At 37.1% G+C, this 144,179-nt stretch overlaps 4 protein-coding genes across 8 annotated transcripts in view; 1 reads left to right on the top strand and 3 right to left on the bottom strand.

The window, feature by feature from the left end:
* Nucleotides 1-960, top strand: part of LOC114458531 (zinc finger BED domain-containing protein 1-like) — a 2,223-nt gene extending 1,263 nt beyond the window's left edge. The window contains exons 1-2 of the mRNA XM_028440952.1: nucleotides 1-80; nucleotides 192-960. The exon at nucleotides 1-80 is cut by the window's left edge and continues 1,263 nt beyond it. Coding sequence (XP_028296753.1) covers nucleotides 1-80; nucleotides 192-795 — 684 coding nt within the window. The 3' untranslated portion in view covers nucleotides 796-960. The remainder of the gene's footprint in view (nucleotides 81-191) is intronic.
* A 19,779-nt stretch (nucleotides 961-20,739) lies between these two features.
* On the bottom strand, nucleotides 20,740-38,714 carry LOC114457408 (kinesin-like protein KIF23). 4 transcript variants are annotated; one of them, XM_028439168.1, is made up of 23 exons: nucleotides 38,630-38,714; nucleotides 37,274-37,334; nucleotides 36,919-37,047; nucleotides 36,543-36,648; nucleotides 36,229-36,365; nucleotides 35,601-35,713; nucleotides 35,351-35,521; nucleotides 34,178-34,290; nucleotides 31,675-31,796; nucleotides 31,494-31,596; nucleotides 31,339-31,418; nucleotides 31,122-31,241; nucleotides 30,853-31,012; nucleotides 29,735-29,896; nucleotides 29,485-29,651; nucleotides 29,225-29,398; nucleotides 27,909-28,106; nucleotides 27,417-27,740; nucleotides 23,768-24,001; nucleotides 23,515-23,603; nucleotides 22,110-22,170; nucleotides 21,097-21,134; nucleotides 20,740-21,016 (listed from the first exon to the last, which is right to left on the bottom strand). In XM_028439168.1, exons 1-23 carry the CDS (start codon nucleotides 38,641-38,643, stop codon nucleotides 21,001-21,003), a joined length of 2,892 nt encoding a protein of 963 aa, XP_028294969.1. In that variant the 5' UTR covers nucleotides 38,644-38,714; the 3' UTR covers nucleotides 20,740-21,000. The 4 variants fall into 4 exon arrangements, with proteins under 4 accessions (XP_028294969.1, XP_028294979.1, XP_028294988.1 ...); XM_028439178.1 differs by lacking the exon at nucleotides 23,768-24,001; XM_028439187.1 differs by lacking the exon at nucleotides 27,417-27,740.
* Nucleotides 38,715-39,797: 1,083 nt separating this feature from the next.
* Nucleotides 39,798-52,952, bottom strand: paqr5b (progestin and adipoQ receptor family member Vb). Its single transcript, XM_028439205.1, has 8 exons — nucleotides 52,818-52,952; nucleotides 52,245-52,372; nucleotides 48,766-48,971; nucleotides 47,365-47,491; nucleotides 45,854-45,898; nucleotides 43,885-43,981; nucleotides 42,689-42,833; nucleotides 39,798-41,482 (listed from the first exon to the last, which is right to left on the bottom strand). Exons 1-8 carry the CDS (start codon nucleotides 52,869-52,871, stop codon nucleotides 41,214-41,216), a joined length of 1,071 nt encoding a protein of 356 aa, XP_028295006.1. The 5' UTR covers nucleotides 52,872-52,952; the 3' UTR covers nucleotides 39,798-41,213.
* An 18,091-nt stretch (nucleotides 52,953-71,043) lies between these two features.
* On the bottom strand, nucleotides 71,044-132,871 carry glceb (glucuronic acid epimerase b). 2 transcript variants are annotated; one of them, XM_028442051.1, is made up of 6 exons: nucleotides 132,687-132,871; nucleotides 105,748-105,847; nucleotides 95,858-96,387; nucleotides 86,600-86,845; nucleotides 75,502-75,794; nucleotides 71,044-75,255 (listed from the first exon to the last, which is right to left on the bottom strand). In XM_028442051.1, the coding sequence occupies exons 3-6, from the start codon at nucleotides 96,372-96,374 to the stop codon at nucleotides 74,524-74,526; spliced, it is 1,788 nt and encodes a 595-aa protein (XP_028297852.1). In that variant the 5' UTR covers nucleotides 96,375-96,387; nucleotides 105,748-105,847; nucleotides 132,687-132,871; the 3' UTR covers nucleotides 71,044-74,523. The 2 variants fall into 2 exon arrangements, with proteins under 2 accessions (XP_028297852.1, XP_028297853.1); XM_028442052.1 differs by lacking the exon at nucleotides 105,748-105,847.
* Nucleotides 132,872-144,179: the final 11,308 nt, after the last annotated feature.

Below are 144,179 nucleotides of genomic sequence, written 5' to 3'. Positions count from 1 at the left end.
TCAGCCACAACCGCACTGTGCAGTGAAAAAGAAGTGTCGGTGTCAGTCGTTTACCCGATTACAGCTGCTCTGCTTTCCAGGTGAGCGCGCGTGTGTGTGTTTTTTTTTTTTTTAATTGATTATATGATTTTGTGTCTATATGCGGGAAAATGGAGAATTATTCTATTAAAATATAATGGCTTCCTTGTCAGGCACCTGCAGCGGGACGAGGGGGAGTCTCCAAGAGTCTCAGAATTCAAGAGAAGAGTGTCAGACTCTCTCACCTCTCGAATGGAACCTGAAAACACCGGCACCGCGAAGAAGGCAGCTTTCATCGCATCCTTTTTGGATCCACGTCACAAACACCTAAAGTTCACGACCAAGGAGGTTAAGGAAGCTGTGCAAGAAAAGGTTAGAGATCTGTTGTCCGGCCTCCGTGCGGTCTCAGGTGATAGTGCGCGCGTTGATGATGACGAGTCCGGGCCCGCTAAAAGGGCTAAACAGGTGGATGCAATGGTTTCATTCTTCGGAGAGGACTATTTCAAGGGGGACACGGTCACATCTGACCATTCTGAAATAGAACGTTACACAAACGAAGAAGGAATATCACCCAGTCAGGATCCTGCGCTCTGGTGGTCTCTCAATGAGTCCAGATTTAAAAACCTGAGCCGTCTGGCAAAAGCCTACCTCTGCATCCCCGCCACATCTGTGCCGGCGGAAAGAGTGTTTTCAGCCGCAGGACTGGTCGTGAATAGACTCCGCAGTCGCCTTCTACCCAAACATGTAGACATGCTTCTGTTCTTAAACAAAAATTAGGCCGAAATGGTAAGATACCTATATATATTTTATTTTCACTGAGATCTGAGTTGTTGGTGTTAGGCTCCGTCCTTTTCTGTGGTTTAAAAAAAAATGGGCACGCTGTTTTTCGATTTTAATTGTTGCTTATTTTCACGAGTGATAAACATGTTCATTTAGTTTGTTTTTTTTTTATTTGTAAAAATAACTTGTTTAGGCTACATGTTGCCTACAAAACTAAATAATAAATGAACTGGCTGTTTTATTTCTGTAAATTCCAAACGGCAAAAAGTACGTCTTATGTGTTTGTAAGGCTGTTGAATAAACATCTTAAATTTCTCTCTCTCGTTTTTATTATTACTGCTTTAATGGTCAATATTGGACACTAGAGCCATGTTTTTTAGACTAAAATTAACTAGTACAACAGTATAGATTATTTTCCACCCTCCGCATTGCTGCTGCTCTTTAAAAAAAAGAAAAAAAAAAAAAGGCCGACAATTCGACAAAAAGTCGACACATGGGCCTCGACAATCGATTTCCCAAATCCCGTGTCGTTCCCATCCCTAATAACCACCCCCTGTGAAACACCAGTAGCACATACTTGAGTTGTGGTTATATTTCATCACATATATTGTGTTATTTTGGTGTAATTTTGTAGACGTCTTGTGTGTTTGAGAAATTTTCTGTTTTTTTGTGCATTGTCTATTTTCTGTCATTTTGTGCATTTTTATTGTCGTTTTGGGGGGACCCCAGGCTGCCAGTTGCGTATCTGCTCTAAAGTTTAATGCATGATCCTGAAAATGAATGCACATTTAAAATAATTAAAAGGGCAAACATTTGCTTTTGAAATTGCAGCACTACACATGCTGAAAAATGTAAGGGTTGCACATGTTCTCTCAATCAGTTTGGTAAGTTTACCCCATGCGTTGCTGGTGATTGGTAGGCACAGAGGAAGGCTTTATGAGACGCACTCACCCAAAGCAGCAGATAAAGCACAGCAATAACTTATTTCAAATAATCCCCACTGTCTAATTAACAATGTGAATTCAAGCAGAAAGCCAGTATTCCTCTGATGGGTTTAATTGCACTGATGTGTGAGCTACAATTAAACAGCTCCAACACAGAGCTGCTTTAGCTCTCATAAAATACAGTATTTCTTCATCAAAAAGACTCCAACAGGTTTCAGTAAACTTTACCTGAGCTCATTTGATGCTTTAAAAGACTTAAATGAGTTTTTCTTCTGAGGTTAATTATGCAACTCTGAATGAAATTTCTCTGTGTACTTATTGCTCTTTTATAAAGGCCTTCAGCGCCGCTCTGAGGTAATGTGATTATTGGGGCTGGACTGAAAATCAGCCAAATTAAACTGTTTGCGTTTGCTCAGTGATGAGCTCCAAGGGTCAATGAGAATGTGTTCATCTTGTTCTCATTACTTCACTAAAGACACAACAATGTTTTACAAAGATGACATTGAGTTGTTTCTAGTTTTCTTGCAAGAGGCTGTTTGGGTGCCACTAGTTTGTGTAACTACATGGAGATAATTCCTAACTAATTAAATGGTTAATGAACTGCTGAATTATGGGTAACTGTCAATCATTGATTGATGAAATTGACTAATGCCTTAAAACACAAGCCACAGCATATACTGTAGTTGCAGTTTACTTCATTATTGGATCCTACATTGATTTTTAAGCCTTTAAGAATGTTTTCTTTTCTAAAAAAAAAAAAAGAAAAATACAAAAATGTTTCCAAAAAACACAATGAGCACTCAGAGTTAAGTGGATCTTGTTGGGTTCTTTCTTTCTTATTATTTATATTTTGTTAAGCACATTGAGATGACTTTGTTGTAACTTGTTCTATATTAATAAAGTTCATTTGATTTGATCTGCCTTTCCATGACAGCTTACAAAAACACTTACATTTTGGTTTATTGTCAATCTTTCGCGCGTGCACACACCTAACAACCTAATGCATCCCCTTAAGGATCCCTAGTTTTGCATTAGTTCTTAAAAAAATTAAATAAAATGTGTTCACTTAGTGAGAAAAAAAAAATCAAACAAATCTCTCTGAGCCAGGCTGCTGACTAAAACTAACATTACAAAACATGGAGGTGGAATGTAAACAGATAAACACTTCTAAGATGATAGCAGACATGGGAAGTGAGCTATCAAAATGGGACACACTGTGTCAAGTACAAACTACAATCTTTCAAGTATTATAACATGAAAAAAGTAAAGTATGAAAGTACAAAGAAATTAAAAAAAGTTAAAAAAAAACAGGATATTTCTGGAAAGTTTACTAGTAGCCTATCTGTGTGTGAATCTGCAACGTGAAAGATCAGGCGACACCTTTTCGTAGTTTTTTTTTTGTATTTGACAGATATTTATTTTTTGCTGTTTTTGAAGAAATGTTTCCTTGCTTGTGTAAAATGTGCTGTAGTTGTTTCTGAAACATGACGTATTTTCTGATTGGTATGTTTCTTATTTGCAAAATGAAATGCATTCATTTGTGAATAATGTTTTGTGATTACAAGCCACAGTTTTCTTGTGTGAATTGTTGGGCTTGAATAAAGTAGGTTGTCTGTGTTTGTGAGGATTTGAACCTCCTAGTATTTCATCTGGTTTGGCACCAGTTAAGTAATTTGTGACAATTAATAATTATATTAAAATAACTCACTTGAAAAGCATTAGCACTCTGATAGTTGCGGAAAAATATGCTCCACGTTAAAATCCTTTTTAATTTTTGTCTTGTCCAAACAGGTAATAATGTGAATCAGCAGCAAACTACTTCATTTCACTGCAGATATACAACAAATTGACCACCAGTCACTCTCCGACACCTCCGAATGACCTGCCATTACCCTCATCCTCCTTTATGGACATTCATAAATCAATCTATTTATGATTACAATAATGGAGAGTGATGGAGCTCATCCCTCAAGGTCCAGGTCCCTGAAATGTGCACAAGCCTTTCTGAATAGGACAATTTAGATAATTCACCGTACAAGCCCCATTAACACAGGCTGCCCACAGCCCAGAGCTGCCATTAGATTAATTCCCATAAAAGAAAAGCCCTTGTACCTCCATTGTTCTTCATTTGCCCTCTTCGTTCCAGGTGACAGACACATCCTGTGAGTCAGGTTTCATGTTAGATCCAGATCACACTATGTGATTGGTCACAGGGTGTAGGACTGTATCAAATCACAGTAATGGGAAACTACAAAAATGTATCTTTATTCTAATAATCAGTCTATATGATTATCCTACCCCCAAAAAAACATGCAGCACCAGTGTCAGCCCTGCACAATTTCACATCCTTAGCAAAGTTTTAGATTGCATCACAGTAAATTTTACTGCCAATTTAATTTAAAAAAGGACTGACTATATTTGTCTTGGTCCATTCATTTTATTTATTTTTCGAAAACAAAACCCCAATCAAAATAGTTGCCAAAAACCACAATAATACACAGGAAGTAATAAAAAAAACTTTTTAAAACAAAACATAAATTGTATTAAATATATAAATAAAACAAGTGACAAAATAAATAACTGACTTTGTAATTGTAATTGCCATGAAAATTCTATAATAAAATGTCAGTTATAATGTGATACTAAACTGTTGAACCATAGTTAACAATTATTAAAATATGTTTCATACCAAGTGTTCCCACATTTTATCATTTAAAAAAATTAAATAAATCAAGGGACATACTGACACAAAAAAAGCTCAGATTATCTTCATGTTGCCAACTAGTTTTTCATTGAGCACAAAGAGATTAAACGTTAGAAAAGGGACTATTGTATTGGACAGTATAATCTGCACTAGAATAGTCGTAACATATAATAACATTTAGGTACATGTAGCCTAACTAAAAAGCCTGGCGGTGAAACCAAAGCACATTTTTCCTCAGTTGCTATTTAACAAACCACAGGAGCTTCTTTAATAGTCATCTTATGTCCAATTCATTCAGGAATGCCATGCGGGGCAGGTTGCACCGCCGAGGGCATGAACATCAGACAAGGGGGGGTGCATTTTTTGGATGCTGGGTTTGTGGAAACATTGATTTGAAAAAAAAGGCCAAATAAGGTCCAATACCACAGCAGCAGACTTTAAAACATATTGCTCTGCTGAATTTATTCCCTTTCTAATAAAACAAGTGTGCTCAGCTGCTTCAGGTTTTATCCTATTTCTGACCACTCGTGGTAAGAGCTCTTTCATGACATCTGAAACAGAAGATAAACCAAATACCCTCTGAGTCAACACAATTTCTATCCTTCCTGCAGCTGGAAAATAAAATAAACAAGGGTTCATGCTACGTAGCCCGGTTGAATCCACTCAGGAATTTCAAATAGTTCAGAATTTATTTTCCAGGAGGTCAGTGAATCCATCAAAGGGTTTTATCCTGCTGGTACAGAGGGAAATATTTGCTCAATATTTTCAGGGGAAGCTGCTACTATTTGAAACTAAATGCATTCCTTCTTAACCCCTCGCTGTGTTTTCCAAACATACACACAGCACAAACATTCACTCCCAGTATACACATACCAACAAAGCTGCAACGAAAACGCCAAAAAGTTGCACAACAAGGGACACCTTTTTTGTGCAGAAAGACCAGCTCACAAACTTGTTTATTTATCCCATGCACAGTTTAAACTCCAGCATTTCCTCCACACTGAAAACGGTGCTGTGTGCCTGACCGGCATCACATAAAAGGTATGAAGATATCAACAAGTCACCATTTACATCAGAACAAAAATAAACCCACCCTGCAGAAAGGAGCTTCTGAGGAGGTCTGAGGGGTTTTCACACCCAAAAAAAAAGCCTTCTCATGTGGCTTCAGGCAGCCTGCCAGCCAAATCTAATATGGATTTATATACAAAGAAAGTGCTTAGTTTAACATAATGAATATTTAATCATGCATGGATCCCGTAAAGCAATTTTGCAGAAATAATTGAAAGCAGACTGTGTCTCAGGGCTTGGAGGGGGAAAGGCAACAGCTAAACTGTTGACCCAAAGGAGCCTAAAAATCTCATGCTGGATTAAATGTCTCCACACTCTGATAAATGAGGTTAGGAATCTGTGGTGGAATCAGTGGGTGTTAAATCCAAATGAGCGAGCATGCAGAAGCCGGGCTGTGTACAGTACAGAACACAGTCTTCTTCCTAAGCCGCCTTTTGAATATGTTGCACTATTTAACCATATTCAGAAAACTCAGGGCTGATCAAGTCCTTCAGTGCATCAATTCAGCCACAGAATGAAAGGCCTCCCATTTTCCATTTCACAATATTCCAAATTGTGTTTCAAGGTTTACCCATTGCCACTCAGGTTACACTTTTCTGTTTCATTTCTGTTTCATCGTCATTCCTTATTCAGAGGACTTTAGATTTACTAAAAACAGACCAAACATGCTATAAAAAGTTAATAGTCAACTATTGTAATTCATCTTTCATTGTATATGCTTCAGATGATTTACAGAAACAGGACAGTTACGCTGTAATCACTCGATTTTACAAGACAAGAGTGACATTGGCCACACTGCTCGACCCTCAGCCACCAGTTAAATAGGTAAAATCCCATGGAAATGTGTCACATGCTCCCAAAACATTATTTGCCAAACCCTTAAATACCGCAAACCAGCGACTAACCCTCAAGTTTAGCACAAAACCCCGCACAGCCATGATTAGAGGTGTAACGATTCTGCCGTGACGTGTCACCAGGCAAAATGATCCCCAGTTAAACTAATACACCACCAACAATAGCACCACTGGTGGTCATCTTCCTTATTTGTGAAACTGGTTACTTTTAAATGTGACGTCAAAGTGTTAAAGTGTAACTAAATGCCAAAACCACTATTTTCTGCTTAAAACAAATGTATTTGGGTACAAAGTCGTGTTGTTGATTGACTTTTGACGAATTTGCAACATTTTAGTCAAAGTATTTCAATTTGACATTTTTTTGTTTGTCACTCACAAACCACCAATGTTGGCCCCGCCACTCTTTTCAAAAACAACAACTGTTGACAGACTGTTAGTTTCTTAGTGTTACTTTAATGTCACAGATGTTAGTTCTACCTCAGGTGTGAGTTTTCAGTGAAATGGTCCCAAAGTTTTTTTTTTTCCTGCCTAAACGCACGTCAGCCAACACCTCAGGGTTTAGTTACTCCGTAAGAGGTCGATTAAGTCTAGTAACTTTAAACTTGACTAAACACATTCAACTGAATGATACATTTGACTTGTTTTGATGTCTAGAATCCAGCAGGCCTGACAGTAACATTTCCACACCTTTCTATCAAAGCCAAACTGTGTCCACTATGAAAACCAATATAAGCTATTTGAAAAACTGACAAAAAAGCAGAAAAAGATGGCAGCTGAACTTGTTCTAACCACCTTCCAGGTGATTATTAGCTCTGAACTGTGACAAAAACACTGTAGCTCAGAGGGGGGTCACAGAAAAACTTAAAAGTTGTTTGAAAAGGTAGAGGGCAATGAACGGGGCATATAAGTGGATTTGAGAAAAAGTCTTCACTTATGCAAAATAAAACGGGTTATCAGGTCTATTTGGTGATTCCCCGGCTCCCTTAATAAATCAGCTTAGGGTGCGGCCCGACGGCTTCATTCACCCTCAAATCTCTGCACTGCAATAACATGCGCCAGCGAGCACAGATTAATTTATTAACTCTTTAATATTCTCAATGAAAAAGAACAGGAGAGCAAGCAGTGAGGAGCACATGGGGAGGGGGCCGTGGGTGCCTATCAATGAAAGAGGGTATTGCTGCAGCGACAGATTGAATATTACATAATGGTGTCATTTATATTCTAGTTGAAGTGTTAACTTCCCAGACTGGAGACGTGGGAGAAGCTGGGATTAGTCTGGGATCGGGTGCAATATTGAGAGGGAAGGTTTGTGGGTATGATGAACATGAATGAAAGACAACGACAAACATGTCTGTCATGTAGAAAGAAAAGGACGATAGAAACTGAAAGATTTGTGCATGTGTACGTAAATGTACGCATATATGTGCATGCATAAGTTTGTGTTGCCAATAAGCAATGATTGTGTGTGTATAAGTACATTAATAGATTGATGAATATGTCTATGTGTAGGGTTGGGTTTTGGAGTATTTTTTTTTCTTGTCAATTTTTGGGTTTTTCTGAATAATTTTATTCTTTTTGTTTGTTGTGGTTTTGTGCAGTTTATTTGTTAGTTCAGTGGTTCCTTAACTTTCTCTGCTGGATGGATTCCAGACTAAGCGAACACTACAGAAGGAGGATGAAGCGATAAACTGAGAAAAACTGTTTCTCTTCTTTCCCCGAGTGAGACAAGCCACTGCTGCTGTGGACTGACGTGACATGTGGCCAATGGGCCTGTTAGTGAACTTGGCTGCTAGTGCTGATGCTATCGCTGAGGGAACACAGGCTGTTTGTGTGGGATGTTAGCGTCACCTTTTTAAAGTGCTCATCTCACACTTCACTCACTGCAAACATCACAGTTTAACCAGCTTTACACATTCAGACGTTTTCCAACGCGTGACTGTTCTTTGACACCATGTCATTGTAATGAGCTTACTCGCTCTCTTTTTCACATCAAACGGCACAATCGAGGATTTGTGATAATAATAATTAGGATCTTTTTAACACTCAGCCCTCCCAGCAAGGTAAAACACCACTCAACAGAATAATAATGAGGTCTGTTAGCAATTGGCAGTAAAGATGATAAATACCCTGCAATCAGTAAAAGGAGGCATATTAAAGTGACACGTCTGCATCGGAAACAAGTGTTGAACTCATCAAGTGGTGCGAGGGGGCGGAGGTGAGGCCTGGAGAGAAGAAACAGAGCTCGCAGACGTTGTAATGAGAATTTGCTCCATTTGGCATTAGCCTGCAGCAAAGGTCTCCCATCTGTTTCCTATTGAGAGGGAGTCAACAGTTCAGAGTGAGAGGAGCAGAGCAGACCACAGTGACACCTGGTGGCAGCTGCGTGTAGCGCAGGAGAGAAATTCATCTTTATGCTTCCATGAGTTTTCCCAAATCCAATTCTTAATATAATGTAGACAAAATACAAATATTTTAAGTGCCATAAAACACAGTGACTGTACATAATGTGTGAATGTATTTGTTGTTTTAAAAATACTAGTATACATTTTCAGTGACACAATCCCAAACTTTTGAGACTTTAGGTTCTTATGTTGCGTAATTCTTCTTCACAATGTAAATGGTGTAGCGACACCGCGCCCAGCAGTTCATGTATGGTACTGTAGCCAGCATGATTTTATCATGAATTTACAACATTAAACGTCGACAAAAAATTTTGTAGTCAAAATGATCAATTATTTTGCATTATTGTATGTGCTACATACTTTCTGGTTGGCACAAATCTCTAGACGGTCTATATGTTTAATTCTATTTCTTATTTTTTCAAGGATCTCAAACTCCATCTATGCACTCATCTTGAAGTGTATGAGGCAAGGTTACAGTCAACACAATTGTGCATGCACATGAAAATATTTGTGCACAAATAGCGTGTTTAAACATAAATATTCATGCACAAATGATGAACAACAACAATGAGACGGATTACCGGACTGAAGTGCAACATCTAGCTTCATGGTGTGTCACTAAAAACATGTCTCTGAACATCAAAAAGACCAAAAGCAGAGTCAATCACTGTTCTCTCTATTGGCAACGCGGTGGAAGAGAGAGTGCCACATTTCAAATTCTTGGGAGTATCTGTGAACGAAGACCATTCCTGGTGAACCAACACCTCCTCAGTTGTAGGAAAAGCTCAGCAACTACCTGAGGCAACTGAGTAGTGCCAGGAACCCAAAACAGCTGATGGTAAACTTTTACAACTGTGCCATCAGCAGTGTTTTGACACACGTCTTTTTTTAGTGTGGTACTCCAGCTGCACTAAGGCCCACCAGTAGGCACTCCAGTGGGTGGTAAAAACAGTGGGTAAAATCATTGGGACCACTATTCCAGAGATCGGTACTATCTACAACACCTGCTGTCTGAAGAGAGTGCACAATATCCTGCGTGACCGGCATCATCATCCAGCCCATCATCTGTTCCACCTGCTGCCCTCAGGGAGAAGGTAGAGGTCCATTGGCACCAGTAAAGCCAGACTGGCTAACAGCCTGTACACTTACACAGTGAGGCTGCTTAATGATGCCCCTTTCCCCTCGCTCCCCCCTCCCATGGACAGTAATCCATACCCCAATGGACTTTGCAATGCTGCATACATTACGTCTATACCCAATTCTGACCATATTTTCTGTTTTTGGATGCCTTTTAAGATGTTTTGTGGTGCCGCATACTTTGGATGTGTCATGCTTACACAGGGGGTATTTATTAAGGGGATCTGCCCCAGTGTTAGTAATAATAATAATACATTTTATTTAAAAGCACTTTTCGAGACACTCAAAGACACTTTACAGCCTAAAAACAACAACAAGTACATTGATTGAAGAAAATATGACTAAGAGGAAAGAAAAGAGTGAGTGGGTGGTTAAACGTTAAAAGCTGAGTGAAACAGGTGAGTTTTGAGAAGTGATTTGAAAGATGGGAGGTCAGTGCAGTTGTGGATGTGGCTTGGGAGGGAGTTCCAGAGGGTGGGGGCTGCAACACAGAAAGCTCTGTCTCCCCAGGTTCTGTGCTTGGTCCTGGGTACAGTGAGGAGGTTTTAATCTGAGGAACGGGGGCTGAGGGAGGTACATTTGTATACTCCAGACAAAATTTTGTTGCTGTTCTTTTTTTTTTTAATATCAATTACAATGAAATGTTGAGTTGAATTTCCATTTGATAATTACATTATGTGTTAAGGAAAGATCCCAATGTAAATTCTGCCTATATAGATTAGAATAGATGCTTATTTGTAACGTAAAAAATACATACACCTTGTGAAACCGGTAATCACAAGAGAAAGAAAATAAACACTGTATATTAAAACAATATTACAGATTTAAAATCATATGAGGGACAAAATCAGGTATGTCATCCTCTGAGAACAGAATCTAGAAAATTAATATTTGAAATTGAAAAAAATTTATAAAACTTTCATTAAACTTTTTTGGAGATTAAATCTACTGTCCCTATTAGGACGCACGCGCTGAATTTGGATCAGTGATATTTACTCGACACATGATGTCTGTGAGCTTTTAATGTAGTTTTGACGGTAATACAGGGCACACGGTGGCTTAGTGGTTAGCACGTCCGCCTCACAGCAAGAGGGTCCTGGGTTCAAGCCCTGGGGTGGACACTTGGGTCCTTTCTGTGTGGAGTTTGCATGTTCTCCCCATGCTGCGTGGGTTTCCTCCGGGTACTCCGGCTTCCTCCCACAATCCAAAAAACATGACTGTAAGGTTGATTGGAGTCTCTAAATTGCCCATAGGAGTGAATGAGTGAGTGGTTGTCTGTCTGTGTTGCCCTGTGATGGACTGGCGTCCTGTCCAGGGTGTACCCCCGCCCAGCGCCCTATGAGAGCCGGAGATTGGCACCGGCAGACCCCCGCGACCCTGATAAACGGGAATAAGCGGGTATGAAAATGGATGGATGGATGGACGTGACAGTCCTGGCCCTATATACTTTTCGGATTAAATGATGATGTAAGGATTATATTTCCTTGTTGTACTTTAACACACATCCCAAACAAGCCCACACAGATATAGTTAAAGTAAACTTGGAGTTTTCCTGCATTTACTTGATAGATGTAAAATCTTTATGAACAGACTTTACAAGCATAGCAGATGAACGTGAACACTATAATATATAATTTAAAAAAAAAATTGAAACCTAAATATAAAACTTTGAGTATTAAAACCTCACAATATGTGTTTGTATAATTGTGGCCCTACTAGAAAATTGTATTAAAGATATCTAGTGGAGGGGTTCTCATCTGGTCTCACCCTGGGACCCACATTTTTCCACGGTCAATAAATTAACCAACAAAATTTATTTTTTAAAAATAGCTGTTGAAAACATACACACGTATATATAATATTTTTTTTCCTTGCAACATGCATTTTACAGCATGTTTGTCAAAAGAAAAAGTTCTTTCAAAATAAAAGACAAGTCCAACATGAGAGACATTAAGTATTTTTGACCAGCTGTCCACGACCCACTTTTGGGTCCCGACCCACCAGTTGAGAATCGCTGATCTAGTGCACATGCTTAATAATCATTCAACTGCAATATCTGGAAGGTTTTATCAAAAACTCATCAAGGGACTCCCTCATCTTTGATGTTTGCATCAGATTCTAGCATCTCCTATTTAAGAATGTTAGGATGCAGAACCCATGCAGTGTTCACTTTCTCAAAGGCTCATGGGAGCTCAGCAGACTGACAGTAACAAAACCTTGTTTGCATATCAAGTGACGCTCATTTGTGCTGGAAGATTAAACATGGAGGTCAATGTTGAACCTGCACAAGCACTCAACGAAAAATGGCCTTACAGTTGTTCTTAATGTGTGTGTTTAACCTGGGTACACACTCATGTTTAGTGTGTGTGTGCGGGTGTGTATTCACGGGGCGTGAGAGGCTTTTAGTAAGATCAACAGGCAAAGCAGGTAAACACACTGAACAGTGGGAATCACCTGCAGAGGATGTTATTGCTTCAGCCAGCACACACCTCTGACTTCCACCTAATAACAGGGTTACAAGTTCACCTCCCAGCTACTGCCTTCACCTTTTAGTGAGGAGCAAACAAAGTCATCAATCAAACTTTATTTACAAACCACTTTTCCTGCTCTGAGAAGCAGCCCAAAGAGATAAATAGGTTTACAACCAATAAACGCTATACAGAGGTGCGATTGTTGAAAAGTGTCCTGATTCTTCCAAATTCATTTCAACAATTTTAAAAGGAGTTTTTTTTTTTTCCTTGTTTCTGTTTTTGCATAATTTAAGGAAAACTAAAGAACAATGGAACAAACCATCATCATGTTCCAGGCAAATAAAACCATTGAGAAGTTCGGACATTCCTGCTGTAGATCAAAATTTTCTAAAGGTAAAATGTGGGGAAAAAAAACAAAATTGGAAAATGTAAAGTAAAAAAATAAGGCTATTTCTAGTAAGGGTGGAAAAAAAAAACATTTTACGATTTATCGCAATTTTTTGGGTGCAGATTTTAATAATCGATTCTGCTTCCCAGTATCGATTTTTTCTTATTGTAATTTTCACATTTTTGTGGGCAACCACTGGGTGGCGGTAATGCACCAACAAGTGAGTGCAAACATGAGCAAGACTTGCAACATGAAGAAGAGTTGCAACAGTTGGGACATGATTAAAATTATGGACATTGATTGATTGATTGATAACCTGGCAAGCAGATTTAGACATGACCAAAAGCTGTATTAAACTCTCCTCTGGACAAGTAGCGTATTGTGTAACAACAAATATTACTGCTCATCTTGTCCGTCACCATCCGGACATAAAGCTAGAGCAAGCAAGACACCCGTCAGCAGACCAACGGACCCTGAATGAGATACTGAATAAACTTATCCAGGTAATGTAGCCAGTCAAGGTGGCTACGTGCATTATGTCAGATGAGGCGGACCCAACCCTGTCCATCAGAGCACTGCTACACGCACACCTCCTCCAAGCTACACATGCACGCCAAAAGACTGACCATCAGCATTTTTAATAAGTTCAAATTTACCAGTTTTAGATGGGACAAAATGTGTTACATTTAATTAGATTTTATCCTTGCTGTTCCCTCCTTGGAAGGATGGTGGCTGCTGTGTCGCGGAGCAAATCAGCTGTGTGCGCAGTGCGCTTGTCAGCTGCAGCTTGTGAAATGAAACTCTGAAAGACGTCCACGTTGGTCAACTATTTTAACACTGTGTATAACGCAAAGCCACAGTTTGATCACACTACATAGTAAATAACAAGTGCATTGATGACGACTAATGTGCACTGATCATTTCTGAATGTAAGAAGTTAATAAAATCAGGCTTTCCACACAAACAAACGTTATTCTGTTGTTAATATGTGGGGAAAAAATAGATATTTTAACTGTGGCTCAGACAGAAAAATGAGGTCGATCTTCAAACTGCAACACATTGTGACTTCTCTTTTGGAACAGCCTAACTACCAGTATGTTGACCAGCTCCTGTTCCTACACAAAAACCTAGTCACTAGAAAGCACTTGCTTGATGAACATTAAAAGTTTCAGCGGACTAACTTCAAAAAGTTATGTACAAATTATTTTTGTACATGTTTACCTCCTTTGTGATGGAGGTTTTATTTTATTTATTTCAGTATAAACAATAAATCACTGAATAAGTAATGATAAATCAGTGAATGACTGAAGTGATGTGATGTGCATGGTTTTTTGGAACAGTGACATATTTCTAGAAGTTTAGGATTCAACTTCTGTGTTTGGATACGGCACCCAAGAATTGAACTAACATCAATCAATATGACTCAGTCTGCGAGAGTTATGAACGTGCACCCCAAATTCAAAAATATTTGAATGAAAGATTTTCAAGATAGACTAACTTTAAAACTGAAAGTTTGACCTGATGGTGGCGCTGCAGGAAAGGTCAAATTATCACCACAACCAATAGGGTTCACACTCTTCTGGTCATTAATATTCAGTACATTTGAGATTTGGATGAAAACTATATTCAAGATAAATTAATTCTAATTTAAAAGTTTGGCCTGGTGGTGGCGCTAGAGAACAGGTAATGGTTTCATTATCAAAAAGTTATTTAAGTATTCATCAAATAAACAAAGTGCCTGACACAGAAACTTGGTCAACAGTTTTCTGAAAATCATTTTCTGGAGGCAAATATCCCTGGTTCAGATTGACCCCAAGGGTACAATGTGTTAGGGTTAATAATAGGAGGGTTAATGGACACAACTAGCAGCAGTAACTGATCAGTGTTAGCTTCCATGCTAATGTCACACTAACATTTTAACAGCCAGCAGTTTATCATGCTTGTTAGGTTTATGCCATAAAAGAAACATTAAATAATATGAACTTACATGTTCCACGTTTGTGCTTGAGGCATGAAGTGTTGGTAGCAAGTTGTGCTTTATCCAGAGCCTTTGAGCTAAGCTAAGCTAGCTCTGTACAGGCCCATGTTTTCAAAGCAGTCCTCAGTGAAATGTCAGGCACACACAAACAAGTTTTGGGTGTTTCTTTTGTTACAAAACCAGCAAAGATAAAATCCATCCACTGGGTCCTGAAAGGCTCAGCTGAGGGGAGAAAAAATAAACTTGTAAGTGACCCATCCTGCCTTCACCATGTTTGTTTGTTAACCAGCACAGTAACTAGTGAGGGCCGAGTTAAGTAGGAGGAACTATTCTATTTATGACATCACAAATGGCGCAAACTCAAACTAGCATGTTTGAGCACACATTACACAAAATGTGGAGCAAATAGGCGATTGATGAATAATTCATTTTCACTTTTGGAGCTTAATAATGAGGCTATGGAAATTCATACTATTGTTAGAAATTTGTATATACAGTATGGGACCTTAAATGTTAATAAATACAACAGATATTTAGATTTCAAAAATGGTAATTTAAAATTTTGAGAACAAGTAACACAATTAAAAAGCATAAGTCACAGCTTCTGATTGCGAGTTACAATGTACTTATACCTGACATTTATTTTCAAGCACATTAGTACGAAAGCGTATGTATTCCCCCGAGAGAAAAAAAATCCTGGTTTTTCTGAATAATTTATTTTTTTGCTTTGTTTTTTGGGCTATTTTTTAAAATGTTTTTGGGAGTATTTTTTTTTTCTTCAGGGTTTTTGGAGAATTATTTTTTCAGTTTTTGGTTTAAAACACTGGGAGATAGTTTAATCTTTAAGCCATATTGATAGCATTACAGTTAGTTACGATCAGATATAATCAGGAGACTGCTGAAAATACTGTAGTATTTGGGTTGAGAGTTGAAGCGTGCGGCAAGGAGTCGCCATCGGATGAATGTTCTTATGGGATTAATAAGTATCTCTATAATTCAGGAAAAAAAAGTAGCACGGAAAACAGAAAAAATGTTCCAATAAATAGTAAAAAAAAAAAAAAATCATTCTGAAAAACATAAAAAATGCTCAGAAAAACAGGGGAAAAAAATTACTCTGAAAAACTGAAAAAATTACTCAGAAAAACAGAAAAAAAATAATCCAAAAAGCAAGTGAATGCAATATCCTTCTGTACATTAGGGATCTATCACACACTGTTTTACAGAAAGGAGCAGCTGGTTAGCATTACAAGCATACATTATTATTTGATGGATAAAATCTGCTTATAATTACCCCATTATGTGTAGTAAAACACCAACTTTTAGAGGAAATGTCCCATTGTTTTCCTCCAAAGTGACTAATTCCTATTATAATACTGTATATGTAGCATCTACTAGTTACTTTCACTTCTTAGAAATGTAGAAACATTTTGGAAATGGTAACAAGTGCAACACCACCGTGACACTGAGGTTCAACCTCTAAACTACTGGGACATATCCAGACTTCCCACAATGTCAAACCAGCGCATACAGTTTATTCTGCACACACACAAACAGCTGAACAAACACTCAATGTTTACTTGGGAAAGACAAAGGAAGTCAGTGAAGAGAAGAGAGCTGTGCTGTGTTCTTAGACAATGATGACAGAGGGTGTAATTAACAAAGACTCAGGGGTTAAATCAACACATTTAACTGTGACACCAGTGCACACACACACACACACACACACACACAAGCCAAATTATTACAATAAGTGGTGAAATCCTTCTTCAACCTAAATCTGGTTTTGAATCGTTTAATGAAAGTTTTTTGTGCGAGAAGGAGAAACAACAGGGATGTAATCACATTTTTTTTATTTTTTTTTTACATTAAAGTGAATAAAAGTGCTAAAGCAGTGTCATTCTGCTCAGTTACAACTGAACCATATGTTAATGTTAACATGATTGCAGTGCAAAGTCCAGCTGGGGGATTTTTTATTTTTTTTTATTTACTGTGTAATCTAATCAATCTTCACACCTATGGAAGCATATCTGTACCATAATTTAATTTAAAATGGATTAACAGAAATGCATTTTCATTTTCAGAATATAGCTGCATTTTTTAACTCATAAATAACATGAAGAAGAAATAATCCAAACTGCATTTCAATTTTCTTTTTCAAGACTGTTCATTTTGTATATTAATATACAAAGAGGAATGAGACAGGGAGACCCTCTTCCCCCTCTATTATTTGCTATCTATACTGAAGCGTTAGCAGAGGCAATAAAACAGAATTAAATTATCAAAGGATTACAGGTAGGAAAGGAAATGCATAATCTGGCACTTTATGCAGATGACATAATTGTCTATTTTACTTCACCAGAATAATCTGTAAATGAATTAATGGAAACAATTGATGAATATTGTGCAGTCTCAGGGTATAAATTGAATAAAAATAAGTGTGAATTATTAGTAATAGGAAAGCACATTAGTAAAAAATATTAAAGATAAATACAAGCTGAGGTGGAATGCACAGAATATAAAATATTTGGGTATTAACATTAGTAAGAACTTAGAAAAGCTGTATAATAGTAATTATGGTGTGTTAGAAAACAAAATACAACAGGACTTAAATAGATGGAAGCTAGATGAAATACTGAGCAGAGTGGAAACACTAAAAATGATGGTGCTACCAAGGTTTTTGTTCCTTTATCAGGCATTACCAACACCAATAGCAAAATCAAATTTTGATGAATAGAATAAAATTATGTCAAACTTTATATGGAATAATAGAAGGCAGATAATATAATTTAAAACTTTACTACAGCAGAAAGAAGGAGGAGAATTAGGTATTCCTAATTTGCAAAAGTAATTTTATGCTACACAGATTTTTAAAATCAAGCAATGAATGAAAGGGGAAACCGAGGTCAAATGGATTCAATTAGAACAAGAAGTGGCCAAGTTATCAATAGGGACATTACGTTCATAAGTAAAAAAGCTTTGGAAGGACTCGCTGCAGAATGTATGTATTTTAAACACTATTAAAAACTGGAGGCAGGCTTGTAAAATACCAAAGATAAATAGTGAATGTGTACTCCTGACTTCATACCAAATAAGTCTGACAAAATATTAGATTTAATTAATAACAATATAATAGTCATTTGAAACAATAGCTGTAACTTATGAACTCAACCAAAAGCAGTTTTTTAAAGTTTTTTATAGCTCAGAAGTTACCTTATGCAACATGCAATGTTTAATTGAAAATAAGGTAAGAGAAAAATGGGAAAAAGATTTAAACATTAGCATTAGCACTATAAAATTGTGTGTTAAAATAAAGAAAGCAGACTTCTGTATATTACTGTCATCAATACATATGCAGATTAATGATCCATCATGGAATAATTTACACCTTTATTTGTGTTCATCACTCTCTGTAAGATCACTTATAGAGTTTATTGAAGTAACTTTGTTTTAAGTTATTGTTTCTGTAAACATGAATTTTAGTGTAAATGACTAATTCATTGTGACATATGTTAGTCCATCCAAGTCAATCAAACTTCACATTATCTGCAGGGCTCAGTTATAACATGCTTATATTACATGAGTTAGTCGTGAAATTTCCTCAAATAATCCACAAATTTACAAAATTGAATGAGAATTGCTGACGAAAATCAACAAAATTTGAGTGAAGATCTTGCAGGGACTGAAATCCATAACCAATTGCTTGGATATTCTTGGTGAGTTCCATTCTTTACATATCATTTATACATACACGTACAAACTATAGGACACTGTAATGGTAAAATTGTCTGTTATCCCCACCTATAAATCTTTAATACCACTTGAAAAGGGACCAAACTGGTCCGTATTTGGTCTCTATTAAAGCCGCTAGGGACGATAATTCATTTTCTAACACAGATAAAGACATAGTGTAGGCCTCATAGATCAATACATCGAAGGAATTTCTTCTGAAAAAGTTGAGAAATTACTCACAAATAAATGTTGAAAGTTGAAATTCCCGCTCGCACGATTGTTTTTGAATCCATTGCACATATTTTATTTTATGGCAACTTGAACTTCAAATTGCATTGCACATTGCATATCCCGTAGAAGGTATTCTAAGTTAGATGTATTTTTATGATTATATAGTTCTAATGGAATAAAGGCTTTTTACCAACAGTCCCTCAGATCTTTTCAAAACTCTAAGTTGGATCCCCAAACTAAAGAGACATTTTTTCAAGCAACATTCAACTACAAGAAACCCATGCAGCACTGCATGCAATTGTTTTTTCACATTCTGTTCCATTTTTTGATATTTAGGAACAGTTTTAATTTCATTCTTACTGCAATTTCTTGTATTTCTTTGCCAGACAAGGATGCTGGTTTGTTTACAGTGTTTTCTCTGATATGACGTCCCTACCCAAGACATAACACTTCATCCGTATTAGGGTGTTTCCATGGAAAGTCACAAAATCATTGTCCGCCATTATTTTGGCACAACTTTCAACCTGTGAAAACACCAGAAACGTATTTAGGAAGTCCCTTTGGCATGAGAACAAGTTTCATATGAAATACAGGTTCAGATTTTAAAAATGTTAGTGGTCAATGCCAGCAGTTATGTCACATTTTAAAAAAATAAATAAATAAAAAATACTGCGTGCTGTTTAAATAGATAATAAACTGTAGGTGGAACAAACAGTTGTTGGATGGGTTTTCTATAAAACAGAAGGATACACACAGGTCAGGAGAGGCCATGTTTAAACAGCCATTAGCAGGTGTTAGAGTGAAGGAAGCCATCAGCAATGTGGGTGTTTGCATCAACACTTTTTAAACAGGCTATTTCTAATAAACAATAGCTTTACTGTTACACTCTTGTGGAAAATGCATTATATTCTATAATTATTGTGTTAAATATTTCATGATCTACTTTAAAATGAATACAAAATAAACAGCAACATAATTCAAAATTAAACATGAAAGCACATTAAAAAAATATTTCAAAATCAAATACTGTTTCAACAAATATTTTTCATAATTAAAAAAAAATAAATAAAGATGCATCACATTAATAAGTTAATTTTATCCATTATGTTAGTGCAGTTTGTATGCATCTACTGTATCCTATTGTTCAGTCCATTTAACATTTTAGCAGATTTAAGAAAAGAACAAAATAGAAAGGGAAAAAAACTGCTAAAAAATCCAAAACGTTAGGATTTCCTCAGAGATTATGACTATGTTCATAGAAGAGTTCTGCTGCCCTCTGCTGGTCAGTCTGTAAATGTACAGGCGGTGTATGTGTCGGAGTCACTTACTAGGTTAAAAATTGAATTGAAGTTTGTAAGTTAGGTGTTTCTGGCTATACGCGGATTGTGCATTTGAATAGAGCCCTAAGAGCAGTAGAGGCCCACAAAGCAGAATCATATAAACAATTAAAGCTTTAAGAAAAAATATTCTGATTTTAAATGACCATTAGGCCACTGTGCCCCATGATAAATACGCATCATGTGACCTAAAATCAGGTTTGAGGGGAGGGGGCTATGTACTGTGTATATCGGTATCGGTTAGTATCAGAAATTTAGTGTTGGACAATATCGGCACTTCAAATATCAGTAAAAAGCTAATATGGAACATCGCCTTTTATTTGAACCAATTTTAAATAAAATTTTATATAAAATGTAAAGAATATTTTAGTAACAAAATCTACGATTAGAAACACTAGCACTCTTCTTCTTCAAAAAAAAAGTGACAGTCCTATTGTAACACTTACCGTACGTACATCACAGAATAAAGCTTTCAACAAAAACAACCAAGAACCAAGTATCTGGCAGTAAAAAATTTAATGGCAACTAAAAAATGCCATGTGCTATACAAGTTCAGCAAAGCAAAACATTTTATTTTAAATTACTTCCAAACAGACTGAGTGATTTACACAGAAACCTAGAATACAGCTTCATATTTACAGCGGCACTACTACACATGTGACGTCAAAAAGCAACATTTAAAGCACATGGTGATAAAAAAAAGATCAGAAAGCATGGTATGATCTTTGGGTAGCAGCGAGAGAAGTCATCAAAAGAATAGAATTACAAATGAACAATGATCATGGAGGTGGGTCTTATAATTATGTCCAAAAGATATAAATGTGTCCAGCATTTACATAAAAAAATACACACAAATCCAGCATGTAATCATTAGACTATTCTACACCTAATAAAAGGAATACAATGTAAGTGTCTCCAAAAAATGCAGGTAATTCATCGTCCTCCTGCATTTCTATCCTTCAAGGCTTTCTGCGTCTGGAAAACAAAACAACAATTATTAAACCAAACACAAACTGTGCTGCTCTCAGATGTCGATGCACAAGTTCATTGCTTACTTTTGATACCCGTGGTTTGTAGCGGTGGGGACGGGAGCCTGGACACAAAATACAGATGCAGCAGAGATCAGACAATATGTTTATATATACACACGCGCACGCGCGCGCACACACACACACACACACACACACACACACACACACACACACACACACACACACACACACACACACACACACACACACACACACACACACACACACACACACACACACACACACACACACACACACACACACACACACACACACACACACACACACACACACACACACACACACACACACACACACACACACACACACACACACACTCATTAAAGTTGTATTTTACAGTTTCAGGGTGATGAATATATAGATGTATGTATTGGTATACAGTATGTTTAATCAACAAACGTTACGTAGATTTCTTTTTCCCAAAAGAGATTTTATCTCACTGAACAATATGTCTTATATTGTGCTTAGAGATTAGAATTTGTTAATCATATATTATTATTTAACAGGATAGGTAAGAGACAAATTTCACCATAGAGATACATTGTATTTAACATTAGATTATTATGTTTTCTCAGTATGTAGGAGTAGGGGGTACATGGCTTCAGGTTAAATGTCTGAAGAAGTACGAGACTGTAAAAAGCTATAACATATAACTGATGGATTCCTATTTTTGCTGTGTGTAAACTGTCACTGTGCTTTGAGCATCATGAGCTGCCACGTTTTAACCAGCACTACCGTAATTATGATAAAAATACAACACTGGAAGAAGTTACTAATTTGTTGCTTTTCAGTTACATTTTAACCATTTTCATTGATACACGCCTAAAGTTGCATGAATCGCAACATTGTGTTCCAGAAATCCAGTTTTCACAAGTTTGCCTTTACAGTCCTTATGTTGACACTGTTACTAATTAAAGTTCCTTATTTTAATTTAGTAGTGTTCTGCTTCTTTGTCTTGAATTACATTTTGGCGCGCACGCACACACACACGCACGCACACACACAAAAATGCTCACTCTGTTTTCTATGTTGTCGACTGGAGCGGCCCCTTCGTCAGACCCCGACCGCCTCTTACGACTGAAACAAAAACAGCTTGGTTACTTTTTACAACACACGTTTATTTCACACATTCTGAAATGAAAGAAAAGCAGGAAAAAAATTTATAACTACTGTTATTATAGAGGATCCTTTTGTTTTTTTTGTTGGGGGGAGGGGGGGCATTTTAAATGAACACAACTAATAAAAACCAAAAGTGTGAAGACAAAAATCTGTTGTATAACTTCTGTCAAACTCAGACTCAGCTCATGGAATGATGTTGCAGAACAAGTACAAGTGTAATTATTCATTAAAAGTAAGGTGATTTTCATAGGAAATATTAACCAGAAATGTGGAGTCAATTTTAAACAACTGTATCATATTCAAACAAATATTAGCATCCATCCAAAATAATTCAGATTTGACAGTAGAACTTTTCAATTATTCCATTTTTGTTAACATCTTGTAGTTTAAGACTTGCAGAAATATGATCTTAAAAAGTAACTAAACCCTGCTGAATACATATGCATTTTGGTATTAAGTAATGCTGTTTATTAATCATAGTCCCACTCTTCATATTTTAGTAAATTTATTTTATTTTGCATATTTAGTTGTAAAATGTCCAATATACTGGCCTCTAAGGGATGAATGCTGGCTATTACAAGTGAATTTTGCTATTGGCTGAAACAGATTCTTCAGCGTCTTCAACTTTCACTGTTGGCCCCGCCCCTCCTATAAGAAACTGAGAGGAGGGAGGAGGGTTTCCTCCTGTGAGCGTGAGGTGGTGGGAGAGCAGGGCTGTTTGCCCCTGAGTGGTGTCTGTAAGGCTGCGTGTGTGTACAGACACATTATTGTGTGCACTACCGTCTGTCTGTGCACAGCACAGCCTGAGTGGGCGTGTCTTAGTGCTACAGCAGTAACGCCCATAATCAAGGAATTTTTTGAATTTCCCTCCTAGTGGCAGGTCAGTAGAACGCAGGGGTTTAGTTACTCTTTAAACATAAAAAAATATACTTCAACGCAATACCTTTGTAACTTCAAATCTCAGCGAGAAAAACAGAAGCACTGATACAAATTACTGCTCTTCAAGCACAAACAGTGCAGTGTTTGTTTTAACTTAAATTCAGTGAACAATTGATTTTTTTCAACAACAAAAACATTAATACCGAGTAAAATATTACTCATCTGCCAGACATCTTGGGAAATTTTATAAAATGACCACCACCATCTGGAGATAACAAATGGTCCTGTTCCAATGGCTTCTACCTCTACTGTATTTAACACCTATTTGAGGAGCCAACCCTCATTTTTTTAATATAAATTCCCTTTAATTCTCATGGAATGTTTCTAACATTGCAACCCTAGTTAACAGTAGAATCCATTTACCTCACTGCTGTTGGACATTCTAGTCGTAGCGTTTCAATGTCATTAAACTGCACTGCTTGACCTCCAGCTCGGGTCCTAAAAACATTTCCCTGAAAATGAATGAAAGAAAATAAACAAAACACACATTACTCACGCATAAAAGAATCAAAATGCTAAAGTCTTGAAAAAAGAGAAACAAATGCACTGTAATTTGCATCCCAATAATATTGAAATCATCCACCCAGCATGCAACTAATGCATACACATGTGTTACCTTGATCAGTTTGGTCTCAATCTCCCCATCAGAGCCAAGCTCCTGGTGTCTAAGCACATACATTTGGCACTTAGAAAGAGCCCTCTCACTGGGGGCCGACACCTTGAGTGCATTGGGTATGATTGGCTGCATGACAGTGCCTAAGTCCAAATTAGAAGCTGGCTTATGGTCAACCCATTTCTCTCCACCCGCAGAGTGAGATCGCCTGTGCATCGGGTGAACCGGAAGCCCCTTCTGGTGATCCCAGAGTGACAAAGAAGAAGAACCAACAAGTCAATCCCATGTGAGAATGTGATGGAGTTAGTGGTGGGGGTGTTAGTTTGTTGGGAAAACGAGCAAACTGCTGGAAGCAAAAATCTCCAAACTCGGGTAGGCGATATGGAGAAAAAAATATCACATTTTTTTCTTTGTGAAATCACAAACAATTTTTTCATTCAGATCATTTAACTATTTTCAAGTTATTTACCAGTAAAACAAACCAATTTACCAACTTAACATCATTGCCACAAAAGGGATCAAATATAATTTAAGTTAAAAAAGCAATTTATGAAACTGGTTTCAAGTACAATTAACATCAAACAAAAAGGCTGACATGTAAAACTTCAAGTTCTTTTTGTCACACATTTTTTTTTGACAGCATATGAGTCTAGTGATTTTGATTTGTTTTTGAGGTAACACACATGTTAATAAAAGTCTCTTGAACCCCTCAGTTCCCACAGTTTGGGCATTCACATGCTTTACAAGATAAAATGTAACTGCTTTAATTAATTTAGGCCTGGGTGATGTGGACCAATAATATCCCAAAATGTTTCCACAAAATGGTGATAGGCATTATAAACTTGTGTTTTTTTCTTCTTCAATATACTGTAGTTTTACAAGAAAAACAATATTGGGTCAGTGGAGAAAAACGCCACAAAGACCCTTTTATTAATCATTTGCAGCACAATATTAACATTTTGTGCCACTTTTTCCTTCATTGGGGCTGTAATGTGTGATTAAATTCTTTAAGGTTGCTTCTTTCAGGGCAGCTCAGAGTTGCTGAAAATTGTTTTTAAACCACATTCAGGACATGGTCCCTAAGTCAGCCTGGAGGGATCACGTGAGAGGTGTATGAACGGAGCTTCGTGAGCTGCAGCAGAGTGAGTTTGTTACAGAAGAGAAATACATGCACTGTTTCCTCAAACGCCTCTCAGTGCTTACAACACTCAGAAGTGATAAATGGATAAAATGTGCATTACGGACGGTTTTAGGATCGTCTTCATGTCTTCATCCTTCATGATCTAATATCGTCAGATCGCACACCCCTACTCCAAACTAATGCCAATCAATCACTTCCAGCAATGTGCACGTTTGAAAGAACTACACACAGTGAAGAAGATGCATGCAGGAAAGCAAAGATCAGAGAATAAAGGATCTAACGTCAGCATTGTAAAGCAATAAAAAGTCATTAAAATCATGAGAGTGACTGAGAACATAACTGAGCTGAACCTTATTTACATGACAAATCTGATGTTTTTATTTCCCAAATGTAACTTCCACAAGTTGTGGAAGTTACACATTAGGATTGTTAAATATTTGTCACATATTATTAAACTAAATAGGAACAGGCATCAAAGATAATGCAATTCCATGTTTGTCTCCAAAAATGTTTATCAATGCAGTCTGTTTGGTTCAAAAACCACATTTCTGACAGTGACGATTATTCTTGGTCATCGTAGACATTTGAAGATTATGCAGTTCAGGTAACAAAAAGATCAGCTTTAAGGAGGTCAAGAAAACTACTCAGGCATAGAATACAACAACCAAAGCATCAATCTGTGGGAATCAAAGGAGGAGGAAGCCTCATACGATGCATTTCTACACAAGCATCTTTCTACGGAGAGCACAACGACTATACATTAGCAGGAGAGCAAAGCCTATTCCTAAAGTCTGTGTAAAGCAAATTCAGACACTTGTTTCTAATCACAACATAAATGACAAATCCAACCACCATGTGCGTCGTGCAGATTCACAGAAGTGCAAAGAGAATCTGTTAAAGCTACAGCTTTAAGTTTTGGCCTTAGGGTTCTTCTTTTGTTGTTGTAGTAGTTTTGCTACACCTGAGGCCTTGTTTTGTGTAAAGGGGTTTTTCATACCTCCAAAAAATGAAGAGCAAAGTTGTTTCATATACTTACTCGTTTTAAAGCTTTTGGAGATTATTTTTTTTGATTGATTTCTTTTGAAATCAGATAAAGGCCCTGTCTGTCTCATACATTAATAAAAAAGATGTTAAAGGTTGAAATTGCGGCTCAAAAGCTTCTTTTCATCTCCACTATGAATGCTCTTACTGGCATTTTTGGAAAGATTTTGTGCATTGCATTGTGGGATGTGAAGTCCTGAAAACGGATGCATTCTTTACTTCATTCTAACTGGGGGTTTCCACTGGATACGTCTCCGCTGCGCCATGGCATCGATCCGGTTTTTCCCCGCTGTTCGCCGTTCCGGGATTACACACCGGTTGCGTTTTGAGTGCGCCACGGTTCACCTCAGTTGAACGACCGTGACGTCACGAGACAGAGCAGTTCTCACGATATTTATATAATTGTGCTAGAATGCAGTTAAAGGTATGCGTTATAAACACAACAATAAACAGAAACAGTTCCTAACGAAGGAGAACAAGAAGGTTGGACTCTCTGGATTTGTCATAGCCACATTTTTTAGCAACAACCAACAGAGAAGAGATAAAACTACACCAGTAAAACATGAACTAAATCAAAGTTGCTGCAGTTTACAGTGCAGGTACAGTATGAGAGGAATCAATATAGTGGATGTGATTTTGTTTTTACACATTATGATGTTTTGGTGATGTAGTTACTTGAAATAAAATCTGAAGTGTTTTATTTTGAAAAGTAACCCGATATTTTAATGGCGGAATACGTGCTTAATTTCCTGTTTAGCTGCATTTGCTCTGTGCTAATTGATGCGTCGTGCTCCGGTGTCCACCAGAAATAGAAGCCCTGTGTATATCTGGTGGAGGGCACCTGACTCTCGGAGCTGGGAAGGAGCAGACACGCAACACAGCGAACCCGTTGGAAATAAACACATAGACTGAAGTGGAAACCTATCAGCTCCGGTGACGTAACGCAGCGGAGCCGCATCCAGTGGAAATTAGGGGTTACTGTGATTTTTTGTTTACCCACAAAAACTCAGCCAAAGTGACTTCCCAACACAAAGTGAGGTGATATCAAGGGGAATACCGGAAACCAACTAGAACAAAAATGGACTCCAGGGAATCACTGTCCTCCTTGTCTGACAAACAAACACAGGAAATCACAGTAAGAATGGAGTAAAAAGACTTCTATGCATTCGTCTATGGTACTCCACAATGCAATGCGAGAAACATTTCCGACAAAGTCAATAATCCCGGAATTTACAGTGGAGATCAATCAAACTTTTGAGTGGGAATTTCAAACTTTTACCTTTTTTTTTTTTTAGCAATGATCATTGATTTATTGATCTACGAAGCCAACACAATGGCTATCTGATTTTTATTTATATTTTAAAATAATAATAATAATAAAATAAAATAATCTCCAGCAGCTTCAATTTCCATAATGATCACAGTGACCTACATTCCACAGACTTTAGGAAAAGCTGGACTCTAACTCACCCTAACCCTTGAGCCTGCCTCTAGGTTGAGACCATAGGTTGTGGGCGTGGCCTCAGCGTCTGGAGCCCAGCGCAGGCCTCGCCTGCGACCCACACTGCTGCTGCTGCCTGGATACGGAGCAGGAGTTTGGCTACTGTACTGAGGAGTTCCTGGCTGTGTATGGGGAGTGCTGGTGTCTACAGGAAACCTCTGCTCCCACTCACTGATGCATGAGGCTACTGAGGGATATGTAGGGGAGGAGGAGGTGGAGGAGGTGAAGGGGTGGGAGTCCTGAGCTGCCCTAACACTGCTTGGCTTTTGGTGGGAGCGAGTTTGGACGAAGTCCTGGAAAGTGACGAGGGAGTGAAGTTGTGGATTGTTAGAATACACACAAGGAGTAAAGAAGAAGTCTAGAAACCACAAAAATAATTAACGACATGCAAATTTCCCACGTGAAATCAGAGTGAGGCACTGCACATGGGTGAGGTGAGGTGAGCCAACGCAGTGACTCACGGGAGCTGCCGAGGGCGAGGCCGACCGCTTCTGCGCCGCGTTACGATCCCGGTCCCTGGACGGGCGCTCGGGCTTCTCGGGAGGAGCGCAGCCGGCACCGCTGCTCTCGGTCACAATGGCTTTGAGCTGCTTTAACTTCTCATCCTTCACCCAAAGCTTGTTCTGCATCTCCAGCTGCTTGGCATTCACGCGTCTCTCCTGATGGAAATTCAACAAAAGCAACACCAATAAAGACCCTCAACTACAAATGAAAAATACAGAGAGGAATCACAGTTTGAGGAGGAAAACATTTTACACTAAGACACAACTTTAGCTGCAAAAGGTAAAAACATGATGTGGAGATTTAGGGAGGAAGTGAAATCTCCTTGATTGGTCAACTTGTATGTTTAACTTTGCTAAAATGAAAGTTTCAACAAAAGTTTTATATCTAATCTAATTATTTTTTTTAAATAAAGCCATTGCAACCTTTATAATGAGTCTATGTAGCAGGAATGGGTTAAATATAATTGCAATCATGTAATTGATAATTACAAATATGGCATAATTATAGTTGCAGTTTTAAAATCTGTTGCTGTAATTGAGTTTAGATAATTGACTTGGTAATTTTCATGAAAATTCTAAAAAAATTGTCAATCAAATTAATTGCAAAACTGGGGAACCATGTTAAAGTTATACACATATGTAGTTAACAATTAACTTAATTACTATTAATTATGTAACAATTAATAAAATGTGTTTCATATCAAGCATTCCCACGTTTTATTATTTTAGAAAAATTTAAATCTAGGGGTATATTGACACAAAAAGGGCAGCCTAACAAGGCAGTCAATAGATAAGAAAGAAACTAGATGATAGAAATTTGTCTTTAATGTATTTTACAGCCAATTTAGGACCCGTTATCATAAGAGATGCTAACAGAAAGCTAACACAAGAAGAAGGTTAACTTTCATTAGGTTATTTGTTTCAGGCTCAAGTTTCCGCCAGGTAACCTAGGCGGCTGCTGGAGGGGAACCAATTTGCACCACCCCATTTTTAAAAGGTATAATAAACTGGAAACACACCCTTTATAATCACTGTACATGTTTTCTCTTAAATGAATATTAATATTAAAACCTGTAACTATAACTGCTAATTTTCTGCCCATATTTATATTTATTTTATTTTAATTCTTGTTCTTGTAGTTGTATTTAGAAAAAATGCTGGTCACTGTAATCATAACTGATCTGTAACTGAACATGGATAATCAAAGTGGGAATTGTAACTGAAAAATATAATTGGCACCAACCCTGCTATAATGTGTAACGTTTTCTACTCACACACTCCTTCTCCCACTTCAGCCTGGCGTCTGTGACCGCGCCCTGCATGCGCTGCTCCATGCGCCGCTTCTCTGCCAGCTCTCTTTGGAGACGCTGCTCTCGGGTCTCCAGCTCCTGCTGAAGGGAGCGCTTGTCCTGCTCGTACATGTTGGTCGTCTTCTGCAGGATGTCAACCTAGCAACAAACATCGATTGTGTCATAACCTCAAAAAATGCAATGTTTTGAATGTAACAGATGTAAAACAGAAAGGAGAGCCACACCTTGTACTCCAGTGTTTTGGACTTCTTCTCTAGCCGCTCAATCTCCATCCTCTGGTTGGCGAGGAGTCTCTCTTTCTCACTCAGTTTGCTTCGTTGGTCGTTAAGCAAATTCTCCTTTGCACTGTGGTCACCGTCAAACTGCTGCAGTATGGACTTTATGCTGATGGCTAAAAAAAAAAGAAGTAGAAATAGTGATAAAGCCATTCCAAATAAAGCAATAATACAAAAGAGGCTGAAAACTGGCCATTACCTGTTTTATTAAACTCCTCAGTCATCTTTTGACGGATTTGATGCCTCCTCTCCAGGACCTCAATGAGGCGGGGCAGTGTTTGGTCATCAGAAGGGTCCACGAGCTCACAGCAAGGCAAAGGAGGGAGGCTTTCTATCAGCTGGTTAAGCACAGCCGGATCATCTAGAGCAAGAGTTTGAAAGGTTTTTGAGACGTTGAGGTGTCTCCTAAAACAAGCTTTAAGTTGCAGAATCATGAGACTTGTATAGAGAAAACCATACTCCTCCCTCCCCTCACTGATTTGAAACCTATCGTCCCTTACTGGTATCATTGTGAATGCGCACAACTGTAGAGCTCTTAGCGACTAATTCTCAATATAAACTAGTGACAAATGGGTTCCTACATCTTCAGTCAAATTAAATTATTTTTAAGACTTAAATTAAATTTAAGACCAACATCACAGTAAACATAATTAGGGGAAAAAAGGCCACATCAATTACATAAAGTTAGGGTAAATTTTTCCAGTGTCAAGTGCAGACGTGCAACTAGCGGCCCCCAAAGTAAATTCACAAAATGACAGTAAAATACACAAAAAAACCAGACAAAAATAAAATAAAAAAAACATTAAGAAAAGCCATTAAAAAAAAAAATCTTCGTTGTACAGGCTATTTTCTTTGAATTTACAATTCCCCATGTGTTAAAAGTTGCTACAAGCATGATGCGCATCTGCACACTGCAACCACGTCACTGTTTTGTAGTTTGTTCAGCTGTTGTGATTGTTGCAGTAAATTACACATTTCAAAAAAAAAAAAAAAATAGATTTTTACCATTTATTGTAAAACCTGAGACTAATCACAATCATAAACTCACACTTATGTGTTAAAATTTAAGACTTTTGAAACATTGATTTAAGACATTTTCATGACTTTTTAAGGATCCGCAGGAACTCCGGACAAATATAGGGACTCCTGAGCAGCTCTTATACAGGGCCAAGAGAAGCGTCAGAGGTCCCGTTTCCTATCAGAACACTTTGGATTACAATATGCTCATAGATGAATATGGATTTTTGACCAAATGAAGCCAAAAAAAAAAAAATTAAGTACTGCAACTTTAATGTGCTTAACTCTAGTTTGGTTTACCAGCAACACTGGGTGCTCCTCGCTCCTGCAGGCGATGGGACAGTTCTTCTCTGAATGCTTGGTTTCTGTGTCTGCGTCCTGCTGCAAGGCCACAGATGGGTCGGTCAACGGGCCGGGCCACTTCCACCTCCTGCGTCATCTCTGCAAAGCGCATCACCAGCTGCCGGGAAGCAATGGAGAGAGACACTTGTTACTAATGCACACAGCAGTGTAAACTAACATTTTAATGTATAACAAACAAAAGAAAAGCTACAAAAATGAAACCCTACCAATGTCTCCTCGTAGTCATCAGCCTTTGGGTTGACACACACAACCATCCTGACTTTTCCTTCCCCATCAAAGTAGTTTTTAAATAAATGTGTTACTTTCGAGTCTCTGTATGGCACCATCTGAAAAACAATGCAGACTGTGTGAATCATGAACTTAGAAAAAAGCTACGAGGTGATCAAATAGAAAAGTGACAACAATGAAATGATCCACGATCACCTTATTGGTTCCACACATCTGATTTTCACGCAGGACTTCCATGCATGTGCGCAGAGTCATCAGGGACTGGTTGATGTTACCTGCGAGTGTGAACATGACTGCATTACTTTAGAAACAAGGACTCCTCTGGGTTCAGGAGTTCAGGAACCACTGACCTGCTTCACGCAGTCGGCTTCCCTCTGCTCGGGTTCTACTGGTCCGCTCGCTGCCTGCAAGGTCCACCAGACACAACTGGCTCACATTCACCTGGCTCTTGTCCTGCATTTTGATGACATCCTATTAGCATCCCACACACCACTGCACAATAAGGAAAAAAATCTGTCCGCGTGGTGTCACCTGCAGTATGTGGTCACCATCAGCATCTAGTGGAGCTTGAGCCAATTTGACTGTGAAAACACTGTGGGAGCGACTGGACTCACGGTTGAGCTGCGTGTTTGCAATTCTCCTCTTCTTTTGTCCTGGAAACCAAATAATGAAGATGGGACGATATATCGTACGACAAGATATCGCAACATTCAAATGTACATCAGGGCCAATTTTGATGGAGAAAACAATTCTGGGAAAATCAAGAATAAAGTAGAAATGTTGAGAATAAAGTTGAAATGTAATGTTGAGATTAAAGTCAAAAAGACAAGATTCAAGTCGAAATTTTGAAAATAAACTCAAAATACAATGAGGTTTGCCATTTAAGTCAAATCTATGGAAGCTGACTAGGGCCAATTCACTAGATACGACAACAGTCTCAATCACAACTGGCCCTAATCTGTTTCCGTAGCTCCTCAATAGCCACAGATGGGACTGAATGCTCCACCTCTTCCAAACTCGACTGTATTTTCCTTCTAAACAGATTGAGATTTTGGCAATATCTCTTTAAGGTCCCTAAAGAGATAAAAAAAAAAAAGAGCCATGTTTAAGAGCTAAAAAAGAAATAATCTCTTTATTATTAAACCCAACTTTGAAGTATATATCACATTCATCGACACATGGAATTTTGTAGACGGCTGCTATCTGCTGTTCGTGGTCTTATGGTGAACTGGCTCTCGTCGGCTTCCGTTAATTTGACTTCATTAGCAAACCTTTGTCACAATATTGTATTTTGAGTTCATTTTCAACATTTCAACTTTAAACTCAATATTTCGACTTTATTTCTTCATTCTTTATTTACCCAAAATGATTTTCTCTATCAAAATTGGCCCTAATAAGCTTCCGTACATCAAGGGTGTGAGATCAGAGAGTCAGATAAAAAAGCATTGATATTTTTCTAACTACAATATTTTCTGTCTTTTTTCCCCATTCCAATAGTTTTTGTATTGTATCATTATCGTGAGCCCATTGTTGTCCATTGTATCGTATCATAAACTCAGTGTATCGTCCCACCCCTACAAATCACTGATTATTATTAAATGCCACTATGATCAGCAGCTCATCTCACTGTAGTTTGAGCATGTAGGCTTGGATTGGTGGTGAAGCAAAAAAATAACTATTAACAGTCAAGTGTTTATTGACAAAGTATCCCCCACTCCCACCGACCACCAGCTACAGTATATACATCAAGCCACTATAGCAGGGGTGGGGAACTCCAGTCCTTGAGGGCCTGATTCTTGAGACTTTTAGATGTGTCCCTACTCCAACACACCTGGATCAAATGAATGGTTCATTATCATGCTTCTGCAGAGCTTGATGACAACATAATGGTTTCAACCATGTGAGGTGGAGCAGGGACACAGCTAAAAGACTCAGGAATCAGGCCCTCGAGGACTAGGGTTCCCCACCCCTGCACTATAGTGACACCCTGAACGGTCCCCTAGTCAACAAGGGCGTGTGTCATTTGGCTACTACACAGAGCATAGAGTATATATTAGAGGTGGGACTCTGGGACATACTTGCATATTTACCCTGACCTTTTAACTCAATATGAATATAAAAAAAATCAAAACAAACCAAAACAATCTGGTGTGTAGTAGATTGTGTGGATTTTATTTCTAATCTGAACCAAATACCACTTGAACCCTTGACGATACATGTTGTGACGTTTTAATACTGCGATAACGTCCCACCTTTCATGAAGTTTTGAAACACTTTAGTCAACAGTTCACGTTTAGAACTTTAAAGAGCAAGTTTAAGAGATTATTAGGATGTGTAAAAGTTACCTGCCTCCATGAATGTCAGAACACGTTTCAATTCAAAGTGTTTGAGGCGAGGATGTGATAAATATTTTTGACACTCGTACAAGAAGGGATGTAACGATTACCGGTATCACAGTAAACCACGGTAAAATTTCCGATGGTGAAGGTTACTGTTTATGTTTTAATTATCATGGTAACTGACGTGGTCGATAACCACGGTGCGGAAAACTCGCAAAATACTTTATCAGTCTCCCTACGCATGCGCAGCGTGCACTTCTTGTGTTGTGAAGACATTGCGGAGGAAGGACGTGATACTAGCGGCCCTTAAGGCATTTCTTCACTTTAAAAGAGGATTGATGAAAATCCTCACAGTGCAGGCGCGCGCACACTTTTTTTTTTTTTTTTTACTGTGGTTATTGTTAATGTTGCATTTTTGATAAATTTTTACTGTGACTATTGTTAATGTTGCACAGTTTTTTATACTTAATTGTTCAGGTTGTTATTGTTAAGACTTTAATATATAACAAATTTATTTAAATATAAATCTTGGTGAAAATATTTCAATTTATCAGTGTTTTGTCAACATTTTGAAGACATTTTAAAAATACCGCGGTAAACTGATAACCGTGATAATTTTGGTCACTATAAGCGTGGTGTGAAATTTTCGTACCGTTACATCCCTACGTACAAGAATAGAAGTTTGTGTCACTGACCTTTCCAAAACACTTCAAAAGCTTCCTCTGTAGATTTCACCTCGACCTCTGTGCAGCCGGCGACGTACATGTTATGGTTCTGATCTTCACGGAGGATTTTTGACTGAGGTGGTCTGAGCGAGGAGGAGGAGAAAACCATCAGCACACACCAACACTGGGACACACTGGAGCCATGCTTTCAGCAGAGGGTTATTGCTGATGTCAAAGCACATTCATGCACACAAGCTGCAGCCATTCAGGACAATTCTAGTTTCTTCATGTCAACAGAAATGACCATGAGTTGAAAATGAGGAACTACAGGATGAGGCTTTAATTAACTGGGAAAGAAATACAGTGAGTAACTGCAACCTAAAGGGTACAGCCAAGTTAGGACTAGGAACGAACAGCAGCCTGAGGTGCTGCTTTAATGGTCACATACACAAAGTCATTGTTCCGTAAAGGCGTTTCTCCACTCAGCCACCTAACGAAAACAAGGTGAGTCAATGGCAACGAAATACACACGAAACACTGTCACGGTGCTGCAAATACAGTTTACCCACAGGGAAAACTGTCTCTGAGACCAACCTTTAAGAAACCATACTTTTTTTTTTTATGAAATTCCTCATGCATTATGTAATTTTAGTTTTAGCTAATCAACACTTGGGGTGGCAACAGCAAAATCTATTTTCAGCTGAAATGTGTTTGTAGTTGCAACCACTTTTCGCTCAAGCCTGTCCCATTTCATTTTGTTTTTATATTTTTTTGTTAAAAACCAAATATTTCAGCTGAAAATGATAGTGAAGGCTGAGCACGCCGCCATGAAACTGTGAAATTATACTCTACGAGCATTCTTATTGGTCGAAAATGTTTTATTTTCATCCAGTTGCCAATCTGTTAAACTACATAATGTTTGTGGAAAAGATGATGCGAGATTGATTTGACATGAGATAATTTCACTTCAAGTTACGAAAGTAACCCCCCCAAACAAAAAAATTATATCGACAGATTTAGTCAATTTACAGGAACTTTCAATTCTAAATCAAATCATTGGAAATCCGACATTCATGGTACTTGTTGGAACTAAACATTTTAAATGGCTGGGCGTGTCTTTATGAGTTGAACAGAGAGCTGCAGATGTTTCATGGAAAATAACAGCTGTTTCACCAGAAATACGGATTCTTGTTGTTCTCTTACTTTGGTCTAATGGGGTCAAACGGAGCATCTTCCAGTAGATCATAGATGTAGTTGTTGTAGATCTCGATGTAGGAAACAAACACGCTGTAGCAGCAGTCTTCGTCGATGCTGTCAGATTTACATGCCTCTGCTGGGTTGATCATATCAGCGAATTCTGGGTCCGCCTTCTGCCTACAGATTACCACAATGATAAACAACATTAGCTTTGAATGCACTGCTTTTATTAGTGAGAAGTGATGCTCTCTGCTACCTGGATGATGGGGTTTTGGGCACAGGCGGCTGAGAGTCTCTTTTCTGCCTTTCAAGGAGAGCCTCTACTTGATTCTGGATCTCCATCCCATTTTTCTCATCTGGTTTGAACACCTGGAAACGACATGAGGATAAGTTAGGCTACAGGTGTCCACCCCGGTCCTGAAGGCACCAACTAAGCAGGTTTTAGAGGCTCAAACACAGCTTGGAGGCTTCTAAGCGGATTTTCTGCTTCGTATAAATCCAAAGTGGGCAACTTTTACCAACAGAGGGGGCCACAAAAATGTGATTGTCTAATCCGAGGGCCACATTATGGATGTTCATGTCAGCATAATGACCAATTTGAGCATTTATACAGGAAATAAGGGGTTTCAATGCGTTTTTGTTGTTGTTTTGTCTGTATTTGGAGTCGTTTTTGGCTAATTTTTTTGTTGATACTTTGTGTATTTTTTGCCCTTTTGTGAATTTTTGTTGTCATTTCGTGTATTTTTCTTGTTATTTTATGTGTATTGTAGTTAAACATTTTGGATAACTTTTGTTGTTCTTTTCAGTCTGTTTTTTTTCCCACAAAATCAGACCAAGGGCCCACAGACATATCTGGTATCGACAAAAATGAAATAGAATCTCACAAATCGTTTGGCCTGGGAGGGTCCAATGCTGTTGAAGAGCATGTCTAGCGAGCGTGGGAGGAGTCCGCCCTCACCGGGAGAGCCAGTCATTGTGAACGTTTTTCCACTTCCAGTAACTCCATACGTAAATAGAAGACCTATGAACAAAGGACATCAGAGACAGTGAGGACATTCAGGACACCATTGATGGCTTGACAGCTACAAAATAGATAAAAAATGATAAATCAAAGCAAGAGAACCTTGGTGTGAAAAGCTACTATGGATCATAGACGGCAGTATATTACATTATCAATATGCCGGTTTTGTTCCCTTACCATTTTTACAGTGAATAAGATCCTTTACCAGCGGCCTGGCGATATCTTCAAACAGCTCCTTTTGAGTCGTGTTGATACCAAACACCTTTTTAAACGAGTACTGCATCTGAAAGACAAAGAAAACGTCACTCAGTAGTTGTTTGTGCCAAATTCAACACATGACATCAGACAATCGCGTTCCTTCTTCTTCCTGTTGCACTTTTATTTTGGCAGAGCATTTAGTGTTTATCTCTTTTTGGTCATGAAAATTATCTTTTAAAGTCATTGATTTGATTTATTTTGGGATGCAAATGAGTCTAATGCAAATATTAATAATCTTTTATCCACATTTTCAGATAACCCGTATTTTGCAAATAAATGATGAATTTGCAGTCACCTCCTTGTATTCCCCATTGCGATTGGCTTTCAGGCCGTCTGGTGCGTGCAGCTGAATAATGGAGCTGCTGATCATCTCAACACAACACTCCTCATCTTCTGCTCCCAGTGGACGGATGCGACAGTACACCTGGAAGTGATACATTTCAACTTCAGTCATGGCTTTCTTAAAAAATAGAGTGTAAAGAATTTCTGCTCATAACTGAGTTTGACTTTAACAGGATAAGTGAGTGTAGGTGAATGGACAGAACATGTGAGCCAAGACTATGTTCATCAAATGTCAACAAGGTTATATCTTCACAGGTTTAATATTTTTCTTAAAGAATGATTAATTGTAAACTATGACTAGTAAATACCCCAACAGGATCCTTCTCTATGTTGGATGCCTTCTTCGGTGGCCGGGGCGTCCTTCCTTTGCTTTAAGAGACAGAAAAAAGATTCATCAAAATAACATTTGAATAAAAAAAACAGTGAAAGTGAAACCCAATAGATGCAAAATGATAATCAAGATGCTGTATGATTAAAAACATAAGTGCAATAATGCAATTCTAGGAGTAATAACCAAAACCCAAATTTAATACAAATACGAATTAAAAAAATAAAAATAAAAAAAACTAGAAGAACCACAGGAAACCTCTTAAAAATGACAAACTAGAAAATAAATAAATAAAATTCAAAGAAAATAGAGCTGGTGTCAATTCAGATTTCCCAAATAGATTTGATTAACAAGGGCCTTTCTCATTTTGCTTTGTAATTCAATTCAATTCAATTAGATTTTAGATTTAGTTAAGGATTTTCCAGTCAAAGTACTAATTTTACTTGAATATGGAAAAGATTTTCAGGGAACTGATTCTGTAAATAATAAAAACACACTCCAACTCAGTGCATTATTAAAAACATTAATGTTTCCATGAAGATTTTAGGCCACAGCAGTGCATACACATGGTAGAAAATACATATTAAATGATCGACTTTAAGATTTCATAAATCGATTTAATGAAAAATCTACTGAAATCAATTTATCGTTTGTTTTTGTTTTTTTTTACTCAGCCCTAATATGAATTAAGTCACTCCAAACAGACAAAAAATAAAACAAAATGTTTTTAAATAAAAAGTTAATAGTAGGAAAAAATACAATAAGACTACTCATGACATTAGTGGAAAATTCAGCTATTATAGAAGCGTGTTTAAAAAACGTAAACAAACACAAACAAAACAGCAAAAAGAATAAAAGTTAAAAAAAAAAAAACACAATCACACAAATACTTGAGACTTAAGTCACCAAAAAAAAAAAAAAATTATAATAATTTAAAAAAAAAAATCAACACATTTTAAGACCTTAACCACATACTGTCATAAATACAATGTTGAACAACAGACACTACCTTAAAATACACAACAACAACACATAATAAAATGTAAATAATATATTCATAATTAATACATCAGGAAACATGAATGTTATGTGGTTAGCACGGGTGAATCTTTAAAACGCTGATAAATAAATATGACAACAGATGAGAATTAGCGCTAGATTACAAAGTACAAACAAACTCAGGAAGCAGCTGCTAAATGTTAGCTAAGCTACAAGTAGGTCAACATCCTACACGACAACGGGGACATTATTTCAACCAAATAATCCCGAGGTTCTTTAAAGAACTGTTTCCACGGAAAATAATGTATATATTAGAAATATTAAGGAAATAACTGACCCGTTTCTCAGCATTGTGTTGTTACTCTTTCGCCGCTCGCTGCCGTTGCTCCTTGATTCAAATATTCCCTCTGGCGACACGTTGCAATGACAGACAGCGGGCTCAGCCAATCACAACTCAGTGCTGTTTTTTTTTTTTTTTTTTTTTAAAGAGGAAGTACCGCCTTCTTAAGGAAGTTTGTGTTGAACACATTTTCAGTGTAAAATACGGTTTGCGGGCTTAATGCGGCCAAAGCACAGCCTGTCCTGGTCCTTGAGATGGTTTAAAGTATAACATATAATCTCAACTATGACATTTGTAGTGGTTGAAGTTGATGACTTAACAGGAACAGTTTTTTAAAGAAAAATTGTAGTGTAAAATTCCGGGAAAAAAAAAAAAAAAAAACTATAAAGATGATGAGGGGGGAAATAGTAATATTAATGATAAATCATGATGAAATACAACATTATATAATTTAAAACATTTATTTTAATATAGTGTAAGTGTAAAAATCCCAGAATTATTATTTTTTTTATTAAAGAAAAGAGATAGAATTTCATATCTATATGATGGCTTAGAAATAAATTGAAGACAGATCGATTTATACAGAAGCATAGAGCTGCCACATAGAAAAAATATTGTACAAACATGATATTGAACAAAAATACTTATATTGTTTGTACAATAAAGTTATATTGTACAAACAATATATTATCATGTTTGTACAATATATTGATATTGTTCCTATGATATAAGAATATTGTTTGTACAGTATAATGTCATGTTTTTACAACATAATTATATAGTTCATACAATAGTGATCCAAAATATATTTTCCCCTCTGGCAGCTCTATGTTCCCAAAGTTTTAACCATAAAAAGTGTCACAAAAAATATTAGATTAGTCATTGATGTTGTTGCCATTATTGATGTTATGGTACCGTAGATCGCCAATAATATATGATTCACTGGAAAAGTGTATCTATTCTCCATTGCATTGTAACAAAACAGTCAGTTATGTTTCACATTTTATTTTAGAAAAACAAAAAACAAAAAAAAATAAATATTGTACTTTCCATTAAGCATTAAAGATATAACTGGTGATGTTAACCAGAGTAGAAACAACACTCGTACATGGGAAACAAGCTACAAGTCAAATGATGAGGATCACATTCAGCTTCATTGGTTCTTTGGTCCTGGTTTGCTTGTCGTGTATTGTTTTTTTAAACAGTGCAAGTCAATGAAAGGCACTCACCCATGATATAATATTTTACAGTCTCTTCATTGGGACAAAACCTTTGAAAACTATAATAAATTACATTTTTTAAATTCAATTTACATGCTACAAGATTTATCTTCTATCCTGAACCCAGTGGAGCTTAAGGCAATAATTTATTTATAAATATTTACAATACATTTTTAAACTGTACATTATACAGTTTAAAATACCTGAATGCTTAAAATATATATATATATATATATATATATATATATATATATATATATATATATATATATATATATAAGTTTTTTTTGTTGCTTCATTTAGTGAAAAATCCATAATCACCTTCAAGCATATTGTATTTCAAAGTATTCTAAGAGAACAGTGCACTTTAACACCTTCTCTTAGCCCTGTTTATGAAGTTCAGAAAACGCCACCTTCCAGCCAATCAGAGACATTTTTACAAACAAAGTGTTTCATGAGCTGTTTTGGGGTGTTCCATCGATAAAAAATCGATCAATGATAAAAAGATATGATTGTCATGGTCAGATTTGAATGAATATAACAGCTTATTAATATAAAGTTACATTGGTTAACTGTTATTTATTGTAATGTATATCATAATCATGTTTTTTTGGAGAATAAACTATTCCTATTAGTATTTAGATTGCTGCATGAGACACTATTACTAAGTTGTTGACTGAGATTGTCACTCAGATTGCCATACTGCCATGGGAAACTAGTGAAAGGAAGAATACATTTCACAAAAAGTATATTCCCCAAAAAGGAGTCATTCAACATTAGCTTTGAAATTTCATTTTCAATCTCAGCATGGTGGAAGTAGCAAAACTCACAGCGGAACTAGCAAAAATTCATTTTCCGGTAGTGTGCATACTCAGTACGAGGTAAACTCAGACCGTGACAACGGTAAGGGACAATAGGATTCTAAACAGGGACACGAGGGTAAGAGCGTGGTTGTTTCTATACAAGTCTCACGATTATACATACTGCAGCTTTAAGATCTTGTTGTAGGTTATTCCATGGAAAAGAGGCAGAGAAAGAGAATGCCTTCTCGCTAAGCCTGATGACACTTTCATGAGGTTAGATAATGGTTATACCTGAACAGAAACAATAATTATTGACCCTGATGTGTATTTACAGCTGAGTGAGTCCAGGAAAAATGAGGAAACCTGAGATAATAAAATGAAAAAAGCTCCACAACCTGGATGAGCGGGAGCATTCACAGACATTTTGTCATTGTAGGTTCATGCAACGTGCACTAATATTTTCTGTGTTTCCACACAGCAGTCGTCCTCATTGTGATGCATATCCATCAAATACATGAGCCTCCTAATGATAAATATCCTTGTGGACCTTTCTGTTACTCAGAGTCTTTCTGAGGCTTTCTTTGGACTTGTTTTGTGTTTCTTGTCTGTGCAGGCTGGAGCAGAGAGCAGAGGTAAACTGAAGATGATGATGACGGTGAAACTAATCACCACGCAAAGCAGAGCTGGTCCCACCGAGTTAGTAAAGGTGATGGGAATAGAGTTGAGAGTGAGCCAGGAGCGACGCAGCACCATGTCCTGCTCCATGGCCTTCACCTGGAAGTGAGTGCCCAGGATGCTGCACACGTGGAAGAGCTGGTGGCTGTGACCTGCAGGAAGTCAAGATATTTATGTACAGGTAGGAATAGGAGAAGAAGAAAGAAGGAACCTATGTTGACTTTAGGCTACGTCTCTAAATTCAACTACTGCAAGAATATGAGAATAGTTCAACATCTAAACACACAAATAACCTCAAATTAAACAAACAAAAGGGACTGTTGTATTTGGCACTGAAAATATTACATTAAATGTAAAATAATGCATCTGAATTTATTGAATATTTAACTGGATGAAAGGTTCTCCAAACATGAGGATACTCATCTACTTCAAATAACACACTGTATTTGTAAATGCTAAATCAAACCTAGTTCATCAATTGAAATGTTTAAATACTTGGCTTTTAATTTTCCTTTTTTAAGGCAAATGCTGTCCACATTTTTTTTATCACAGCAGAGGCCAAATAATGTGATTGCTGATCTGATCCGAGCGTTAACACAGGAAGGAACAAAGGCTTTGCCTTTTTTTCTGATCTTTTTTTTTTTTTGTTGTTGTTGTTATTTTGTGTGTTATTGTATTGTGTGTTTTTGTTGTCATTTAGTGTAATTTTGTGGCCATTTAGTGTATTTTTCCACTTATTCTGTGCATTTTTGTTGCTGTTCTGTGTGTTTTTAAAGTCATTTTTGTTGGTTGGAATTTTATGATTGTGTTGAGTCACATTTGTGTGTTTTTGTTCTCATTTCGTTAAGTCCTCTGCTTTTTTGCAAATTTTCCTCTCATTTTGCGTGTTTTTTAATGTCTTTGGAGTCATTTTGAATATTTTTGCTGTCTAGTGTATTTTTCTGTAATTTTGTGTATATATATATATATATATTTTTTTAATGAATTAATTTATTTTTGTGTGCATTAACTTTAAGAGTTGCACAAAATTACAGCAGAGGGCACATGTGGCTCCCAGGCTTTTTTTTTCATTTTAGGTGGCGTCACTGTTGCACTAGGCACAGGAAAAGGGCTTTAGGGAAACCTGCTGACAAGATTAAACAACACAGAGCACATAAAGAGAGTCGTAAAACTCGTAATGTGACACATAAAGAACAAAAAAAAAAAAAAACAGGTTGGGAACCACTTTTCTACAAACCAAATGAACGCTTTACTGTAATGCGATATCTTAAGAGTTGCCACTTGAAGGCAGTAGAAAGCGTTGAAAATGTCATCCCAACACATCCTGTTTAATCCTATTAATTTCCAGTTAGTCTCACCAATGTAGTCGAAGCTTCCAGGTGCGAGACGTTCAGGTAAGTGTGTAGCAAAGAGGAATCCTGTGAGCAAAGCCAAGCAGATGTGGTAGTAGTGAAGAATGTTGGCGTCATTGTCTGTGCAACCATCACCTACACACAGAAACACCTGTGAAGGCAACACACACACACACACACACACACACACACACACACACACACACACACCATTAGCAAAGTAAAGTTATTATTATTTTACACTGTTATAGTTCATAATTGATTTCCATTCAATTTGCTTCAAACGTTTGTTGTCTGATTTTAAATTTGTAAAAAGCCATACATATATAATTAAAGTGTAACATCACATTAAAAAAGGAATAAAGTATTTTTCTTTTTTTAAATGAATCAAATCACATTAACAATAAATTCAACAATTTTATACTTCTGCACATTGCACCACAGGAACTACTGTAATACAAAAACAGGCCTTTTATTTTGAAATCCTTATCCTCTTATCCCAGCAATGGCGTATTTACTGTATTTCCCAGTTTACCTGAGAGTGTAAGGTCGGACACACATTCATTATTTATTCTTACAACACATTCAAGCATACTTTTGACAAAACAGTGATGTGTTTGACTAAACTAATGCTCCATTGAAGAGAACATGCAAGTTCCACTCTGAATCAATGACCTTTGGAATATCAAACACCAATGTTCCACAGGTAGTGTTTCTGATCTCTATTTGATCAATGATGTAACAATGATGTTCAATTAATCTAATTCTCAACACAAGAATAAAGGAGATGTAAGATAGACATAAATAAACAACCAAAAACTGATATAAAAAAACAACATATTATTATTATTATTATTATTGTCAATACAAAAACACACAAAAAGACAGGAAAAACACATAAAATGACAAATAATACAGTGTCTCCAAAACACACACCAACTTTGTTCCTTACAGTATTACACTTGTTTACATTCTGCTGCTGATGCTGTGATACTTTTAATGCTGGTATTTAAATGTGTTTTTCTCTTTTACTTATATATTTATAAAAGGGTTTAATGGGGGCTCAGGTACGTGATTTTGTTCAGTAAAGATTCATGAGTATGAATAACAATAAAAATCCATAAATCCTGTCACTAATGTTGAGATAACAGTATACGTGTGCGTGTGTGTGTGTGTGTGTGTTTCTATGAATGCAGTCTTACCCTGTAGAACAGAGGAATGCTATCGAACAGGTACGGATAAGCAAATGCTACAACACGAAGGCCTTTGCTGAACTTTGGACTTTGGCATTCGGGGAATCTGAAATGGTCCAAAGAGAAAAAAACACAGACGCATGAGGACTACGTGGACAAAGTCAATGGTAATGTTGTGCTGGTGTAGTGGTAGCAAAAATATATGGTTGGTAAACAGTTGAGTGTCACTATGTTTGTTAAAAGCAAACTCCCAAAAAAAACAAAACTAACACAGAAATACAGAAAATGACAACAACTGAATAAAAACCAAACCACACCTAATGACTCAAAAAACAAACAAAAATGACTGAAAAATATAGAAAAATACAACAAGAACGCCCAAATAACATAAACACACACAAAGCCTCAAAAACACACACAAAATTAATAACAAAAATTCCCTATAAGGACAGGAATATACACCAAATGACTCAAAAAACAAACGAAAACACAACAAAAATGTTGAAAGGGACAAAAAATACAAAAAATGACATTAGGGATGCACAAATTATGTCCAAAAACACAAACAATGACTGAAAAAACTTACAAAATGACTTCCAAAACACACAAAACAACTACGAAAAAAAAGAAAACCCAAATAATAACAAAAATTGTTTTGAGATAAGGTTACATATTTGTATTAAATATAATGCTACTGGCCAAATGTCATAATAATATAATGTCTGAAACAGTGCCATACACATACATTTTTTTAAGAAGTTCAAATATTTCCAGTCGAACATGTTTTCCTGTTTTTCCTCCTCCTTTGTCCAAACAAAGCTGACAGTGATTTTCAGGCTTTGTCAGTTACACGTTTGTCAGCTGTGCCTTTAAACTCCTCTGATCGGCCCCACTAACAACACAATGAGTCAATCACAGCCCAGGGCTTGTCCCTAAAGTCACCATTACTGTATTACTCAACAGTTGAGTTGATGGATTACTCAGCAAAGCCAGTGTGAGGAAATCTGTCTGTGGACTCATTAATGTAACATCCCTGTATGCAGAGGTATAAAGAGTACTGATATATAACTCAAGTACTGTTAATGGATTTACATTGTACTCAAGTACACGTACAAGTAACTCATACATAAAATACTCAAGTAAAAGTAAAAAGTAGCTCAATTAAATAGTACTCAAAGTAAAAGTTACTATAGTTACTTTCACCCCCCATGTTTATTTTTGGTAATAAAGTTCCCTTACATACAGTAAACATCTCATGTATAAACTTAAAAAGGAAGAGACCAAATCTTGCACAATTGGAAGTGAAAAGGCATCTGTATAAAATAAAAGGTTTGTCAAAATTTCATCATTATTATTATTTTTTAAATCAAATAACACCAATTAGGTCAATTCAACATAAAACCATTCTCAGGCTCTAAGTATAGCTACATTTATAAAAGAACAGCTATGAAAATTAATTTCAAAAACTAAGACAAGGTCAAACAGTTAAAGAACTTAACACTCTCTCTTTAATTTAATTTTTTTTCAAATCTTGACAAATTTGTTCGACTAAATTCTTGGAGAAAATAAAATGAGTATTTAAAAGACACTGATGAGTCCAGAATTGTTTAGAATATCTGCAAATAAGATGTTTATTTGTCAGGGGAATTAGGCTTAAAGTAAGTGTTAAGAAGTATTGGTGGCAGAACAATCAGTGAGCTAATACTAAATATGAATTCATAAGGAACAGTTCCAAGTGCTTCTCCTTATGATCACATTAATGAAGTTGAAGAAGAGCAGATGTGTGCTGGTCTCTACTGATCTTAATGTGAAATGCTGAGTCGGGCCAGTCCCAAAAAGACCAAGACCTTCAAAATGTGGTCTTGTGACCAAAACCAACACTATAAATATCATTTATTATTTATTTAAAACTAAAAATGTGCCTAATGTTGAAGGTGGAGCATTATAAAAGAATGAAAACACATGTGTTTGTTTTTACCTCTTCACTGTGTCGTGATTACATTGTAGAAATGGTAAACCGAGCCTGAGCAAATAGGGAGAGAGAAAAGAACAAAGACATCATTTCAACCATCATCACCATTCAACAGCTCAGGGTTACTGGGAATAAAGGGGTTAAAAAGCTTATCTCTCTGTTTTTGTATTTTATTAAAGAAAACTGGACCAAGAAGAAGATCAAACCTTAAAGGGTCATCACAGGTGTTCTAAATCTAACATGATTAGTACAGTATGTGTTAACGTTGACTTAAAGTCTGAATAGTCCCTCCTATCTCCTTTCCTATCCACTGTTCCTTAACCCTCGGAAGTGTTTAAGTGGTGGCCGTGATAAGGAACGTCCGAGTTCTCTTTAAGTTCAGGAAAAGAGGCTCAATGTTTCCTTTTTTACTATTTACTATTCAGATGCAGCCTGTGTCTGTTTGAATGATTACTATGAAGAAGCTCCTTTGTTTACATTGAAATAATAATAATAATAATAATAATAATAATAATAATAATAATAATAATAATAATAATAATAATAATAATAATAATAAGACGAAGGTATTTCTTTACTTGAATATTTTCAAATCTAGATTCATACAAAAATAATAACACACAAAATGACACAAAAATAAAGAGAAATGTATTTTGTGATGTTTATTACAATTTAATATTTAATATCATCTTAATTTTAACAGGAAGAAGCAGTGATTTGGTAGGCTAGGTTTACATTAGGGCATAGTGGTCTATAACCACCAGGCTGCTGACCGGTACTGGTCCGTGGACCATCTAATGCTGGTCTACAAAGACAGAGGGGGGAGTGTTAACAGCAAATTTTAATTTAGTTTTTGACTAAAGTACAAGTCAAATTGTATTTCAGTCACTATATGGTCTAGTTTTAGTCAACTAAATTACTATTGATCAACCTGATATTAGATTATATTAAGACCACATGATCACATGAGCTCTTGTCCCATGTGACTAAATCATTTTAATTGATGACAAGTAATACTGCATTGTGAAACAAAACTTGTCTTGATTTTTTTCTGCCTCGACTCAAAACAAAACCAGCAAAAACGTGAAATTTAATAAGAAATACTGTGAACTAGTGTTAATATTGTTGACTTGAAATTTTTGTCATAGTTTTCGTCCACTACATTTTTGAAGTGACAATAACTACAATAAAAACTATCTCAAAAATATATTGGTATTTTCATTGTTGAATAAAAACTAATAACTTTAGTCTCAGCAAAATCTTCAACATTCCACCACTTTTTCCCCTGAAAGATGGACACTGGCTCTGCCATCGACTAATCTGCTCTAACGTTTTGGTGCTGCCTTGAGTTTAAGACTCAAAAGAAAAAAAGGAAGTTAAAAGAGATAAAATCCAGCACTCTATTTAAAGTGACAGGTGAGTTCATATTGTAACACTTCTACAGAACATTTTGGAAAAGGTTAAATTAATCTTCAATTCAGATTAGACTCAGTTAAAAGTGAATGTTCTCATCTCACCTGGAGTAACAGGACAGGATGGTGGAGATGATGGTGTTGAGAACAGCGATGGGGATGTAGTACTGGTGGAACCAGCTGTTCACCCATCGGTCCGGGAAAACATAGGCGTGGTAGACGATGGCCGACCCTTCAGGAGGAAATACAGCAGTGATTGGAAATTACGTCAGTGCGAAAAATGTGTTTAATGATAGCGTAACCCAAACCTTAAGCTTAACCCTAAAGATACAAATCACACAACAATCTGGCACTTTGGGCATTTTTCTGGCCCGTACAAAATAAATGTAAATAATAGTGGTCCACGTGTGATGCTGCAAATGTAAGCTAGTTATCTTGAAACATATCAGTTTTGTCTGAATTATGACAAGTTGGGATCGCCAATTGTAAAGTTGTGCGTGCTAAAATAAAAAGCAACCTTTACCATTTAGATTTAACATTTAAGATACATTTAACATGTACATTTTTTTTTTGTCTGCACATGCTGTGAATGATCAACACTACAAGAATCTTTTTAAAACAGCAATGCATGTTTTGTTATTGTAAAGCTGTACGTGCTAAAATAAAAAGCAACATTTACCATTTAGATTTGACATTTAAGATTTAGATTTAGATTGAACATTTATATATATCATTTAGATTCAGGTTAAACATTTAGATTTAAATGTAGCATTTTGATTTAAATGTAGCATTTTGATTTAACATTTAGATTTAGATTTAACATTTAGATTTAGATATAACATTTAGATTTAGATTTAAATTTTAAGATTTAGATTTAGATTTGACATTTATCATTGACATTATATTTTCATGAGAAAAGAAACTGAACTGAAACTGTAGTTTGAAGGGTGACCAGTTAGAAAAGCACTTCTTAAATACTACATTTTTACAGTTTCACTTGAATTAGAGACTAAGATAATAAGGAACTTAAAAAGGTAGGACATGTGGAGGTTTCAACACAAAACACGTTATTTCTCCTAATTTATGCATTTGTTTCATTTTCATTACCATTTCTTTAAAAAATCCACCTTCCATTTTTAAAAATACATCTTTTACCATTTATCATATTACATATACAGTAACATTAAACATACCACTGACCATACACCAGATTTGCAACACTTAAAAATATTTGTCACAATGTTTCAGTGAAAATAAACATTTAAATATGGTTAATTTAAAACTAAAACTTTATCAGCAGTATTTAACTTTACTAGATATTAACTATATCTCTGATATGTATTTATTCATCATTGTGAGTTTGAATGTTGGAAAGTAAATCAGATTTTAGATGGAGCCCATTCGTGACTACAGCTCCTGAGGACCCCTCACAAGCTCCATATGGGCTACCTGGGGCCCGCGGACACCGTGTTGATGACCCCTGTGTATGGTGGTTGCTTCTCCTACCCAGGCTGTAGAAACTGAGCGCTCCGTAGTCAAAGAAGAAACAGATGTGGCGAGCCCTCGCTGACATGGTGCTGAAGGTGTGAGCACAGCTGGAGGCCAGTGGGTACACGCAGCAGGACACCAGTAAGACCAGTAGAGGCCAGGTGAAGGCGTCCTGCCATGCTGACTGGATCAGAACCACCGTCAACAGCTTCCACAGGAAGTACCTGCACAAAGGTTTTAGACTGGGTGAGATAAACACATCCACTTTGGAAAATTCTGGTACTTTTTTTGTTGGGGGGGAAAGTCAAATTTAAACACACTTCAACACATAAATTGACTGTATGCAAAATAACTGAAGTTTCCAAAGCATAGCTATATTAATGTGCATCATATCAGTTGTTAAATACTCTTAATGGTCTTTATTTTGTGTATTTACTCTTGTTCCAACGTCTCAATAAATACTAAATATTAAGTGTGTCCCGATACAACTTTTTCCCTTCCAATAATTCTGACTTGACATTGGTTGATACCAATATTGATCAGCATTAATCATACACACTTTTATTACTTATCTTGTAGTGTGGAATGTTAGAAAGGGCTTGATCAAGAGAACAACATTAGTCAGCAACAGTAGGTAAGAGGAACAATTGATTCATTTATTTATTACCCAAGTAAACATACATTTTAACCTTAAACAGTAAAATATTCTACAAATGAATATTCTTAGAGGACATAAAGGAATAACCTCAATAAATCCAATTAAAACATGAAATTATGTTTTTGAAGTGCAAAATAACCACGAGTTTAACTTAAACATAAGCATGGTCTATACTTTAATAAAATAAATCAATTAAAAAAAAAATAGAAAACCCTGAAAAATAACCTTTATATATCAAAGGAAAACAATTTGTTAAGTTGAGGTTTCGTTTATTCAGACAAAGATTTTCAGGAAATTTGAATCGCCTGACATGAATAAACAAAACCTCAACTTAACATATTCAAAAAGAAAACAAAATTAATCTCGCTGGAATTATTACACGTAAACTATTTATGTATTAGAGTGCTTATATCAGAGAGTTTAGATGTAGGCCGATACTTTTTATTTTTATTTTAATTTTTTGCTGATATCAGACAAATATTGTATGTCAACATTGGATCAGGACAACCCTAATAAATAAACCCAACGTGTGTTTTTCACTTCTTAAACTATTTTCATTTTGCTGTTCTTCCTCTGTTTGCTTCACACACTAATGTGCTCATTATGGTCCCACCTCCGGGTGTGCAGCGCTGAGCCCCCATGACACAAACCCCCAGGTGAACCTCACTTAGCGTAAACACACAAACACACACTTTATCCCAGGGAACGTGCAGCCAAAGCAACTGGCCACTGGGAGGAATGGGAGAGACGAGTGGGAGATGAAACCTCTACACACACACACACACAGACAGACACACACACACACACACATCCGAGGGCCACATTGTCAACATTCATGTTAGTATTTACAATAAAGATATGTTGTCTTTGTAGTCCTTTTGTGTTGGTTTTCTTGGTGTTTTTTGAGTTTTTATACAATTTGCATCTATTTTCTTGTCAATATGGAAATTTTGTGCAATTTTGTTTGCATTTTATGCGTCCTTAAAGCCCTTTTGTATATGTTGTTGTTTTTGTAGTCATCTCATTTTACATAGAAGTGGTTGTGCAGTGTGTTTATCATTTTGTGTACTCTTGTGTTGACATTTTGTGCATTTTGCTGTCATTTTCTGTGTTTCTGGAGTTCTGTGTGTTATGATAGACTTCATATAACTTCTAACTTCATGAATTACAATTGTGTTTTGGGGCTGCGCAAGATTGGACCCAGGGCCGTATGTGGCCCCCGGGCCGCCAGTTGCCTATGCCTGATATAGGAGATTAAACTAATCCCTCATAAGACTGCTTTTCTAACATCATCTCCATGTTTTCTCTAATTAATGATTTGACAACATGCTGTAAAACTTGAGCCACAGGATCAGTAACACATTATAACATTAACATTTAAACGATTGTGAAAGAGTACAACGCTTGTTGATTATGTTTAAAGATTAAAGAAAAGAACAACTTGATCTAAATCAAATCAAATGCTTATTAAACATTAAAAGAAAAGAAAAAACTATGGAAAAATACTGCTTTGTTCTTCTTTATTATGTTTTTTATTTTATGTTTTGTAAAAATGTAGCTATCAAGCTTTATCTTTATTTAAATGTCTTGGTATCTTTGAAGTAACTAATTCTAAGGTTGGGCTAATGTAGTAAAAGTTGAACGTATGGAGGTTAAAGATGAGGAAACTCTGCAGGAGGTCTGAGCGATCAGCTTGGTGGTTGCTGGGACGTTAACTCCAAAACAAACCTGTCTTTTTTAATCCTCACATCTCACATGACTCAGTCCAAACAAACAGAGTCAAACAGTTTACATGTACTTACAGAAAAAGAGTCAAATGTCAATTAATATTCTGTGTTTATTAGAGTAATCTGCACTCTGCATAATTATATTGATTTATTTGATGTCATTTTGTGTATTTTTCAGTAATTTTTTATTTGAAATTTTGTGCTTAATACATTTTCACTGTTAATTAGAAAATGTATTGTGATGATAATAGTTCTGTTCCAATCAGAGCAAGAAAGTCAAGGTTTCAGTGTGAAGTTTGCATGTTCTCCCCAGTGCAGGTTTGGTCTAATACTGTTGATTCTTGGATGGATGGATGGATGGATGGATGGATGGATGGATGGATGGATGGATGGATGGATGGATGGATGGATGGATAGATGGATAGATGGATGGATGGATGGATGGATGGATGGATGGATGGATGGATGATGGATGGATAGATAGATAGATAGATAGATAGATAGATAGATAGATAGATAGATAGATAGATGGATAGATAGATAGATGATAGATGATAGATAGTTTACTTTTAATATAATCTAAATAGTTTATATTTGTGTTAATGGCTCATTATCTCAACCTTGAAGGTAATATTTTTACTGGCATTTATTTATTTGTTTGTTTGTTTGCAGGATTATGTCAAAAGTACTTGGACTTTATTGACTCTATTAAAGATTCCATTACATTTTGGAGGATCTGGATCAATTTACTGATTCTGTAATAGTTTAAAAATAGAATAATCTCTATCTGTCATTATTGGTGAATTTTCAAAAATTCATACCTCGGTTCGTAATTCACCAATCTTTATAAAATTTGGCTCAGTTATGTCAAGTTGGTTTTTCATTTATCCCACCAAGTTTGATCTGGATCAGATCTGGATTGACTTCATTATGATTCTTTGTTAAACTGTGTAAAACCACGTGGGAGTTGCAGGTTCTCATTAGTTAACAGTGACACGTTTCTCTCTTCTGCTGTCAAAATACCTCATCTGCATTTTTCTGTAGGGGAACAAATGTTTGTCCTTTCTCAGATTGTGACACACGAGAGGTAGAGAAATCACCCTGAGGCGTACCAGGTGGGCAGGAAGTGGGTCCAGATGTTGAGCGTCTCATTGGTGAGCTGGAAGAGGCTGAGGATGCAGTCGGTGGCTGAGCTGTGGGGGTGTCGGTACCCAGAGATGATGCTGTCCTCATGGAAAACCTGTCTCACACACACACACGCACACACACACACACACACACGCATAGACAAATACATACAGAGAGAAAAACTTGCTGTGTTATTTTCTGAAACCTGTTTTTCCTCCTTCTTTTGCTCTGGAGGCCAACGAACACGCTCAGAAACAAATTATGAACAGTTTAACAAAAACACTCTGGATGAGTAAACTGGAATTAAACACAGATACAAAAAAGTTTGATCATTGAAAAATGGACAGAAGTATTGATCAGCCAGTTTTACTTATAACAAAACTGAATTTAAATCATATTTAGACAAAATGTGAGTTTTATGCAGGAGAATCAAATGATGGAATTAAAGCAGGACTATAAGCTAAGGTTTCTGGAGCTATACCTGTGCTGTGCTACTGAAGCTCCGCCTACTTGATGTGTGTGTGTGTGTGTGTGTGTGTGTGTGTAGCTGGACTTACTTTGGGCACTTGGTGGATGGTGAGGACCTGTGGCAGTTGCATGAGGCTGAGCATGACTCCTATTGCTGTGTGAGAGCTGAACTGAATGAGGCGGCCAGGGCGTGCCTGTCTTTAAAGGCCTGCAGTGGTTACCATGCCGTCCTGCAGGTTCCTCCCTTCATCTCCTCCCTCCTCAAACCCAGCGAGAATATCCAGTGTACCTGCTCCTCCCCTTCCTCAGGTAAACTCTCACAGAAACCAGGAGGATGTTTGGATGATTTGACCAAAAGTCACTCAGCTCTTTGTCTTTTTTACACACTTCTTCCTTTGTTGTTGTAATTACACAAACACAAAGGAAGATTTTGGTCAATATGTGCAGATCTTAGGGCTGTTGATCGGAATGGCAATAACATAATTCTTTTTTTATTTTAGTTTTTTTTAAAAAGAGCCTCCAACAGACTAAAAACTCCTATGTTAAAACCAACCCAATTGTGTGAATGATTAAGGTTCCAACAACTGCCAATATCTGACTGAAAAACAGGATATTTGGCACTCGGCAGAGGTTTGTGCTCTCGGAGTGCTCTGGTTTTTATCTGTTGTTTGTCTAGGACGTTACACCATTAATGTGCATTAGTGATAAAGTAAGGAGTTTATTTATTTCTCAATCTTCTTTAATCAATGCCTCAAAGCTGAGACTAACCTATGTTTTTATAAGGGCGTGAGGTTGGAATAATGTGCGTGTCAGTAGTTCGGTTGTACACTTTTACATTGTAGTAGCTACTATCTTACTATAGTTATTCTACAGTATATTACTTTAAACTATTTACATGTAGTGGAACCTTTGTATCTATGTTATTCTTATTGGAGCTATGTGTGTATTGTGTGTTATGCAGCACTGTCCTTTTTAATGTGATGACAAATAAAGACATTTGATTTAAGTTAAGGGACTGAGTTCTTTGCTCACACCACTAATGGAGAAAAGCTACAGCAGCAGCCACAGCTTCACTGTGACCAAAGTCCATCATTGAATTTTATTCATGTGTGTAAAGCATTTCATTCATAACCACAATGAGAATGGTTGACGTGTGGAGCAGGATTGGAACCAGCAGGGCTAGTTTTAGGACAACACCCTCCGTCCTGTAAGAAACTACTGATGACTGATAACAGGTCTACCATTATTATTAACCATTACCACAGGAAAAGTTCACCTGGGTTGGATTTGTAAGAGGACATCAGGTATGTGGGAACTGATCAGAAAATAAAGGTGAACAAACAAAGACCACATAATGACGGATCAAAAGCAGTAAAGAATGGCACGTTATATGTTATATGCACACACACACACACACACACACACACAGAGAATTTTTATTTTGAAGTGGAAACATTATTTGATGGTAGGGCCGTGCAATATTAACAAAATTCCTATCTAGATGTTTTTTCTCAAAATGGCGATACATACAGTACGTATATAAAACTTGATATTTGTAATTCAATAAAGTTCTACCAGAAATACAATTCAAGGTATTATTTGCTGTTGCAAACATTTATTAACAAACAGCTGCACAATATGTGCCACTTTTGGCTTTTTTTTTACTTCTAAAATGAGTATTTAGATTTTTAAAAAAACAAACAAACAAACAAAAAACTAATATATTTAATAAAATGTCATTTAATAAAAACATTGTTGTAGGCGTTATTGTAATTGTCTATTCTGCCAAAACAGAAATTTTTATTTAAGGGTGAGGTCTACATTTTTTCATACATTTATTTTCTGTTTATAATTTCTTTGACGTCACGTTAACTTCTGCAATGAAAAACTGTGATTTTGCATTGTATCATTAGGCCTGATGGTCACATTATGTACTGTATAGCTGCTAATGTAGAGGATTAAGATTTGTAGGTAAAGAGAAGCCCCCCACCCATCATGAATGAGGGGTGTGAAAGGGGCACTAAAGTCAACATGGTTCCTTTCATTCCACTTTCTTGACCTTCTTTCTCCTGTTTGGACCGACATGGCACCATCTGCCCTCTGAGCGTCATGTTATCTTGTTTAAATTCTGAGGGCAGGTAGAGCAAACACGTGTCAGACCCACATGAGTGTGGTTTGTATCTCAACAAAGGCAAGGGATTGTCTTTCTTTCAGGAGACGTTCCTCTAACCTGAAAAGTTTTTGGTCCCTGTGGTAAATCTGTAACAAATCGTCCTGTTGGCTTCTGTTTAAACACAAACAGTCAGTTAATGTCTGATCTCAAAGAATCCGTCCGTTTTTAAAGTCCAACCCTGAATATGGCTCTGTGTTGATGAGTTCACCCAGAGGAGGGGCTGTGGGGTCCTCTGAGGTTTTAGTGAGGGCCCTGGCCACCTTTGCTACGGCCCTGGAGTCAGCTGAAATGTGCACCTCAGCCATGGGGTGATGGTGGAACATGGTTGGGCTGTGAAGTAGGGTGGGGGGGGGTCTCTGGTGGTGATGAGACCATGTCTCCCCCTCTCTCACCTCCTCAGAGAAAGAGTGCATTGTTTTCATAATTTGCCATTGTAATTCCACAGTTCCTACTCGATAAAAATAAAACTGTGGTGTATTCATGGTGTTACCTTTACTCTTGGTCTCTTACACACTGATAAAGCTCAATTATGTTCTCAACTTAGTCAACAACAGCAGAAAGGCAATATTAATAGACGATTATTCAAATTATTCTCTGTAGCCGTCTGTAGCGCGGCGGCCCCCAGTCCGTGTGATGGACGCATAAGTGCGCCGCTGACGGCTGTCATAGAAGTGGAAAAGAAGGAGCACGTGGCAGCCCGATGGGGTAGGAGACCACCGTCCACCCACCCTCATATCCACGTCTTTCCATAACAGGAGTAAAGCAGCCAAAAGGAAGAAAAAGCAGTCCGGTGCAGTCCGTAACTCTTATAAAAGTGACTTTGTCATATTTGCTAAAGCTGTGACTATGTAAGGACAGCCTTACATGAAACTAGTAGTTTGTGTGAAAAAAACAGGCTCATTGAGTCCCCCTTGCTGCTGCCGCCTTCGGCAGATTGCCAGAATGCACCGCGACCGAGCAACAAGAACCAGTCAGAACCAGGATTTTTTGATGGACTGTCTGACAGCTGTTGGTCACAGCCCCGTCCCTGTCTGCCGTGGCCAAAACACAGCAATGCTCATAGCAAGATAGTGCCTGGAGCGCAACTTTTCTGCTTGAAAAGTAATTACTGCTACTTGATTTACATTGTATTTGATTTGTAATTGTTACACTAGAACTCTGTAGTGTATGTATTGTTTGTTCGTGTGCGTGGTGCCATCACTGCAGCCTCCGTGTGAGCTGCTGTGAGTGACACTGTGTTGTTGTTGCTGCTGCTGCTGCTGATAGATTGGTGTGTGCACATTGAGAGAGAAGCGCTGCAGTAATTTACTTTTAACAGTGCATGTTATAAACTGTGATGTTGCTGTCGGGCTACTTTGGAGGCAGGGCAAGAGAGCAGGGGAAAGTAGGGATCTGAAAGTTATGGACTGCACCTTTAAAAGGACCTTCTTCTGGGAGGCTTGCTCGCTAATACACGTGTAAAAACGTGCAGGAACAGAGTGTAATAGATGCGTCTCTTGTGAAATCTGAGCATGGAGTGAGGAATCATAATCTTTGATTTGAGGGGGCAAGACATTTATTTGAGGGGGCAGTACTCCGTCTTGCCCCTGCGTAAGGACAGCCCTCACCGGCTCCCTTTTTTTTTTTTTTTTTACACTTTGCCAGTTTTCTTTTAATCTCTCCAAAAACCTGTTAATCCAGCTTCCTCCATCAAAACCTGAAACTTCTATAATCTTATAGCCGTTAGCTGCACTGGTGCTAATCACTGGTGAATCATCTCAATTCTCCAGACGTTCCTGTCGGCTTTACTCGGTGCAGGTAATGGATGATGGATTAAATCCTTGTTTCTCCTCAGAAAACCTTCATAGTCGACAATGAAAGTTCATTTACTTTTATCATCCACATTTAACTGGATAACAGGAAAATCTGAAAATCTATTGACCCTGTTATAAAACAATTCTTTTAGTAACGTGTGCAAATTTCACTGCATCGTTAACGTTCTGTAGATTTTCATATTGACCATCAACCAGGGTTTTCGGCAATTACAATTGCGTAATTGATAATTAATTACAATTATGTTGTGACTATAATTGTAATTGTAATTTTAAAAATCTGTTGCTGCTGTAATCATAATTAAATTGTAGTTGAATTTCGATAATTGACTTTGTAATTGTAATTGCCAGAAAAATTCTATAAAAATTGTCAATTATTATTTAACGCTAAACTGGGGAACCATGTTACAGTTCTATGTACAGTTCCATACATATGTAGTTAGCAATTAATACCACATTTTACCATTTAAAAAGTATCAATCTAGGGGTATACTGACACAAAAAAGGCTCAGATGCCTATAACAAAATATTAAAACCTATATTTTAATTGATTAAGAAGCCTAAAAGGGAACCAATAGATAGGGAAGAAATGAGATGGTAGATATTTGTTTTTAGTGTATTTTGCAGCTGATTTAGGCCCTGTTATCATAAGAGATGCTAACAGAAAGCGAACACAAGAGGAAGGTTAATGTTTATAAGGTTATTTATTTTAGGCTCAGTAATTGTGATCAATTGTAACTGAACTTTAGTAATTGTGAAAGTAATTGTAAGTGACTTTCTGAGGATAAAAAATAATTGTAATTTAAAAGTAATCGGGAAAAATGGTTGATCACTGTAACCGTGTATCTGATAAGTAACACCTGACTTCCTCTTTCTTTAGAACCTACAGCACCTGTGACAAACTCATGGCTCGGGGGCCAATATCCGACCCTTTGGAGCATCCAATTTGGCCCCACAGGAGAAAGTAAAAATAACAGAGAAAACATATATCATTGTATAAATGAAACTCATCAATATTTTCAGGGGCTCATAGTTTTCCCAGTGCTTATATCACATGAATGCAGTCATTTTTAATGTCAACTTTCCTCATATTATCACATAATATTTCCCTTAATTAAATAGAAATTGGTCACACAATCTAGGAAATTTAAAGGTAAGATCTTGTTGGGATTGATATCCATCACGTATTGCTTGGATATTGTTGGTTTTCTACTTATTTCATGTATACGTAGAAGCGCAAACTAAAGCACAATAATCAAACTGCTCCGTAATTGGCCCCTGAACTAAACTTGGACACCCCTGAAAAGGACATTCTCAAACATGTGTTTCCTTAGGTGACCACAGGGTGTCAGTGTTTTCACAGCAGAGTTTCACAGCTTTTCAGGCCAGATTTGCAGTTTAAACTGTTTTTGTGTGTGACGTTACCTCCCTTCACTTCTACTGACCTTATTCAGCCTCTTCTGTGAAGCTCTGCAGAGACACACACGTCTGAAAAAGCCACTTGCTCTTTTTTTTTTTTTTTATCTTTTTATAATTCCAACTGCTAATGTAAAGACAAAACCCACAATTCAAAACCATCCCTGAATGTTTGTGTAACATTATATCACAACTAAGAGCTTCTTCCATTAGGCCTAATTTGTGCCACAATGTGGTTGCTTTAAGCGAGGCCTCTTTAATTAAAGCCACAAACAAATGGATTGAATAAAATTATTTTTCTCAAGTCGCTTGCATTTCACATAAATGCTTATAATTGGGACGATAGAGTCGGATAGAGAGTCAGTAGCAGACGCTAAGACAAAGGTTGAGTTTCATACATTAGTGTTGTTCCCACAGGCTTTTTTTACGACCTCTAAACACTGTTCTTCTATTGGTGAGAAGTTGTGTTTGTGACGTGGCAGCCTGCACAGGTACTACTGATATAACTTACCAAATATGCACAAAGAAGTGAGAACATTTACGACTGGTAGATTATCCAGAAATCCAGCCCTTTAGAGCATCAAATTCAGCCCACTCAGGAAAGTAAAAATTATTTAAATAATAAAACAATTTTGCAAAAGAGCAACTAACTCAGCCCCTCCAAGTACAAAAATGTAATGATTTCACTCACAGAGCTAAAAATGGAAGAAAAAATCAGGGCGGAGCTACTTTTTTCATTTTTTTTACAACAGTTTTTTGTGTTTTGGACTAAATACTGGGATTCATTTAATTTTTGAATGTCTTAGGAATATTTTGATGGAATATATTGATTCTGTTAACGTAAATTCTGTAAGACATGGCACTGATTTAAAGGCGAGTTGTGCTGCCTTCAAAGCATATTTTCATTTACCTCGTACTGAGATCGATAATGAGCATGCACACTACCGGAAAATTAATTTTTGTTAAAATTTTGTCAGTATTTGATTGTTTCCGTGGAAAGCCACAATAGCAACATCCGCAATTGTTTTGACACAACTTTTAATGAGTGAAAACACCAGAAATTTCACTTTGACAGTGTGTTTGGGGGCTTAAACAAGCATCAGTAGTAGATGAGATCAGTTAAAAAATCACCAGCAGCTTTAAATTGAATTCATTTATTTATATAATGGCACTTTTTGGACAGTCGTTTCAATACCCTGTTTAAGGTCAGGGGAAAAGTCAGGTGGAGAAATAGACCCATTATATTTTAGCTAAACTGGTAAATATGAATTGATGTTGATGTTACTGAATTAGGATTATTAATAACTAATGGTCCATGTTGTCATCTATAGCAGTGGTTCTCAAACCTTTTTAGCTGTACCCCCTTTGTCTTATTTCTGAATCCATTTTGCTTAGAAAACCATTTTAAAACAACCATAGATCATATTGATGGAATGAACAAGTCACATTTTGTAAATAAGTGGAAAGAAACTGTATTTAGTGCAGTGGTTCACAACCTTTTTTGGTTCGTGACCCCATTTTGATATCAAGAATTTCGGGTGAGCCAAAAAACGTTTTAGTTGAACGAGATTTATATTTCACAAAGTGAAAGTATAGAAATACAGTTGTTTAGGATTGTGTGTTGTTTTAGTTAAAAAAATAATAATAATTGAAAAATTTCAAAAATGTATTTTAATTTTTCAGAAATTTCAAGCGAACCCATTTAAACTCTCGGTGACCCCACATTTGGTCCTGACCCCAAGGTTGAAAAACACTGATTTAGTAGCTCCTGAATAGATTTATTTCTATAGTTTCTGGTCATCTCACGCCTGACTGACACTTTAATTGTTAATTTTTCACTCTCTCTCGCGCTCTCAAGTACCCCCCGTAGTGCCGTGGCGTATCCCTAGGGTTACGTGTACCCCCATTTGAGAAACACTGATCTATAGTGTCCTTTTTTGTCAAATACATAATCAAGGTGTTTTTCATCCTTCACATTACCATCATACTGTAGGTGCAATGACACTTTAGCAAAGAGGCCTTTCTATAAATAAGATGCAGTAGAGTTTGAATGAAGTATCCTAACTTTAATCAGTCAGACAAGATGAATGGAATGACTGGTGGATAAAAGGAAACTGCATCTCAACCATCTGTCCTGCTTCTCCCTGTCTCTCCCTCCTCCATTCCTCTCCTTTTCCTCCAGGGTTTTTCATCCTTTCTCAGTGATGCACTTCCAGTCAGATATGTTAGTACATCCTCACCAGCTCAAACCAGATCCCTCTAAAACACTGGAAGAGTTGAAAGTATCTGCAACGTTAAAATAATAGCTTTGTGGATATAAAATTGATCTAACTATTGATCGTTTTTATTGTATCTTGTTACTGTCCATTAGGGGTGTCGAATTTTATTTTTTTAAATCGATTTCAAATATATATGTATGCATATATATATATATATATTTATTTATTTATTTTTTTCTCTTTTTTGTTTTATATATATATATATATATACTGTATATACTGTATATATATATATACTGTATATATATATATATATTCTGATATTTAATCAATATTAAGACTCATCAGTAGGTTAGTTTTACCCTATTGAATTTTTCTTCTTATTGTAAGAATCACATTTTTCACTCCTCAGCGGAGCAGCCTAACTACTGGGAATGTTGATTAGCTCCTGTTCCATAAAAACCTTGAAAATTGTGCCACTTCCGCACCTCCACACCGTTAGATGGCGCCGTAGAGCCACTTTGCTGTGCGGCGCAGCATCATTTCTGTAGTAGAGGCAGTCACAGAGGCAGAAGCAGACTGACTCAAAACCCAAACAACATGGCTAACAAAACAACAACAGTACAAAGCTGACGTTTGGAAGTACTTTGGCTTCCAACTTAAAGGGAGAAAAAACGAGCTTGATAACGACAACGTCGTCTGCAAGATTTGCATCGCTCTCGTGAAATATTGTGGGAACACGACTAACTTACTGGGTAGAATATTGCAATATATTGTGATAATATCACATCGTGATCCAAGTATCGTGATACGTATCGTATTGCAACATCCTTGCCAATACTCACCCCTACTGTCCATACATTCTTATTGACTTTTTTTTTAAGGCTTTCTTATGTGTTTGAAAGGCAATTAAATTGAATTTATTAGGTCACAGATCAAACTAAATGAAGCTGCTGTCTATACATTTCATTAAGTTTAAATCTCTGAGTCTGTGCTGCAGATAAAACATATATTAGCATGAGTCAAGTTTAATAACACGGGACAAAGATTTGTCCACCAGACATGTTTGTCCTGGATATTCAACAATATTTTCTAATCCGAGACAAAAGTCCACAGTTGGTTGTCTCTTATGGTGATGAACGTGGGTTAGCATTAGCATTAGCGCTGTGGAACACCACGTTCAAACAAAAACTGGGAAGAATTTGAATGTTTTCGTGTCTGATCTGGCTTTAAAGTTACCCCTAAACTACCATAATATCATCACTTAGCATCAGTTTATGCAAAGTCAACCTTTTTTCCCTCCACATACCACTGCACACCAGGAGCAGCACTGAGAGACGCAGGATAGAAGTCACCCCTAAAATGGGATCAGCTCCAGCACTGTGACAGGACAAAATACCCCAACCCCATAGCAGAAAAATGGACTCAATCACAGTTTCAGGTATAAATATATATTTTGCAAAATACACGTATTTTAAAAAAAATTCTGTGATTTTGTCATGATTCCTCCATCATCTCAGACCAGGGTTTGGGTCAATTATAATTGATAATTAATTAACAATTATGTCATTATAATTGTAATTGTATTAGGAAAAAAATCTGTTGCTGTTGTAATCATAATTAAGTTGTAATTGAGTTCAGACAATTGACTTTGTAATTGTAAGTAACATGGAAATTCTAAAAAACTGTCAGTGTCAAGGCGTAAAAAGTGGATTTTTATTATTTATTTATTGTTTCTGAGATGATGCTATCATAACACCCTAAAAACTACTTCAAATATGAAGAACATACTTAAACTGGGGTGAAAATGCAGAAAGGCATGAAAAATAACAAAAATTTGAAAAACACCCAATTTTCAGAGGCAAACCACATTTTTTTAAATTTGATTTTGTAAGACCGTAAAAACATTTTATGGGGTTATTTCTTTGAGGCTCAGTATTTGTGATTAATTGTAATTGAAATGTAGTAATTGAGAACGTAATTGTAATTGACTTTCAGAGGAAAATAGTGATTGTAATTTTAGTTGTTTGAGGAAAAAATGATGGTCATCGTAATCATAATTGAGTTTTAATTAAACATGTATGAATAAGTAGCAGGTGTTTAAAAAAACCCCAATATTTTAAGGCTGAGGAAGTGAATAAAATAAATCTTTTATTTTTTAAAGTTTTATTTGTGATGCATTTCAATGTTGATCAAATTTGTCTTCTTAAATTAGCAAAACAATTTCATCAGATTTTTTATTTCTGTGTCACTGTCGCCAACATTTTCCATGAAATAAGCCCATTTATACAAGGCAAGGCAAGGCAAGGCAAATTTATTTATATAGCGCATTTCATACTCAAGGCAACTCAATGTGCTTTACATGATAAAACATTCAATTGTTTAAAATCAATAAGAACATTTAAATCAATAAGAACATTTAAAATCATCAGTAAAATCAATTAAAATCATCAGTAAAATCATCATTACATCAACAACATGACAAAAAATCTCTTTCTCAATCATATGCAGTAGAGAAAAAAAGTGCCTTTAACTTTGATTTAAAAATGTTCACATGTGATGCTGACTTCAGCTCTGCTGGCAGTTTGTTCCACTTCTTTGCAGCAATAACAACTAAAAGCAGCATCACCATGTGACAAATTAGTTTTTTGCCTCTAGCGGACGCAATTTTGACTCTACCAGGGAAGGATGCACATTTTCGGACTCAGGCGGAGCAGACCTTTCCGCTGATATCTTGTTTGGCCGTTGGAAGTACTAGCGACACTGGAGCTGCTTTCATACTGCTCTCTCCCATAGACACAGTCAGGAGGCGGTGCCCTTCCCGCGCGTGGGCGCGGTTCCAGCGCCTTTAACTGACACGCCCCCAGCATCTCAGAGCAGAGAGAATTACTTGTTTTTCCATGATTTTGAGAATAATTTTATATGCTTAGCGATTTTTTTCATCTTTCAAATTCAGCTCAGTGGTCAACGAGATGTTTCTGTGGTGTGAAAAACTTATAACATAAATTAATTTCTGCTTTAAACGGACTTTGAAGATGATTCTTTTCTGAGATGATAATAAAAATAGAATAGTAATAACTGTATAATAACATGACAATAGACTGATTAAATGAATATCTGAGACATTCCCGTGGTACATTACTGTGTTGTAACAATGCTCCTGATCAGCAGAGCTGAGGCTGTTGTGCTTCTGTTGTATTTACTAAAAGAAGATTTGGGAATGCAGGGCTGTACAGCTGCAGCTGCTCAAAGAGCCGAAGCCTCCCCTGTGTTTTATCTGACGAGATGCAGTTTGTGTCTTCAAATGAGGAGCATGTGTTGCAGACGCCCTCCTGATACACAGTGAATGACTGCCAGCATCCAGGCTCTTTGTCTTCCTCTGTTAATATGACAACTTTCACAGCTTTTCCTCCTCCACACACACCCATCAATTCCCTGTTTGTCCCTGCTGTGTTTCCATCATCTCATTGTTCTCCACCACTGACGCCTGATGGTTTACTTTTATTCCTCCATCTGAGTTCAGCTGCTCCTAAATGAGCAGAATACAGCTGTTACCTGAACAGGAACAGAATAAAATAAAAGCTGCTCCAGTGAAAGTCTCAGCTGTTTATGAGCCAGAGAATCAAACACGATGATGGATATACGAGTACATATTGGTTTTCTATCTTTTATTTTTACAAAATGAGCAAAACATTTCTGCTTTTTTTTATTTTATTTGCAGTGTCTAATTAATAATCTGTCATGTTACACAATGCACGTGTCTGACTGACTCACGTAGGCTCTGACCAAGGATTGTTTTATCGTGTCCGAATCAAAAGACTTCAGGTAAGTTTTAAAATACCCAACGTTTCCAGCTATAGATAAATTCTTAAAGCAAATTCTAACACATTCTTCTAAACACATTAAACAGGTCATAAATGTATTCCTGAGGCTTCAAAAACTGTGTTTCCAATGTCTGTGTTCAGGATTTAATGGGCGGGTCAGAAATCATGATTGCGTTACGCTATTGAGCTCTCATTAGCATAAACCCGCCCCTGTCTCTGAATTGAATTCCATGGGGTGAAGCAATGCAGATGCTAGAGTTGGTTATGCTACAGTTAAGTTAATTCAAGTGCAGCATTTCTGCAAAATAAAATAAAAAAACAGAATACATGTAACCTGTTGTTGTGCTTTGTTGTTATTTAAAACATTTTTTGTTACAGCTTTTAAAATTATATTTTTTTTAAAAAACTCAGTTATTTCAGCCACTGCTTTTTGCAGAAAAACTTAATATTGACACTAAAACATTAGGTATGGGGGAGCCAGATTGTGGATGGCCTTAAAAGTGAGTAGAAGTATTTTGTAATGTATGCAATGTGTGGTATGGGTAACCAGTGGAGTTGCTGGAGGACAGGTGTGATATGGTGAATAACGGGGGTCTTGGTGATGATCCTGGCTGTAGAGTTTTGGACGAGTTGAAGTTTATGAAGGGTTTTGTTGGGGAGACCGAACGGGAGGGAATTACAATAATCCAGAAGGGAAGTGACCAGACTGTGAACGAGTATGGCAGCAGTATGAGGTGTGAGAGATGAGCGTAGGCGGTTTATATTGCTGAGGTGAAAGTATGCAGACCGTGTGTTGTTATTGATATGAGAAGTGAATAATAGAGTACTGTTGAGGATGACACCCAGACTCTTAACCTGTTGAGAGGGAGAGATAAAGGAGTTGTCAATAGTTATAGAGAAAGTGTCAGATTTGGTTAAAGTGGATTTTGTACCAATAAAAAAAATTCTGTTTCATCACTGTTTATTTTCAAAAAGCTGGATGTGAACCATTGTTTTATTTCAATGAGGCAGTGAGTGAGGGGGGGAGGGGGACATTAGGCTTGGTGGAGATGTAGAGCTGGGTGTCATCCGCATAGCAATGAAAATCAATGTGGTAATGACGAAAAATATGGCCGAGAGGGAGTAAGTAGATGATAAAAAGCAGGGGTCCCAGGACAGAACCCTGGGGAACACCTGTAGTGACTGAGATGTAAATGATTTTAGTTGGATATACTGAGGGCGGCCTGAAAGGTAAGATTTAAACCAGTTGAGGGCGGTGTGTGTGATGCCAATAGAGAGAAGTCTGTAAAGGTGTGTGAAACGGTATCAAAGGCCACACTCAGATCAAGTAGGATGAGGATGGAGAGGAGACCAGAATCAGCAGCCAGGAGATCGTTGGTGATTTTGAGTAGAGCGGTTTCAGTGCAACGGAGTGAGCAGAAACCGGACTGGAACTGTTCATAAAGGTTATTGCAGGAGAGGTGAGTATGAAGCGGTGAGGCAACAGTTTTTTTCGAGTAATTTACAGAGGAATGGCAGGTTGGATATAGGTTGTAGGTTATTGAGATTATTAGGATCTGAACTGGGTTTTTTGTGTTTCGGTGTGACAGCAGCTGTTTTTAGTGAGGAAGGGACCGTTCCAGTGGTGAGTGAGGAATGTATAATGTGTGTAATGAGCAAGTTGGTTTTTTTTTGTTTTTTTTAAGGTGTATATAAATGAGTACAGACAACATAAGCTAGGGGTTTCTTACAAAATTATTTAAAATAAGTACATTAAAAACTGCAGAGGCGAGCTACTCGCACCAGCGTTCATTCAAATTGGAAGTCTACCTCAGGTATATAGTATAAGTTTTCAGTGAAATGGTCTCAAACTTTAGGTTGGTTCTTCTTCTGTTGCGCAATTCTTCTTCACAATGTAAATGGTGAAGCAACACTGCGCCCAGCAGTTCATGTATGGTACTGCAGCAAAAATGAAGGCGAAAGCGGCCATCAGCCTGATTTTATCACGAATTTACAACATTAAACGACTCGTCGACGCAAATTCTTGTAGTCAACATTATCAATTATGTTACTAATCATTTTTGCATTATTGTATATGTTACACACATTGTGGTTGGTGCAAATCTTGAGACGGTCTATATATTTAAGTCTATTTTTTCTTTTGTCTCCCCAAGCAAGAATCTCAAACTCTGCCTATGGATACAATATATTATCAGATATAATCTTCCAGTGGCCATGCAGGTCCAGTCTCTTCCAAAACAAAGCCCCAGAGGTAATTTGCTTTCTTTAAAAGGCTGTGGGTTTGAACGTATCCATGCTCTTCTACCTCTGACAGGTTGCTGAGGTTGCAATAAACAGATGAGCCTTGTAAATAAAACACCTTTATCATAGCACACTGTCAGAGATGGATAAACATTAACATTACAAGGAGGCCTGGACTGAGAGCTTTTCTCACATAGGGGTGGCACAAAAAAGTAATATGAATCTTTTTGTGAATCTTGTGTAACCTTAGATACGGAGCCCCAGACTTGACATAGACAAAAAAATAAACAGAGGCCATGACATGCAGACAAAACACTAATTTGTGGCCACGAAATACGCATTACATGGGAATGAAAGTTGAACCTCCGCTGGTAAAGCAACCAGCTATTAACATTCTGTTGACATGCCTTTCAGTAATAATGGTTGCTTGCCATACCAGGCTTTTCAGTATATCTTTTATTTTTATTTTTTTTAATTTTATTATCTACAATCATACTGTCCCTGTCCATCGTTTAACTTTAGCCCCTCTTGAGGAATATTACATTTATTAAATACTAAAGTTAAAGGCACTCTTTTTCGCTACTGCGTATGATTGAGTGGGAGATTTTTTGGTAATGCTGTTGTTGATGTAATGTGTTTGTTGATGATTTCAAATATTTTTTTTGCTGCCGATTTTAATGTTCTTATTGATTTTAGGCTGTTGAATGTTTTCTGTTGCACTTTTTCATTATGTAAAGCTGATTGAGTTGCCTTGTGTATGAAATGCGCTATACAAATAAATTTGCCTTGCCTCGCCTTACTATGTTGTTTGCACGTTATAGTTAATTCCGGACAATTTGTTACATTTCTACACTCAACCGTTAAAGGCAGGGTAGGTGATTTTCGAAAGCTTGCATGATTTTGAATGTAGCTTCCCCTCTGCGCTCCGTCTCACTCACATGCACGAGCACCACTGCTCCAGAAGCGGACGTCAGCTCATCGCTTGTATTGCGTAGAAACTTTGTCGTCTCATGGCTCATTCAGCAGCAAGTAAACACTAAACTTTATCATTACATATGTTAAAAAACGTGACTAAAAACTCTGTTTTAAGTCTGTCACCGGTGACGCGCTTTGAGTGTTTGTTCCTTTTACAGAGCACATAAGATCTTAATTTCTGTCAGGACATAAAGAAAATTTCAACCAAAAACTTAAAAAGTTTATCTGGAGAAAATCGCCTACCCTACCTTTAATGATTACATTTTTAAATGTGTGGTTTTTTTTTTTGAATGATCGGCGGACTTTGTGAAACTACAAAAAAAATAAATGACCTGACAACAAATAAACACATCGCATTATAGTTGACCAATCAGATTAAACGTAATGCACCACTCTAAAAACAGCAATGAACGCCGATTATTTTCTCAGAGCATCGCCAGAAGATTCTATAAGCACTATGTAACCCATGATGACAAAGCATCTGTTATTGGTGTTATTTTATTCAAAAAAGAATTGTTTATTCTGACAAACCTTTTATTTTATACAGATGCCTTTGTGGAAAATAAATTAAGTTCCAATTGTGCAAGATTTAGTCTTTTCCTTTTTAAGTTTATACATGAGATGTTTACTGTATGCAAGGGAACCGTGGCAAGATTTATTACCAAAAATAAATGTGGGAGGTGAAAGTAACTAGTAACTTTGAGTACTATTTATTTGAGCTACTTTTTATTTGTACTTGAATATTTTATGTATGACTTACTTGTACTTGAGTACAATTTCAATCAAGTAACAGTTCTTCTACTTGAGTAGGATATATCAGTACTCTTTACACCTCTGGCTAATTCTTAGCCAACATTTAATTTCTTCTTTTTTGACCATCCATGTCTGGGGCTCTGTACGTAGAATATGTACACAACAAATTAATAGAATTTAAACACGATTAAGGCAAATTTTTTTTTTTTTGGGCTTGAAAAACAAAAAACTTAATTTGATTAGTAGCGTTGACTCAATGAAACAGTTTATGGCTGGTGAATTTAACGGCATGCTAACAGGCTAAAATAGCAGATTTTGCCATATCTGGCACGTCTGCTTTAAAGAACAACAGCTTCTTCTTCTTCCTGACATTTACAGGTATAAGTGCACCTAAAACTTTTTCCTCGAGAACTTTTTAATTGAATTCTGCCGTTAGTTAAAGATTGTTCCACTCTCAGGCTCTGCCACTGGTCTTCTAAAATAAAGCTACTTTTTGTTTCTTGCCATATTTGGCATTCATTTCTTTCTTTCTTTTTTTTTTTTTTTTTTTTACTTATGTTGCTTGAATTTCCTCTCACAGCTTCTTCTCTTTTGAAGTGTCTCAGTTTGGGTCCAAACAGCAGGCTAACGGGCTTCATTAGCAAAGCTCCAACCTCAGAGGTTTCAGGGAAAAGATACATTTGATGTTGTAACCACAAAGAAATGCATACAAACACATAAAAATGCAATAACACCCAGAAGCTATGAAGGTATATTAACATGCACTGTGAAATGACTGTATGCAGATGGTTTCTGTTTCATCATGTCTCACACTGAGCGCCCAAAACAACACAGATAATGCAGAGTTCAACAGTGTGTTAATTTCATCAAGTGGGAAATTTATGGGCACCATTAAGCTTGTGGCCTCCAGATGTCGGAACATCAAAAAATGGCAGTCATTTTATCACACACAACCTTCCTAAAAAACATCCGCTTTGCAGGCCCACACAAAGGCCACCGAGGGAGCGGGCTTATCGGTTTACGTGGGGCTAATTACAGGATGGGGAGGCAGATTCGCTGTGAGAAGGAACAATAATATCATTACTGTCAAGGAGAAAGAAGGAATGTAATGTGTGGGGTGAAATGAGTGCCTGTGAGGTTCAAATTGTGGCTGGATTGTATTAATGCCAGGAGGTAATGAAAGCTGCACGCGTGTGGCTAGGGTTAGCGTCCTTCTCATGTATCCGCGCTCCCACCAGATCAAAAATAACCTAATTGGGATAAATTATTGATCTGGATTGTTTTTCTTCTCAGGCGTCACCGGGAGGATGTTCAGGATAAACAGTTCAGGGCACTTTCTGATCTATTGCAAAGTCTGTATTACGTTGGAAGCTGTTTTGGGAAGGCTGCTTGTCCTTTCTGAAAGATAGGGAAGAGAACTTAACACTCAGACTAATGCGATGAACAAACTCAAAAGTAAGCAGGAGGCTACTTTGGAGCATTTATTCGAGATTGATACCAGCTTGGAGAGGCTGAGTGCTCGGCTTGCAGTTTGAGGCCACAATATTGGATTTTATTGCGGGAGACCAAAGACTCAAGGCCACCAAAATTGTGGTAGCCTGAATCAAAAGCAAATAGCATCATCATTGGCCTCCCCAACATGCCAGTCGCTCAAGGCTGACTGCCTTCTATTTCACCAAAGATGTTGTGCAGACTGATCCGTCCCCCTCCTCTTCCCCCATCTCCACCTGGACTTTGATTTTCTGAACCAGATCTACCATGGTCATCACACATCATCTGACTGTATCAAAGGGAAAGCAAAGGGTTTATTTTTCAACGCCTCCATCGGCCCTCTGTCCCCCTCTCCCCGCAAGCTACAAGGGAGCATGTGAAGCGCCTTCAGAGGCTGCGCGCCGCCCAGCAACTGGCAATCCTCTCTTTTCTCCTACCTGCAATCCTTCCTTTCTCCACCCTAAACCCCTAACTACACCCACGTGCTATGTTCTCTAGTTTTTGTTGTGACTGTGTTCTGATTTTGGTGCACGTACGTCAAGGAGGTTTATTCCTAGTTTTATACTTTCCACTCCAAAAGGGAAGTCGGGTTAAAATGTGCCTTTTCCGTTCACCTCTCCTTCTGTTGTTCTCCCACTTTTAATCTAGATATGGGGCACCTCCCATGCCCATGGTGACCCACAGTTCTCCCATGTTAGATGTGATTGTGTTTTCATGTTTCTTTGGACGGGAAGTAACTGAAACGTTTGTACAGCACTTTGTGATTTTTATCTGTGAAAAGCACTTTATAAATACAATTTACTGACTTACATCTCCACCGTTTTTCAAACAATCAACCCCAAGGGGAAATTTCTTCAATACAGCAGCAACAAAGAAAATAACCACATTTTGTGTTTCCCGTTTGTTCTTCCAATCAAACGCAGAGAATTAAGTGTTTTAGGGAAAAAACAGTGGCATGGAACTCCCTGCCACTGTTTTTAATTTCAAGTATGTATACCATACAATTTTTAAGGAAATATTATTTAATTAAACTATGTATATCTTCATATACTGTATATGGCATATATTTTACATACAGTTATTTTCTTTTTTCTATGTTGTGTGTATTTCGATTAGCTTTGTAATGTAACATGTTTGCTTTGGTCTTTGTTTCATTTTGGTTATATTTTCTTTTCTGTGTGAATGTTGTTTGTACATCCTATCTAATCTGTTGTGTTTAGGACCTGTCACGCATACACTGTATAGTGTGTGATGTAGAATAACTACTGCTTTTGCAGTATAGCTAATGGGGATCTAAATAAAACAAATCACATAAGGTTGCCATTGAAAGAAAATTAACAAGTATGCAGTGCGAAGAGCAGTAATGAGGATGGTAAATAAAATAATCATAGTGCAAAGGAAATGCTCAGACCAACGTGTAAGAAAAAAGATTTTATTCCTACACCCTTAAAAAGCAACTTCTTTAAAGCACAAAGATTTACTCTGTATATAAACACCTCTTTTCCCTGGACTAAAAATGGTAATATCTGCACATTGTGCTTTGATTGCAAATTCTGTACAATCCCTCTCGTGGTGTCCCAACCTCAGTAAACATGTTATTGCATAAATCACATCTGGCCTTTGCGGTCATTTGTTGAAATGTCTTAACCATTTGATGAAATATTTGAAAAGAAGCCAACCCCCCCAAACACCCGATACATATCACACAGTGAACAACAGTAGCAGCTATCTTTATCTTATAGAAGGCGTCGCACATTGTTCTGACCAGAAAAGAAAAAAACAAAAGAATCTGACGACAAACCACAATTGTGCTTTTATCTAATAATACTTTCCTCAAACCTCTTCAGATAATACAAACATGATCAAAGAGAACATCCAGCTATCAACCATTCCTCTTTCAAACACTAGCTGGCTAAATGCTAATCTCTAGTTGCACCCAACGCTTTTACAATCTGCAACATTTACATTTGCTGTTTCTTATTTTTATTTTATTTTTACAATCTAATCCACACTTTGAAAACACGTTTCCTTGTAAAGGCAGTGTCTCTCTTTGACGTCTCCAAAAATACACGACCAATAAATGCTAAATGAAAGTAAGTTTGCACAAAAATAGATGAATTCAAAATATACTTGAATCAACACCTTTTGGTATATTTCTGAAACATCCTGACTGCTCCTTTCAAACTAACTATTCCTCAAAAGTACCCAATAACAATAAAAAAAACAAAACAAATTTAAAATTTAAATAAAGACGGTTTACTTTTAAAAGGAGACCATGAAAAAAATAATGAGAAAATTAGGTCACACTTAATTTGAAGTTTTATACATAAGGCTGACATTAGCAGGAATAAGGTGTCATGAAGGCTGTTATTAAGTGTCGTTCACTAAATTATGACACATTAGGAGCTATGTTGGCTTTTTTTTGGGTTAGATGGATAGATCTAGTTGGGTTAGAGTTAGTGTTATAAACAAGACTTCATTTTCCCTCCGCTCCACATGGTAGAGCAACCAGCAATCAGCGCTTTTCCTTCTTCCTTGGCTCGGCCAATCATTGCTTCCACTATAATTACAGCCCTGAGTGGGTGGGACTTCCTATTCATCTGCAGCTGGAATTATTTGGTGGTGTGTGCTTTGTGTCCTTTGAATGACTTCATTAACCATCGGCACTCATCATCAGTACCTAACCAGTTCTTACCAAACTCATGTCAAAGTAAATAAATACAAACCTTTTTCCTCTGTGGCCTGTGTGGCTCCAGTTGAACCTTAAATCTCCAACTGTTTGGGTAACGAAGGGTTACGGTAATGAACGACACTTAATGACAGCCTTCATTACACCTTATTCATGCTAATACAGGTGTGTCATAATAACGGTGATGAGTAATGTCAGCCTCAGTTTAAAGTTTGAAGTGTTACTGAAAATTGTAATGTGAGATGGAAAAACTACAATAAAGTCTGAATACTTCATTGCATTTTCAGCAAACAAACATAAAACAAATGACTAATTCCTTGAAAATTAAGGGTGGCTCCATTAGTTGAATTAGTATGAAGCTTTAAGGAGGAGTAAAAATGCACTCGGAAAGTCATTACAGGTTTGAACCACAGTTCTCAGACTTTTCTTGGAGCTGTGCCGATAGGAAATGAACAGCAAAACTCTTTAATTCAAAATTGGAAACAGAGTCAAAAAGTTTAGGCCGGCTTTATGAGATAATCTGAGAGAATTCCACATTGGCGCCTACGGAGGAAGAACGGACCTGAACCTCCATCCTCCCATTAACGATTTGTAAGAGAGATCGATGAAAGGCTGATAGCTGCTGAAGGCTCCGCTTAGTACCAGTGGACGCTGACTGATCTGCTGTGCAGCGTTTCCCGGCTCTCCGGCCTATTAGCTGGGTGAGTTGTTTGTGTCCTGGTGAGCCTCTATCTCCGAGGTCGGCGGTCAGTGCGCTGATTAAAAAAATGGACTTCATGTGGTGGGAACTGCTGAGAGGAGCCACGGGAGGCTGCTGGCACTGACGGCCACTTTACTCTGAAGCTTTAGACTTGTGTTTTTAAAGAACTGCTACAAACAAACAGTTCTGAGACGCGGCTGTATATGCTACTAAACACAAAGCAGACACAAGCTCCACACTCGTATCCTGCTTTTATCGGTTTGAAAGATGAAGGAATTATAGCAGCAAAGGACTGTGGGGCCTTTCAGCCTTTAGTAGCCATTAACTTTTACAGCAACACTTTATTCTATGTCATTCTTCCCCAACTCGACGATAATAATTATCAACTTAGTGCTCATATAACGCACATCTTTTAGGCCCTGATTATCTTTTAAGGACCAATGATCAGTTTGGTGCAGAACTGACGCGAAGAGGATGTTGTAAACAGCATAATGTAGTTGTAGCTTTTCATAGCTGTCCTTTGAATTATCTTCAGTGTTATGACAAACACGAGTCACACTGAATTAGAACGTTTCTGCAAAACAATCCCCAGAGGTCAAACTGGGCTGCAGTTTAGACACTAAAAGCTGCAGTATGTAGAATCGTGAGACTTGTATGAAATCGACCATGCCAATAGTAATGCCCCAAAACAGCTCATGGAGCACTCTGTAAAAAGATCTCTAATTGGCTGAAAAGAAGCATCATGCTCCTGGATTTCTAAAGTTCAAATACAGAGCCAAGAGAAAAAGCAGAGGTCCAGTGTACTCTTGCAATATGCCCAAAGGTTAGTATAGATTTTTGACCAAATGACGTCAATAAAAAAAAAAAACTTACATACTGCAGCTTTAAATCTTCCTTTAAGGGAAAGGTAGTTAAAACAGGAGAGTTTACTAAAGAAACACAGACTTCGCTCTGAGCATTGGTCTGTATTTAAAACCATTTTCCAGAATTGGAAATATTAACCTGAACGATTAAATGAGACTAAAAAGTGTCTAAAAATGTAACTTTTGAAAGTTTATAAATAAAAGAATGTAAAAAATGGATACGGTTCATTTTTTGGCAACATTCTCCTTCAAATACCTGCGCACTATATTCCAATATGTACACATCAATTCTCATAATGAATGCTCTACCTCTCAGCTTAAATGTTGATAAAAATACAAAGAACTGTGATTGAAGGAGTTTCATATTTTTCTCATATCATCAGCACACACACAGGCTTACACACGCAATCCTGCAATCATACAATCTGAAAAAAAGAATGTAATGACCAGCAAAGGGAATCCAACAGGAGAGGAGAGCTACAGTTGACGTCGCGCAGCAGAGAGTTTTCATCGTTGCAGCTGGTTAAACTCATTGCTCACGCTGGATCGAACACACTAAGTCAATATCTGCTGTCCATTCCGACACCTGATCAGTATATTGATCCTCCTGTCCAGTCAGTTGTTACGTCTGTAAGTCTGACTAGTTGTGCTTAGCACGAATCCCTTTTAAGTAGCCTTTCCAGCGCTTGACCACGTCCTTGAAGATGTGCGAGTTATCTATCGAGGCCAGCAGCTGCAGCTGGTTAATGTGCGTCGTGTGATAGTCCCAACGGGCTAGGTTTGGCGCCGTGCCCAACATGAAGTGACGCAGGTCGTAGATGCTCCCGGACCCCGTGTCGTAGAGCGGCAGCATGGCCTTCAGTGACTCCATGCCGCGGCTGAACAGCTGTCCTGCCTCCTTGCCCAGCTTTTCCCCGGCCGTCTCTGTGAGGTCGTAAAGTCCCAGCAGGGAGTAGATGAAGCCGTTGAGGACAAAGGAACCGGGCGTGGTGGGATACTCCTCGTACCAGTCATACTTGTTCATGAACACGGCTTTGACGCCGTGCTGGGCTGACGGTACCTTGTACGGTCCCACCGCCTTCAGCGCAGCGCTCAGATAGGCCTGGTCCTTGGTGAGCAGATAAGCTCTTACCAGAGTGGACATGGCTTGGCCCTGAGCCATAGCGGAATACCAGCCGGGCTCTAGGGGCCGGAACCCTTCGCCCAGCTTCCGGGTGACCATGATGGGCCACCCACCTCGTTCGTCCTGGTTACGCAGCAGCCAATCGCTGGCAGCAAAAAAAGCAGCAGTGTGAGCAGTAGTTGAGATGGTGACGTTGTCGACAAAGCCTCGCCCGTGAAGAACTAAACGCACCACCCGTCTGGGCATGATCTGCACAACACAACACACATCAGATTCAACGCCAAACAAAAACACAAAAGTTTTATTAAGATCAACCATGCAAAAGTATCTACAATTTATACAGTTTCCATCTTGGAGTTCTACAATTTTAGTAAAAAAAGTTTAAATTTTTAGATTCTAGAAACTTTTTTTTATGATAAAGTTTTGGGATTTCACTTTTCATCAAGTTCTAGATTTATTAATCATGCATTTGCTCAATGCATGACTTAAACTAACCTTTGTGGCCTTCACAGCTTTGGTGTTGGACAACCCGACACCCTTCCTGAGGTCGGTCATCAGGTCTCGAGTTAGACTGCTCCAGGCGGTCCGAGGCCCGATCCCATAGGTGATGTCACGATCTTTAAAGGCGATGAGCTGCGAGCTGGTGACGTAATGAATGGTAAACGGTGGGCCCTTCTCCGTGGTTTCGAGGATTACGGACACGCTGCCGTTTGAGACGAACTTGACGTCCAAGCTGAGGATGAAGTCCTTGGAATTACCGAGCTGAATGGAGACACCTTCAGAGGACTCTGTAAGAGAATGAGCATGACCAGATATGAAGAGTGTTTCAGCCTCTTATGTTTACAGGTACATTTGTGTTTCGATTAAAAAAAGAATGGTCACACTTTTGCAGGATGCTTTTATGATTTTAATTACATCTCAAACCTTTTAGTTGTTCCAGATCGATGCTGTTGGCTGAGCAAAACGCAATGGTCGTATTACTACGGAGGTGACGGGCTGTAAACCTCATAATAAGCTCATTCATTAATAAATAGATTTGCACCATTTATGACACCCAAAGGGCTATTTTAGAAATACTTCATTCACACCACAGTCGTACTGGAGAAGATGAGCAGATGGAAACTCCACCAGCACCAAAACGTACTGGATTATCCATAATTTCATAGAAATTTAAAATAGATAAGACTTCTGTCCCTCTACTGTATAGATCATGTGTCAAATTTAAGACCTAAGGGCAAAATCCAGGCCTTTAGAGTATCAAGTTTGGCCTGCAGGAGAAAATAAAAACAGAGAAAACAAATGATTGTGTAAATGATCAAAAACAGTATTTTAGTTGAAAATAGCTCCGTCCTTCCAAATTCCACAAATTCAATCAAACTCCACAATATTTGTAAGGGCTGACAATCTTCCTTAAAGCTTTTATCACATCTGTCACATATTGTCAAAGGAACTCAACTTTGCCCTAAAATCCTGCAATTTTAAATTACACAAAATTTAAACGTAGGGACTGATATCTGTCATTTATTGCTTGGATATTTCTAGTGCCTCACTGCATTTATCATTTACATGTGGAAGTGCTAACTAGGGAAAAATAATGTTGAAAGAGCTTTTTTTTACCCCTCACCAAGATTCCGCAGCCCACTTTAGATCAAACCAGTCTGTATTTGGCCCCTTAACTAAACGGAGTTGGATACCCCTGGTATGGATCGATCTAGTTTTCACCAACTTTGAAGCTATAACTCGGAAACATCTTTTTCCAACAGTCTGCACAGAGATCAGAAAAATGTCTCAAACCATTAATTATTACCACACTTTAACCTATAAATGATCAGAGGACAGCTGCTCTTACTCTTCTTAATAATGTTTTTTTCCCCTAGTATAACAGTACGACAAGTAGGGCTGGGCGATATGGCCTTTTATAAATACCGCGATATTTTTAGGCCATGTCACGATACACGATATATATCTCGATATCTTGCATTACCCTTGAATTAACACTTTGATGCACAAAATCACACCAGTATGATGATTCTATATGTCTACATTAAAACATTCTTGATCATACTGCATTAATATATGCCAATTTTAAACTTTCATGCAAAAAAGGGGATATCACAACTAAGTCAAAGTTGACATAACTGTATTTATTAAACAGTGAGTGGCTCAAACATAAAATTGTCAACAGAAAGTGCACGTTCTGTGCAAAATTGTCACAGAGACATTTCAAAACAAGACATTAGTGCAGGATGCAACTCACATGGCATTTCAAAACACAAAATTAAAGTGCACTTTTTGTACATAATGCCACTACAATATTTTAAAACAAATAGTGCCCTTTTGTGCATGTTGTCATTAAGATGACATTTCAAAAAAAAAAAAAAAAAAAAAAAAAAAAAAAATCAAAAAAAAAAAAAAAAAAAGTCCGCGAGTTTAACGGTATGGTCATTTTCAACACCGCACAGACTACAAGCTGCGATATATCGAGTATATTCGATATATCGCCCAGCCCTAACGACAAGCCTCATCTTTTATCTTTTTTTGTTGTGGTTTTGTGTCTTTCTAGAATGTCAACATATGTCTCAGACAAAAACAATTAAAAAAACATTTTATTTGCATAAAACAAAGTAAAACCTTGTATATTACATGTGTACACACTCATTGGTTATGGTTGTAAATAGTTATTAATGTAATAGACTCAAAAATAAAATAAAAAAACAAGGGAAAGGGGTATACTGAGAGAAAAGTGTTTTTGGTTAGTCATGTCAGAGACATCTTATTTTACTGTGGTTCTTTTCTAATGTGTGTAAACATCACTGTTAATGGATAAATCTCCTTTGAACCTTTCATAAACAAAGAATAAAATAATTAAATAAAAATAAAACCAGTTAAGATATTTTAGATCCAAGCCACAGAGTCAATGTGCAAAAGTTAAAGAGCGGAAACCCTTCCATGTCACATCTGGCATATAGTTTGTTTAGATGTATTCAACTGTTTACTTTGTTGAAAAGTAAAGTCCAGATGATCCACAAGCAAAAACAAAGAGCGCGGCCAGAAGATTGGTTCATTTCATGCAAGACCTCAAACCAAGCATTTAAACTTAATTTTTTATAAAGGTATAAAGACTAGTTTTAAGAGACTTGGATGGAGGATTTCTTGCAGAAACTGAAATTCATTAAACAGCCACATCTTTCCTTCCTAAAACTGAAAATGTGAATAAACAGCCTTCTGTTTTTACCAGCAGGGCTAAGACATTGTTTTTACCACTGTGAAGTGCCTGAGTCCTTGTGAGGATATATAAAAAACCCACACACACATGCACGTACGCACAGAGGAGTTCTGTACAGATGTGTCACTGCACACGGTGCTTAATTAGGGGGACAGAAGGAAGAAGAGAAACTATAGAAAGCAAAGTAGAGAAGCAGGAAGAGGAAGATGAGCTGAGGCACTGCAGCAGCTGAAGGCTTTTATTTTATGTGCTTCTCCACATCTCACACAGACACAAACTCAGTTGATATGCTGTTTATGCGCTGCCAATTAATTTGGTGCACTAGCACGACAAGTTTACTGACTTTACTTTCAATCCTAATGTAAAATTCCAAGCTGGTGTAGAGTCCATTATAAATACTTTTACAAAGTTTGCCAGAAACGATCCCCAACATTTTTAACGACTGCACCATAAACCAACGTCAGTGTGACCCAAACATGACTTCCTAACGCGTTTGGTGTTTTCACAGAATGAAAGATGTGACAAGAACTTAGCGAACGTCAGTTTTCCTTGTCTGGCAAATAAACTAAAAAAAAAAATCACACCAACAACAAAGTAAAAACACTTCTTGAATATTAGAAATGTAGCTTTGAACATCTCTGTTTAACCTCGTATTAAAAATGTTACCATGATGACGCTAAGTATAAGTAGTACTTTAGCACCATTATTTGCATTCTTTTCTTCCACGGCAGCGATGGGCAAATTTTATCACAGTTAGGGCCACAAAAATGTGATTGTCTGATCTGAATGAGAGAAACCAATCATGTCAATATTTGGAATAATGACCAGTCTGAAGATTAATACGCAAAAGAATAAAGGGCTTCAGTTTAGTTTTTTTTTTTTGCTTTTATATATACTCATCTTGAGTGGTTTTAGAGTCATTTTGTTAATGTTTTGTACATTGTTACTGTCAGATTGAGTTCTTGGAATCATCTTTAGTGTATTTTATGTCGTTTTATATATTTGTTAGTTATTTTTGTGTGTTTTGTCATTTTTTCATCATTGTGTGTGTTTTTAGAGTCATTTTGTGTTCCCCTTGGGGGCCTAGAACGAGGGTGGCTTGTGGCCACCAACTGCCCATGTCTGTTGTACGCCGTTCCCAATCCCATAATGCAATACGCAGCATTTTTCTTCACATAACCATTTGTTAAGAAACCGATTGTTTGTGATGGAGTCAAAAACAATCGTGTGAGTGGAAATTTCCACCTTTGACATTTGTTTGTGAGTAAATTCTTTCATTTTGTGGAAGAAATGTCTTGGATTTATTGGTCTATGAGGCCCTCACTATGTCGCTATCTGTGTTAAAACAGGTGACAGCTTCTAGTTATGACTATTACTGCATTGTCCACTCTGGGCACGAGGCGTGGTCCTAAACAATCATGTGAACCTTCCTTTGTGCTAACTAAAAACTCCAAAACAATCTCCGAATACCCTGATTTCATTGTAATGTTTAAAGAGTAATAGACAACAGTGTGTAGTGCGGATAGAGCAAAAGTATTATTTTTTATTTCCATGCATGGTTTCTATCTACTGTAATAATAATATTTTATCTTTATCTTTCTAAAATGGAGCTGCACTCAAGGCTAACTATTGAACAGTTAAATCAGATTATAAACGTGGCTAATACCGCATTTTTGGCATTTTTAACCTTGTCAGGAATAAGAGAGGAAGTCAGATCAGTTTCAGGAGCAGAGATGTGTAAAAATACAAACGTGTATTCCTTATATTCTGACGAGCTGGTAAAGTCCTAAACTACATATATCATATTATTGTTCAGCTCTAAATGTACATGTGATCAGATAATTATGATGTTTGTGGATCAACTGTTCAATTTAATTTCAACATTAAATGTGTACATGTTGAGCCATGATGCTGTTTGTTTTTTTTTTTTCTTTCTTTAAGGATGTTCTTCAGGTAATTTGTAAAAAGAACATTTACTTAACAGAATTGTTATCTGAACAAAGGAAAGACTGCTACTTTTAGGTTATTATGCCATGATTTTACAGGTTTGGGATTATATTTGGCTGTACTGTGCCCCCTGTTCTTTCCACTCATCACTTATTTAGCGTTCAAAGTCAATAAAGTAACTTTGCACCCACTGAGTTTGCTTAAATGACAAAAGGAGTAAACACTGTTGAAACTAGAAAAAAGAAGCTTAATGAAACGATGAGTTGCATGAAGTGTTCCTGAAGGCAGCCGTAGAACACAGGGTGAAAATGAGCCAATAGTGAGCTGACAATTAAAATCAGAAGACAGATATCACATGACAGGACCAAAGAAAGCAGCAGCAGCAGCAGATGAGGCCGACAGAGACAAAGACAGTCGATCAGGAGGAGAATGAAGGGTAGAGACAGTCTGGCAGGGGCCTCTGGATGACTACGGCTCTTTAATGCACTCATAAATCCATTACTTAAGGCAATGCAGAGAGTAAGTGGATTTGTACTCTGGCCCTGTGATTACTCTGCCATCAATAAAGGATGGGCAGGGAATATAGACGAGATTCCACCTCTGCAGCAAGGCTCAGCTCTCGAGCTGTTTAGCAAAAAGACTGAAGAGAGAGTCGACAGGCTGCAGGAAATGTGTCAGGATGAACCGCACTGGTGCTGGAGAGGGAGACGAGCACGCCAGACAAACACTTGCAAACATATGCACCCAACAGCCGCTGCTTTGCACGAGTAGCTACAAAAAAACATGATGTATGCAATGTGATTTCTAATTGAAACTCCTGCATTACAGGACGAAACACTGCATCTAAACACTTCACAACTTGGACAGTTTTAAGGTCAGTGAATGATTAATACTATCAATACTTTAACTTCCAAAAATCCTAATCCCTGCCAAATTTATGCTACAAATTGATAAAACCGACTAATTTCAGTCAGATTCCAAATAATGACAAGTTAATCATTTAATCATTAGAATATTGTCTGGATTAAAGCAATTCTCAACTGGTGGGTCGGGACCCAAAAGTAGGTCACTGACCTCTACTGGATGGGCCGCGGACAGCTGGTCAAAAATAAATAAATACTTAATGTCTCTGATGTTGGACTTGTCCTTTATTTTGAAAGAAACATTTCCTTTAGAGGCATGCTGTCAAATGCATGTTGCACAGGGGAATATATAGATTTATGTTTAAAAAAAAGATCATATGTGTGTTTTCAACAGCTATTTTGGTTGGTTGAATTCTAAAAAAAAATAAGTGGGTCACAATTTATTGACTGTGGCAAAATGTGGGTCCCAGGGTGAGACCAATTGAGAACCCCTGGTCCGGAATATCTCAAAAACCATATAAATTCATTATTAAATTCTTTTATTGAAAATGACTAAATTATAAATTCAGTCACCTGATCATTTTAGTAACTCAGTGGCTAATACAACATAAACCTTAAAAAAAACAAAAACAAAAAAAAACAAGCAAATAAAACGTTAAAAATTTGGGTGGTTACAGTAAAATATTTGCGCACAAGCAAATATTCGGCACAAATCGGACATCCCCACACACATCTGGTGGAATGGCGTAATACAGCGATTACATGCAAAAAATTCGTACAACTTGGAAAATTGACATTTTGCGATTAGATACATTGTCACAATTGGGACACGTCTGCTGTGTTTGCGCTGCCAATCTTTACTCTCAGAGTACAAACATCCACAAATGCAACTAAGATTCTGTGTTAAATGTTAAACAGGAAAAGGTGTTTGAATTTTTTCATTTGTGCTCTAACATTTACCTGTAAAGACATTATTTGTGCAGGAATTCCACATGTACACGCATCTTTTTTGCATCATCATTTTGATTGATAAATATCCCATCCTATTTTTTTTACCCATCACTTTAATTTCTAAAACTATAACAAATTCAGTAACATTTCTTTTTTTCATTTTGTATTTAATATTCAGTGCAAAACACGTGCCTCCTCCTAAGGCAGTGATATCCAGAATTTCTGGCAATCCTAAAGACTATTTTTCTCTCATCTTTGATATAAATACAGAGTAGCCAGAATAAGTGACAAGTTCTGCCAGCTCAGATATTTTCTTTACTGCATTTTATTAATATTACTATTATTAATAACACAGATTTATGTTTATCAATATAATACAGTTGTTTAAAATTGTGTTTTCATTCGAAAAAAAATAATTGGATTTCAAAAATGTATTTTTAATCAGTAATTATTTTTCAATGCAATTATTAGACATTTCAGGCGACCCCATTTAAACTCCTGGTGACCGCACATGGGGTCCCGGCCCCAAGGTTAAAAATAACTGCCCTAAGGGAAACGGGACCTTTGTCTTGTTTTGCGACTTATCTGCAGCCAAGCCAAGTTTTCCTACAAGTTTGCCAACTAAGAACAATAAAGATTCTCCTTATCTAAAGCCTGGCCAGCCTCACATCAATGCCAGCTCAGAACAAAAAACAACCAAACTTTTGGGTCTCTAGTGCACAGCCATCAAACGCTTTAACACAATAATGAGGAGCCAACCAGGTTTTTTTTTGTAATTGCATGTCCATGCCTCATCAGGGACTCAGTCTCTACAAACATCTTTCTGAACTATCCATCGATCATGGGAGGACAGAGAACAGAAAGGTGCTCAGGCAGAAGGAAGATGGTGGGTCATTATCAGGGGACACACAATTGATCCTCTTGTCAAACGCTTTGAGGGATTGTTCAGCACCAGCGACCTAGATACAGTAGGGACGGAAGATAGAAGAGCCAACACACAATGACGAGAGGGGAAAGAGGAATCGGAGGGAGGTGAAAAGAGAAAAGAGAAAGTGATGGCAGAAAAGAGCAAAGTTTTAAGGAGCAGAAAATGGCTTCTTACAACAAGTCGAGTGCAATCACTATGTTTAGGAAGCATGAGGGAGGGGTTATAAGTGGGTGGAGGCGAGTCAACAGACGTGGATGACTGACAGCAGTCTGGGGTGGAAGGTAATGGTTGTCGGTGAACAAAGGCTCCGGGGGAGGGGGGGCTGACAGTGACGACAGGTGATGAAATCACGTCAGAACACTGAGTTGAGCTGGGGGGCGAGAGGGAAATCGGAAAAGAAGAGAAAGAGACGAGTGAACGAGTTGTGGAGCCGTGAAAAGGAAAGAAATCGGTGCTGATGAAATTGGTTGAGACTTGAGAGTGGAGAAATTATGAGGGGGTGGGGTGGGGGGGACATTTGAGTGGAGACAAAAGCTTCACAAAGAGTGAGAGTGGGTGAAAAGGTGTGCATGGCCCAGAAAAATCCACCAGTGATCAGAGAACAATAAAGACAGCTCGAAGTCAGACTTCTACCTCTAAAAATAACAATGCCTTCCACACAGCTTTACCTGGTCAATACATGTCAGCAGAACTAAGCCTGATTTCACAGCCAAACTGAATATGTCAGGATTTAGTTATTTCATATTTATTTAAAAGCACACAACATAATTTGTTCGTAAAAACATTAAATTCAAACAAACTCTGAATGAGTGTTGAGATAAAACTACATAAAAGATTCTTCAAGTCATGGACAATTCCATTACATTTCAGAGGAAATCTGGATCGATATACAGTGATGTTGCTAGGTCCACGTCGTGCGTCCCTGACGCATATAAATCTGCAGTAAATCCACTATCCATTTTTTTTCCCATGAAAAACGACACATTGTGAACAACAACTTATGTTTAAAATCATAGTAACTAGCAAAAGATACCTAGCCGTCAGCGGACCCCTTTACGCTGTAACTCAGCGCAGACATGATCCCATTGTGTACATGCTAGTTTATTCCAGGGGTTCTCAACCTGTCTCACCCTGTGACCCACATTTTGCCTCGGTCATCAAATCGTGACCCATTTTTTGTTTTAGCATTCAACCAACCAAATTTAGTTTTTTCAAAGATAGCTGTTGAAAACACGCATATATAATCTTTTTTAACATAAATCTATATATTTTGATGTGCAACATGCTTTTCACAGCATGCCTGTCAAAAGAAGTTTCTTTCAAAATAAGACCAACATGACAGACATTGAGTATTTTTTTTGGCCAGTTTTCTACGACCCACTTTTGGGTTTCGACCAACCAGTTGAGAATCACTGGTTTAACCACTACAACAACAACTAGCTGCTTACAATACAACACAAACATATCTGCATCATTTTATTTTTCTCAACAGACTTTGCACTGTTAGTTAAGTTGAATTTTTGTGCTTTAAGTTTCATAGTGATTGACTCAGTTCATTTGATTTAGTTGATCTTCAGACAAGAAGATTCTGCTCTTATTTTGGTGACAATTTATTTTTTGACTGTCATGATGACGAGAATGTTTTGTTTGTGTTAAAATCAGCACTTTTATTGATAATTTATTTTTGTACAACAGACATCATTTTGTTTTCATTTGAATTTTAGTAATTTATTTTGGTGCTCTTTTATGTTGTTACAAAAGTGCAATATAACCTGCCACTTTGACAGTTGTGCAATAAACTTTTCAGATTTGAAATTGTATTTGTTTAATTTCAGATACGTTTTGAACATACATGAATATATCTGCTAATTATAGCCATATCATACCACCATTAAAAGAGTTTAATAAATAGAAGAATATAAGAAATAGAAAGAAATGTTTTTTTTTTTTATTGGGGACCCATTGAATTTTCCATGGACCCACTCAAATCACCACCTGTGGGTCCCGGGGACTCACTACATTGAAAACATCACTGGATATACTGATTCTGGATCAGTTTCGAAAACAGAAAAATCCCAATCTTTCACCATTGACGGAATTTCCAAACTTCATATCTCGGTTCCTAATAGATTGATTTTTTTGAAATTTGACTCAGATTTGGATTTCGCATTTTATTGACATTTAAAAAAAATAAAATAAAAATGGGGTCCCCATACATTTGGACCTACTGGATTGTTTTTAATGGGGATAGACATTTTGGTAACACTTTACTTGAAGTTTTATACATCAGGCTGACATTAGGCTGGTATGAAGTGTCATTCACCAAGTTACAACACCTTTGGAGCTATGTTGGCATTTTTTGGGTTAAGTGGAGGGATCTAGTGAGGTTAGGAAGGGTTAGGGCAATGAACGACACTTAATGAAAGTCTTCATGATCCCTTATTCATGCTAATGACTAGGGTTGGGTATAGGTTGGGTTTTATCCAATACCGGTGCCTACTCTGCATTTTTTTTTAAACGGTTCCGGTGCTTAAACCGGTACTTTTAAAAAACTGAAACCGCATACACTTTATCAAAATACATACCCTTTTATTACCTTAAATAATCAAGTAACATATAGAAATAATAAACAAAAACATTTAAATATCAAATAAAATAACATTGTATTAAACTATATAATACTGGAGATTATTATTGTTATCATGATTTTATTTGTCAATAATCATTAATAGCCTTTGTAGAAACTATTTCAATATAGTTTTTTTTAAAGCTATAGGGAGCCATTACAAAAGAGTCAAAGAAGCTTTAACACCTTTTAAATCTGGTGTTAAAGCTTAAGTTCAACAATTTGTCTACAAACACGACTTATCATGAGCTTAACATTAAACAGAAAGTCAGCGGACACTGAGTTGAAGTATAGACATAGCTCATATTATGTTGTTGTCTCACGTTGAATGGCAATGGTGTTTGCTAGCTTACCATAAGCTGGCATTAAATTACTAGACTGACCCGAAGAGGAAAGGCTGCTGTAATCATCTGTGATGATATCCGCCGACACTAACAGCGCTGGGAGCGGGACTCACTTTGTCCGGGGGGGTCAACACTGGCTGCTGCTGTTGTTGACGTGCTTAGCTCCAAGTCACGTAGGTTAGCAAACAAGGTGCATTGTTCGGCTTTTAAGTAAACTCTATGTGGTCTTTTTCCTCTCGCTATCAGTTATGAGTAACGGGTGTGCTGAATCTGCTGAGTAGCAGCAATGACGTCACGATCATCAACCAGAGGGGTGGTGGGGCACCGTATCGTTTCAAAATAATGACAGCGTAATGTTAGCCTTTATGTATAAAACTTCTAGTAAAGTGTTATCAAAATTTCTTCCAAGCCCTTAAAGTGATCCACATAACTGACAACACCAGGAAAAGTGGATGTTTGAACTCTTGTTTGAGTAGTTTTATTGTCTGAATTAGGCTGTATTTTTTGTTGTGACAAGCACAAGCTTCTAATGTCTCTCTTTGCATTTTAGAAATCTACATAAAGCAGAGGCTGTGTTTCTAGATGTACAAACATATAATATATGCAGTATTCTACATATCAAATCACTGAGGGTACATCATCCAACCCTGTTACACACCAAACACATGATGACCTGAGGCCATTTGGCTGTACAGAATCGTTACATACCTGCAGCACTAAACTGACGCACTGACGTAGCCCTCGTCTTGTCGTAGACGCGGCTTAGAGTGCAACCTTTTGGAATTGTCCAGGCCGCGGTGCTGGCCCGGCTGTCCCTCTCCTCGGCCGTGTCGTAGACCTCCACGTGAGGAGTGCGCTCGGTCAGATTTTTGCTGTAATGGCTTAAGCCATACTGGGCGATCTGGATGGCGTAGAAGTAACCCTGAGGGCCCCACTGAGTGGACAGTGGCACACCTGACGGAGGAAAGAGAAGGAATCAATGAAATATATCAACTTGTACAAGCACTGAAGATATCAAACATACCCTCCACAAAGTAGACAAACACTTGTTTTATTATGAACGGATAGATGTTTTAAAGGCTTTTTTTAAAAACCCAGATAAAAACTTAATGTAGGCCTCATAGATCAATCACAAAAGATCCTTTGCCTTAAACAAGGTGCAAAAGGTTGAAATTGATGCTCGAAAGTTTGTCTTGATCTTCACTGTAAACAATTTTTGTATTGACATTGTTGGAAAAGTTTTGCGCATTGCATTGTGGGAGTCCTGTTGATGGATCATTCAAAACACACAAAAATCTGTGGAGAACTGAGTAACATGACTCATTATATCATAACCAGCAAAAAACTACTTCTTTTGTTGAAGCCGTTCGTTTGATTGGACCTCACAGCATGGCTTTTCCGCCAAACGGATTTCAATGACTCAACTGGACCATTTTTGCCAAAGAATGATAACCGTAAAGCATGGGCAGCTCATTACAGCTGCAGTTTTATGGATGAAAGGACCAGTTGTCTAACCATCAGGAATTGGACCATATAAAACTTGCTCAAATGTTTAAAGTTGCAAACATTCCTGCATTACACATTTAAGACAAATGTGACCCTTCCAAACTCTGGCATCAATAAAGGATTTTTTTTAATAAATTTCACATATTGGTGAATCAGAACAGTTTAATCAAACATGCATACTAGTAAAAGCGCTGATTGTCCATTTGTTCCTTTACACAATATAAAAATTACTTCTCACTCAAACTTTACAATTAGGTTGTTTTAAAATGCAAAGTGGCTTCTAAGTCTGGTTGAATCATGTTTTTGGTGGTCGTATTTGAAATGGTTTCTCTTTCCTAATGGTCTTTTGGTTTTATAGTGTGCCAAAAATGTAAGCTCATACCCAGCTAAATGCGCTGTAGGCCACCTTTTTTATTCACACAGCCAGAAATAGCTCAGACAGAAGAATTGCTGTGATTAACCGACATCTTCTCCTAAAGACCTTCCGAAAGGGAGGGGATGTGTGCTCCTGAGAACAGTGCAACGTGTTCTCTGACCTGCAACTATGGAATGCTTTACAGACTCTGCAAAGCTGCACACAGTGGGTGGAGGTGGAATAGTGGTTAAAGAAGTAGCCTTGGAACTGAAAGGTCAAAAATTTGAATCTCATGACCACTATTGGCCAATGAGCAAAGCCCTAAACTCACAAATGCTTTTTTTGTTGTTGTTTTTTTTGTTTTGTTTAATTAGCAGGAAAAACATTAGAGGAAAAGATTATGTGAACTGAGAATGTCAAAAAATATTTTGGTCAGATGTTACTGTGATATATAGTCCAATATATAAAGAGTTTGTATGTGTAGAAAGTTGTTAGAAAAAGTTCTTAATGCAGCAGACAGTTGAGGACATTTAATTAAGACCAAAATACTCCATAAAGGTAAAACAAAGAGCAAGCATCCTAAACAAAGTTATGTAATTTTAAAGGGTACCTGTGGTAGTCATGCTTAATCACATCAACCAGAGATGGGCACATTCGTACATCAAGTTCTAAAAGTACTTAACTGAACAATTGTATTCCTTTCAGAGCTAATGCAGAGCAGCCATTGTTCAGCTGGATGTGATGTAGACTCCTTGATATCAGATTATTTGGGGGGAGTCCAGCTTTCAAGAGTAAAAAAATATGTGTAATATGTGATGAAATGGGTATAAATAGTTGTCTTTTGGAACCAGAGAAGAACAATGCTTGTAAGGATAGTGAGTTATTGAATTGTAGTGATTCCGAGAAGAAAAATGCTGCAAGAGATGTGACTGCTAAACCAAAGTGGTGCTGATGCCTGCTGTACCTCTTAATGCAAACTGACAGTCTTTGGATTTTCGCAAATGCTATCGCAGGATTGAAAAACGTTTTCCCTATATTCGCTTCATATGCGCGTCTGAAGCGATAGTAAAAAAAGGCACCAACCAGACTCCCTTTTTCACAATCCAATATGGAGGACCCCAGTAAAATCACTGCTCTTTACCTTCTGTGGAAGCTGAAGAGCTGTCACAACGCTCAACGCCGGCGTTCCTAAATTCACCAGTTTAACCAGCGACGCATCCAACTTGGTGAGTTTCACCATTTGCTTCAGGAGCTGCACCAAATCCTTGCTGGTCTGGTCCCAATAAAAAAAAAAAAAAAACTGGCCCTATAATAGAGCTCTGGGTGGTCACACACTGCCACAATTGTTTTCTACTTAATGCTAAAATGGGTGAAAAGACATTGAAAACAAGAATTTGCCTCTTACTGCATCTGCCCATTGACTTTGTATGTAATCTTGTCGCACAAACATTTTGCGCCGTGTCCGGTGTGGACGCAGCATTACTGTTGTAAAGAACATGAAAAAAACTGTGGCCTCCTATTTCGTCAGACTCAGTAACTCCAGAACACTGAATATTTTTTCATCAAATATTGTTAAACAAAATAATAACCATGCATCACAACCAGCCTGTAAAGGAGGAAAAACTGACGATAAGTTACTTAGAACTGGCAACTGCTTGACAAGGACAAATGCTATCCAACTGAATCGCAAGTATTGTAAACAATCTTTTGATATAGCTTGCTTTATCAACAGTTACCCTTCAAGGTTTTTGAAGCTGCCTTGGCCTGTGAACAAAAACTTGTTTCCTGGATCAGTCATGGCATTCCCAAACCCTAAACGATATCCCAAAAACTAAGAACAAAAATGTCTCATTTTCATGATGTGAAAAGTGCTTTCTTATCGTCCTGCTTTATTGTCGATATGAAATCTGCCAATGGGAATGACAAAGATTTATTGCAGAGGGCTTCATATATGAAAAATTTCCTCTCAGTGTGGCAGCCATTCGTCAATGTCATTGATGAGGCCGATGAGAGAAGTAGGATGAAGTCTAGAGATTCCACAGATTTCTCCCAATGAATATATGTGAAAGTCAGGGCTAGATTTATGAGAAGAATGTATTTATATAATGAAAATGAAAATCATAATAAATGTCTCTCCTTAGAAAGAAATTAAAACTATGGTGTAATGTGTTAATTTTCTGCATGACAGCAATGATGTTACTGGGAATTCTCCTTTTGCTAGACTTTAATTTCCATTTCTTTAGACTTCCTGTGGATACTTTCTAATAAGAGAAACTGGAAAAAAAACAAAGTGGCCACATATTAATCAATATAATAAAGGTGGGACAATGCATCACCAATGAGTTCACACTATGATATGCGAAAACGGGCTTGGGATACAATATGATTGAAAAAAAAAAATAGCATTTGGAAAAATAACCAAGCTTTTATTTGACTTTAACTCTGAACATACATACATTCATTCCTACTCTGGGTATGACATTTTCAGTTAAATAGGAATAATATATATATACACATTTTTTTTTACCGACATCCCCTCCCTTACAATATTATGTTTTAATATTGCATTATAACATAAAATTACTTTCTTTAATTTGGAATAAAAGTAATACATGGTTTGAATAAATAAATCACCTAATATATAAACAATACATTCAAAAATGTAAAATGGAGCACTTTCAAAATCAAAACAAAATACTGCAACTATGCCAACACCAGTGCTCAAATGATATAATATTTGCTCAACTCTTAATCCACTCATCTCACAGAAGTATCATCAAGATGTTCTGCTCAACAACTGTGGAAAGGAATCAGGCCATTCATGTCTCCTTGATGCCAGCTTTAATAAATGTAATATAACGGTGGTCAGAGCTTCATATACTTTAGAGTATATGGAGGATTGAGTGAAGATATGGTTCAGACAGAAGTCAGCTGCTTTTACTGCAGACTGGCAGCTATGCTGACAGGCAGCAGTGGAAGGTGTCTAACTGCTCTCTGCAGAGCTTTCAGCACAGATAAGCTGCTCAAACAACCTGTCCAAACACAACATGCAAATTCAGATTTATTTTCTTCTGTAAAAGTCAAATTTGACACGTGAACGGTTACCCAAACACGTGTCATTGAATCAGGTCAAGCAAGTTGAAGAGTACATTGTTTTTTCTTGACGAAAGACTGTTTCGTTTCTTTTTTTAAACTAGCAATTGCATAATATGTATAAAACAAAAATAATCCCTGAAATTATCTTCTGTCTGGACTACAGACCCTACTGCAACCCATCAACCCTATAGATTAGGCATGACCTCTTCTGATTGGCAGATGTAATGATCTCATTTGAAAAATGTCAAAAACCCTTCTTAATTTCTGTCAATTCCGGTTGTAAATGGCTGATCTCTTTTAGTTGTATTTTAAGAAATAAAATTGTTTGGTTATTTTCATTTTAAGGTGTTTATTGGAAATACATAAAACATTATTCATACATGTACCTTTTATAAAGAAAACTTGCTGAAATGGTGACACATCTTTAAACAGATACCTATCTCATAAATCATCACCCTTTTGTAGTTGTGTATGCCAACACATTTATTCAGCAGCTGGTTCAATTTATCTTTACACATCTTCATAAACATCATATTGTTGCTTGATTAGACGCAACGTCGTTTTTATGCTATTCTTCACTGATAACATGGCAATGACGGCAATCTGAGGAAGTGAAGGTCATCAGGGACCGCTTTGATAAGACAGTGTTAATGAACGTGTTCATAAAACAACGAACAAGCAAAAGACACTTACTGCTCAACATCCCTAGACACGCACACTTGCGTTCCTTCGACAATCTCCCATCCAGCCTCGTTACTGGCATCCCTCCTGACAACTCCAGTCAAATGACTGTCAAAGTCAACAGTGTTTCATGTGTTGCACAACACTAAGTAATCTATGCGGAATTTACTGTTAAGACTCCACATATTTCCAGGCCACCAGAGAGTCAAATCCTCTTGAAACCTGAGAAACTCTCTCTCTGAGCACCAGTCGGCTCAAAGTCAACTGGAATTAACGCAGCACAACCGTGACATCACATTACTGCGAGATGGGTGTTCTTATACGCAACATTAATACTTTTAACATACCCTCTGGCATCTAAATAACTAACATAAAAAGTTAAGAGAAAACCACATGTTTGTTAAGATCCTTGATGTCTAATTTATATGGAATCTCTGGATCGTTTTTTTTTTTTTAGCCCTATCCAAAGAACTGGTTGTGTGCTTGGTAGCAGGATAATCAATCACCTCATGTGTGCTGATGATTTGCTTTTCCCTGAGCAGCGCTGGATTTCAAGAGCTGCTGAATATATGTTTTGATTATGGTCTAGCACATGATGTGAAATACAATGGCACCAAGAGTACAGTTTTGATTTGCAGAACTAAAGTAGAAAATAATCTAAAGTTTCCTAATTTCCACCACTGCCCTTAAAAGGTTTAGTGCCCGCATTCTCACCGCCCTCACCTCTGAGTAATATCACTTGATCAAGCCCTTTCTGACGATACTGTATATTGGTTAATACCCAAGGATTTGATTTCCATAACCTATCGGAAGTTGAATTGTAATTGTTAGTTTTATCATGTTACCCGAAAACAACTAGTGCTTTGAAAGGTGGCTAGAATGCTGACATGTACGCAGTTAACCGTTTAACATCCTTAGTGCCTACGTATTAGCTTAAGATTATAAACTAGGAGCAATAAAACCCAATAACAAAAGTGATCATATGTAGATGGAAAACAAATAAGTTAAAAAGACAGAAATCTTGATTCATAATTATGTTTGAGAAGATTACCTGCTTTGGCTAATGCCATAGTTGCTCAAATCTTTTTCTTGTTTGCATTTGTTCTTGCGGCAGAGATGACAAGTATTTACACAGACACATGCAAGGTTTATAAGTAATAAAAGAAATAAAACTACAACAATATGACACATGAACTGCTAATTTTTATCAAATGTTGCTCTTTAACAGCCAATTGAAACACAGAGCTGATTAAAAGTTGTTAAGATGTTGAATTTATATTGGATGGTTAAATAACTTATCTCAGACTCCAGGGTCCACTGGGAGTCAAAAACTTGCATGACCTTGTGGAAGCTCTGACTGCCACAAGCTAATTAATGTACTGCTATTTTCTTCTAAGAATATGCTAAGTTGAAGATTGGCGCACATGCTCGCAGATGTGAGGTGTTAAAAAGTGAATATCCTTGGATATTTCTTCACTGTATATAAATGCAATGAGCAGGAAATGAGAGTGCTTAGCCGAGAGATGTGACGAGTCCCCGTCTGACCTATTTTCTCCTTTAAAATGCACCTTCTTCAGGCAGGCGGTATGAAGTTTAATACTCCACTAAGAAAAGAACCAAATACAACTTGGAGCAAAAAGTCGGTTATAAATAATTTGACAATAGTTAAATATTTCTTCTGTGGAAAAAGTAGAGTTTTGGACTATCAGTATAAAAAAAAAGTGTGAGACTGCATCATTTATTCAGTTATAAATGTTTCTGCTTTTACAGAAATACACAATTATTGGTTTTCAAGTTGACCTTCATACTCCTTGATCCTGGATAAAAAGGAATAGTCCAGTGAAAAACTGTTACCAAGTACAAAACAGTCAGTTACAAAACAAATGTCCACCTTATTCTTGATGCCAATACTTTGTAGTTCGTATCTTCAGTTCTGGCACTTATTTGATTGGGTCCAGCACCTAATTTGCTTTTAATTTTTTTCATTGAATTTTGATGTATTTTTGAGTTGAAATCAATGGAAATCTAATTGAACACAAAAATTATTGTAAAAAGTGTAAAAGTGCGAGTGAAGAAGAGAAGGAAAAGTCAAATTCTTATTGTGATTACGATTTTGGCCTCCACGATAAATTAACCTAATCATCTGCAATTATTACATTTCAAATCTGGGCTCTGCTGCACATCTAATCTAATCAGGCATTTTCTCAACTACTTTAGTCAGCCAACCATCAGGCGGGGAACACATGATTAAAACTTCATTAAGCTACCGTATTTACTTCCCAAAACCTGTAGGCTTAAGCCTAATGTTCTTAACTTGTCTTTATACACTGCAATTGGTTTCAAGGAGTTGCACTCTGTAACAGTATTTATATAGTTAGCCACAGAGTAAATATTAGTATATTGATGCAAATAATTAAGATTATCATTTTGGCTATAATCGTGCAGCCCTAACCCACGCTATGCCAAAATTGCGATTTTACGCAAAAACTGTTTCTCTGTTTCAGCTTGGAAGACGGTAGAAAATGGCTAAAAAAGATAGTTGGATTTAAAGAGCTTTTTTAAGCCAATAACTTGTAAAGCTCAGCCTGACGTAAAAAAGTCCAAGGCTGTTTCTGTGGAAATCCTGGAAAAGAGCAGCAGCACAGAAAGCTGTTGGCGTAGCGAGTAGCAGCAACTGTAGCAAAGATGCTAAGGCAGGAGCACCTGCCTCCAATAGACATGGGAGAAGAACTATCCAGGGGACATGAGAAGGACTGGGGACAGAGAGAGAAGAGAAGGAGATGATGGTGAAAGTTCTGGTATGGACATTGGGGCTGGGGAAGTTTGGAAAGAGGCTCAGTTTAAAGCCAAGATGAGCTGCTACTCTTTGCTTATGAAAGACAAGGCAGGCCTTGGCTGTGAAATATGTAAAAGAGCTTCAAGGATATAAAGGGCTCCATGCCTGTTTCCTTTGCTGTTTCGGACAAGTAAAAAGGTAAGCACACATTTTAATTTAATTTTCTGCTGTGCTGCTGATTCATTAAGGAAAGTCCTTAGTGAAATTTTGTAAATATTTTGTATTTGTGGGTTTTTGTGTTCTGAAAGTTTAGTGACCTTTGTGATGAGAGAGGCTAAAGTAGCAGTGATTTTACACTGTCCTTGGTGCTGAAACATGGCAGATTTGACAGCTGTCGCTCAAAGTGACAGAAGGATGCACTCCGTAATGGTCGATTGTTCGTGCTTCTTTATCGGCATATTATTGGCCCATTTAGTTAGCAAAAAGCTCCTTTAAAAATGTCACTGAATACATTTTTGTCTCTCTCTTATGTTACTGCCAGAACACCGTAAAGGGTCCTGATAATTTACAATCTAAGCACTGCCTGTCTTATTTCAAATATTTACAAATGACTTGATACAGAATACAGGAACAGTGTCTGATGTTATGAAAAATATGTTTTGCTTGAAACTGGACTGTTAGACTTTTATTGCTGCCATTATCAGCATTTAATGGGTTTTTTAAACCCCATTTCGCATGTTATTGAGTTCTGCTTTTTCTCATCATTTACAGTAATCTACAAGTTAGCTATTAAAAAACAGGGTGTGTATATTTTGCCAACAAACATTCAACAGACTATTTCAGACGCCAAAAGTTTGAATCTAACGGCTAATCTGAAATTACACCTTGAACTAAATATTTTAAGTTAAAAAAAAATGTATCAATTGGTGAAAAATCGCAAAAAACCCCAAAAATGTAGAACATGTCATATTTTGTTCTACAAGCGGACACTCCTATTTCTCATGTGGATTTTGACTCTTGTAAAAATTCTTAATTATTAGTAAAAACAAGTATTACTGTGAAGTTTTTAAATATTAAAACCGCTATTTTCATTGATTAGGAAGCTCAACAGGGTAAACAATAGGTAGGAACAAAATTGGATGACAGATATTTGTTTTTAGTTTATTTTACAGCTGATTTAGGACCATTTTTTTTAATAAGAGATGCTAACAGAAAGCTAAGATAAAAGGAAGGTTAGGTTTCATTTATTTCAGTCTCAGTAATTGTAATTGAACTTTAGTAATTGAGAATGTAGTTGTAATTGACTAAGGATAAAAAATAATTGTAATTTAATTGTAATTGGAAACATTATTGGTCACTGTAATTGTAATTGAGTTGTAATTCAAAATGGATAATTGAAAAATGTAATTGTCTAACCCTGGTATGAGGTCTAAAAAATTTGTCACAACTCAGAGTGTCTCAGTTTCCTGAGTGTTGAGCTTCAAACAGATCTCTGTGGAATTTCTAATCTGCAGTCGGTTGTTCTCCTCACACATCGGTATAAGCTCCTTACCTTCCACTCCGCTGATGCATTTGACTCGGTCACGGACCTCCACGTTGTATCCCTCGAAGGACATGAAGACTCCATCGGGGTGGTAGGGCTCCCTCTGGGTGTAGACCTTCGAGTAGCTGTGCTGGAACTCAAAGCGGTCATAGCCGTCGTACTGCACCGTCTTCCCGTACACCTCAAAGTACTTCTCCATCCACGAGAAAGGCATGAAGATCTCAGTGCCCTCACGTCGCCCTTTGATCGTAGACTCATCATTTATCAGGCAGTCGATCTCTTCATTCCTGATTCCACCGGTGAGCCCAACAACAGGTGGGGGCTCTGGGGGCTGTGGAGGATGCTGTTGGCTACTTATGCTGGAATCCCCGATTTTGGGACTTGGAGCCACAAAGGCAGCTCGTGGCAGGAAGCGGATGGAGGTGTCGCTAGAGCAGCGGTTCCACAGCAATACGGTGATTAGTGTGAAAAGGGCACAAATAACAATGAGAGTCTTATAGTTCACCCGTGCAGCAAGGCAGCGCATGGTCACAACGGGCCTGAAAAACACAAAAGTATTGTGATTTAGCAGTGTGATAATGATTTGTAACATTTCTATCATTTCGCCCAGTGTTTTCCCACACATTCACTTGTAGCAGCCCACCACAAATAGATTTTGCCGCTGTTTGTCTGTGTATGTAGCATTAACTCCTGTACATTTGGTGGCGGTATGCATCACCCCCACCATTAAAACCAAAGAAGACACACTTCTTAAGACACTTGGTTCACCAGAGAAGAAGACGTTGCAGAAGCAGGAGACTAGGCTTAAAACGGCATTTTCGGTTTTTGAGCAAAACACTTTTCCCACCCAAACAATGCAGCAGAAAAATGATGTTTAGCAGTCAGCGTGCACGTGTCTGGAAACTGACCAACGTGTCTGTGTAGGTTGTAGGTTAAGATGGAGCAAAAACAATAAAAAGTACTCTTAAGTGAAAGACCTCTGGCTCCAAAAAATCCTGACTGTTCATCAGCAGCATAAATTCAGCTTGTCTGTCAGCGCACATATCACAGGAGATCCTCTACACTTCATTACAACTGATTTAATTTGACTCTTTCAGCAGCCCACTCAGTTATAGGCCTGTACATTACTTTTTAATGTATTCATGAATGGGTCAAGTTAAACATATTGAGTATTTTATATCATATTGAGCATTGTTGGAATGTCACTACTAAATATGTATTTTTTAATTGATTTATTTTTAAAGCATTAATATTCATTTATGCAATTGTAATGCTTTAATTTTAGTGAGGTTAGTAATATTCAGAACCATAAATACAAAGGTACTAATAAGTGGCATAATCAATTATTTCCTTCTTTTAGCCTTGGTTTTCTCATTTTTGTTTTCCGACAAGAATTTCCATTTGGGTGCATCCTTAGTTAACATAAAGACTTCTCAGTACAATATGTGGGCAAACAAATCTAGAACTTTAAACAGCTCAAACTCATGTTATATGAACTTGTGTCTAGGTAAATGTAGCTGAACACTGAACATGTGCATAAACATTAACTCAACACAAATAAACCTAAACCTATGGAAAACACTGTTACCCACGCACAACATTGAAATACTAAAGACTAAAGTTTGTCATTTAATTAATTTTACCACATTATGAAGGAACACTTATGCGTTTAACAATGACCATGTCAGATTTGTAATTACATGCTTGTTTTGTTTCATAGTAATTCCTCAGGGGATTTCAGTTTGCAACGCACAGCAAGAATGATACCGGAATTATCCGCCTCAAAATCCTGTTTTTCATGCCCTCACACCCCCCCACATCTCGCTGACATTTTCAGCAAGTAAACAAGAAATCAATACAGATCCTTTGGTCTCCTCTCCTCACTAATTACAGCTCAACAAATCTACCTAAACATTGGAGACAGAGCCGTGTCCCCCGATCACCGAGAGGGGAAATCCATTACTCCACAAGTTTCACCAGCACAGCTTCAACCCGCCACCGCTGAAGGTCAGCTCAATTATTGTGCATTAATTGGACAATTGTAATCTGCTGCTGCAAGTCTAATTATTTTCCAAGTGGCCTCTTGAACCAAGTTAATGCCTTGGGTGCGTCTTACTGAGAGGCCAAGATGACTTTGAAAGTGCTTTAAAAGGTGAACATTTAAATGGTGCAAGCAGAGATAATTTTCTAGTAAGTGCTAATCAGTGATGGTTTGAAAAGCTTTGGTGTGAAAACAAACACTTGTTGAAGTGATTGGAAAAGTAGAACAGTAGTATAATGGCAATGTCACAATTTTTACCCATTAACAGCATTTAGTGAGTTAATGCCACAGAAGCTTCAATGTCTCATAATCAAGATTTTTTTCCCCATTCAGTTAGGGTTGCAAAGGGGCCAAAAATGTACTGTAAATTTCAAATGATACTTAAGCTTAAGACAATTGGGAATAATCAAAAAGAGAAACTATTTATGGGAAATATTTATTGAAATTAACCAAACATTAAGTGTAATTCTATCCAAACCAAACAGATATTAGCATCTATTCAAAATAATACAATTTAAAAAACTATGGTTGCAAAATTCCGAGAACTTTCCATAATAATGAATGGGAATTAATAGGAAATGTTTAATATTGAAGATTGGCTCCTAGCAGGGATGTTAAATATAGTTGGGGAAATATATTCTAGCATTATCTCAAATACAGTGGCGGATGCTTTAAGACTACAAGGGAACCTCAGCTTCCCCTAAAATCAGTGGTCAAATATGTAGTGTTGTGTGTACATTTCATTGACTAAATATATGACAGAACACATGTATGTTTAGTTCAGAATCAGCTTCTTATAACAGGAAACTGACAGTGACAGCGTGACGTTCTTCATTCATTACCGCAGCGTCACAGTGTTAATAAACAGTGGTGAAGTTCAGCTTCAATTGACTTCAATGGGAGAGGATTTAGTGGTTGATCCATTGCAGTCAAACTAGACGCTCATTGGATAAATGCTCGGTTATGACGCAGTTAGTCCCGCCCATCGGACGCCGGGATTCACAGGAGGTCTATGGAGCAGTGGGCTGGATCTGTCTGTTCCGGACGCTGGAATAATGGATGATGATTGGATGATCTGTCTCAGGCTAATTCAATTTTGATTGACAGCGAAATGAGCCAATCAGAGAGTATGACGTTGTAAGCACACAGGCGGGTTTTTCAAATATTTCAGTCCGTTGCTCTGTGTTGACACGGAGACTTTGCTGATCCTCTCATAGCGAATCAACTTCTGACAAACCTAGTGTCTGTTTTTGGTGTTTGTGGAGACTGTTACTGCTTGTGTTGTGAGACTTTTGACCAAACACTCACACTCCTGTGCGCGTGCGTGCGTGTGCGCGCGCACGTGTGTGAGATAATCTACAAATAGTTGTTAACAAAATGTGAATTCTACTAGAATTCACATTTAAATAAACAGATACATTTTCTGAAGTAGGCAGAAAATGAGCTTCCCCTGCATGAAAGACCAGCAGCCGCCACTGCTAAAATATCAGCATCAGTTATTTAAAAGAAACTTCCAATTTCTGGTTAATTCCAATGAATAATTCAAATGAAGTTTGTATTTTTGAATATTCCTAAAATTGCTGATCTTAGGTTTCTGTGGACATTTATGGGAAATTTTCAACCCCTTTAAAACCTTATTCTCAGCTCAGTTTGATTTGTCAAAGGCTCTGAAAATCATTTGTTTATTCCTTACAAATTATGCACAAATACTAACTGAAGCACAAGTAATAGCACGCCGTTAATAGTTGCGGTGTGAATCAAGTGTGTCTTATTTTACTTAGCAACATGTTGGTGATTTAAACATGCAAGACCCAGCTTGGCAGAGGTTTTTATTTTATTTTGTGGTTCAGTAATACGCAGAGATTTATTTTTTTGGCAAAAGGCTTTTAGTGTAATCCACTGGCTGTGAGCAGGGTGTTTTGAATAGATATAATTCCTCTGGTGGTGATGCTTTTTGGATTCTACAAGAGAAAAAAACCCAACATGTGTTTTATTAAAGCCAAGGATGAGCATCGACAGGAGGTGGAAAACAATCCTGTCAGAGGGTGAAAAAAGTGTTTCATGCTCAACAGAATTGGGTGTAAGACACTGGAACGCAAAAGCTTTTCAAATTACATGCTTGCAGTGACCTGCTTCTAACGAATGAAAATTACATGTAGAAGCTTGTTTACATTTTTATATAGTTGCATGAATCTTTCAGATCAAATGAAAAAACCTACACACACTGTAGTCATATCTGTGTATAATTAGGTGAATTAAGAAACAAATGATGAACCTTTATCATTTGGGAAAAAACCTATACCAAGCCATGCTGCTGTGGAACAGCTGTTCTTAAACTGGCTTCCGAGGACCCCCAGGGATCAGTAAAACAATTTTTAAAAAACTATGAATTATGTTGTACCATTACAAAAGTTTAGAACTACATATGGGGAGCAATGCATCATTAAAACAAACATACTTGACATTTTTTGTTTATTATGAATACATGAAACACATTTTATGTTATATACAAGAGTAGTACAGGTACTCTTTAAATTAATTTCTACTGGAAAGATCTTAAATATTCAAATTGAAGAGTTCAAAGCATGAATTATTCCTAAATTCCTACGAATAGCAGTAAATTGTCTTAAGTTGACGTGAGGATTAGGAAGGGGTACTTGAAAAATGTTCTCCTCTGTAAAAAGTTTGAGAGCTCTTGTTATAGAAAAAAACATCCTTTAAAATGTTTAAAGGTCCAGTATGATGCTATTTTTCACGCTTCTCTATTTGTTCTAAGAACCCCAAAAACATAGTATGAGGTTTATTTTCCCAAACTCGCCTGTTTTCCAGAGTTTTAGCCCTCTGAAAGTCAGTTTAATGACGCTTCTAAAAATGGGCTGTTTTGGAGACTTAATGCATATGTATGAGTGGGCGTGTCTGTAGATGCAGACTCCATACAACAGCTGATCATAGTCATTTTCTTTTGCTATGCACACACTTATTGTTTTCAGCCAAAAAATTGCACATTACAGTAAAACACATGGCTATTTAGGCTGTTATTGTGATTGTGAGTCTGACAAAAGCTGCTCCACGATGTGTTTATCATATCAGCTGCAGCGGAGTTAGTTAGCTGCTGCTACATCGCTTTCTTGTCATCCTCTCTTCTACTGATTACAGGAAAGATGATAGTCCACTGTTTTGTCCTATTGCTGCGTCGCATTGGGTCACAAACACGTCAGATCATCTCAAAGGTGATACAAGGCAATATAACGGGTACTAAAAACGAAACTGATTGTAACTGCTCCCAGGGCGCTACTCCGTAGCTGCCTACTGCTTCTCAGGGAGGGGTTGAATGCAGGGAACACCTTTCGTGCATGTAGCTTTACATATGACAATAAAGTACAATGTATGTCCTATATTAAACCACAGTGTTTGTATTACCTGTGAGGTAGAGGAGGGAGGAGCTGGCAATCTTATATGGTAGGAGGAGCCAGGATTGTCAGGAGGAGTTTCGATCATGTGAAATCACCCTAAATCCAACTCGCCCGTTTGGAGCTGACCTTTTATAAAATGTGGAATAACAAGGGAGGGAATGAGGCTAAAGGGATGTATATCACTGTAGCAAAACCAATATAAAGTGATTTTTTCATAATACTGCCCCTTTAAAAGATCATATATTTAAGCAATACCACACGATTCGGTTGTAGATAATCACACCAGTGCCGATATTCAGACCAACAGCACGACCTAGACTTTGATATTGCTTTTATACAACAGTTCTACAACCGCATTTTATTAGTCAAAAATATTAAGTGACAAGAGATTAGGATTTGTTTATTTAATCATTTATTATGCTTCGCCAAAACAAATAGGTCCAAAACTGGTAGGAAATGTTTATGTGTTGCCTGGCAACAGCTGTGTCTCCCTAACTGAATGGTTATTAGAAGGCCTGTACATCGGTGTGATATTGTCTGTAAATTGTCCCAGTGCTGTTGTTACTCTACATCAGCACTCATGGAATGTCTCTTTTCCAATCAAATTAATTGGTCGAAACTAACTGTTGCATATTAAAGAATTAAATTAGGCACCTTTACAGACAGACTTCAGCACAAATTGCCAATGTACATCATGGCCAGCATAACAAACTGTCAGTAAATCTCATGTACCTTTACCAAACTGCTTGGCACCTTTGACAGCTCATTTGATCGTGCTGACAGTTTTACACCAACTGTCTGAGCAAACAGTCGAGTTGCTTCACCACCACTAACTCTCACCTTCCCCAGTGCACTTGCCTGTCTATTAATGCAGAGCGTTCTTGCTGCAGAAGCTGCAGATCATCAAAAGTGTACTTGGATTGTAAGCTTCAGCCTTTCAGGTGGGTTGAATGTAGCATATGATTATTTTCTGAATGCCATACTGCGGTAAAACGTATAATAGATCAAGCATGTGAGTCGTGACAAATCTGATGAGTTTGGACTAAGCACACAATTCTGACATGTTTATTCATTCAAATGTGAATCTAACATGTCTCAGGAAGTGGCACAGAAAAACCTTCTCTAATGACTAGTCGCTGCTCTCCTTCACTCATTTTTTGACATTTACAGCAAAGTGAGAACATCAGCGGTGGTGCAGCTCATAGCTGAGAGTGCTTGTTTTTCTTCTCCCACTACAGTGTAAAAATTACAAGCAGTCGTCAAGGCAATAAAATTGCAGCAGGAGCAAACCTTAAGGGACCATTGAAGCAGACACTTAGTATATGTGAGGTGAAGGTGTCGTAGGCCAAACTCCTGGCATTTCACTGCTTTTTCCTCTCAGTGATAAAAGGCAGACATTTATGACAGCCACTGCAAAGTCAGTTTATCAGTTTCATGATAAATCTGTGATGTGGGAAGAATATTGTTCTTCAGTCCAACATAGCAATAACTAAAATATTTCTGTAAGCCCAGTACAGCATCATTTACAATGGCCATCCAGACAGAGTGTAGGTCTTTATTCTTTTCCACAAAACAACCATTTGCTCCAAAAAATAAATAAAAATAAAAACACACTGTTCTTGAAAATGTCGGAGAGGTTTCGCACATTGCACAGTGGGATGTGGAGTCCCGTAGACGGATGCATAGAAGTGTTTTTACTTCATTCTTACCACAATGCCTTGTGTTCACCTCAAATGCCTCTGCCAAAGTGACTTCCCAACACATTTCTGTTATTTTCATGGACTGAAAATTGTGGCAAAAGAAGGCAGATGTTTATTTTAAGCATACATGAAAAGATCTGAATCTAACCGAATCTAATCCTGAGCAGCTTTAAGCAGGAAAAAATATTAAAGTCAATGTAAATTGTAAAGTCAAGATTCTGTAATTGACTATGGGCTGTCACTGATTGATGCCGAATTGCCCAGGCCTGCATTACCCTGCATGCTATTACTTATGCAACCCCAGTATCCAGAAGTGACCCACAACACAAGTGGGTCTTGTCACCTGTTCCCTGTGAATAGAAATGGTTCCATGTAGTGTACTTGTCAGATTGTTGCACCAAGTTATGGTAATTTATGCTGTCTTAAATCTGCCACATTTGTTATTCCGTATCATCCTTATCTGGTTCAGCTTTCCTTCTTGAGACACATTTCTCCTCAGTAGTGTTAACAATAGTCCTTGACACTACTTTCATCTTGTTTGAAATAGTAATTCCTGTTAGTTTAACACTCAAGCCAGTCTGACGGTTAATTATTTTCTCGCCTGTACACTACAAACTGTCTTTAGTTTAACTCCACAGTCCAATAAGAATGAACATACAGCACTTCATAAATTCTTTATGATAATTTCCACTAAAGCAACAACAATACATGTACATGAATACATGCAAACATGCACAAAGTACAGCTGGTTCAGAACTGGTAATGATTTGCTTAATCCTCTGCATAGAGATAAAACATAGCATTTATAGCAGAGGCCTGCTGAGGAGGGATTTAAACTCAATCAAATAGAGCAGAACATTTTAAGAATCAAAAAAGGAGGGACACTGTCTGGGAAGCAGGTCAAGTTAGATGCTTGTGCCAAAAAGAAAGAATTGCCATGATTCGCACTACACAACTGTTGATTGATGAACAGAAAGTTCAGATCTGTATATAACATTACCAATGAAATAAATGTCTCCTATACAGGTCTAAAATATTTTCGGGCCTAAAGTACGGTCATTAGTAAATTTCCACGTTAACGGAATTGCAGACAGAATCATAAAATCGTTATGTTTCCTCACAGGAGTTAAAAACTGTTATTTTCTGAAAAAAAATGATTGATTTTTTTTTTAAAATATGAAGAAAACACGGAATTTGGAAAAAATAAATAAAATGGATTTCATAGGGCCCTACATTAGTTCAATGCAAGGTGAATTCACACAATGAACACAATCTTCTTTGGGATTACAGGACAAAAACATCAGAATAACACCAGTAAATGCACAACATTCTAACTATGCAGAAAAATATCCGAGCACCAATCCACTGAGTGCAACTCTTAGAACGTAAACCACGGAATAGATAAATAACAGTTTGACTGAAAAGAAAATAATGTGAGAATTACACACTCTTCAGAGAAACTATTACATTTATGTGCTGCTAAACTATATTTAATACAACTTTCCTCTTTTTTCTTCATTAACATCTATAATTTATATAATGCCGATGCCAAGTTTTTCTGAAACAACTATTCTGTAAGCACTATACACAGATAATGCTCGACTCATCATTTGAATACAATTACAAATGCTTAAGTGTATGAAATAAAATGAAAATGAAACTGAAATGAGTACTCTTGGCCCATTAGCCAATCAGTTAGTTGATGACTTTTGAGACAAATTGGGTTTGGCAACACTGAATCACAGTTTGAGGACGGCACAGATTACAAACACGGACAGATGAAGACAGAGAGCAGCTCAGCCACATTCACATTGGTCACCATTCAACTAAAACAATAGGAACCCTGAATCACAACTGAATTCCTTCTTGAATTACTCATTAAGTTCAAGAGAATTAGAAAATTATCAAAACTGTGCCAGCGTCATGACAACCTTAAAAGATCATTAAGGCACTTGATGGTGAGGGAAGAGATAATAATAATAATGCTCAGGGATGTTTCAGTATCTTTCTTCAGCCCAGATGTTTCTCTTGGTGCAGATACTCAATTATCCACATTGCACCAGCTAATAAACCCAGAGAATGCTCAAAAAGCTCCTCCTGAGCTTTCAACTCTGATTATAACAAGGAATGCCTTAATGTGTCGTTTCATCACACCTGCAAAACCCTTTCACAGTAAATATAATAAAGAAAATATCAAGGGTTGTTTTAGGGCTCCTGCATGTGCAAGTAGTTATTTGTGTAACATGAATAAATATCACATTCAGAAATTGAACAAAATAATTAAGGATGTCCCAATCAGATATTAATATAAAATCAGTCCAATATCAGCAAAATCAAAATTATATATATAAAATCAAAAATATACAGAGTAAAAACGTAGACTTTCCATTTGATGATGGCAGAACAAAAACTGTGTGAAAGTGTGTTGGTCAGCAGTTTTTTTCCAGCAGCTTCTCAGATCATCTGACAGTTGAAATCCACACTGACGCTCCAAACACAGCTGCTCACTTCATAAAGAGCCACAACAAAGATAGATGGCGATCGACGCATTGAGCACCCCTGATCTAGTGTGAGTGTGAAAAAAGCGCGAGAAAAAAAGTAGTGGCTTATCGTCCAGAAAATACAGTAATTCTTTCATTCCATTCTGTCAAGGTTGTGTTTTTCAAAGCATAAACTTTTTACCTTGAATTTCAAAGCGCTCTGTATATAGAGACCTGGAAGGACTATAGAAATGGTGATACTGACCTCTACTCCATTTAGAAAGAAAGAAAAGCACTGTACATGCTGTCAATTGTCGACTTCCACTTTCAGGTCCTTCAACCTTCTTCTGCTACTTCCACAACACCTAACAAGAACGAGAAAAAACACAGAAGGTTCTTATTTCACAGTAACTGTAAGTAACAGTAGGTATGGCATGTGCCAGTTACAATAATTGTGTACTACTACTGTAGTTGTGACAAAGAGCGGAAATTTTTCAAGATAAATTTGTAATTGGTGGCATTTTTTTTTAATATCCCACTAGTAAGCCATAAAAGTAGTGCGGTGGAAAGTCAAGCAAATAATATTTCCACAGTCTTGTACAGAGGAGTATGTCACGGAGAAAAATTGGATGATTTACCAGCTGCACGGTATGGATTATATATTGTATGGTTTTTGAGTGTCAACACAGTAAGATGTCACATTTTTTCATTGTGCGTTGGCTAAAAAACACTGAATAACTAATTTAGTTAGGATTAGTAGGGTCTGAACAGGTGGTTGGATGCAGGATCTGTTACATTGAATTCATATTTTACATATACAGTATATTAGGGATGTGAATCTTTGGGTGTCTCATGATTCGATTCGATTCCGATTCTTAGGGTCACGATTCAATTCAAAATCAATTCTCATTTTAACCGATTCTCAATTCAAAAGTTGATACAATGCATAGAGTGTTAATGCAAATTATGGCATCTCGGGGTGGGAACCTCTGGGTACCTCACGATACGTGATACAAAGCTCACGATAATTATCTCACAATATGACGATACTGCGATTATTGACATATTGGTCAGAAATCAATCTACAATAACCTGACATAAGAAAAAAAAAGATTAAGTGAAAAAATACAATTTTTATTTTATATCTCTGAAAGACAATGAATTGAAAAAGTGTCCTGTGAACAGTGACACCATTTTAGTGCAACATTTCTGTAAATAAGTGTCAACATACCAAAGTAAACGAATAAGTATCTCCAATAGTGCTTTCTGTTAACAAAAAATAGGATCTTTCTTACCAGTGACACCATTATAGTGCAATATTCCAGTAAACAATATATTTGTTCCTTCAACAAACAGTGACAACATTTCTGTGAAGACATACCTGCACATTTTAGTGAAAAAGCAGAAAAGGTTTTGAATCAAAAATTAAATTAAACTAAACCTAATCAATTAATGAGGGAAAAAACACAAAACAAATAATTAAATGATAATAAATAAATGTAACTCCTTTAATCGTGTAGACAACAACATTAGCTTCAGTATAGACTCCGCTTTTAAACACAGTCAAAAAAAGGAGACCAGATCACCCAAAAAATTTCAGGACAGTTTTCTCTGCTATATCTCAGCTTTTCCAGATGCAGTATTTATTTATTTATTTATTTTTTAAATCGATTTTTGAAGTCAGAATTGTAAATAAATAGAATCGTGATTCTTATGTGAATTGATTTCCACCCCACCCCTTATATATATATATATATATATATACAAAAAACAAACTTCAGAAAAATGAACTATACATAGATAAATATGAATATAACTGACACAAAAGTAACTGTTCAGACAGCGAACAAGGCCAAATACAACCTGCAGTCAATGCTACAGTGCACAGAATCCAATAGTGATGCCCTGTGGATAAGATGTATGTACAGTAATTGCAAACATGATATGAAGAAACTTAACAGCAGACATATTATTGAACAGCCAATCAGTAAAAATATCTATATTTAATTTAGTCTTAAATCAAGAAATGTGCTAAAAAGACCTGTCAAAAAGAACATATTGATCTATTTGAGAAACTGGGTTATTGACGAAGTGCTTAAATTAAATGCTGAACAAATTGTATAAGCTCAGCCTCTCGCCATCAGTGCAGCTTTGTGACAGATTGATAGGGCCAGGGGAAATATTCTACAGTGATGTCCGATTGGATTTCCACTCATGGCCAACACTGGAGAGAAAATGAATTTTGTCATTGCATTTCTAATTTGTATTAATTTGTGTTGCCCGAATGCCAATTGTTTGTTTTTTCATCTTTAAACCCTCTGATGCTCAGTTTAATACATGCAAATTCTTGGATCCCAAGTATTAAAATGAAGTTCACAAAAGCAGAATCTTTTTCCTGAGGATGTCACATCATCATGTGTCAAACCCAAGGTCCAGGGGCCAAATCCGGTCTTTTAGGCCATCCAATTCGGCCGCAGGAGAAAGTGAAAAAAGACGGAAAAAACATTCAACAGTCATTGTTTAAATTACCAATAATTCAGTTGTAGATCTCTCAGCCCTTCTAAATACACTAATTCAGTAAAAATCTTCCCATGCATGACTGCAGTCATTTTTTTTAAATCTCAATTTGTTCAAATAATTCAATTTCCCTCAAATGATTTCACATAGTTACCCCCAAATTAAATAAAAATGAGTTTAAGTGACAAAACCAATCAAATATAAAAGAGAAAATCCTTCAGGGACTGATATCTGTCACTTATTGCTTGGATATTGTCGGCCTTTACATGCTTTATGTATCATTTATACGTCAAAGTGCAATTTGGGGAAATTAGGGTTGAAATGGCTGGTTTTCCAGCCTAAAATCTGCAGCCCACTTTAGATCAAACTACTTCGTATTTGGCTCCTGGACTAAATGAGTTTGACACCCCTGATGCACATGCTACTCTGTGTGCAAATGCCTTTTTATTGAAAAGATTTCACGCTGCCACCCAGCCCGAGTGAAAGGGAAGCTGAAATGTCAGCAGTCTTGATCAATATTCCCCAGCTACAGTAGTGTGTGAGGGTGCTAATGCTTGGTGAGGCAGGTATGCAGCTGCAGGCAGATGTTGAGAAGCAGCAGAGACTCAGAAACTCGTTTCTCGCAAAGCTTATCCTGCACCACTCTTGCTTTCAATTTCTGCTGTTGAGAAATTAAACCCCTAAAAATGTAAGTATAGTGATCATGAATATATGAATCCACCATGAATCATGCTGTATAATTATTATACTAAAACATCCTAGTCATTTTAACTTTGTGTCATTTGGGATGGGAAGATCCTAAGTAAATCAGCAGTTCCTTATAGGCAACGCTTTAATGAGTTACTTTAAGAGCTCAAGAAATCAAACTATGATGACATGTATGTTAACCAGGGTTAGGGTCAATTATAATTGTAACCATGTAAATGATAATTAATTACAATTATGTAAAAAAAAAAAACATGTTGCTGTTGTAATTATAATTGAATTGTAATTGAGTTAAGTGAATTGACTTTGTAATTGGCATGGAAATTTTAGAAAAACTGTCATTTACAATGTAACTGAACACAACTACCCCACTAACTGTCAGTTCTCTTGAAAATCTTATACCATTTAAAAAACTATTCAAATCTAGGAGTACACTGACAGAAAAAAGGCTCTGACACCCACACCAAAAATATTAATACCAATATTTTCATTGATTAGGAAGCCTAACAAGGTAAACAAATCAAAAACAAATTTGATGATGGATCATAGTTTTTGGTGTATTTCACAGCTGATTTAAGACATGGATTAAACTTGTTAGCTCTTGATTTTATGTTCACCTTACATGCCCTACAGCTAGGGGGCTCTAGCGCTCCTTTTTAAGGACACATGTTGTACACATGCTGGGTGTGGTGCGGTTATAACTTTCATCTGGACGGTGTTGTTATGTTTTTGACGGAGAAGAAAAAGTCCTAACGTGGAGTTGATCTTTGACTAACAAAACTGACCCGTTATCATATGAGATGCTAACAGAAAGCAAACACAAGAGGAAGGTTACGTTTTATGTAAACTTGCATGCAAGATGGATTTTCCTGGTGTTCACAAACACCAGAATCCATTTTTTGCTGCTCCCGCCTTTGCCTTTCGAATGCAGATCGAACAGGTTCAAACCAATCATGTGGCAGCGTCGTGGTTTAGGGCAGGATGTGTGTGAAGAAGTCAGAAGCACCCAAGCAAAACTGGCGCATGTGCAGTTGCGGGGAGAGGAACTCGCTGGGCTACCACTATTAGCATAGCACCTAATCAAAATAGAAAGATGCTATAAACTCAGTTTTAGAAGAATCCAGCATTTCCTTTTTGAATGAGCAATAGCGAGAGCCACTTTGTGCATTTCCGGATGGTAAAGACAACAAAACGGAGCCTTCTTGTTGTTGTAGCAGCGTCTCTGCGGCGCATGCTGATGGCATCATCATTTGTTACCATGTGATTGGCTAAAACAAATCATGGTGGACAGGCGCTTCACCCAATCAGCTTCAAGCATTCTGTTCATGTCCCTGCCTGGTTCCGAAAGGATTCACCAGACACACTCGACTTAGAGAGAGGGCTACACATCAATCTGGCTCTTTCCAGGTTACGTTTTATGGGCTTATCTATTAAAGACTCAGTAATTGTGATAATTGTAATTGACTTAAATTGTAATTGGAAAAAATGCTGGTCATCATAATCATAATTGAGTTGTAATTGACCATGGATAATTGAAGATGTAGTTGTAATTAAAAAATGTAATTGACCCCAACCCTGATGTTAACTAGATTTGTTTTGATTATATAGGCATACAGTAAGAGAACCATTATTACTCAAATGCTTCACCAGCAAATCTCTTATCAGGCTTTGCTCTGCAGTGGCACCATTTTAAAAGCCTTCTCCGTCCCATTTAATCAACCTTTTTAAGCAAGAGGTTGACATCCTGCATATGAATCATGACCATAGACGTTACGACTCTCCAGTGAATACATATCAAACATTAGGTAGAGGATATCTCGTTCACAAACGTTTGACTCAGAACGATATTAGGCCATTAATTATTCTAGTAGATCGTCATTTGCTGTCGTTGTCACACACAGAGCTATCTATCAAATCCTGCAGCTGGGGAAAAAGGAGACTGGAGGTCCCATCTGTTGGGTATTCATGATACATTCATTTTCTGTGGGGAGGTGGACGGCTGGCCAAACAGCAGATAATAGCACCAGCATATTCAACCCTAACCATGGTAATACTCACCACTGATAATGTGAAGCACAAATCTACGTACATAGAAAAGCTACATGCTGAAAATGATTTCAATGGGTTTTGTGTTTTTGGACAAAAAGTAAATTGATTAAACACAATCACCCTCAACATAAGCCAATAAACACAAAAAAATGTGTTGGATAAAGCAAAAAGAATCACAATATCCATCGTTAACCAATATGGCTACTGTAGAAGTGTGTTTATGTATAAATTAAAAGTTGTTTTTAAGGCATGCTAATATACGGTGTGTACTTGTACAAATATTTTATTTATTTTTTTTTACCAAAATTAACTCTTAACTGAAGTGTTATCAAGTTTGACCTGATCAGATATTGAATATAGGTCTGGTATGAAATTATAATAACCTGCATCTAAAATCTCCAATATCTCATTTGTTTGCTTTTTATTCATTGTGGTTATTTTTCAGGATCTTCAATTTTATTTTTTTCAATTGTAGAATAATCTTATTTTTAATGTTAAAATGGTAATAAGGTTTTAATCACAAACAGGTCAGTTTCTCCTACACCTATGTTGATGTCTCACTACTAGAAATACTGTATCACTCAATTAAGCCTTTTCAGACAATCCACACAACAAGATATTAGCAATAAAAGTATGCATGATTCATGCAAATATGGTATCAGATCGATAACTGTATTGGCTAATAATGAAGTTTGCACTATCTGTATCCGTAAGTAAAAAAAGTTGTATCAATACACCCATAGATGTTTGACATATAAAGAGAGAGAGAAAGAACTAAATTAACCAGCATCAAGCCAGTATTTAAGAGGTGTTTATTACATTTAAGATTAAATACAAAAGGGAAGAGACAACCTTATCTAAATAATACAATTTCTGATTATTTTCAAATTAAAAGGTATTTCCAATAGAAAGACTATGATGAAACACCATTTCAATTCAACGTTTTAGCACTTACTTGCGTGCTATCCTGTTCATCTGACTTTATGATGTTATTCCCAAGACTAGGAACATTACTGATGACTTTTGATGTTGTACTTAGTAAGAAATTAGAAAATCAGACTTAAATATGTTGATTGAAACTCATGTAGATGCAACAGTCAACCATCTGACTAGTCCAGATGCACTCATGCCTTCCTGTTAAACAAGGCAAGGCAAGGCAAGGCAAGGCAAATTTATTTGTATAGCATATTTCATACTCAAGGCAACTCAATGTGCTTTACATGATAAAACATTCAATTGTTTAAAATCAATAAGAACATTTAAAATCATCAGTAAAATCAATTAAAATCATCAGTAAAATCATCATGACATCAACAACATGACTAAAAATCTCTCAATCATATGCAGTAGAGAAAAAAAAGTGCCTTTAACTTTGATTTAAAAATGTTCACATTGGATGCTGACTTCAGCTCTGCTGGCAGTTTGTTCCACTTCTTTGCAGCATAACAACTAAAAGCAGCATCACCATGTTTACTATGAGCTCTGGGCTCCACTATCTGACCTGTGTCCATGGATCTGAGAGACCTGCTGGGTTCATACCTGACTAACATCTCACTGATGTATTCTGGACCAAACCCATTCACACATTTATACACCAGCAGCAGAACTTTAAAGTCTATTCTGAGGCTGACTGGGAGCCAGTGTAAAGACTTTAAAACTGGAGTAATGTGTTCTGACCTCTTTGTTCTGGTTAAGACCCGAGATGCAGCGTTCTGAACCAGCTGTAGATGTTTGATGCTCTTTTGGGGGATTCCTGTCAGAAGACCATTACAATAGTCCAGTCTGCTGGATATAAAAGCATGGACCAGTTTCTCCTGATCTTTCTGAGTCATTAAATCTTTCACTCTGGAGATGTTCTTTAGGTGGTAGAAGGCTGTTTTTGTGATAGATTTGATCTGACTGCTGAATGTAAGATCTGAGTCAATCAGAACACCAAGGTTTTTGACTTGGTCTTTAGCTTTTAAAGATCGAGACTCAAGATAATTGCTGACAGCTGTCCTCTTTTCCTTGTTACCAAAGACAATCACTTCCATCTCGTCATGATTTAGTTGAAGGAAGTTTTCACTCATCCAGCAGTTTACTTTTTCTAAACAGTCACACAACACCTCAATGGGACCATAGTCATCTGGGTTCAATGATAGATATAATTGTGTGTCATCTGCGTAGCTCTGATAATCAACCTTACAGTTCTGTAAAATTTGTCCTAAAGGAAGCATATAAAGGCTAAACAGAAGAGGTCCAAGAACAGATCCCCGATGAACCCCACAGGACATTGGTAATCTGTCAGATTCAAAGTTTCCAATGCTTACAAAACAGCTTCGCTCCTCCAAGTATGACTTAAACCATTGCATTACTTTTCCATTTAGTCCAACCCATGTTTGCAATCTGTGCAACAAAATTGTATGATCTACAGTGTCAAATGCAGCACCTAGATCCAACAGAATGAGAACAGATACTTTTCCTGAATCAGTGTTCAACCTTATGTCATTGATCACTTTGATAAGAGCAGTTTCAGTGCTGTGATGAGAACGAAAACCTGACTGAAATTTATCAAATATTTTGTTGAATGTTAAGAATTGACTCAGTTGGTTGAAGACCACCTTCTCAATGATCTTGGCCATGAATGGAAGGTTGCTGATTGGTCTATAGTTAGCCAGTATAGAGGCATCCAGTGTTCTCTTTTTTAACAGAGGTTTCACAGCAGCTACCTTCAGGGATTCTGGTACGGTGCCTGATCGGAATGAGCAGTTAATTATCTGACACAAATCAGTGACAATTGACTTTACAACAGTTTTAAAGAAGTTTGAGGGTATTGTGTCAAGGCAACACGTTGATGGATTCAGCTGCTGAACAGTCTCCTCTATTGTTTTTGGGTTCACTGTAATAAACGCTAACATTGTAGTTGACTCATCCCTCAGTGGTCGAAGCTGTTCAAGCTTTTTGTGATTTTGCTGGTTTGTTCTGATGTTTGACCTTATTGATTGTATTTTTTCATTGAAATATACAGCAAATTCATTGCATTTTCCAGCTGACAGTAATTCAGGGGCTATCTGATCTGGGGGGGTTGTGAGCTTTTCAATTACAGAAAACAACGTGTGAAAGTTGTTGACATTTTTGGCAATAATTTCAGAAAAGTATTTCTGCCTTGCTTTGAACAAGCCATCATTGAATTTTCGCAACAAGGAGGAAACCTTAGATCAGAAACATTGGTTGCCTCTAACCTCAATAAACTAGTTTGAGTTACATAAATGCCAGTTTCTAAATTGCGTCTAATTCCTACTAGTAAAAATTACAACATAAATCCTAAATTTCATGTGTAAATTATGAACACGCTCCAGGGAGTTCGCTTTTAAACACTGTGTGGTTTGGCCAAAAATTGAAAAAAAGTGCTACACCCACTAATTGCCTCCACCCTGACTGCGTGGTGGAAAGCCCTGGACATTACAAATGTTCAATTAAAAACTAGCATGCTGTCTCCAATCTGGCACAACCCTGACTTTAGAAACAGAAAAACACCGCTCTATCTAAAAACATGGGAAGATAGCGGAATTATTCATCTCCAAGACCTCTTCGAAAATGATAAGCTCAGGACATATAACAATCTAACCCAAACATTTAATATAAATAAAAGTAATTTTCTTCAATACCTACAAGTAACAGAGACAATTAAGAAAAATACGGCAATAGATTTAATCACCTTGCAACCTCCAGAACTGGCCATATATATGAAAAATATCTCAACAAAAACAAAAAAACTCTCAAAAATATACAGAGCACTCTTGAACACTAACTCTAATCACTTACCAATCGCTAAATGGGAAGCTGAACTCTCAATCACCACGAACACCGATTTCTGGACAGAAATTTGTTGCAATACCTTTAAGATGACTAAAAACACAAATCTTCAGCTAATTCAATACAAGGTCCTCCACAGATCCCACATTACCCAACAGAAAATGTATAAAATGGGCTTCTCCCCAACAGACATCTGCTCTCAGTGCACCCAGGGAACAGCTGATTCATATTTACATGCCGTATGGCTTTGTTCGCCAGTTCAACAGTTTTGGTTTCTAATCACTGAAAAACTGTCCTCCATTTTGGACTACAGGATTCCTCTATCTCCAAATCTATGTCTGTTAGGAGACCTGACTATGCTTGATATTCCAGCAAACCAATCACAATCCATCCTTGCGGCACTTGCCATAGCAAAAAAAACAATATTAGTGAATTGGAAAGATAAAAAATCCTTAAACATAAACCAATGGCGAAATCTCCTCATAGAATTTATTTCCATGGAAAAGATGTCTGCTCTCAGAAAAAATAAAATAACCTGCTTTGAGGAGCGTTGGACTCCTTTTCTAATTGCATTGAATCTTGATTTTTCATTTTTAGCCTGATGATCTAGCCTGCCAGCAACTGCCAGCACTACTCTTTAAAAAAAAAAAGAAAAAAAGTGCTACATTTGGACCACTAAATTCAAAATTGCAGACTTTCTGTTGAATTTAGGTTATAGCTCCAAATGACATTTTTGCTAGTCACAGTCTACTGCATACACCTACTGAATGCAATCCAGCTCGTTCAAACCAGTGAAAAGTTACAAACTCTAGGAGGCGCTAACGAGTCCTGAAATTGCATCAAAAAACTACACATTATATTTTTCACCAAACTAAACCTTTTGGCCAAATTTCACGAAATTGCACCCCCGGGAAGGGCCTCACAAATCCGAAGAAGAAAAATCTATACACATACATACCACATTTGGTGCGAGGGCTTTATTTAGTTGTTCAACTGAGCCGTCTTTGTCATTTTGTTTGGCTGTCCCTTTAACTTATAAATACATTTTAATCAACTTGATATACTGCATGAAGTAAATAGAAATCTTGCTCTGGGTCCACAGATCTTCATAATACAAGACGAAGGCTTACTCCCAAGGCCAAGCCCTAATTAATGTTTTAGAAACATTTTACATAAGTAATGCAGTGAGTTTATTCAAAGTGCAAGAGTGAAATCAAATCACATGAGGCGCCCATTACCAAAGTGAAGCATATTCCCCCAAAGAATGAATTCCATGCCAACCTCCTATAAACCTCAAAACTTTGGGGCCATTTTCACACTGAATTAAGACAACAATGAGAGTTTCAGCTCAACCTGGTCACATGGTTGGAGAAGTGTTGTGGTTGTCACAAAAGCTCAAGACATGAGATGGTAAATTCAATTCTGATGTTACTTAAGGTTGCTTTGCACACAAGTTGAGGACTTTTGCACCAATAATAATCAGTTTCACCACTTCATCTTTGGTCTCCATGTTTTCTTTTTTGCATAATGGCTTTCTTTTTAATTTAAATTTCACTAATGGCCCATGTTAGATTTCCCATTCATTTAAAGACGTTACATTACTGACAATCCACACTCATTGCATGGACAGAATTCCAACGACTTGGATTACAGAAATTGTTATAGTGATACAGTTGAAGGAAATTTTGCTTTTAGGGGGCCAGGTGGAGTTGATGTGTAGACACAAGGGAAACTTAAACAAAGACATGTTTTCGAGAGGATAAGTCTGAGAGTGGCAGGCTGCAAAAGGAAAGGAACGCTTGAAAAAGGAAGCCAAGATGAAACTAAGCAAACACGGGTTTAGGAATTTTTGGAAGCTGAGCAAACATCCTTGATGTATCAGCTCTCTGTGGTGCTTGAAGTTAGAGAAGTCTGCATCTCTACTTTAGTGTTTAACTTTCTTCAAGACAAAGGATGAGAATGAAATGAATATACACACAAACTTAAGCTCACTGATTAAACACAGTAACCATTATGCGCCATTATATAAAAACAACCACTACACGTAACAGAATGCCAGACACAGTAACAGTTGTCATTTTCAAGTTCTTTTCATTATCTTAAACAACTTTACTAAGAAGAATACATTGAGTACAACTTTGCTTATTAAACTTCCTGCTCTACCTCCTCAACTACTGCTGCACACGAACTCCACTGAAAAACAAACCTTCCAAAAATTACATGGAAATTAAATTATTCTACCAAAGTGTCTGCGGACGTCAAATGATGCTGATGGTGACGTCAAATGAAGCTGGTGCGCGTTCTCGACGGCTTAGAGAGGCAGCCCAATACCGGAAATAAAGAAGAATGAGAATAAGACGGCTTGGAAAAAAGACAAGCATGGTGGACTAAACTACTGTTTGGTTCCACAGATGTACGCAGAGGCATGTGCACAGGTCTTGCAGTAAACAGTCACATGAACAGTGAGTAAATAAATATCCGTGTCACAGTTGGAGTGCCAATCGGGCCGCATTTTCTCATCCGAGTTCGACCCAACAGTGAATACCGCTTTTTTTTTTTCACTAAGAACTGACATATTTACATTTGTTTTAGTTGTAAGCACCGATTTTATTAACAACTGTTAATGTCAACATCAGATCAGTGCACGGGTAACAAGCGAATGTTAAACACAAACAGGGGCGCAGTGCACACAAGAGACCCATCGGATCTATTTACATAATTAAATTCATGTATCAAAGATAAGGATAATCCATGTTATTGTGCAGAAAAATAAATCCGTGGATCATTGCTCTCACTGTTATAGTTAAAGGTGCATTCTTCAGGGCTACATCGGCTGTGGCTGCTGCAGCAGGAAAGAAATGCTGCGTGCAAACGACACTATGTGACCGAACCCGACCCGTCCGGTGTCGTCGGGTCCCGTCAGGGTTTGGTCAGGTATCCATCCTCTAGTTACAGTATCAGTTGTGCTCTGGTGATAAACAAACAGTTGATGCGCCCCCGCGGTGTCTTGGCTGATTGCTGCAGTTACACTAACCACCGTGGTGTCACTATGGAGTCTGATTTCTAGATCCAGCCCTATGCTCTTTTAATGAAGAAAAAGAAATCAATAACCACATCAGCCAAAGAGGGAATATTTTAATTTGCTTGTTTTACTGTTAGCAGGATTACATTATAAGTACGTAACCAAAGATAGAACCAACTTAACTGAGATTACATGTCCTTTTTTGAAGGGGATCTGGATCAATATACTGATTCTTCAGTTTCAAAAATAAATAAATCTTAATCTCTCATCATTGGCAGAATTAGAAAAATCATTATCTCAGTTCGTAAATTATTTTTTAAATTTAACTTTGTTATGCTGGGTTGATTCTGATCGGATCTGAATTTTGCACTACAGATAGAAAAAGACACACTGTATTGTTATTAATGGGGAAAGACATTTCTTCCAACATTTAAAGTGTGAATGATTATGGTACTATTATCTGAATCACTGATCCAAATAACTGACACTATCTGGCAAACAGGATATTTGGCACTTGGTGGAGGTTTGTGCTCTCAGAGCTCTCTTGTGTATGTTTATTTAGTCTCAAACACAATCTCTTAAAAATTAATGCTAAAAAATTGTGAAAAAGACAATGCTAAAACTTAAAAACATGCTTGTGGCCTCTTTCTTTTTTTGACGAACAGGGACAGGGAGACATTTGCTAGAACACAACAGTGAACCATCCACCTTTCACATGAAGACAAGACCTGCATCTCCAGAACCTTGTTAGTTATCTGAAAAGGCCACCGACTACTTTGGAATATTAAGGAGCTAAGCTCATGCTGTCGAAAATCAAAAGGCTCTAGGCAGACAGTGGAAAGCCACAAAAAGGCTTTGATGGACTATATGGCTCAATCTCCTGCAGATATGATGGAATGAGAGAATTAAAGACAGGGGAACAAAGAATCTTTGAGGAAGTAGGGCGGGAGACGTTATTCTTCTCCTCACTATTCTTCATATGCATATATCATTATTCTTGAATGAAACCGTCAAGCCTTTAAAATGTCAAGACTTCTGACAGAAAGCATGAAAGCAAGAGAGAGAGGCAGAAAAAAAAAAAGAAATTGAAAAAATAAAGTGGGACACCATAATGTTTTCAGGTCATTTGTTCCTAATCAGGCACACACCAATAATACATACTAGTTTGTCTCACTTCCAGTAATGTACGAAGGCAGAGAGTGTATCTATCATTAATAAGCCGGTCTTACATCCAGTAAGCTTTATGCTTTATGGTTCTGCTGTGTTTTTGTCCCGTTATATAGAAAAGAAAGCAGTGGTTGACGTTAATAAGAAATAATACAAGTATTGGATTTTATCACGATACTTGTGTGTCGATTCGATATCGAATGCGATCCAATAGTTACAATTACTGCAATAATTTTATTTCTGTTATTTTTCTTATCAAAAAAACTAATTAATAATACACTTCTAGAAACAATATACAAGTCATAGTTCCAAAAAACAATGGACATCACAAGTCAGTCATTTGATCTGACATGTATCTCAACTGAAACATGCAGACTTCGTAAAAAAAATAAGTTTTTTAAATGAATAAAAAAAAAATAATTCTTCATATAGTCCCAAAAAAAAAGTCATGATATACAGTGGTTTGATTTTTTTTCTTCCACAATTTAAAAATGCACAACAAACCAATCCAACTCAGTGGATTAACGACAAAAAGGTACAACTTCAAACCACTTCTCAGTGGTCTGTAATCATTAGCAGGGTGAACAAAATTGTATAGGCATTGAAAATATAAACAAAATAAAAATGCAACTATTCACAATACAATAGATGACAGATTAACATATCTTCTATTTTCATCTAGATGTATATCTAGCACAAAGTCTTCATGAGAAAGTTAAGAAAATAAATTCTGTAAATCCAGAAAACAACACAATTAAGAGTGTTTTTCATGTTTAAATACTTTGACTCAGCTAAATGCAGTATGATATTGAAAAAGAATACATGGAACATGCGTTAGTAACATATGAAGTGATTATTCCAACCAAGAACAGGAAACAATGAAACTTGGATAGAAGGCATTAAAAAATGGAGCTGAGTTCAAGTCTAAGCTACAACTCTGATAAATAATTTACAAAAATTCCATTTACTGATCTAATTGGTTTAGGTACAAGATATTGTAGATTGAAGCTTATATAGAGTGTTTTTGAGAGAAGCAAGAGAAGGATAAATATGTTTTTTGTGAGGATTTCCTCTCCAGAAGAACTGATGGTCAGTGAGTAAATAAAATGATTGGATCTCCAGCAGTCTTCACGAGAATAATTATACAAATGGCGAGATCCCATTAAAATACTTATGCAAGCGAGGATGAGCAGCACAGCATGTGACTAAGAGCAACTTTTCAACAAACAAGTTGATCTAATAATGGCACCGAATACAGTTCCAGTGAGAGAATTAAGCATTAGTTTGGAAGACAATTTGATGACACAGATTCTGATAACTTTGGTAACGGCTTTAAGTGAAGTTGGACAACGATTTGTCAGAAGTATCTGTTAAACTTGTGAAAGAAAAAAAATGGTCTTTCGTGGTCCGAGGAGACAAGACTATTATTATTGGGCTCTGAGGGATGGAAAATCAGCTGAAATGTCAAGCGTCTGCAGGCCTCGAGCAACAGGAATGTGCGAGTGTGTGGTACTGAAGACAGAGAGAGAGAGAGAGAGAGAGAGAGAGAGAGAGAAACAGAGACAGAGACAGAGACAAAGAGACAGAGAGAGAGAGAGAGAGAGAGAGAGAGAGAGAGAGAGAGAGACAGAGAGAGTTGTCTTAGTGAGAAAGGTAAAAGCCCTGAGGCGGTTTTTAAAAATGTCTTCCCTGTCGACCTTGTTTTTGCTACTTTTTATAGATTTCCATTAACTGGCCTTTTTGTGCTAATTATTACTTCTGCCATGAGTTGCGATGCCCTGCCAATTTCCCTCTTCATTTTCTCTTATGAATGTGATCGCCCATGGACGAGCACTTTCAGATGCTCTGTGACAGGTTTTCTTCTGCTGTAATACTAGACCCTATCTGAATATTTGAGGGAGCACTGAATGTTGCATTCATGGTACATGCATCAAACTGCCTGAATTTATTTAGTGGATTCAAGAAATTTAAATCGGCAAGCTCTACAGACTGTCTAACAAAGCTAAGCCAGTTTTGTTTCTTCTTTATATTAAGGACCAGCATGTCATATGACAGATTGTAACCCAGAGGGCCCATGTGGCTTGGCTCTAAAACTTCTGCCATCACACAAATGTTGACAAGATGAGAGCTTTTCTACCATAATTTATGCCACTTATTGAACTATTTGAAATACACACAAAGCATAAATGACTATAAGCTTGGACAACTTTAAAACAAATGTGTTAAATGGCTGCACAGATTTTTCACTTCAAAATCATTTATAAAGAGACCATTTAGAAAAAATACACTTGGAAACTAACCGGATATTTATTTTAAATTGTGTCATATTTGTAAAAAAAAAAAAAAAACAATAATTATGTGGGTTATTTTGACTTCACATTGTTGTTACCGGGAAATAGGTGATGATGAAAGTCACTGTAAGAACCTCTAAGATATTTTTTTTGTTCAATTAATGGGCTCCTATAAAATAAGAATTATAGTATTCTTACTGCTCCTTTCCAGTCATGTGGGGTATCAACTGAGTCATTAAATGTTCTGTATGTAGTGTATGTGATGATTTGTTTTGGTATTATGCACCTTCATTAAATTAACACTAAAAAAAATGAGTATCACTGAAAAGCCTAGGATCTCTAAAATATAAATACTGGCATGCACTACATAAAATAGTGAAATATCGACACCAAACTGGCACTAAATGAAAGCTTAGACTATATTTATTTCTACTAGAGTGCTTGCTGTGTGAACCTTTAGGCAAAATCAGGAAACACCAAGAAAACATTTTTCACGGTTTTAGAATCTTTATGGTAGGTCAACAAAAAGGTCTGTTTTATACAGTGCAGTGGTTCCATTTTGCATTTTAGTCAAATCATGTGTACCCCCTCTTCATTTCATGAGTACCCTCTCCTGAATTTCATACGCTTTTTTATTTGTGGAACAGCGCACTCTCCTAAAACCTTAACTGAGTCTCGAACATTGGTTCCCAAAGGTTTAATATACAAATTAAATCATTTTATCAGAATCAACTTTATTGGCCATATAATGTATGGTATGATGTATTGGTGAACTGTGCTCTCTCTAACAATGTAAACATTAAGTAATCACAAATAAACTAGAAAAAATATAAACAGTAGTTAAAGACTAATATGTGCAAAACTGAATAAAATAATATAACAAGATAATAATAATAACAATAACAATAATAATAATAATAATGATAATGATAATAATAATAATAATAATAATAATAATGCAGTGATGAGAAGTGCAGGTGAACATTTGAATTAAATAGTATATGTTTATGTACATTCAAGTGACAGTTTGTTTCAGGGTTGCTACATGTTTAGTTCCAGGGTTATTTCACAGAAACAGGTCCGACACTTTATGTGATTACTTCAATAGTAAGTGTGATAAAATGGCCTCTGCAGCATACAATAATCTTGATTTCAATAAATTACAGGAGAATGTATTTTTTTGAGCAATAGCACTGTTAGTTTGTGATGAATTTCCAAAAAATAGGCTAAAAAGGAACTCAAAGCAGGCACCTCAGTGTGTGTTATGTTGTTGGAGCACCTCACAGGCAGAAAAAAGCCCTGGCCCATCACATTCCTTAGCACTAACAGGGCTGTCAGACCTGGAGTAAAGAAGAGGCGCAGAGAAACAGGAGAGACAATATTCTGCTCTAATTGTACAACGAAGCCTATTCATTCAGTAGCACTTGTTCAAATATAAAGCACTGGAGGGAAAAAGGCCACGTGCAGTCAGCTTTAATCACTAGTTTCCATGGGACTCATCAGTGTGAGACGGCAACTTTGAGTGTTTACATTAGCAGATAAAGGGTGTGATTACATGCATTTGCCTTATAAAAATAAAGATGACTTTTCAATGTGAAATAAACATTTTTGATGGATGTCGGAAACTTTTTTTTATTTGACTTTAACTCTGAACATACTCTGGGTATAAAACTATATGGTGTGTAGAACATTGTTTGAGTTTTAAAAAAATCTGGCCACTACCCACCACCCTCCTTGTTATAATACACGATGCATCTTTTGACGTTTTATTTTCGCTACATCTTGCACAATATATCATCAAATTTTTTGGTGTCATCATTGCAGAACTCTGAAGACAAATAAAATAACCATTGATTATTAACAATCTGACAATACCAAGAGATTAGGTCATTGTACTTAAAACGGTTTTATGATATTTAATCAACCAACTACTTCCACTTCAAGTTTTCAGCATTGACCTCTAGTAAATAATAGAGGCAGGGTTCAAAAGTGAAAACACATCCAAACAATATAAAAATGTCTAAGTGCTAATGAGGCAGGTGCAGATTGTGGTACAGTGAACACAAAGGAGACATCATCAGAGCTTTGCATGTCCATCCAATCTCATGAATAAAGAATAGTTCTCCCAGGCCAAGGTCGTGCTTCCCACTCCATAAGAAGGAAAACTTCATTTGTAAGTCTAATCCAAAGTGAATGTCACAGGGGCACATAGAGGGATGGGTGTGGAAGGCTAATTCCACTTTAAGAAGATTAGGCAGCTCTCAGTTTTCACAGAATTGAAGTGTGTGGAGTTTTAAAGATGGCTATTAAAACAATTAACTAACGACATTTGTCCACCGCAACGTAGTAAGAGGGAAAAGTTCTTCAGAGGGTGAATGCAAAATGGCAGCAGAGGATATTTCAGCAGACAAGCTTACAATGCTGAGAGCTTCAATTATGAAAAATGGATGGAAAAGGTCTTCCTAAAATACAATGTAACATGTGATGCTTTTGGACAGCTCCAGTCCTTTAGAAAATGAAAAAAGCTTTCCTGGTACAGCTAAACACTCCACAGTAACTGTAATTACCTTCAACTCAACTGTGCTGACAGCCATTGTTATTTTTCAAAATAGGGTCCATTTCCTATTATTGTCAAATCTGATGTCATGTCACCAATAGTAATGTAAAAAAATATTGTTTTGCAAGAGCATGTTGGATTTGACTGTACTCAAAAGATTCCAAATTCACCAATTTTTCCATTTGGCTGGAAATCTGTACCATTAGCATAGTTTGCAATGGGCTTAGTATTAAAAAACAGTGTCCACTTTGTGTGACTCCAGTCATTTTTGCGTTAGGTTAAGCAGCACAACTGATCTAAAGGATGTAATGTACCTGCAAATTGGATTTCTGAAAAAAACCAGGATTTCTGACAGACTCAGGTCACTGGATCTAACATCTCTTAACTGTAAACCTCTTCCACTTTTTAACAAAACATTCCTTTTTGGGACTGAAAATAATTAATTTTTGACATTTACGATACACAAATACATACAAAAAAGGAATAAATCAAGCTGGCAGATGAATTTTATAGACACCAATGTTAAGAAAAATATGGACGAGTGAAACTACTGTAGCTAAAAGGTTTGGTGCCAATGATGTACATTCTACAAAGCTAATGCTAGATCCTCAATGTATGCCTCTTTTCCAGAATCTGTGCTTTCTGTAAGTGTATCTACCAACATAAGGCCTCCATAAGACCTCCCCTTTGATTCTGAGAAACAGATGGATATTGTGGAATTAACTTCCCGAATGAAGAAAACCTGTACGACACCATATGCATTTTCACCATATTTTCCCATTAAACGAGTGATTAAATGTGTAGCAAGTGTTCGGAAGACAGACATTTCAATAACATGCAAAATCTTGCTCCACAAAATTTCACAAGAATCTTGGGATATTTGGTGTGATTCGAGTGTACTGCTTTGAATTCTAAAGCAAAAAAAAATGTAATCAATTTAAAGACATAAGTCAACCTTTTTTGATTTTGGGATGTTTAGTTTGTGATAAATTTTATCAATTAAGGGAAAGCTGGCAAAATCAAACAGAAATGAGTAAAGCCTAATGTTAAAAAAAAGTGGAATTTGAAAAAGAAAATCGAAGGCCCTTAACGACACTTAAATTATCTGGCCCAGACGAAATTCCAGTATATGCACAAAAAACAACATCAAGGACAATGAAAAGTACCAACATATTCACAAACAACTGCAAGATACTTGACATTTGTATTATACTGTCAAGTTGAGCAGTTTTAACCTCAGCTCATGCACAGACTCCAACTGTTTGAACAAGTGAATGACAGGAAATCTGTTGAGTATTAAAGAAGAAATGTGAATTGTTTATCTTTTAGGTAAACCACAAGTGCATCTATAAAGAAGCAGCCATGGAGGGGGAATTTCTGAGATCACGTCAACAACATGTCTGGCTTACGAATGAGATGAACTCATGGATTTAAAAAGGGACAGACATTGGCTTCAAAGGTAAAATATGATCTCCACCAATGAACACTATCCTGCCCACACATTGAAAACCTGTAATAATATATTGTTTTGCCTGTGATTGGTCAAGAGGAGTGTTCGGCATCTCTGGGAGGGCTGTGGCTCAATAATATGAAAACATATCAATTGCTGGCGTACATCTTTGAAACACGCTGTGACTGGCTCTACTGGTGGGTCACAGGGCAAGAGCCATAATGGCATCCCACAGCAAGGCTAGACACGTTCATCCCTTCAAACCACAGCAAAGGAATTAGTGACTGCTTATTTGTAGGCTGCAAACACTAAAATACAAAAGCAAAATGCAAACTGAAACAACCAGGGTAAAGGTGATGAAGGCAGAAAAATTGTGAACAAATAGCATCTTTAAGAACAATCCCAATCTATTAGAGGAAACACTGAATTACTTTATAAAAGTTTCTACCAACATTGGAAAGAAGTTCTGAATTAGCAGCATCTAACGTTCCTTTGTCACCGTGTCTAACGTCTTATGTTTTAACACCATCGTATTCAAAGAAAAAAAAAACTGCAGATATCTCATAATAAAAGGGTCATTTTTAAAATCAAACTTTGCCTAGCATCAGGTTTTATTTTGTTTTGCCTAAATCCCAGCGGCGTGCCAATGCCTGGGGTATGACGATAAAACTTTTTAATTTCCAATACGATACTGATACTGCACCCTTGAGTATTGCGTACTTTTATTACTTACTTACTTATTTAGTATTGTGAAATGTTAGCAAAGGCTTGATCAAGAAATGTTACTCAGAACAATACTGAGCAGTAGGTATGAGAATACATATCCATTTATTATGAACCAATGGGTTACATGCATTTTAACCTGCTTAATCATTAAAGTAATTTTTTGTAAAAAATTAGAAAACCCTAAAAAAATAACCTCAACAAATCCAATAACAATCCCTTTTATACAAGTGATTTTAAATGGGGGCCAATATATTCAGATACTTGTTTTTTTGCTGATTTTGTACAGAAATGACAAGGCCGAACCAAAGCATACAAAAGTGTTGTTCTGGAAAAGTACACTTTGAAAATGTTTACATTTCATGCTAGGAGGGTATTGGATTTGAGCACGAGTTACAAAGAGACCGGTAGTCAGTATCTAATCTTAACTTATTTGAACTATGTAGTAGTTTTCGTTTATATCAATACATTTACAATTATTATTAATACACTACAATTACATTAGGTAATAATCACAGGTTAATATCTTCGAAAAGTGTAAGTGTAGGCAATGCACTGCCTTGCCCTGCAGCCTTCAGTACAGCACGGCTACATTCCTTTACAGGCTAATTAATTCATATTCAAAGCATATGTACGTTGTGTGTTGTGCCAGGAGTGTGATTGAATTTTGTCCAGTGTACCCTGAATGACAATAGATTTGTTCAAGTCTAAGTAGTTCCATTCAACACCTATGACCTCAACATTTTAAAGCCCAGTTTGTGCCTCAGCCACAAAGACACTTGACTTAATCAGGCAGTGTGCTGAAGGACACAGAGAAGAGACTGGTTTGGCTTTAGAAAGGGCGTGTACTAATTAATCAAAGCCTGAAAACATGATGCATCAGTTTGTTGAACGTAGCAGACAGCAGTGTAAGAAGTGCAATGTGAAAGGGTTACTGAGAATGATTAATTGTGGGTTCATCACTGTAATTTAGTCAACAAAGCAGAGAGTTCAGCAGCTTTGGCCTTTAAGAAACAATAAGGGATGGTATCAGGCTGTAAACAGAATATTAGAAAAAATAAAACTCATGCAAAATAAAATGTTACACGTTAAAAAAAAAAACATAAAAAGGAAAATAATTTGCCTGATAGGTAGCGTATCACATGTGAGGTCCGTTACCAGTCGGTTAACTGCAATGCAATTATACGCTGAATCAAATCAGTGGAACAACTGCAGGTTGTTGATGGGTAAAATGTAGAAGCAGCAATCCAATAAAAACTATTAAAAGCTGTCAATCATTTAAAAGAAACTGAGTTTATGAGACGAAATACAATTGTAGAAAACAGCCAACAAGAAGAGAACCACATCATGTGTTGCCTTCTGCCAACTACCCCCCACCCTGTCCCCCCCGCCCCCCCAACTGCACTTAATCAAGCATTAAGTACCCTCCACCTGCTCATTAACACAGATATGAAAATCTGAAAATAAAATGCCAGCAACTTGGCGTTTTCTAGTCTGCAGACATGTCTTCGATGATTTGGTTAAGTTCAGTCTACGTGGATATCTTTGCTGAACACATCCATTCAATTTCTACTACGACCACTTAGAGTAACAATGTGCAAGGTCAAAAATGTCTGTTGTGTGTGAGTCTGAGTGTATTTTATATTTAAGAATTATGTATGTCGTCGTACATGTTATTTTCTCTTTTATATTTCTTCTATTTCAAGTTGAACAATGTGCCGTGAATGACAAACACCACTTTATTTTCTGAATGCAAAAACTGAAGAATTTTAAATAAAAAACAAGACCTAAATCTGAAGTTGTCTGTCTTTCTCTGGCCCTCATAAATTCTAGATCTCATTCTAAATGAATACCTTTAAGGTGGGAACAACACAAACAGTACAAAGGGACCAAACTCTGCACGATCAATACAACAAAAACATAAAGCAGCCGTGAAGGCAAAAATACGCTGGACTGAATATCAAGAACGTGTACTTAACATAATGGCCAGTTTGTTTGCACAGCATGTTTTACGCAAAACAAATCAGGTCATGTGACAAAAAGCTGATTTACATTCAGATAAGTGCAGATTAATTTCCTGCAGAGAAAATACTTATTTTCACACAAATTGATTGATTAGATAAGTGTGATTGAGTATGAGATCAATAGCACCTAATCCAGAACCATAAATCAGCCACACACACACACACACACACGCACACGTAGCATCATGCATTAATTCTTTATTATTGGCTGGTTTGGAACTAAAGTGGAAGACAAGTTTAAGAAAACTGCTGTGATGTCTTTTTTTGGCAAGTTTGACCTTGATTTTATTATTAATTACTAAGGTTGTAAGAAGAAAACAAATTCTGCGATACATCGGAATATTTCACTGTGCGTTTAACATAATGATCCAAAAAATGCCCCAATTGATTTTTTAAATCATGTTATTTAATGAAAAGATTAAACACCTGGTCGCTAGGTGTCAGTGAACCAATAAACAACCTCACTCCTGATGACACTAAATTTTCATAAAAAATACTGGGCACTTTTATAGATGTATGTGGTTACTTATCTTAAGAACTTAGAATCAGAATCTGTTGTTGAAGCAAAAGTTAAACTTTTTTGAAAAATGTAATTTGACAGTTTGATAACCTAGCACTCGTTTTCTATGTTGAATTAGAGTTAGTTACCATTTACTTGTTCAAAAAAAAAAAAATGTGAGGTGAAATGTATAATTATTGATATTACATTATATCACGGTGTATATCATATTGTTTAGTATTGGGATATATATCGGGTTACATCGTATCGTGAAATGCAAATTGTGAATCTTTTTGTCAGATTTATGCCAATGCACAACCCCTTTTAAGTACCTATTTATACACAATGCTTTTTGGACCAGCGAGTCAGAGCAGCTATAGAACAACATTTCACTTTGACCATTACTATTGTCTATATCATCACCAATAACACCTTCTGTACATGTGAGTTTAAAGGTTTATACAAGGGTTTAAGGTTTCTATATAGAAATGAAAATTAGTGACGCACCAACGCGTCGACGTAATCAATGACGTTGACGCGCCGATGTGTCGTCCGACCAAAACAAAGATGGCGGTGCTGGAGAATAACTAACGCAAGTGGCTCCTCTGAGATTCACACACACACTTCTTAAGGTAAAACAAAAGTCTATTTTAATGCTACTTCTGACTCTGAATGCATTATTTTGTACTTTTATATTCTTACTTGAACTTTATTTTTGGAATTTTGAGTTGAAGAGCAATAAACATATATTGCAATGTTAAGAAATTTATGTTTTTTTTTTTCATTTTAGATATGTAAATCAAAATGTGTAAATTAATTTTCGTCAATTAATGGGGAGATAATCAATAGTCAAATCGAACTGGAAAAATTAATCGCTAGATTAATCGATGCACCAAAAAAATAATCGCTAGATTAATCGTTTAAAAAATTATTGTTGACTGGAAATGGTCCAAAAGGGCATTTTCAGGGTTCAGTCGAAACCCTTTTTTCACCAAAACAGGATGTTGTAATGACGCAGTCAGCACGTGCATGTCTGGATACGAGCCACCGTGTCTGGATACGAGCCACCGTGTCTGCACTGTGGACGTATTTCAATACATCTGAGCACTAAAACGTCTTCTAAGAAAAACATGCACCCTGCAATGGGATGTGGAGAACCTGCTTGAAGACGGAGAAGCATGCAAAATCCCAAAAGACTAGCATTTGGTATTTTTATGCTCCCTCTTATGAACTGTATTAGACCCAAGTAAATATATCTAATAATAATAATTCATATTTCAGCCAAAAATGTGATCATATTATTCAAATAAGTCAAACAAAAAAAAACACAGTGAACATCAGTAATTAATGTTAATTGTGCAAAATTAAAAAAAATACTTCAATTAACATAAAGTAAAACATGTCATTTATTTATTATATTTTTTTTTTAATCAAAACAATAAAGATACTTGCAGCCTATCCTAACTCAAACAGTAACTACCTACTAAAACTTTGCTTGGATATGGTAAAAATGTTGTTTTTAACCACTCAAATAAAATCTGTCTCAAAGCTATATACAGGTATATGAGGGAAAAATCTAACTGAATAATTCTATTTTTGAGTTTGTTGAGCGTCTCTTACTTCCGTTGATTTATAAGCACTCCTGCAGTTTGCTCCACACACACACCGGACGGTGGCACCTAGTCGTGTTTCCCTACGGGACGATGAGGTCATGAGGCATCTATGTATATGATGTCTATGGCTTGATCAAGGAAGCAAAACCTGTTGTTTTATCAGTTAATTATATTGGCAGAATGGCCAATGTCCAATACCTAATTTTAAAGCCTATATCGACCGATATGGATAACATGCTGATAAAATTGCGCGTCACTAGTTAAAACTCATTCAGAAACGTTCCCAAAGTACAAACAAAGAATGTCACAGTTTGCGTTATATGGAACTGCTTAGCCGCACAACAACTAAGTCCACTATCCTCATTGACCTTGTGAGATAAATTATAATTATCATATACAAACAGTGCATGTAATACACTAAGGTTATGGAAAGCATTGTGATACCTTGAAGTGAAAACCTTCGTCCTCCCACCAATGGAAGTGTTACTTTATGGGATTTAAGCAATAAACCACCAGGTCTGGGTTGTTTTGGGAGCAAAAGGAGGATCAACAAAACATTAGTCAGGTGGTCTAGTTGTTATGGCTCAGAGGTACGGTAGTTTATCAGAAAATGGGTTTATAGAGCGGCCAACACCTTGGATAGATCTATGGAAAACAGTCCCACAAACACTGCACTAGCTCAGCTGAAATCACTGAAGGTCACACAACATAGTAACATTCCCATCGACTCCCACGTTTAAAGATACTGACACGCTCGGAAATATTTGGATATATTTTCACAAAATTTCCTCATTGCTGAACTAACCAACAACCATCCTAAAAAGAACTTTATTGATCCCCAGTAGGGCTGGGCAATATATCGGGATTCAAGATATATAGTTTTGTAATTAGGCGATAAAGAAAATCACAATATCGCCTATATCGATATATATATCTTTATAACTTATTTTGTATGAAAATACTTGTTTCAGGAGTTACTGCTTTCTCTACTTCTGAAAAGCACAGTTTGTTGGATTTCTGAGTGCATCCTAACCCAGATTTACCACTAAGCAAGCCACACTACAGAACTCACTCACACGTGCTGTCCCTCATAGGAAAAAAGCCTCAAGTGGCACGAATTGTGCAACTGTTTATTAATAAATGTGTCTGTGTCGCATTTTGCATCAACAAATTTAACCTAGAAATGCATTTCTGGTCAGACTTCATCTTAATTAAATGTATCAAGATTTGTATCGTATATCGCCATTTTCGAGAAAAAAAATCAAGATATGTCGTGCAAAATGTAGGACATACATAATTTTAAAAAACAACAACAGCAGCAGAAAGAAAGACAACAAATGTGCAAACCACATAATGAACTCGGGCTGCATGATTATCAATATTGTAATCACGATTATAATCACAATTATTTATCATATTTAGGGAAATTAGTGTTTTTATTGCACTACTTTTAAACAAACAATATGTGTACAGTTTACAGTGCAAAATTAAGCTTTGAAACTAAATTGTAACAAAAATATATATAATTTTAAAAAAAATGTACTAAAGAATTTAAAATGGACCAAAAATTAACTGAATAAATACACGGAGTGCAGAGCCCGTATTTTAAAGGCCGTGGCTATGAATACTGAAACGTATCCATAAACTGCCACTATATGCATACGCAGCGCCCCTCACTGGCCAGTTTAGGTGACGTGGTAGTGCACCACATGACTTAAAGTTCCGTCAGTTGTATTTTAGCTCATATTTATTTTAGCTACCCTGCTAACCCTTTTATTTTATCACTATCACTATGTTGTATATTTATTTCAATGGTGGAATATATATATATATATACGTCAAAAGTGGGATTCGAACCATTGGCAGCAAAGGAAAGAATCCTTGAGTCAGGCGCCTTAGACCACTCGGCCATCCTGGTGAAAATACAGGCATATTACACTTATGTAGAAAACGTCATTGGTTGTACCTATAATCCCGGGTTCTGTGACTACGTTTATCTCTAGACACTTATTATTTTAAATGCAAAAATTGCCAACGATCAGGTTAATTTAATTGTGGCAAGCAAAATCGTGATCACGATTAAAATGTGATTAATTGTGCAGCCCTATAATGATGATAGCACTATTTGGCGCTCGAAAAATAAATTTGTGTTAAATTGGACACTGGGAATCCTGCAGGTTTATTTTACTTTAGAATGGAAGGAGTAACTCCACATAAGAGCAGCTCTCCTTATATATCAGCTACTAGTATTCAGTGAACTCCGTTCGTACTAGTGTTAGTGGAGAGTGTGGTGGATTGAATGCAGCAGGAAGTTTAAGGATCAGGATCTCAAAGCGCCAACAGAGGAACATTTACCTGCTCAAAGATGAGGGCTAGCTACGTTCACAAATACACCATGAAAGCGGCTTTTTTCGTTCGTAAGCAGCCCTGACAGGACAGTCATACTACTGTTATGGTGAGCATTGGGCTGGAGAGCTAGCCAAGGAGCTTTACATTCTAAGCAGATGTATTGTTAGCATAAGAGCTAACGGGGAAATGCATTCCAGAGAGCGAGTCGACGGGGCTTTAAAGTTCCAGCCTCCTTGTTTTTTCCCCACCGCGCAAACCACCATCAGGCTGTCACTGTTTCACCCAAACAATGTTACAATAAAGTGCACCACACATGAAACTTCAGCGGTGACAGCGGGGCCGAACAGTCCGGGGAGGTTTGAATATATTCTGGTGTCAAACTCAGCAGTAGCAGAGAGTGTCTGGACCGGAGTGAGGACAGGACGGAACGACGGTTGTCTTACCCGGACGGACGGAGAAGTCCTCACAGACCGGCTCGGTCAACAAAGCTCAGCTGCAGCTGTTCTCTGTGGCTCCGTAGGAATAAAAACCTGCCGTTGTGTCTTTGGTCGAATCACAGTCAGTCAGTTTGTGTTGTTGCAGCCGCTCAGTCACAACTGAGACTGAACACAACATACTTCTGCCTCTCACCAGGAGGAGCTGCGGTATCGCGAGAAATGACGAGAACTGTGGACCAATCAGATCAGAACGCTGAAGCACGGCCATTGTTTGATCTCTCAAATAAAATAAAATGAAGTAATAATTTTACATAAAAATTAAAACAATTTAGAATAAAAAAGATGGTATAACATTAATTTACATATCATTCAAAAATATCGAAAATTATTAAAATAACAGTTGTTTAAAAAGGAAGAGGAAAAGTAAAATAAATAAAACAAATCTAAGTCATACTTATGAGATACTAAGTCAATCATTTACGATCTCAATTATGATCATTACTAATTATGACTATTACTTATAGAGCGCTTTCAATCAAAGTGCTGTACATCAGTCACAGTGATGTACATCAAATAGATCAACCTGCACCAGTTTTTATTGTTTTAATTCTGTTGCTCCTGTATTTATTGCTTTTATGACTCCATAAAGTGTCCTTGGGTGTTTTGAAAGGCACTTTTAAATAAATGTATTATTATTATTATTATTATTATTATTATTATTATTATTATTATTATTATTATTATTATTATTATTATTATTATTAATAATAATAAACTTATAAAAATAATCATAACAATAATATGAAAGACATACACAATAACAGGAATTTTGGGACTCGTACATTACGGTGTACAAATAGGTTTTTTGCTATGCCTTAAAAACCTCAATGGAGGGATCCAGCCGAATTTCAGCAGGTAAGCTGATGAACTAGTGCTGGTATAATCATAATGAGTTGGGAAAAGTGTGCACTGACTGAGACTTCCTCTTGCCTGAAACATGACAACCAATGAAAACTCAGGATTAATTTCTTATCCCCCTTACTTAATTTGCTCTATAGTTTGCGGTAAAAGTCACATTGGCATGTTTAGTTCTATTTGTGACTCAGATTTGTTTTTGTTGTTTCTATTTATTATTTATTTATTCATCTTTTACTGGTTGATTATTTCTGCATGAAGCCAAACTGCTGTATCTACGGTTACAGACAGTACAGTATTTAATACTAATAAGGGTTGTCAAGTTAAATGCATGTTGCACGACCAGTCTGTCCTGATGATACATTACGGATGGGGTGAGTTGGGGGCCCCGGGATCCAAACTCACTTAGGGCCCCAAATTGGTTGAACCACACCCTGAAGGAGAGCTTTTGATGCATCTGTCCAGTGGGTAATATTTTGCTATGGTTAAAATAAAAGGTCAATGAGTGGAAAAAATGTGAGACTAGAAATAATGACGTTGATGTGAAAGTTGGTATATCGGTTTATAAAAAACAGGCTGTCATATCCAAATCAAATGAATGTACAAAATAAATCAAACAAATGTATCCTACCATCAACATGAAGATGCCATACTCAGCCTTGGAAAGCTCTTGAGTGTAAAAACAAAAAAGAGTTAGTGGTTCTATTATAGTTTGACATTTTCATATATATAACAATATCTTTATACAATTGACTTTCTGTTCAGAGATGCACATCTTTAAGTGTCCTTCCATATCTATTCTATGGATAATTGTTCTGCCACACAGGGGGCAATGGAAATTACCCATATCTCAGCAATGTAGGTTCTAACTGCAAATAAACAGATCTATAACAAATAGAAGGTAAAAAGATTACAATAGGCTGCCTGCACAAGTCCAAATCTCATCTTTAAAGCTAGTTTTTTTACATATACATTCAAGTGTCGCTCAAACTCTGAAAGCGGAAATGGCTTCAGGCTTCAAACTCTTAGTAAAAAATGAAAAATGCATCTGCCGAAGAACAAGTTGAAAAGTTATCTATAAACAAACAAGCCCATGTAAAACAACTTAATCAACACAAAACCCTCAAATATGCATTTAAAGCACCTGTATTTCCAATTTACATTACAAACAAATTCTGCTAAATATTACACAAACCATGCCATCTCTTTAATGGACACACAAATACATATAGCACTGCTTTTATTTTTATAGTATCATAATTGTTTCAGTGAACTGACTTCCAACGGTTCTAGTTCATAATATTTCGTGAGATGTCTCACTATGGGATGCACACTCCAGCTACAGCCCTCAGAAGCATTTTTCTCAATCTGCCGATCCTGATTGACTGGTGAAATATGTCCACCCACCAGGGACACTCCCACCTCCTATAAGAGGAGGAGCCAGACGACACACTGGGTCAGAGGCGGTGGCCGGAGCGCACACGTGCATTTTATTACGTCACCGGTCTGACAGTGGGTTGCTTAATAAACGCGGGATGCAGCATGTCATCCCCAGCATAGGATATTATCCAACTGGGGCTAGCCCTGCACTCGGTGTCTTTCACGTCGTGCCTCTTGGTGAGACGGGTGAAAGCTTTCAGGGCATGCCTTACGTTTTTCAAACCGGAAAAATCTGTTCAGTAAAGATTATGTCCTTGGTTATCCGGGTTGATGGCATCTGCCATCCCCGTAATCTGCTTTGGTCATCTCCACAGGAAAATATTCCAACTGTGAATGATTTAATGCGAGCTGAACCTCGTGCATCATGGTCCTGACACATGGCTTTGGAAAAAAAACGGCAAGCCAGCACCCACTGATCTGCCAGTTTATGAATGGTGCGCGCAGGCTCCCCCCGTGTTCAGACCACTGGTACCACCGTGGGAGCTGGCTGTGGTTCTGGAGGGACTTAAACGTCCTCCTTTTGGACCGCTGGGAGAGGCGAGCCTGAAGTTTGCCTCTCTGAAGGTTGTTTTATTACTGGCTCTGGTGCCAGCTAAGCGGGTCAGTGACATCCATGCGCTCTTGGTGCACTCGTCATGCGCTCAGCTCTTGCCGGGCGATGTGAAGATGATTTTGAAGCCCAACCCGGCCTTTGTACCGAAGGTGGTGAACTCATGTTCTCCTATTGACCTTTTGGCCTTTTCTGCCTCACAAGGTGAGCAGCGGCCTCATGTGCTGTGTCCGGTTTGTGCGGTATGCACGAGTCAGGGTCTGAGGCTGCCTGAGGGTCTACGCACACACTTGACTCGCGGTCTCTTGTGCGGTGGCGAGTTGGACCTCGCCTCTCACGTTTGTTCACTTTTACATGCTGGACGTCTCTGTCATAATGTGTACAGACTTCTGCCCTGCGGGCTGGTCTTTGCTCGATAAGCATGTCTGCAATACAGGAGCTACCACATCCCATAGAGAGACATCTCACAATATATTATGAAACAGAACTTTAGGTTATTTACATAACCCCAGTTGTATGAGTAATATGAGTGAGATGTCTCACCAGACAACCCTTCTTGCTTGGGCGAGTGAGAAGAGGTGCTTATTTTGAATGATGTGTGTCCATCCGCCAGGGACACTCCCACCTCCTATAAGAGGAGGAGGCAGAAGGACACGTTTCACCAGCCAATCAGGATTGGCAGAAAAGAAAGAAATTTGCTTCTGAGGGCTGTAGCTGGAGTGTGCATCCTATAGTGAGACATCTCTCTCATATTACTCATAGAACCGGGGTTATATAAATAACCTAAAGTTTTCTCATCCGACATGTTGTATTTTGTCTTTCCTTCAAACTTTTTCTTCCTGCGCCTCATTATCCCTGCTATGCTTGGTTTTTCTGTTTTTTCCCATGTTTTCACTTCCTTTTCATTGTTTTTTTTTCTCCCTGCCATCCCCGACTATTATTTTTTTCCTTGCATGTTTTCATCTCACTTTTGTTGTCATTGTTATAACTGCACATCTTTAAGATAAGATAAGATAAGATAAGATAAGATAAGATAATCTTTTATTGATCTCACAATGGAGAAATGTACTTGTTACATTTGGCACTCAGTAAGATCACTCAGGGTGTGCAGAATAGGCAAGAAATGTGCAGACAGTTAAACAGTAAAAAGAGGTATCTTATGTACAATAAGTAAAAGCAAACATCTTAAGGGGATGGAGTTATAACAATTAGGAAATAAGAATAAATTATGTGTATTTACGTTTCTGTCCTCTTTAAAACTGTAAAAACTGCCGTCAAACATTTGTACTGTGTGTAGATGTTATGATTTCTGACTCTTAAAATATAAATATCTAAATTATCATCTTTATTTTTCCATATTTTCATAGTACGCTACATTTAACTGTAATCCTGATATAAATTGCATCCTCCACATTACCACAGAGTGCTTTATTTTTGGCTGGAGTGTTGAAACTGATGAAAAGCTTTCATGTCTTATATAAAATGCAACCTAAAGCATTTCTCTGCTGTAATGCGTGAGTGTGAGGCTGAATGATGACGTTCAGTGAAATAAATGAGAATTCCCAGCTGTGCTATGATGGAGCTGAGTCTAGTGAAAAACACCGGGGACAAAAAGGCAGATCATCACGAGCAGTATGAGGCTAGAGAACATGGTGTACAATACAATACATGATGCAAGGCTGTGACATCTGCTTGATTAGGAGGAAAGGACACAGTCGTGGTGTTCTCACGTGCTGCTGAAGGTGTTCCAAATGCCACTGGTGCAAATGCTTTGATGTCCACAATGGGGGGTGCTCATTAAAACAAACTCAACTGGATTGACAACAAATTGTCTGCTTGAAAATTTAAAGTAGCATAGGGCAGAATTTCTGAAAAAAATTGTGGGGGCGTGGCATAGCATACGGGAGGGGGAGGAGAGGGTGGAGCTTAGTGGAGGTCTTGCTAGCTCTAATCATGCTATCCCAACATCAATGCAGACTGCACCTTTAAGTACCAATGCATACGATAATTTGCTTTGACCTTAATGTGAAACATTTTCCAAACGTACTCCATCTTTTCTCTTTTCTCTGAGGCGCTAGCGTGAAAGGTCGCCAGCGCCTCATCTGGTTTTACACCAGGCAGAAAGCAGGAACACAGGACAAGTGGCCACTCCATACATAGATATCCAATTATAGACATACACACCCAGAGATGCACACAATTTGAAGACAGTTGTTACTCTACTAAAGTATTATAATAATATATTATAATGTGGATATTAATTATACTCACACATTTTAAAAAAACAGGAATGCTCATTGTTAAAAATCTAAATGGCCATCTTGTTGTTGGAGTCACTACAACATTTATTTTGGGCATTTCTGTAATGTACACATTACCACTAGTGGATCCGCAGATTACATGTCGTTCCAATAACAATGACCTTCAACCTTTTGCACAAAGAATCATTGATTATTTTTCTGATTACAGAGCTGTTAGCAGTAAATATGGAAGTAAAGACGACTAAACACATCCGTTACTGCAGCTCTAATCAACAGAAGAACTTGCAGACCTTTTACATAAAATGTGCCAATTATTTATGTGGAGATTTGTAATTTTATAAATGGATTTTTAAAAGAACTGTTTTTTATTACAGTACTCTGACAATTGCCTTTGGTATGAAAAATAGTGAGGAATAAAGTACAAAAAAATGCAGTTTTGTCGGTATAATTCCACAATTACCAAATTTATTCAACCAAAGAAAAATTCTTCCCTTGTAAAACTGTAAAAATATTTTTTTTATAATTCAGGAGTACACAAACACAAGATAAAATAGTAAAACATTCAATGTTTTCAGTTCTCCTCCAACCTCTCATGAAATTAATGTCCAATGTGTTTCATAACATTTTATACAAAGTTTTCCTTTATATTCTTTTCTTGAACAGAAATTTGTGTTTCAGCTCTAGTCGTCACACTAGAATCTGGTTTCTTTCCGCAGTCCAAAAATATGAATGTAAAAGTATGTACATTTTTACTTTATTTAGCTTTGTTTCAAATGTCTAGCAAAATAAAATAAATAAAATCAAAATAATTATAGAATTGTGAACAGAGATTTTAAAAGAAAAACAAACATGCAGAGGTGTAAACAGTACTGATATATCTTTAAGTAGAAGTACTGTTACTTGATTGAAATTGTACTCAGGTACAAGTTAAAGTAAGTCATATATAAAATACTCAAGTATTAAAAAGTAGCTCATTTAAATACTACTGAAAGTAAAAGTTACTAGTTAATTTCATCACCAGTTCATTTTTGGCAATAAATTTTGCCACAGTTCCCTTGCATACAGTAGTAAACATCTCATGTATAAACTTAAAAAGGAAGAGATAAAATCTTGCACAATTGGAACCTAATCTCTTTTTCACACATGCATCTGTATAAAATAAAAGCTTGGTCAAAATGAACATTATTTTTTTTTTAAATGAAATAAACTATATCAATTCAAAATAAAAAAGGGGCTATACTACAAAGCTAGATTACCTCTTATCGCGCTAACTTCCAGGATTTAATCAGTGTGTGCTGTCCTACGAAGCTCGCTAACGTCTTATAGAGCTAAATCACCATGGTAACTTAGGCTGAACGACTAACCTGGTCGGGACCAGGTTTTGTTCTGGCTAGGATCTGAGCAAGTAGTAAAGTCCCACCTCCTGACCAATCAGTTCTCTTAGAAAATGACCTGCCCATTGTTAAAAGATCCTGGTTGGTGCAGATATGACAGCTGCATTTAGAAAAGAAAGGTTATTAATGGATAAATGTAATTCTTTCATTTACCGATGACAATTCAATTCAATTTAATTCAACTTTATTTGTATAAATAATCATTTATCATTCATTCATTCATTCATTCATACGCTATAATGAGGCTGACAGCATCAGCAGAAACATACTACAATGAAACAATACACTCTTATCCCAGTGTGTGCGTGATAAATAGAGGTCTACCTGAAAGAAACACGTGTGTGCTGTAAAAAGTTTAACTGATCAGAATGTTATCATATTATATCATAAATAATCTCACTCTTTTACGCAATCCTGGTGCCCGCTGCATTAACACTGTTGCTCTTCGCTGTCATCATGGTTTTGAATACAATATATTGGTTCAAGATCATAAGTTGTTCCTCCATTGTAGAAAAGGTTTCTCCATTATAGTGATTGGTCAGACGCAGCAATCTCCACCCCTTTTATGGGAGCGTGAGCGTTGCCAGGCTGAAATCACTGAATCAATTTTTTGTAGTTTCACAATGTCCGTTGATAATTTTCACAGTTGTCAAACATGTCTGAAAAAGAGTGGGAGAAAATTAGACTTATTAAATCCCACTCTATCTTCTATCATTAATAATTCAACATTCAGCTTCCCATCAGTAAGATAAAGACTGGATATGTGTATCATAAATTATACATTTGTCTTCAATAGGTTTAGACATTCTGAGTTTAAAGTTCAACAACAACCTTGCTTCAGTTTGAGAGATTTAATTCTGGCTCAAACTAACACCGTAGGAAAAAGCGGACTCACATAAGTCATTTAATAGAAGTTCAAACACCAATCCCACTTTATATACCTGTCAGCCTCAGGAATCCTCTCAGAGATGTTGCAGCATTAATTGGGGATCACAGGGACGAACGACTCAGCAAATCTGCTCTGGAAAATGAATCATTACGTTGACTTACGTCAATAGGCTGCTTCATGGAACGTGGAGAAATTTGACATTTAGATTGAAAACAATGTAAGGCTCTAGGTTATTATTGCTAATACTAGATTAATGCTAACGCTAGGCTAATGCTAACTTTAGGCTAGTGCTAATGCTAATGCTAGGGTAATGCGAAAGCTAGGTTTGTGTTAATCCTAGGTTATTGCTAATGCTAGGTTAAGGGTAATTCTAATGCTAGGTTTATGCTAACACTAGGCTAATGCTAATCTATTGATAAATACAAGGAAGGTCTGTGTGTGTGTGTGTGTGTGTGTGTGTGTGTGTGTGTGTGTGGGCATATCTCCCTGATGCAGTGTCTTATCAACCTGAAACTTTTTTAACAGCTTACGCATGGCATCCATTATTTTTGACTTTTTTGGTGAATATGTTTCAAAACGTTTATTTTAATTTTATTTTGAAATCAAAGCGGGTTAGACCGGACGGACATGAAAGGGGGGAGGAGTGTCTGAGCCGCACGCACACACTAGCACCTAGCACTAATTCTAGAGTAATGCTAATGCTCGTTTAATGCTATTGCTCAGTTAATGCTAATGATAGGCTAGTGTTAATGCTAGGGTAATGCTAATGAATGGTTAGTGTTAATGCTAGGTTATTACTAATGCTGGGCTAATACTAATGATAGGCTAATGTTATTGCTAGATTAATGCTGTTGCTTGGTTTTTGCTAATGCTGGGTTAGTGCTCTGCAGCCAACTGGTTTGCTGAGATGAATTCTGAGCCTGCAGTCCTCTCTCTGAAAGCAAACTCCCAACCAAGATAAGGCTCTAAAACCCTTTCCATTTATATGATCTTTAACCAGTTGTGTTCTCATTTTAACGTTTGGGAAGGATGACAGAGACTTTTGCTTTCAGTAGCTAAGCCATTCTGATATCAATCCCAGGGATAAGAAAAGAGAAAACCTGACAGCATAAAGAGAGGGGGAGATGCCAATGGAGGCACAAACAATGGAAATAAGTCCTTTAGCAGAGGACAGGCATTTGAAAGGTAAGAGGTTTTTATAAGAGGTTTTGCCACATGTATTTTTGTATTTGGGCACTGTAATCCTAGTTCCATGCACTGATGAAGAAGAGTTGGACTGCATCTCAATTAAAAAACCCCAGAGATGTTTGAGATTAGTCTGAGTTTGTTTGTTAGATGAATAACTTCCATCTGCAGTCCCTGAGGGCTTAGAAGTTATCACAAAGGGAAATCATCACATGCTTTTTACACTAAACATCCTGTGATGTGCTGTTGGCTTTAGAACTAATAGCTTTTCAGTTTGTGATGTTTACCAAAACACTTGTTAATCCAGAAGTTTAAAAAACTAAACTGTCAGGGTTGATAGACAGTAGGATGAGGATCACAGATATATCCTTAAATGCTTAGTTAGTGACACGTTTTATCCAAAACCTTTCTCAATGTCTGAAATTGAAATCTAGGATGCACATTACAATTGATTTTGTTTGTATTAAATTACAATATGAGAAATGCAAATTGTTCTCTTGCTCGCAAATGCATGTTTTCATATCAGAGATTAAGTCCAATAATCATTTGAGATCATTTCCCTTTGTCAATCTGTGTGAGCCCTTTAGTGTCTGTAGGTCTGTGGCATTTGCTTTTGATTTTGAGTCAGACGGGAAAAAACATGTTTGTGTTCATTTTATATTGTGATTGTTTTACTCTCATGACTGACAACTGTTTGTTAGACCTATATTGTTTATTGACTATATACCTGTATATGTATATCTATAGTCCTGATATTTATTGGTGTTTACCTACATGGAAAAAATAAAATGTTGTTTACTTTTGTGCACATACATTTTCATTATGCTGTAAAAACAGGGTAAACATTAAATCAGATATTATGCATCAATTTATGATATGAAATTAAATAAAGAACTATACCTCCATTAGGAGTGAGTGTTTGTGAGTTGCATACAATTGTTAACCTTGTATTGGACTTGCAAGGGGATGGATGGATGGATGGATGGATGGATGGATGGTCAGATGGATGAGGAACAGTGATGTGAGCACTAGGGTAGGGTAGGCAGGGCGTTCCAAATCGAGACCACCAATGTCAACACCAATGACAATTTCAAATGTTTCTGCTGGCAAGTGTTAATTCAATTCAATTCAACTTTATTTTGTATAGCGCAATTTACAACAAAGTCATCTCAATGTGCTTATCAAAATATAAAATTCATTATAAGAAAGAAAAAACCCAACAAGATTCACATGACCAAGTATTTAGCATCTAACAAAATCAATGTTGTAAAACACCATTAAATAAACATAATCAATTATTTAATATAGCCCCCATACTCTCCCAACAAAATATATCTCATGACACGGCAGCGCATCCGTTGTTTGTATTGGAAACACAGAAACATGGAGAAAATGACAACAACTCGGAACAGCCTCAGTGAGGCGCATCCACAAAGCCAATCCTTCCATTTACTGTAGAAAATACGAACAATTTTCTGACTTTACCTTTGCTGAAGGTCAGGTAGCTCAGGTGTTGGTCTCCCATCTTTTAAAAGCTGTTGTTTTTCCTCAAAAAAAAGTTTCTTTATCATCTCTAGCTATCTATCTGTCAACCTTCCTGTAGTGTTGTCCCGCCCACTAGCTAGAGAACGTAGCAGCAGCGGTCACGTGATATCAATTCGCTAATGCACTGTGAACTTACGTATAGCATTTAGCATAGCACGGTTACTTCCAAACTTATAGGTACTGTAGGCTATCGGAAATTGAAAAATAAATAACTTATAATTATATTATAATTAAAACAAATAATCAAAATATCAATTCACCCTTGGGTAGGCACTGCCTACCTTGCCTACCCTGACTGCATATCACTGATTAATGAATGGATGGATGCTGGAATGGAAGAATGAAAGAATGGACGGATGGATGGATGGAAGGAAGGATGGTGGGTGGATGGATGATGATGTATGATGGAAGAATGAATGGATGAATAGATTGAAGGATGGATGGATATATGTTTTTTATGGATGGATGGACTTGTGGATGGATGGGTGGATTAATGGATGGATTAATGGATGGATAATTGGATTTATAGATGGATGGATGGATGGATTAAAGGAAAGGAAAGATGGATGGATGAATTAACAGATGTACAGAGGGGTGAATAAATGGAAGGATTAATGGATGGATGGATGGGAGAATGGTGGGTGGATGGATGGATGATGTATGATGGAAGAATGAATAGATGAATAGATTGAAGGATGGATGGATATATGTTTTTTATGGATGGATGGACTTGTGGATGGATGGTTGGATTAATGGATGGAAATTTGGAATTATAGATGTATGGATGGATGGATGAAATAATAGATGGATGGATGAATGGATGGATATGGATGGAAGGGTGGATGGATATACAGATGGGTGAAAGGAAAGATGGATGGATGAATGAACAGATGTACAGAGGGGTGAATAAATGGAAGGATTAACAGATGGATGGACGTACAGAGGGATGGATGGATGATGTATGTATGTATGTATGATGGATGGATGTTTCAGTCAATCCTTCCTCTAGTGACAGGTGTGAGATCTTGTGATAATTATCAGCTTCAGTGCAGCTCCTCTCATTATTACACAATGAGGTGTTGCATATTTCTATTTACTGTGTGTAACAGTTAATATTTCTCTGCATTAAAGCATCAGTTCAGCCTCACTGCTCACTACTCACTACTCACTGCTCACTACTCACTACTCACTGCTCACTACTCACTACTCACTGCTCACTACTCACAGGATCACTGCTCACTACTCACTACTCACTGCTCACTACTCACTGCTCACTGCTCACTACTCACTACTCACTACTCACTGCTCACTACTCACAGG

This window comes from Gouania willdenowi, chromosome 3, assembly GCF_900634775.1.
Source record: "Gouania willdenowi chromosome 3, fGouWil2.1, whole genome shotgun sequence".
Classification (NCBI taxonomy): domain Eukaryota; kingdom Metazoa; phylum Chordata; class Actinopteri; order Blenniiformes; family Gobiesocidae; genus Gouania; species Gouania willdenowi.
Note: the sequence above shows the minus strand (reverse complement) of the source record. Positions and strands in the feature narration are given on the sequence as shown.

Coding starts and splice junctions, on each gene's coding strand:
- glceb (XM_028442051.1), bottom strand. CDS start 96,374: ATGCGCTGCCTTGCTGCACGGGTGAACTATAAGACTCTCATTGTTATT. Junction 75,795..86,599: donor GCGTCAGTTTAGTGCTGCAG/GTATGTAACGAT, acceptor ATTCTCTTACAG/AGTCCTCTGAAGGTGTCTCC. Junction 75,256..75,501: donor AAGCTGTGAAGGCCACAAAG/GTTAGTTTAAGT, acceptor TGTGTTGTGCAG/ATCATGCCCAGACGGGTGGT.
- LOC114457408 (XM_028439168.1), bottom strand. Junction 31,797..34,177: donor TTTTGAAGTGTTTTGGAAAG/GTCAGTGACACA, acceptor TTTGGTTTCCAG/GACAAAAGAAGAGGAGAATT. Junction 31,013..31,121: donor ATGACTACGAGGAGACATTG/GTAGGGTTTCAT, acceptor GCTTCCCGGCAG/CTGGTGATGCGCTTTGCAGA.
- paqr5b (XM_028439205.1), bottom strand. CDS start 52,871: ATGCTCAGCCTCATGCAACTGCCACAGGTCCTCACCATCCACCAAGTG. Junction 43,982..45,853: donor AATCACGACACAGTGAAGAG/GTAAAAACAAAC, acceptor GGACCATTTCAG/ATTCCCCGAATGCCAAAGTC. Junction 42,834..43,884: donor GCATTCCTCTGTTCTACAGG/GTAAGACTGCAT, acceptor TTGCCTTCACAG/GTGTTTCTGTGTGTAGGTGA.